The sequence below is a fragment of the Megascapheus bottae genome, chromosome 5 (assembly GCF_031878675.1).
Source record: "Megascapheus bottae isolate mThoBot1 chromosome 5, mThoBot2.hap1, whole genome shotgun sequence".
Lineage (NCBI taxonomy): Eukaryota > Metazoa > Chordata > Mammalia > Rodentia > Geomyidae > Megascapheus > Megascapheus bottae.
In genome coordinates, this window is record NC_143513.1 from 11,291,526 (window position 1) to 11,411,512 (window position 119,987).

Sequence of the window (119,987 nt, forward strand, 5' to 3'; positions counted from 1 at the left end):
TGCCCTCCCTGGAATCAGGCACTACAATCTGCCTGCCTGGAATCTCCAGCCCACCCTAAAGCGACATATTAAGCGCCGTGAGGAAATTCTGGGGGTGCAGGAGGCAGCCTGGACCTCTGCCTACATGGTCCAAAGCTACTTGCCCCTTTAAGACCCTCCCCTACCAGCCAGGCCTCAGTTCTTGGGACCAGAGGGGCATCAGGACATGCACATGTCTGTCCTCACATGCAGTGGTCAGGGCGGCAAGCAAGGTTGTGGAGAGCCCTCACTCTGGGAACCCTCAGTCTTGGGAACAATTCAAACCAGTGACCTGAGGGCAGGCTAAGAGAGATGAAGATGGTTTTAGGTTTTTCCCCTCAAAGGCAATGGAGTTTCCTGGCAGTGGGGAGATAGACAAAAGACAGAAGAGAAAGGGAGAGGGAGGCATAGGTAGAGGGAACAGGAGATACAGACAGATAGGGACAAGGTGGAAGGAATAGAAACCGAGGAAGACTAGAATTAAGAGAAAGAAGGGCTGTGACAGACTATAGAACAGAGGGAAAGGGGACAACAGAAGAAGAAGGAGGAGGAGGAGGAGGAGGAGGAGGAGGAGGAGGAGGAGGAAGAGAGAGGGAGAGGGAGTCAGAACCAGGCTCTGATGGCTTATACCAATAATTCTACCTACTCAAGGGGCTGAGATCTAAGGACCACAGTTTTAAGCTAGCTTGGGCAGAAAAAAAAAATCGCTGCGACTCTTATCTCCAATTAATCAACAAAACAAAACAGCTGGAGGTATGGTACAAGTGGTACTATACCAGCCTTGAGCAGAAAATCCAAGCAAGACCCCAAAGTCAAGCCCCAGGACTAGACAAAAAAAGGGGGTGGGGAGCCAGCAGAAGGAGGCACACAGCATTCCTCAGCCCTCCTTAGTCCAGCCTGGGAACCCTAACCCTGAGGCCCAGTGGCAACCAACCAAGCAAATCTGGACCTTAGGAGCTCACTTGTCTGCTGTGGGAGAGGCAGGGGGAGGGGCCCCTGTGCCCATTGGGAGGGACTCAGGGCCATCAGAGCCCCTCTGCTCCTTCTCCTGCCTGCCTACCACATTCCTTACCAGAATGGTTGGTCCCACCATTATAAGAAGGAAACTGAAGCTTAGTGAGGTATGAGGTCTGTGTTGTCAGGCATGGGGCAGAATGAACATGTGTTGTGTACCACTGTTCAGGGTCTCCTTAGAGAATGACCATGGCCATCACTGGTTACCTTCTGCCTGAGTGCTGTCCCTGACACTCAGATGAGATGCTAGGGACCAGCATGGTGTTTGTATGGTGGCTAGCTGGTAACTGGCTAGTTGGTAAGTGGCTGGCTGGCAGCAGGGCTCACCATGCGCCCTTGAGTGCCAGGAAGGCCCGAAGGAAAAAGCTTCAAGACAGGATGTCAGAGGCTAAAAGATACAGGGTCATCTACTCAGACAGCCTGGGCAGCTGGATGTAACCCTCTAAGAGGCTGGCTCCCGGGCCTCATCCTCCACTCTGGCCAGCCCTGGCTCTCCATTTCATGCTCTCTTGGTCCTAGACCAGGGCCCTGGTAACAGTGGAGCCTCCAAGGGAAACTCTCTGGTCATTTTCAAGGGCCTCTGACCAGAACTCCCCAAAAGGGGCACTTCTCTTGCCCAGAGGTTTCCAGATCCACTCTGCTCCCTCTTCAAGCAGACTCCTGCAGCAGGGTTGTGGCCCTCCTAGTCCTGGCCTGATTGTAATAGAGCCGTTTCCCTTCTGAAGTATTTCCTTCACACAATACCTGCCAAGTAAAGACACCATCCTCTGTCTCCCTTGAGCTCCCTGGTCCCTGGCAGGACCCATAGTTTTCTCTGAACTTCTCTGCCTGATACAGGACTAAGATCTGATGCCAACAGGGACCCAGGCAAGAGGACTTGCTGGCTCTGCCTCAGAGGCCAGGATGGTCAAGAAAGACCAGAGTCAGGAGTACGAGCCTGCTCTAGCCTGTGTGACACTGTTCACAGGCAGGGGTCCTGCACATGTTTGCGAGTCCCTGGGGCCAGGTGCCACCTTAGCACAGATGGCATGCATCTGTGGTGAAACAGCCATGGACTGTGCCATAGCACCCTCATAAGTATACCCAGCCATGTGAGGCCATGGCAATAGGGGAAGAGAGAGGATTAGGGAGAGGGAGAGGGAGAGAGGAGAGAGTGCCCAGTAATCACCTTGCACCAGGGCAGAGCAGGCAGTGGAGGTAACACGTTAGGCAAAACAGGATGTTTTGATGTCACCCACCAATGTCCCCACCAGTCTCAGGACCCACAGGGCAGAACTGTGTCCTCACCCTCCCCAGGGCTTCTGCCCTCCTGCCAGCACAATAGTTCTATCTCTGTGGGTAAGGCATCACCAGCACCAGGAGGCACCCTCAGAACACAGGCATGGTCAGAACTACTAAGGGGACCTCAGTCTCTTCCACTCTCTTTAGGATGCCAAGGGACCCCTGAGAAGTCAGTTTACCATTTAGATAGGAAAGGAGGAAACTCTGGACTTAGGGAGCCCCAGACCTTCCACCTCCTCTCTTGTCAGTTACAGTCCAGGCCAGGCAGAGAAGGCAAGAAGAAAAGACAGCGCCTCGCTAAGGTTCACCAAACCCTGGAAGGCAGCATAGCACTGAGGGTGGAGCTCGTGGGACTGGGTGCAGCCAGCTCAGGTTGTGAGCAGGGGGTTCTCCTGTCTGCTCTTCCCATGTGTCCCCTCGCCATCACAGGCTCCCATAGTCTTGACCCTCAGTTCCTGCCAGGATAAACAAGATAGGCTCTCTGTCTTCAGATCTGAGCCCCAGGCAGGCTGGCGTCTACGCAGACCCTGCTGGCAACAGTGGTCTCATCTGGGTAATAACTTTTCCAGATGTGCCCGGCAGAGCTGCTGTTCCCAGAACAGTCAGGGCTGGCCTCCATGGGACCCAGAGAGAGAACACTGATCTCTGGCCTGAGGAGCAGAGGAGGCTGGGAAAAGCCTCAGACACTGCCCTAGTAGGGAGCTTGAAGACAAGACCCCTGGTTAGACTTTTTGTCACAGCCTTGATTCTGTAAGTGCAAGACTGAGGGCTGAGGGGAACCCTCCTTGGGCCCACAGGCTGGTTGGAGAGCACAGAGCCTTTGTTCTCTGTGGGATCTGAGGGAAGAAGGACTTGAATACAACTGGCATGAGTGAGGTTAGCTCACTGACAGTGTAGAGGCATTTTCCTGAGTCAGAACAGAGTTGTAAGAGATGTGAGAAGATGGGTCACAGTTCCTGAAGGGCCCAGACAGATTGTGTTCAGAACCAGGAAAACACACACACACACACACACACACACACACACACACACACACACACACACACACAGAAAATCCACCCACTTATCAGGTCACCCAACCCTGCCTGCAAACCTCCCAGAGGGCTAACAGCCCTCCTCACCCTTCATCCCCAACTACCTGCCCTGGCTCTAGCTACCCTGATGGACCCATTCCCTAAGGAGCCGTGGACACAGCATGGGTATAGCACCATCCTCTTGTGAGACCGGACAGCCTCTCCAAGCCTGGAACTGAAAAGGAGTCTCTGAGTTTGTCTCCTCAGCTGTTCCCAGCTCATTTTCCCCTGCTCCCAGCTCATCCCCCACACCCCCCATTCCCAGCTCATCTCCCCCTGCTCCCAAGCTCCTGGCCTCACACTGGGGATGGGCTTCTGTGCCTCAGCTCACTGTGCCTGGAGCAAGAGCTTGCCATCCTCCTTGCCTCTAGCCTGATTCTCTACTGCCTCAGCCAGCACCCCAGAATCCCGAGGCCAGGCTCTCAGCCCTCTTGAGCTGTCCCAGGTTTTCCTATGGGGTAAGGTTAGCCTTGACTCTGCCCATGGCACCTCCAGGGGGATTGACTCAGGGCTGGGCCTGGTCTGTGACCAAGAGCCATCTGGCCCTGGTTCTTCTGTACCCAAGAAACACCCAGCGCCCACCTCTGCGAACCTGGGAGTGCCTCCCCGTCCACAGATAGTGCCTGGAATCAGGAGTCACACGATCCCTTTTAAATCAAAAACGGATTTAGCAGGGCCCCGGTGACTCACCAGAGATGGAACAATTTCATAATTTTCTAGGCTATGGCCTTCCATTCCCATCTCCCCACCTGCCCCTGCCCCACCTGCTATCTTCCCTGAGCAGGCGTATTGTCCCCTTGGCACAAAGGACCATGTTATACCTATCCCCACAAAGTGGGGCTTTCTATTCTGATGTTTACCAGGAACTCTTATAGTAGCCCCATAGGTGATAAGCTAGAGACAGGACAGGAAACTTCAATATGATGTCTACACGGGGCCCATGTACCACATCCAGAGACAAAGACCAAGGTTGAGAGCCAGGCTAAGCCCCAATGAGGGCGCTTAAGGAAATGGGGCTGCTCTGCCTCCACCCCACCCCGTCTTTAGCAAGGACTGAAGTCACATTTTCCCCAGCCCTGCCCTGTGAGGGGGAGTCCCCGCTGGCCTGGAAGGCACCCTACCTCCCCCCACAGAAAACGCTGCTGGTGGCATTTATACCCAGCAGACCAACCACACCCTTGGCAAGGCCAGGCCAGGGCAGGGCTCTGCTGAGAGCAGCTCTGGAAGGAATCTCCTTGTGTGGAAGTGGCTTGGAACACTTCCTCTCTGCGTTCCTCCTCTGCCCTGGGCCTGGCCCAGCCGCAGCCTCCCTTCACTCTCTGTCCTGTTCTCTTTCAGATTCATCAATCTTTGCCTTGTTACACCACAAAGTAGCAAGCTGGAGAGAAAGGGGCCAGATGGACTTGACTCTGATGACTTCCGTTTGTTTGTGGAGAAACAAGATCAGATAGCGGAGTCACGGAGCCCCAGGGGCTTGAGCAGAAGGCAGAGCCAGGTCTAGAACCAGGGCTTCTGCTGCCTGGCTTGGGTCTGCTAGCCACCCTCAGCCTCCTACCCCTGCTCTGCATGACTAGAGATTGCCTCCTCCTCACCTCCAAGCAAGGACTCAGAAAAGCACCCTTTCTGGCTGGGGACTATTAGGATCCTCAGAAAGTCTACCTTCTCCCTACGGCCCCAGGACCCCACATGCCTGTCTTTGAACAGAGCCTGCTACTTCCTGCTGTCCCAACAAGGGCCCTTCAGGTGCTCAAAGAAGGTAGGGACCCCAGCCTCGGACAATCTCCCCCTTTCCTACTGTGACTCTTACCTGGATGCCCCAGGCCCTTCTGTCTGGTAGGGTTTCAGGTTGCAGCCTCTTATAGTATCTAGATGCTCTGTCACTTCCCGCTCTCTCTTCCTCTGCTCTGCCTCCTTCTGTGATGCACACAGCAGCTGGATATTTCTCCTGGGGCTCTGGAAGGCCACTACAGCTAGCCAGCAGCTCCCTAGGGCCAGAGACTCTGTTGTTCTTTGGCTTTTCAGATGTGCAGGCCCAGTAGGCTCCAGCGAATGGAGAGACACCCTGTTGCAAGAGCCTCATGCCCATTCATCCCTGCCCCCAGGTTGACACTACACAGTGGGCACCACAGCCTGGGGGCCCTCAACACCCCCTGCACTGCTGTACCTACAGCTGCTCTTGCACCTCACCAGAGTTAATTTATCTTCAGGCCAAGGCTGTCATAAGTCTCGTTCATAGTATCTCCATGAGGAAGAGCCCATGGAATCCAAAGGCCCTGAGGCCCACAAAAGGGCCAAGCAGCCCTGACTGGCATCACTGCCAAGTTCCAGGCATGCCCTGAGCATTCTGGAGAACTACCTGCTCTGGATGGGCTCTGTGGACCTCACTCATCTCCTATGGAGCAATTGTCCTTCAGGACAGATGGGGCCTCCTGGCTCCACACCCAAGTCACCACACTGGCTCTTGATGTCCCTTCCTCCTCCCCACTCCGTATGACTACACACATGTGCACACATGACATGTGTCCACACACATGGACACCTGTGAATATAAATGCTGTGTGTTCATGTATAGCATGTAACACATGTGAAATGACCATGTGTGCCTTCCTACCCTTCATGTATCCCTACCTTCCAGCAGAGCAGCAACTAGCCATATGCATGCACACATGCACACACATGACATGCAGCAACATGTTCACCGACCCTGCCACCTCAGAAGCCCTTTGCTGTGCACACGGTGCCTCGGCTACCTGAAGCCCTGATCCCTAGACTTCCGCTTATTGCCCTCACCACCTAGGCAACTCATTATCCAGGGTCTCCCTCCCCTTGCCTCTGCTATGGGCTGACCTGAAATGTGAGCTGAAGAGCAGGGCCAAGAAGGGATCATCACTAGTCATGGCTGGGCCTCATTGCTTTGTGGGACTCTAGATGCTCCATGCGTGCTAGTCTCTCTTTCTCTCCAGACATCCCTACCCCAAAGCCTGGGTAATGCCAGTACTGGGCTCAACCCAGCTCTCTCTGCTTACAGCCCTCTAGCTCTGCTCAGCTTCCGGAAAGCATGAGAAAGATATTCAAGCTAAGTGGAACCAGCAGTTTGCCTGCCCAGCAAGCCATTGTGGGAGGGGGTGCTGGGCCCCCCCAGAGCAGACACCACACAGGGCCATTTCTTCTTTCATAGAGCGGTGGGCAGTACTGGTGGGGGGTGCATGCTGGCGGGAGGGTGTAGAATGAGCAGGGCTCCCAGTCCCGTGTACTGAGGCCTCTCCCTCCATGTCTGCCCGAGGATCCTATTGGTGTGAAACCAACATTCCTGCGGCCCACAGGGGCCAATAAGATTAACACCCAGGCATATTACTGTCTTGCCTAATGAGAAAATGATGACATGGACCCCCACTATGGCCCTGGGTCTGGCTGCAAGCACACACTCATCCCTCTTTGTGACATTACCCTCCAGCTGGGCCTGTAAGTCCTGGGAAGTCACCTTGAGAGGCCTGCCACTGGGGCCCTCCTGTCACCTGTGTTCGGTGCCTCTGAACCCCTAGGATCTTAGAACATAAGGCCATAGGGCCTCTAGGTGGATAAAACCCCACTGTACCAAGGTAAACTGAGGCCACCAGCAGAAGTGGCTTTCTAATGCTGTACACAGTGAACCAGTATCCCTACCCTCCAGCAGAGCAGCAACTAGCCAGGCACTCATCTTACTAGGGTATAGGAAGGGCCATCCGCCCTCAGTGCCCAGAGCTGGAAAGGGTAAGCTGCATGTCCTCAGTACCCATGGCCAGAGCCCTGTGAGTGATTAGACTCAGAGCCAGTCAGGAGAGAAAGGCCTGCTACCCAGCATCACTTTCCACCCCTCACTACAAGTCTGAGGACAGCTTCTGAAGGTGCCCCATACTCACCATTAGCTGCACTTACAGAGAGTGGCCGAGTATGGAGCCTGATACCCTCAGAGAGCTGACGTGCCAGAGGACAGGGTTTAGGGGCTCTGGTTAGAGCCAGAGCTGGTTTTGAGAGGCCCGGGCAGGGTGCTGGAGACCTCAGTCAGGGCAAGGGAGAAGAGGGAGGGACAACAGAGAGGAGAAAGGAGAGAGAAGGGATGAGGAAGAGGGGAGAGGAAAGATGTCCTAGACTCTAAGGAATGTGAACCACCAGTGGGCTTGTTGAAATACAGTTCTGATTCATCAGGTCTAGGTAGGATCTAAGAGTCCACAATACCAAGTGTGGTCCCAGAAACACACTTCGAGCAGTAAGGGACCAAATTGTCAGGAAAAGTCCTAAATCTTAGTTGAGTGAAAATGAAATAAAAGGGAACTGCTCAGCGTCCAGAAAGAGATTGTCACCAAACGTTAGTCACCAACTGAGTTTCCTGAAAGCCATGGCGAGAATGGAAAGAACTGTTTACTAACTAGGGCTCCAAGACAGGAGATGGACAGGAAGTCTTTCCCTGATTGTGGGTAGTCGCTCTTTCAGCGCAGAAAAGCCATCCATGCTTAGCAAAACGGCAATGCTTTCTAGAGAAAGGCCTTGCGCCAGGTACCTCACTAGAGCAGATGGATGAGTTCTTGATCAGATGGCACAGAGCCCTGGTGCCCAGCCTGAGCTTCCATACAAACAAGACTATGTTGCACTATGCCCCATCTCTGGTACCCACTGGCTCAGGCGCAAAGGCCACTGGAAAGAAGCTGTTCCTGTGATGTTCTGCCACACAGACATTTACAGAAGGGCAGCTGGGACCCAGGCCTCTGCAGCGGAAGAGCCCCACCTCTTCCTGGTAACTAGAAAAGTCTTCCTGGAGGAGGGGATACAGTCAGAAGATCTGTTTATGTGAAGGAAGGGAGGTGGTTTGGGAAGAGAAAGGTCCAAGCAGATAGGGGGTGCAGGTGGGCTCTGAGCCTGCAGAGCCCCTCATCCAGGGCTAGTCTGGCACACAGTGGGAATAGGGGGAGTTGTTGGCAGGCCAGCCCCCTACCTCATGTTCCTCCAGGATGTCCCTGTGTGACCCTGACTTCTCTTCATGGCTGTTGGCTCTCTGTCCCCCTCCTTGGATATGGAGATGTAGAGGCCTGGGTGTGCAGAGGAAGACACTAGGCTCTGCCCTCAAGGAGCCCCTTCCTACCAGGACAGTGTAATTGGGAGCTGGAGGCCAAAGAGGGCTCTGGGCAGTTGGGCCTCTGGTAACTGGACACAGCCAGGCAGGTTGAAGAGGCAAAAACTTGAGGAAGTCATTGCCCTCCATAAACTGGAATGTTCTAAAGAGGAGCCAGCCTAAGCACCACAAGGTGTCAAAGTGAGCACAAGTGGACCTTACAGGCCTCAGTTTTCAGCCTTCTCAAAGTACACACCCTTCTTGCTCCAGTTTCCCCTCTAATGAGGAGCGGGGCACAGCCCTGATGGTTTTCCAGAAAAGGAAATGGAAAACCATTATACAAATAAACCCAAGATGTGCCTGCTACGGCCAGGAAGAAGGGAAAAGCACTGGGTATTTCTGCCAAGGAAGTGGGGTTTGCAGGGGGTGATGGTCAGGTCGGCTGCCTGCCTGGGACAACGGGCTTCCTTCTGGGCTGCCTGGCTTCTGACCTAGGGCTCTCTCTGCTCTGCGTACTCTCAGGGAGAGGACTGAATTGAAGGAAAGGTTGGGCTCCCACACAAGTCTGTGGGAATAGAATCAGGATACTCCAAGATCTTCCAGAGTCCCCAGGTCTCGGGAAATGAGGGGAGCCAGGAGAGGAAGGCTGCTGACCACCTTCCCCTGTTCTGTCATCCCTGGGTTGGGGCTTCCAGAACCCAAGCAGGTCCTCTGGGAGGTGGGGGTCAGAAGGAAGGCCTGGCCATCAGCCACCTGTTCGCCTTGGTCTTGACAAGTACTTGGATTGAGACTCCTTTCTTCTCTGTCACCAAGAGGACTGAAGTGCCAGGTCTGTTAGAGGCAGGTGGTAGTTGCCACTTACTACTGGTTAGTCTGTCTCCAGAGCTGTCAGTTTGCAAAGTCCAATCACCTTGCCTTATTACTTCATTGCAAAACAGGGACCAAGGCCTCACATGGGCCTGGGCCTCACACCTGCCCTCAGGTAAAATGGGGGAACCAAAGCACAGCATGGGGGATGGGCCCCAGGTATGTGGTGTCATAGCTGCTGACTTATGGTTGGAGAAACTGAGACACAAGTGTTATTTTGTGGTTTTATTTTGTAACTTAATATGACACACCATAGAGGACAGGATTTGAGGTCATCCTGCTGTCCCCAGTACAAGGATCTCCCATCCCAGAGTAACCATAGTAGGCAAATAGATGCACAGGTCCAGATGGGCCAGGCCAGAAAAGGAATGCTACAGACTTGAGCCTGAGGCCAGAAGCTTGCTCTCTTCCACCTGTTAAGAGATTCCTGGTCCTCAGGAGGTGAGTTCTTCCTGTACACACCCCACCCCAAAGAGGCTGATGTAGGCAGTTGGGCCTCTGGTAACTGGACAGGTGCTCCTGAGAGCCAGGAGGGGACACACTGCCCTGCAGGAAAAGGCCCTGAGAATACAGGAGGGGACACAGTACCCCACAGGAAGAGGCCTTGCTCATGGGACTGGGAGCCCTCTGCTAGCCTGGCTGTCTTCCATAGTACACTTGGGTGGCTGGACCCAGTGGAGCCAGGCAGTCCAATGCAGCTGCCCAAGGTCACACAGCTGGGAGAACAATGGGCAGTGGGTCCAGCCACAGCTGGAACAAAGACCTGGAACTTCCTCACACTGAGGCCCCTTCTTCATAATTTGCCTTCATTGGGAGGCAGGCATGTTCTGCAGGCTGCTCTGCAGAGCTGCAGCTGCCAGAGGACCTGGATGAGGTTTAGCCCTGCCTGCCTACAAGCGGAGGCAGCAGAGGGGACTGGAGTAAAAGGCCTGCCTGCACCCCTTGCTCCTGGACCAGATCTCCCAATGACAGCCATCTTCTGCTTGTTCAGAATTGGCATCTTCCCTGGGATACCCCCCCCCCCAATCTGTATTGTCACACCAGGTTTGGAATGCAGCCCTGCTCTAAAGCCCTCCCACACACACTCACAGGAGGAAGCCAACTGCCTAGTATTCAAGGCCCAGCAGGACATAGTCCCTCCCAGCACCCCCAGATACTCCTGCCCCCTCCTGGAGTCTTATTCCCCTCCTCTACCTTGAACCTCAGTCATGCAGGGGCTCCTCTTCTGAGTTCTGTGCCTAGATGGAACCCAACCCCAAAGCTGGTGCAAGTGTCCTCAGACAAGGTTCCCACACTCCACGGTGGCCATTTACACAATCATCCCTAATGTAATTATTAATAGCACTCCAGGTTCTGTCCAGAGCCAGGCCAGGAAGGGGCAGGGCTCAGGATAATGCTGGCAGCACGTGTCTCAAGTGGCGGGGAGCAAACAGGCCACAGCCATGAGGAGATGGCTGCATCAAGCAAGCTATGGGGAGGTGGCTAGACTCTGTGCTTATCATGGAGGACTCTGAGACTCCTAGAGGAGGAACTTGGCCAAGTCTCACAGACGTCAAAAGGCTCTAAACCAGAAAACACCAGATAAACACCCGGGATCACCCTTATCAAGTGCCACAGGAAAGGGGCCAGGTTTAATCTCAGAACCACACCCAGAACCAACGGTTTAGGCACCTCAGACAACTTCTCCCGCCTAGCACTCAGTGACCCAGGCTGTCAGCTGGAGGCAGGGCAGCAGTGGGTACAGGGTGGGGCTCCCTCTGCACTTCATGGGAGTGTTGGGCTGGGACAGGTGTTGAGAGAAGGAAGAGGGAGGGAGGGGATTCAGCCTTGGGCTTAGGGAGGAAGCCATGAAGAGGTGTATAAGTGCATGTGTGTGGGTAACATGCCTGCTGGGTAACACCAGAGACCAATCGCTGAGTTCTAGTGGATAGTCCAAGGGACTTAAAGGCTTTCCAAAGAAATGTCCATTCTGTGGGAAAAGTAGACTTGACACATGTCAAGCACAGAAGGCAGGGACCACATGCCTCAAAGCCACTGCTGTGATTTAGGCTGGGCTATGGAGGCAAGGATGAGGCAGGCTGGGTTCACCCCAGCAGATCTTTTCAACCCAGCCCAGGAAAGAAATGTGCCAAGAGGCCTCTAAAGTAAGGCTTCCTGCTTAGGCCTCGGCTTCCCCATCTGTAGACTTAGAAAAAGTCTTGGATGGCTTGGCTGTAAGAGCAAGTCGCAGGAGGTACATTTGTGGGAAGGTAGACAGGAATGTCCAGGGAAGGCCACCTGCAGGCTCCTGTCACCACAGAACTCGCATCACCTGGGGCTGTTGATTCCCCTGTGCCTCCAGAGCAGCAAGGTGTCCTGATTCCCATGACCCTTAGGAGAGGGAGCTGTCCCGCTTCTCTTGTGCCTCTCAGAGGAGGGAGGTATTCCAATTCCTGTGCTCCTCAGAGCTCTGGAAATACACATCCCCACCCTGCATGAAGGCCATGGTTGGGCTCTGCCCCACTATCAGCAGCCAGCCCACCACATCCTGGCTTTTGTATTACACAATCTCCACTATCACAAATGCCTGGCATTTTTGCCCTGTAATTTCACCTTCCACAGGCCTAAGGGGATGGGGCATGATTAGGGAGAAGTGGAGTAGTGCTAGAGTGCAATGCTGGCAGAAATGTTGCAGCCTTGCTCACCTCCTGCAACTTTGGGGATCCCCTAAGGGCTGGTAGCCATGCAAGGATCACCCACAGGCATATGAAAAAGTTATCAGACACCTTTCCCTGTACCCCCTCCTCACACAACCCTACACTGCTGTCCCGGGAATATACACAGCCCTTCAACCCACTCCCTACCTCTGCCCTGCACAGCCCTCCCCTGTAGGATAGGTCTGAGCCCCTGGGAAAGCTTCTGCTCGTCACCATCTAGATCCTCACTTGCTCTCTCACCTCCAGCTCTCTGCCTCCCAATCCACCTCTGCTCTCTACCTCCCCTCTCCAGACACACAGGATAAGAAAGACCCAACTGTCAGGCCTGCCCTACCCACACAGGATGGACAGGCCTGACTGTCAGATCGGAATGCTATTACCTCTTTCTGCACTTTTCCTTCATGGGTTTACCAAGTAGCTTCTACTCCCATTGGAAGTGCTGAAAGCAAACACTGCTTGCGCCACATGTTGCATGTCTCACGATGTATTAGCTCATTTCACACCCATTACACCTTCTGGGATTCAATCTTACAGAGGAGCCACTAAGGCCCAGAGCTCCAGTCACGTGCTGACAGCCACTTGGACTAGGCAGCAAGGCACCAGGCTGACTTCGACCATTTGACTCAAGGCAGCATCCTTGACTGCCTGCCTCAGTGACTCTTCCACACCTCCCCAGGAATTTGTGGAAATCACTAGCCTGGGGCCAGAGCTTTTTCAGCAAGAGCTCTGATTTGGAGAAAATGCAAAAATCTGGTTTAGTGACCTAGGGCAGCACCCAAGGCTCTGATGCCTGAAGCCCTTGGGCAGGGCTGACATGTGGGGCTCATGTTCAGATCTAAGGCCTGCCATGCTGAGTAGTGAAGCCAGGGCCCATAGCAGTTAGAGCAGTCGGAGCCTAGGAGATATTGCAGTTCAGGTCTTTCACTCTAGGCTCTTACGGAACTCTATACTTTTGCCTTTGTGCTTGTTAGACATCACCTTCTAGAGCAAGCCTGAGGATGGCTTTTTTCCAGTCCAGCCAAAGGGCCCCCAGCTGAGAGGCTAAGTGATTTTCATTGAAAGACACTTTTCCTCCTTAGGTAGATAAACAAGGGCTCCGCAGGTCAGCTGACTTCCTTGCCCAGCTCTGTCCCCAGTGCCTGTCTCTGGCCAAGGAAAACAAACCCATAAACATTGCAGGGGATATAGGAAGCAGTTCTGCAGGAATCTTGCGGTGAGTGGCCACTGCAGTTTATATAATCAACTCCACCAGGCCTTGGACACAGTGTAGAGCAGTCCTTGTCCCCATTTCCCTTGGGCCTTGCTGGTACCTTCTGGCTTCTCCACAGACATGCTCCATCTACAAGGCATATAAGGCATGCTCTGTAGGTGATATCACTGAATGCCAGCTAGACTCCTCCACACCTGCACCTCAGAGGGACACGAAGCCAACTAGATTCCCTCCACACCATACTGTATAGGGACTTAGCCCTAGCAGGACTTATGTCCTAAGCCCCAGGAGGGCACTCAAGAGGCTTGAGGCCCAGATGCAGTTGTGCCCCACCTGGGCCTCTGCCTCTAACATCAGCACAAACACCTCCCTCTGCACAGTCCTAGGTCATAGCCCAGGTACTCACTGGTCACAGACAGGGTCAGGCAAGGGTGGCACTGCCGTTGCCTGTTATGGACTTTGCTATTACCTGCTCTGGCATTGGCAGTACTCACTCTAGACTTCACCATTAACCTGCTCTTAGCTCCTCACATGGGCATGCACGCCATCCTCCTCTGGCTTCCGGTTTTGGCACAACTCATGCCTTACCCTTCCTTTTTACCAAAGTTTCTACTAGTATCTCTACTAGAATTTCTTTGTGAAACCCATAGCACACAAACAGTGCTTAAGCATGATTTGAACATCCTGCTTCCCCTCACTGCCATGTGCGAGCTCAGAGCCTTTGCCCATCCACACTTCAGTTCATTTTCCTGTCCCTCCACTTGTCCCCAACCCACTTCCTGTCCAAGAAGCCCCCTCTCTGCTGGCACCCACTTGGCCAGGTCCCTCATCCAACCAGGCCTCTGGGGATCCAACTCTCCCTATGAGCTGCTTCCAGTCCCTGTAACATTATGTCTTAGATCAGTGCTGGCTACATGGGAGGCAGCCATTGCAGTCTTGGCCCTGTGCTTCCACCACCTCCTACCTGCCTAGACCTTGCCAAGGGTGGAAAAAGGAGTCCTCAGCAGATTTGACTCTTGTTTTATAGAATATGTGGCCATCCATATCTAAGCCTTCAAAGGACAACCTGGCCAGGGCAAGGAGGAGTGCAGATGAAGATGCCAGTCCTGGAGGCCTCCTCCTGTCTTTGGCAGTGGCTGCTCAGCAGAAGGGAACCTCCATGGTGCGCTGGGCCCCCAGGCCTGGGAAGGCCCTTTAAAGAGAGGGTAGGGGGACCCTGGACACATCCGTGGAAATGCTGGCCTCAGGGCTGATGGCTTTCAAAGACTTGTCTGAGGCTTGAGGTGTAAGGGTTGTTGGTGATGAACAATGCAGCTGTAGAACTGAGGTGCATCCAAGAGTCACAGGATGGGGTCTGAGCCATTCCAGTTCACAGAAGCCCCCTTCCACCTGAGGGCGGGGGAAGAGGAAGAGTTAAGAGTTACAGGGGCCTGGAGGGACCCTTACTTACCAGAAGGTTCTATGCCAAGGCCTGTCGTGCTCCTCTGCACTCACAGCCACTCTAAATATCTTATGACACGCAAACACATCAGGCCCCGAGAAGCAACGGAGAAGATAGATGGATGGTGGTTTTTTCATCTGCACCTCAGGCAACTTTGTGCTGCACTCTGGGCTCTACTGACAGAGTGTCCTTCAGACCTATGGACCAACTGCATCCCAGAGGTGCCTCCTGAGGGTTCTTGTGAGACACCTGGGCAGACTAGGTAAGAAGACATCCTGAGGTCTTCACAGTGCAGGAGAAGCCCAGAATGATGGGGAGAGAGGCAGGAGAGGCTGAGAGCAGGTAGGTCCTGTAAGGATTCTGGGCTTTCCTCTCAGGCTGCCAGCAGCCAGTCAGGGGCTGTGTGTACCATACAGAATTTGCTTTCTGATGCCTTAGGAGGCACTGGGTAGAATTAAATAGCAGTTCAAGATGAGCTATGATAGAATTCAGTTCTAATATAAAAATTATTGTAGGTAACCTAATATTTGACTTACTTTCTATTTATCTTTGGCAGTTCTAAAGTTTTAAACACAAGGCTTAGGGCTTGCTAGATAGATGCTCAACTACTTGAGCCATACCTCCAACCCTTTATTCCACTTAGAGAGAGCTTTCTCTTGGTTCCAGTCAGTAAGTACAAAGCTGGGAAGGTACCGTGGAGTCGTTTGTAACAACAGTTGAAAACTTAAGCAACTCACCAATCAAAAGGGCTGAGACACAACAGATGTTGCTCTGAATGTCTGAGTCAATTACAAGATGAATAAGAGTTCTGCATATGCAACCAATAAAAATTAGGAATGTCAGAAGGAGGAAAGGGATGTGATAGAAAGGCAGCCTCACTCCTGTCACCAGCCCAGGATCATCATCATCCTGCCTGACTCAGGAGGCGACTGTCAGAGTGCATGCTGTCAATGGGGCATTCTTGGCATCTGGAACTTGTCCAGTACACTACAGGATGCTCAGGACTTTTTCCCTGCTGTGACAACTAAGGATGTCCTATGACTGCCAAATAATCTGGCAGGTATGTGACCTCCCTACTGCCAAATAACCCAGCAAGTACATGCCCCCCCTACTACCAAATTAATCCAGCAGGTACACATGACACTCCCCTCCTCCCTCACCCTGTTAGACACTAGCATGGAGCAAAATGCTCAAAATGCATTCCATCATGGAAAGGCCATACCATGGTTGCACACAGGGCCTTTCCCTGCCCAGGGAGGTTATCAAAATGGACAGTGGTTCCCTGCCTCCACAGACTCAGAACACCAACGAGTCTAGCACAGTTCATGAAGTGCAAGATCTAAGATACAGCATGGAAGCTCGGAGAAGGAGGACCTGGTAGGGAGGCACTCACGGCCTCTTCTTGCACACTTTGAATTTCCAGACGGAAAGGCACATGTAAGGCTTGTCCCTATATTCCTGACACCTGGAATCCAGGAGGTTCTCCAACCTTCCATTTGCCCACTCTCAAATACCCACTGAAGTGACCTCTGGCTGATAAGACTACCTGGGACCCTCATCACCCAGACCAGAGATTCCACAGCAGAAGAATGCTCTTCCCTAGCCCATCAGGGAAACCTGGCTCTCCTTGCCTTTGACACAGTGATCACAGAGCAGAGCCTTACCTAGGTGCTGCCAGCTGATTCTCCACTCCCCACAGCTCAGGGAAGAGGTCATGATAGGTGGGGACACTGAGGTCAGGAGAGACCCCATAAGGGACAGGCAGGTGTGTATGGGAAGAAGTATATCAAAAGAGCATGCATGGTGTAGCCAGTGAGACAGTGGACGTCCCAAATGGCTCCCTCCATGGGCGAGGGCACTGTGAGAACAGAGCCCAGGCTAGGGCTGGGTGAGCACTGTGATGCAGAGCCCAGTCAAGGCGTTTAACAGGAAGGAGGAGGAAATGGTGCTTTGCCCCAGGCCCTTGAAGGCACTGATCCAGCTGGAATTACATTTTCAATCTCTCAGATGAGAGATTGAACAGCAACCTCTGGGCCCTAGCCTCAGGCCTGGTCATGAGTTCTTTCCTCTTCTCTCTGGACTGGTGACAGCTACTTCATTTTCTCTCACTACAGTGAGTCTGGAAGCATGCAGAGCTCATGTGAGCCTTGTTTGGAAATTACGCTAACAGTTTTTGCTGATATGGTTGAAAACAGCAGGGGAGGAACGTGGTGTAGGCCCCATTCTCCTGATGAGGGTGAGTGGCAGGGGAGGAGTGGAGTGCAGACTCTGCTCTCCTGACACGGGGGTGGGGAGGTGGGGAGGGTAGATAGCAGAGGAAGAACAGGGCACAAATCTCACTTTCCTGAACCAGCACAGAAAACTGTATGGGGCTGTGTCACAGTGGACAGCAGTGACAGTGGGGACACTGGTTCCAATTAGGGTTGTCTTGTCAGAGGCAAAATCCAAGGTAGGCTTGTGCAATGTCTCCATAGCAACAAAGCCAGATGGCAGAAAATCACACTGCCCTCTCAGTGACCTCCAGGATGACCCATGAGGACCTAAGCTGCTCGTAACTGGGGTGTGGATGGGCACATTTGGACCTCACTTCTGGAGTCCCTGTCTCCTTATCTGTGAAAGGCAGGGCCAGATTGGTATGGATCCACACGGATTTCAGGATGGCAGGGGTGTGGTTTGCCCACTGCCAGCTTCCTGGAGCATGGACCTGAGTGTGAGGGTGGGAGGTACATCCTCTCTGAAGTGGCACAGGGTTCATTCTGAACTAGACTCCCTCTCAGCTGAGAGCTCTGAGAGCAAGAACTAATTCCTGGGTCCCACACCATGTGAAGGGTCAGGAGCAGTTCCAGTGAGTCCTCACCATGACCTCGAGGCCACTTTCCCAAGTCTCTCCTTTGAGCCATTTTAGAGTCTGGGATGAAAGCAAAGCACACAGCCTTTGTAATCCTACCCTTGGAACGGGGTTCTGGGGCCTGGCCTGCTGTTTCCCATTACGATGGTATGTTATCTGATGGGTCAGTACCCAATGATTCTGTCCTCATTCAGCTGCGCAGCATCTCTGAGTATGGTGATGCAAAGTTGCATAGCATTAGGAGCAGTGGAGCATGACAGGGACATACAAAAGGCAGAAGAAAACTAGCACTGAAAACAAGGCCCCTGGTCTGGTATCCTTGATCCTGAGGCTGTACAAGCAGAGTTACTCTCCCCCTGGGGAGCACTGTGAAGAATAGGCTGGGTGAGACCTTATCCTAGCCCAGGTAGTAAGCAGAGGTGAGGGACTCTGCCCCAGGCCCTGGGCTTTCTCTCTGACGTAAGCAACCTCTAGCTCTCCTGAGTGCCTCAAAGCTGCTGCGAAGGTACCCAGGTACCCTTTCCAAGTTAGGTCTGAGTTCCGCTCAGATGCCCATTCTCAGATGCCATTTCTGAGTTAGGCTTGAGCTCTGCGCCATGCCACTGCTAAGGAGGGCTCCCTTGTGACCAACCAGTACCCTGAGTCATTCTTCAACAATTGCCAATTAGGGATGAGCCCAGGAAGTCCAGTGTGGGCCACTCACCTCTGTCATTTACCTACCCAGAAAGAGTAAGAGACTGGGGGTCTGCCCCGTGGGAGGGCGCACAAATAGAGTGAGATGGAGGCTCTAGTTAGGGTCTAGGAGTCCAGAAGTAGCAAAGAATGTACCAAGCCCTTCCCTGGCAGGACTGATGTTCTGTGGCCCATTGCACTGGCTCATACAAGGTGCCAAGGTCAGCACCACCTCATTTCCCCTAAGTGGTGGCCCTTCATTCATCACCCAGAATGAGTGGACTACTGTACATCGAAGGACAGGAACCTGCCTGTGCCCTCAAACCTCAGCATATTGCCAGTAGGAATGCTGCATCCACTGGATCCCAGCACACAGCCAGCAAGAATGCCACTCGATCCCAGCACACAGCCAGCAAGAATGCTATGTCTGCCCAGTCCTATGTCACTGGCAGAAATGCTGCATGTGCCTGGCCCTGGACTTTCCTTTTCCCCTTCCAGCTGTTTCCATGGTCACACGGTGTCCCCACTCTTCCTTGGCCCCACCCAAGGACTTTGGGTAGGCAATGACCCTGGATGCTGGGTAAGCCACCTGGATCTCAGTCAACCAGAAGCCCAGAAACTGTGGGGGCACAGGCCATGAAGTGCACAAGTGGCTAAGATGATAATGACGAGAGTAGTGTTAAGAGAGGTAAGATTCAGCACCTTCTCAAGAACCATGCAGTGCTGCTATCACCCCACTTCGCAGACGACTGAGTAGGTGGCAAGGTAACACCAACAGCAGGCAGCAGAACAAGGCTGAGATCCAGGCACCCTGCTCCAGACTCCTAACTTTTACTGCTCCCTGCAGGATTCCTCCTCCAGGTACTACCTGACCACACATGGAGACCTCCCTGTCATGCCCCAGCCAGTGGCAACCCAGCCTTCCAGAGCATGGCTCTAGGCCTGGAGCCTATCCAGAACTCAGGGAAGTGAGCCCACTTCCCCAGGTGTGTGATGCTCCCTCCAGCCTGGCATCCCCTAACTCCCAACTACTGAGCCTCCTCCAAGTCTAGGGTGGCAGGAACAGGAAGCTTCTACTACAAGCAGTCACCTCCCACCATGCCCTAGCTGCCCAGCCCACCCTACCTTCCAGTCCTGTTCCAGTCTACAGACTCCCCCAAGTCCCAGCAAGTCATAGCTGCCCCATGAGGCCTAACAGAGCTCTGTGCAATTGGAGTGCTCCCACGGGGAGGCCCAGCAGCCACCCAGCTATGCAGTTATGCTTAGAAGCAGCAGGGCTGCAATAATGAGGAATCTACTATGCACAGGCTCTAACCGCAGGACTCTTACCAGAACACCTCTGGATCAGGACCACCCCCCAAAAGCACACACCCCCTCTGAGGGCACAGTAGGAGAACCTGAGAGAGAGACAGGCCTGACTCACTTAGTTCTGATACAGAGCTCCAGGGGAGGGATGAGGTCTTTGTGGCTGTCCTCAGGGGTGGCCCGAGTGGTATCTGGGGAGGAAGAGAGGCACATGCATCATCCTAGGATTCCACACCCACTGGGGGTCCTGGCTTGATCTTTCTAGTATCTGTGCCTGCACGTCCATCTTGAACAGAACCGCTTCGTTCCTGGCCATAGATCTGCATCTGCATGACTCACCAGCTTCCATCATCCTGTCCCTGGACAACTCGCCTCCAGCTTCTACCACCTTGTGCCCTAATCCAGGCATCACTATGTCCTTTCCAAACTATCTGATCCATCACTCCTCTAACTCCATTCTCTTCCTGAAATACAGGAAGACTTTACCACTCTTCTGCCTTAAAATCCTCCATGGCTCATGACCGCCCGAAGAATAAACCCAAACCTCTCAGTACGTAATTCAGAGTGCTTCGCACGTGGTTCTGACGTCATCTTCCTTCCTTAACGCCATCATGTGCTCAAGGCCTTCCTCACAGCCCCACAGACACCTACTCTGTGCACCACACTACTCTTTTGACACCTGGAGTGTGGAGGCCTTCTGTGAGGTATCTTCTGCTCAGGATATCTTACCTACAGTTAGTCGAATCTGCTCCTGCTGGTTGGCAAGGCCATCATAATAGTACAGGTCAAAAAGCCGCTCAGCCCTCCAGTCAGACAGGAGATCTAACTGCAGGCTGAAAAGGACACTGAAGTGGCTTTCGCTGCACACCACCCAGATGGGGAACCTTGGGGTTTTCAGGAAGCAGCCAACCTGGAAGAAGGAGAGTTCGGATGAGTCAAGCTGCCCAGGGGCAAGGGCTGAGGTGTCTACTATCTAACCTAACAGCAAGATCTGACCTCCAAGGCTGTGTGGTACTTCTAGTACATAGGCCCACTTTCCAGCACTGGCCTGCCCTGTCGCAGTGGCTCAGAGCCTTCCTTGCGCAGAATTGAACCCAAGCATTGCCAGCCTAGGGCTCCTGGGGGGTGGCAACCTGCACCCTGTAGTTCCTGAACTGTTTCTCACTCCAGCCCTACTCATGACCCTCTTCTGAATGGGGGCCCAAGCCTCTTAACCTGCTCTTGCCCAGCTCATCAGGCCGTGGGATGTCTACCTCTTAAGCTATCTTCCCCTTGGGGAGTTACATCTCCTGTCACCCAGACTAAGTAGAATCACTTTCTCTTTCCTGCATTCAAGGGCTCATCACTCAGCAACTGCTCCTCAAGCCCACACTAAAGCTCCACCAAGGTAGAGCTGGCAAATTAAGGTTGTGGGGAATTAAGTGGAGTAGGAACTAGAACCATGTCTTTAGGATAAGAGGAGGGGGGTTCGTGGAGCTGTCAAGAAAGCCCTGGGTGAGCAGTCCATGGTGATACAGGAAGAACTGGCTGAGAAACTGAGAGCACATAGGCCCTTCTCAGTTAAGAGTGCACAGGAGAGGTTAGGCAGTGCCAGGGAAAAAGCAGGATTTCCTCCTGATGAGGAGTCTGCAACCAGGGAGGCTCAGGCAGGAGGAGATTAGTAGAAAACAGATGTCCAGGGGCTCAGGCAGGAGGTTAGGGGAGGACCCTCAGGTGTATGTCAGCAGAGGACTCAGCACAAAGCCATTATCTGCCTGCAAAGGGAAAGGTCTGGCCTTGGGCCCTTGAATGTCCTGGCTACCAGCAGGCTCTTTCCCTGTTCCCTGAGAGTCCCTGGGGCCAGTGCCTTCTCCTGGCTGGGGGCCTGGTTATTTGGCCTACGTGCATTAGGCCAGGCAGGGGCTGGCCTAATCCCCACCAGCCTCAGGGAGATGTTTGCATTCTCAGGTATTTACAGCCACCACCTGTGGATTAAGGAAAGAATGGGAATTATTTTTGCAGTGGGGAAAAGGGCATACTCCTCCAGGCCACTCACAGGAGTGATGGGGGGACTGAGCTGAAGTAGTCAGAGGGGCTATGCTCAGACTTGCCTGTGGCAGGGGTTTCCCAGAGGGTAAGAAAACAATATTGACCATGTGCTCTCTGCTGTCCTACTGTGCTTGTGCCCCTTCCACCTGCTGCAGAGCCTCCAGCCCAGCCCTGTGCAACACACAAGTGTAACTACAGGGCTGGCTCCTGTAGGGCTTTAGCTGACTGGAAGACATGCCGGACATGCCAACGCTCCAATGCCAATGTGGCTTCCAGTCCATACTCAAAGGGACTTTTCTGGAGGAGCACCACCTGCCACAGGAGCCTGCAGGAAAAGCCACTCATGAGCAGCCTGAGATGGCCCACTCCGGGCTGGTGCCAGTGCCACAGGGAGCCTGCAGAAGGAGCCACTGTCACAACCAGCCTAAGGTGCCCACACCAGCCTGGTGCCTATACCCAGCAGCCCAAGTATCCGATGGAGGCATACAGGGTACCTGCTACATACAAATAACAAAGATGGCCCCTGCCCTGGCCAGGTCTGTCCTTCTACAAAGCAGCTCAGATCTGGGGCAGTTCTAGGATGCAAGGAGCAAAGTGGAAGGCAGGTGGGGTTGTACACAGCCAGGCTGGTCTAGAACTTCCTGTTTCCCCTTGAGCACACACTGAGTGTGGATCATCTGAGACATTCATCTGCAGCCTTAGTAGCCTTCTATCCCACATCCTCAGAGGGTCCAGAACTCCATCTACCAACAAGCGGCGGCAGTGAGAGCTGACAGGCAGTGGCAGGAGGCAGACTGAGCCTCCATGGCAAGATGAGGCTGCAGCAGGTCCTTCCCTGGTGAGTGGCCTGTAAAGCCAGGGAGTTAATCCTCTGGTGCCTGTGAGCAAAACACTGCAGGTCTGAATTTCAAATCCTTTTACTCCAACTGATTTCACACTGGTTGCCCTCTACTAAGCAAAGAAAAGCAGTTCATTATTTGACCAACGCCCTGGATACAGGAATGACGAGCCTGGGGAATCCACAAGCCCTACCCATAGAATTTTGGGTTAAAGATTTCAGAGCCACCCAGGATCTTACACTCTTGGCACCTGGCTCTCCTCAGCCATGTAGCCACAGTCCTAGGTTCCTCCTGACACTATCACCAGAACCCAGAAGACACCAGTCTCCTTGAATTCCAAGTCTTTGGAACTCTACACTGAGAGTAGTGCCATTCAGACTAGACCGCAGGTGGTCTGTTCACAGGGGACTGCATGCACAGCCATAGCATCACACAGGAAGGCCCCTCCAGCCCTGAAGAGCCATTCACCAAGCACTCTTGGGGGTCCTCAATTGGGGTGGGGATCTCTGTGCCCTGACTATGGAAACATGATGAAAGACGGAAAGAAGGCCTCTTCCAGGCCTCTATGAGACCCAGCAGTGATAGCCATCCCCAGAACAATGTTTCTTATAGAAGCTTCCACGGTACAAGGCTCCATGAAGACCCATACTAGCTGGGCCAGGATCCATGTACTCCAGCCAGCCCACCTCAGCCCTGCTATGCTCCCTAAATACATGATCATCTATGTTTGGGCAGCTTTACCTGAAGTCCCAGCCTTTCTTGAGACCCTGGCTGCAGTAACCTAAGAGGCAAGGCACCACAACCCAGTCAATGGATCAAGTGAGGTTCTGTGGGCTCAACTACGTAAGTATTCAGTGCCTCAGAATGGAAAAGGTCTTTGTATGTGTTAAGACGAGGTCATCCGGCAGGAGGCCGCATCCTTAATCCAAAGGTGGTTCTTGCAAGAAAAGGAGACACATAGTGAGGGTTCAGCCATGTGACAGAGGAGATGGGGGCTGGGAATGTAAACATCTATAAGCTAAGAAACATCAAGCATGCTGAGAAATAGCACCAACAGGTTCTCCTTGTTGGCTTCTAAGGAGGCAAGGCACTGCTAGTACTTGAACTCAGACTTTTGGTATTCAGAATTATGACACAGTATGCCTCTGTAAGTTCTCATTCTACAGTTCTGTTCAAGCTACCCTAAGAAACTAATCAAGGCCTAAGATGACGAGGTCCTCTGCCTAGGCTAGATCTTGGTCCCTAATACCCTCTCCTCCACTCACATACTCAAACCAGACAGCGTTCTCTGACCCTGGTCACATTGAGCTCCATTACCCCAAAACCTTCTCTGACCAGCCTTCACAGGAGGGAGTATCAGTTCGCTTTGGGTCTGATTAGGTGTCTGTCTACCACCACACTTCCTCTGCCCCTCTGTATTCAGGCTGGACCTGTACTCTGGCTGGCTCTGGAACTGGAGTCCAGATTCCTGCCCTGTGTCTCCCCATCTCATGGGCCCTGGGAGCTAGGCTCCTGAGGTTTGGGAGAGGGTGAGTAGATAGGTACCTGGCACACGTTGTAGTGCTCAAAGAGAGACAAGAAGCCAACGTCACTCCGTGCTGCAATGCCACGGAGCAGTGTGATGCGACCGTCCCCCGAGTCCAGCTCCACCACATCGTTGAAAACATTGGACACAGCCCTCCCCGTCAGGAGCAGATTGACAAGTTCCTGTTGATAGGGGAAAGGGAAGCCGAGTCAAGTCCCTGGAACAGCTGGGGAGGGGAGACATTGGCAACAGGGAAAAAGGGTGGAGAAGGAAAGAGACAGAAATCAGAGGCAGTGGGGACTAAACTTTCCACAGGCCCTGAGGGGAAAGCTGCCAGCTTCTCATCAAAGCAACTCCAAGCACTCAGTCATTATTCCACACGTATCCAGAGAGGATCAACTCTAGGCCCTATTCTGGGGGGTGAAGGAGCTTGTATAACTTCAAGGTGGGATACAGGCTAGAGGTCCGATTTGTGCTATGTGGTCTGTGCCCAATGCACGACATGATAAGCCTATAAAATTGTGTACACCAAGGGCACCAGGGCTCAGACAGCCAAGGCCATGTGTCCGAGTGAGAGTTACTTTGTGGAGGAATGACGTCTGTGTTGTACAGGAGGGAATTCTTAAAATATACTTTTAGATTTTTTAATAACTTTAGACTCAATGTTATAAAAATAGTTCAGAATTCCTATGTACCCTTCACCTACCCCACAAGGGTAACACCCTAACAGCCGGAAGCCCCTACCCCCCAGCACCAAGGGCTGCATTCCACGCCATACTAGGGCCTCACCTCAACAGCAGGGCATTGTGGAAGAGGCAGAGCAGAGGAAGACAGAAAGGGAGGACAGAAGATTGGGTATTAAGGCATTCCATAGCCCTGTGGCCCATGCCACACACAGATAAGACAACAATCATGAACCCTGCACTGGGAGCTAGCACCCTGCATAGCCTGCATTGTCCATACCGGGTGGACCATTAAGGCTGCAAGGGCCCTGCTGCTCCTGTGATGGTCTTGGAGGAACAGAGTCTGGCCTCTTTATGAATGCCACAGTTGAACCTCCACTCCATCTTCTAGCCAGGACCACTGTACCCCTGTCTCTGGAAGGACTCAGGCTGGCAGCTCCCTCTGTGATGCCTGCCCAGCAGAACTGGAACCACTGGTGAGGTGCAGACAGAGGTTTTCCTGGCCATCAGGAAGAGCCACAGCTGCCCTCACACAGCCCACACCCTCCAGGGCAAAGTTCGTGGAATGTTTTCCTTGAAATTGTGAAAACAACATCCGGGGTTAATAAATCCCTGTTAACAGCAGCACCCCTGCCCCAGAGACAGTAAAAGAGGCCTCTGCTGATGGCTGTAGAAGGGCCCCCCATTGGGGTAGACATTGAGGTGCCCCATTGTGTCCTCCTAAAGGAAACCAGAGAAAAAGTTGGAGGAAATATCTGCTCTGAGATACTGCACCTTGGGGACAGTGTGCTCAGCGGGAAGTCTTCATCTGGTTTGCAACAGGAAATGGGCCCTGCTCCTCCATGGGGATGTGTTCAGAACCCGCCTCCCAGTAGCAAGCCTTCTGGAAGAAGGTGACATGGGAGGAATGGACAGTAATGTTAACTACTGTAGTTTATACATGAGAAGGGGCACTATGCACATCCTGCCACCTATAGGTACAAAAACCATATATGGCAAAGCGTAGCTGGTACTTAGCACTTTGCTAGTCAATGTGTGTCCCTGGGCCAATGGCAGCACCCTCCTTAGGAGTCTTTTAGATGCCTCGATTTGAGACTGCTCTTAAATGCATCCATTAAGAATCTGTATGCAATCTGGTGAATATAATGTAACCCTTCTACTAATTACAATAAAAAAATGTATGAAAAAAAAAAAGAATCTGTATGCAGCCTTGCTCCAGTTCAAATGTCCCATCTACAAAAGAGGAATGTGAAGCCCAAGGTGAAGTGCCACAAGAACAGGGCTAACCCTGCCCCTCAGTGGACGTCCCTCCACCCTGGGAGGCCTCCACTGTCTACCACACAAAGGAGAACTCAGAGCAGCCCTCCTCTCTACCCCACAAAGGGGGGCTCCAGGCAGTCCTACCCTCTATCCCACAAGTGGGTTCCAGTAGGGAACCTAGGGCAGCACAGCTCTCTATTTCACAATGGGGGCTTGAGCAGCCCTGCTTTCCACCCCATAAATGGAGGCCTGTGGAGGAGCTGGAACCCTGAGTGTGAGCTAGATGCCTTGCGCCATCAGAAGAACAGATACTATGAGGACCTTCTCCAAGAAAGGTGGGTAGTAGCCAGCTTCACCTTGCTATGATGTCCTGCTCATCTCTGCAGGGGACCCCCGTCGATTTCCAAAGCTAGGCACAGGTGAGTTCTCAACAAGGCAAAAGAATGACTTTGGGAGCCGCTTGTACACCCAGTGCCAGCTGTTTCTGTGGCCTACATTACACTCTAGAGGCCTTAGTGAACAGAGGAAGGTGTCGATGGAACCCAGCTGGGATTTTGTTTCTGAGATTGATGCTCACTAAAATCATGAACAGGTTCCTTTCCTGGCATCATCTGAGTGACACGTAGAAAGATGGCAGACACTCTATACTCGGAGAGATGCTGCCTCTAGCAAGGCCTCATCAGGCCCCATTTGTAAAGACTCAGAGGGTGGTGGTAAAGACTGTCCTGGGTGAATGTAAGGATCTAGGCTCCTGTACCCTGCAGCTGGGGCCTACATGGTGCAGCATAGGGCCTGCATTCTGCTGCTTCTGCATCCCCTGTGCTCCAAGCACATTGGTCTCCAAGTATACTACAAGTACTCCAAATACACTACAAGTACTCCAGAAAAGAAAAGGCTAAACTGAGCTCTCTTATTCAGTCTCTAGAGCAGTGAAGCCCAGCAGAGGTGGGCATGTGCAGGCAATCAGGAGGAGCAAGCAGAGATGGGAAGAAAGGATAGGGAGAGAAAGGGGAAGAACCATCCACCTTCCCTTCGCAAGTCCCATATGCAGGCCCCCTGACCTGTGTGCAGTAACCATGTGCTCCAATCAAGTGGCTAGTGGGGACATCGAAGTCTTGACGGACACTAAAAAACATAAGAAGGAATGGTTTTAGCAATCTTTCAGACCAACACCACTTAGAAAAGCTTCTTTGAGTGATCCGGCACTCCTCCCAGGCTCCAGGCTGAGGATTCCACATTTGGTGGGAACATAAGCCATCTGTGTTCTAGGCAAAAGAACAGGCCTGCTCTACCAAAATCTATCTTCCCTGGACAAAAGCCTTCATTCTGACCACCCCAGCTGCTGGATCACCAGAGGATGGGAAGCTAAGCAAGACATAGCAGAGGATCTCAGGAGGGGATCCCTACATCCTGAATTCACATCCTAACTACTACTACTCCTTCCTCCCTCTTCTGGACTCAGTCTGCTAGCCAACGAAAGGGGAGGAATAGACATAGTGACATAGGAGAAATGAATACCACAATGACATGCCACACAGTGACATGGGAAGAATGGATACCAGTGACAGGGGAGGAATGAAGACAGTGACATGGGAGGAACAAACAGTAATGCTGCTATTGTAGTTTATACATTATCTAAATGGTTTCCCAGGATTCATGCATAAAATTTAATCCTTATGGTGAGGGAGCAATTGGACAGGGTTTAGAGGAGTGACACTGAAGAAATGGCCAAGATTAGGTAAGGGTGTCAGGGTGGAGTCCCATCATTAAATCCTAGTAGCATAATGAAAGAGAAAGGGAGGGGTGGAAGGGAAGCATAGTGGGAGAAGGAAGGTGGGGGGAACACACACTCCTGTACAATGCCCTGTGGCCATCAGAACCCTGCCAGGAAGAAAGCCCTCACCAGGTTTGGCCCTTGACCTTGGACCTTCAGAACCAAAATAAACCTCTTTTCATTAAAGCTTACCTACTCCATGGGGTGGTATTACTGGTAACAGAAAACAGACTCACATACCTTCCCTGAGGTCTAGAGCAACAGTTGCTGCATCCATGGCATGGCTTTTTTAAAATTACAATGTATAGAGGGGTTACAGTTATATTCGCCAGATAGTAGGTGCATTACTTCTCACTCACTGCTACCCCTTCTCATGTTTTTGTCTCCATCTCCTTCCCCCCACCCCTCCCAATCATCTTGTTTTTCCCTTTCCCTTTCCTGTTTCAAATAAACAAATAAACGTATACACAATATAGGGTATGGCTTTTGCCCAATACCAACGGGTATCATTCCCTCAGGTCCTGAGAGAAAGCCAGGCTCAGTGAAGGGGCTCATTTGCTAAGGGGCCTCAGTTCCCAGGTGAATGATACTAGTTCCGTGTCTGCCCCAACTGAGACTCATCCTTGGAATGAGTCTTCAAGTGGCACAAGGTGAAATGCCCCTTTTCTGGAGGCTCATAGCTCAAAGAAAAAGGTTTTAGGGCTGAGTGGCACAGGGGACTAATTGGCAGGCCCATGTCATCTAGGAGAGCTAGGCATGAGAAGAGCAAGAAGCCCTTCCTGGGTCTCAAAACCTTGTGCTGGCTCTCCCCCTGCTTAGAAGTCTACCACTGGGATGCAGCTCCCCTTAGCTGAGCTCCCTTCACGCTGACCACCACAGTTGGCTAGCCAGCAGACAGTGAGGAGCTGCAGGCTATGGCCAGTGGAGTGGCAACCTCCAGATTTCCAATCCACCAGGAACTATGACCTGGACTTTACAGATGCAACAGTAGATCTTGCACTGGGATGGGTGAGGCCAGGGAGCCTGGTTTCCAGGCCTGGCTGGAGCAGGGCCACATACATACATCATGGACACTGGGGCAAGGTTCACCTCCTATATCCATAGCCTACTGGGCAATGACCAGGCCAGAGGTTACAAGGGTTCAGCAGTAGTTTACGATCCTTTTGGTGGATGATAAAGGAAGCTAGTCCCAATTAGTGCTTTAAATCTAAGGTCCACTGTAGGGTCACAGACCTAAAACACACATCCTGACCTGTATTCTTCCCAGGCAGCTTTAGAAACATGAGCTCTGTAATGCATGGAGGGAAAATGCTTTCTTGTGGTTTTGATAGACAAGGCCAAATGGGGAATGTTTAGTAGCCCATCATGAGATGGGCTACAGTACCATCCCAGCCTGCCGAGAACCACAGAGGCTTGGGTCCTCTGGCAGGCGCTGTAGGGCTGGGCCACCAGAGACAGCCCTGGTGGGCCTGGGAGGGAGCCAGCGGAGGTGACTCATGGCTGAGCGCAGTGCTCGACTGGCGCTAGCTGAGGCAGAAGAATTGATGGAAACGTTCTCCGGGGCATATACAAGCATCTTCTGATGAGAAGAAAATAACCTCAAAGGAGCCCTAGGGGGACCGATAAGCATCGCTGGCCAAGAGCCATCTGAAGCTTTCAGAAGCCATCCGATCTTCACGAGTTCACAGCCTCGTGTTCGCCCAGTGGGCCCGGGAGCCTGCGTCAGCTGGGAGCAGAGGGACAGGCAGAAAGGACAATGGGGGGAAATGGTAATTGCATACTTAGGTGCAAACACGATGGGAAATTCTAAAGTGTGCTTGGATCTTAAAAAGAAGGAACATCTGTATTTCACATCAAGGCAATTGGGAGACGCCAAGGAGCGGCATATAACTTAAGAGATTTACAACTTTGGCAAATCAAGATGCCCAGACCTCCCTAGGGAGCTCTTGAGGGACTGAGTGCAAGGAGTCCTTCGGCAGAGCAGCACAGCCTCTACTCTGCCTCACCATTAGTCGGCCCTCAGCTCCAGACCAAGTCCAGGCTGCTATGCAGTTGCTGTGTGGTCTCTATTCCACAATAAAAGGGTCTTAGGATGAGAGGTACACCAGGCTGAAGCATGCCCTCCCCAAATTCACATATAGAAGTCTTAACACTCGGGGCTTCACAATGTCCTTTAACAGGGTATTTGAATGAAAGTGAGGGTGGGCCCTAATCCAGTCTGGCTGGTGTAATATTTTGACTCACTAGAATAGGGGAGGGTGAGCAAAGGAAGACAACATGAGACTCTCTAGACAGTGTCGTCCAATGCAGGCCCAAGACAGACAGAGAACCTGGAAGGAGCCAACCTTGCCAGCACTTGGATCTTGGACTTCTAGCCTCTAGAGCTGTGAAAAGGCTCTGTGTACCAATATTGTAGGCTAAATCCTCTTTTAGAAGAAAGCTCAGGGGCAGAGCTTCCATTATGCAGACAGTGGTGACTTTGCCCATCTTTCCCTGCCCCTGTAGCCCTTCAGGGAACCCCTGGGCTCCAGATATATAACTTCCTGAGAACAGAGGCTGAGGCCACAGGGGGCTCCTGAGCTAGAAGTCCCTGTGTCTCTCTTGGCCTGAGTCTTCATTTACAAAATGAGAGGTTGAAGGAGAGGAAACTGAGGGGCCCTCCTGAGATAGGAACGAGACTGCTTGGCAAACTCTGATCTTTAAAACATCAAGCCTCACATAGGCAAGAGAGCCCAAGAGGACCCAATCAGCCACCTCATGCACTGACCACAGGGACGCCAGCTCTGCCTGTGTCCAGTCTAAGCTTGCATCTGACCCATGCCCTCTATTCTAATGTACCCCTATAACAGGTGGGCACTGATGATTGTTTGGGACACTCAATGGTGGACAGGGAAGCTGTGATACAGCTGAGAACCTGGGCTCTTAAGTCAGGGAGTGCTAAGCTCAAACCCAAGTTCTGTCACTTATGGACTGCTCCACTGACAAAATGGATACATCGGTGCCCCCATCTATTATAGGTAACTGTGAGAACAGAGTGGGACAAACTATACAAAGTGTCTAGCATTCAGTGAATGTCATTTCCTTTTACCAATGATAACAATAATAAAAACAAGAAAATAAGGATGGAGAGGCCACAATTCCTGCAATTTCAACCACTTCTGTCACAGCAAAAGCTTGGGATAAATCATGACCTCCATGATTTAAGAAATGGAGATGTGAGTTCCTGAAAAGGACTTGGGCAGAGTGGGTACTAAAGGAAGGCTGGGAGGGAGGTACACCCTGCCACTTGTGCTGTGACCTGATGTGGGCAGCCACAGGGACGAGACCCTGCTGTATACTGCAGTGTTCCCTGTCTCCAGGCAGGAGAAAGAGGGCAGGCAGGGAGCCAGAGATGCAGAGGGAGCTTGTCAGGGTGGAGAAGAGGGAACTAGCTTCAAAGCCAGGCTACCTCCCACCTATACCTTCATCCCTGACCAGACTCCAGGTGGCTAAGCACTAAGCCCTGTAGTAGTCTGCTCCATGTTGTTCTTGTCCAAACCCTTCTGCCCTTCCCTCAAGGCCCTGCTAAACATCCCCTCTTCCACGAAGGTACCCCCTCCTCCCCTGAAGGTTTGCACCAATCCATCCTCATGCACCTGTCTCCACCCTCCAGACAGCAGACTTTCAGAAATAGATGTCACATCTGTCTGGTTCTGGTGGTGCCAGACCCAAGCTCTAGACTCTACAAGTACAGAGCAAATATCCCTACACACATTATTAAGGATAGTAGGAGTGAAAAAATCCTGCAGAGTAACTTCAGAAGCTGGATCCCAGAAGGCATGAAGAGGCAGAGGGAAGCAGTCCACTTATACCTGAGGCTAGTCTAGCATGGAACCTTCCAGAAGAGTAAGTACTTCCCTTCTCCCCAGGCCTGTCCTCTTCGTGGACAGTACAGAGTCCTCAGGTAAGTGAGTAGTGATGTACATGCAAGGGGTTCAAGGGTACACATCTGTATGTATATACATATGCCTCTGTGTCTGCCTATGTGCCCATTTCTGTAAGTTATGTACATGTGTGCCTGTATGCCCACATCTGTGCATACATATGTGCACATATGTGTCTGCCTATGTGCCCACATTGGTATGTATATACACATATGCCTTTATGGGTCTGCCTGTATGCTCACATCTATATGTGTATATGTATGCCTTTGTCTGTGTACCCACATCTGCATGGGTATATGTGTACCTCTGTGTCTGCCTGTGTGTCCATACCTATGTGCATGTGTGCCTCTGTTTCTGCCTGTGTGTCCATGTGTATACACGTGTGCCTCTGTGTTTACCTGTGTGTCTATGTCCATGGGTATATATGTGCCTTGTCTGCCTGTGTGCTCATGCCTGTATATACATGTGTATACATGTGTGGCTGTGTTCTCATATCTCTATGTGTACATATATGTGCCTGTATGTCCACATCTGTATATGTGCATGTATCTTGACTGTGTCTCTGTATCGTCTGTATCTATATGTGTGTACATGTGTGTTGGCAGAACTAAGACCCCAAGTTCATTAGCAGAAGCTGTGCAGGTCTATCTGCCTTCTGCATACCAACTGCCCACAGGTGCCAAAGCCTGAGAAGGAACTGGCCACTATCCAGCCTAGTTGTATAGAATGGGGAGGACGGAAGCTGAGGCCTGGCCAGAGACCATAATTTCCCTCCATGAGGCTGGAGGCCCCTACCAGCCCTCCATGCAGGGACTAATAAGCCAAGCCTGGAGAAGGCCTACAAAGGCCCACGCCAAGAACAAACCATATCCTAGTCCTGCCATGATGAAACACGATCACACAGCCTTTAGATAAGGTCAGGGTCAGCAAGTGGTAGGCAGGCACGCCGACACAGGAGCAGAGCATGTGGTCCCCTCCTGCCTGCAACAGAGGCCCAGGAGAACAGTACTGGCCACAGAAGAAGCAAGCATCTCCTCTAACAAGCTTCCCTGCCTACATACCTCAGAGTCATGCAAGATGTCCTCCTCTGAATCCAGCTGAGAGCTGCTTCTAAGCCCTCCCTGTCAGACCCTCAAGGTCAGATCAGGGGCCAGGAGTTTAGCCTAGTGGCAGAGTGCTTGCCTAGCACCACAAACATAGAAAAAAGCTGGCAGTGGTGCTGTGGCTCTAGTGGTAGAGCACTAGCCTTGAGAAAGCCCAAGGAGAGTGCTCAGGCCCTGAATTCAAGGCCCAGGACTAGTGAAAAAAAAAAAAAAAAGGTCAGATCACTCTCCCAGGCCTTCTGGCCCTTGGGTTCACCTCTGCTTGGAGCAGGACCATCATCAATGCTTCTCCTTGCAATACTGTCCACTTGTCTCTATGTCCCTGGTAACAGAGTGCCACTTGTCTCTATGTCCCTGGTAACAGAGTGCCAAGGTAACAAGAGCAATGGACTGCTCCCGTACAGCATGCTGCATGGAGCTCAACTCCTGATAACCTACAGGGACTGCCCAGGTGGGACCCAGCCAGCACCCCTCCCTGATGACCAAGCCCCTGGTACTCACGTACTTACCTTCTCAGACACTGATCCTTGGCATCAGTTGGAGCTTGCCATGGCTAACACATAGCGAGAACCCCTTTCCTATTCCTTAGGGTCGGGTCTCTTAATCACCCCTTGGTGCTCAGCCTCCACTGCCCATCCCCTACACATTTAGCAGCCCCAAGTGTGAGTGCTCAAGTCCCATGCAAACTCTGCGAGGGAGGCAAGGAGGTGACCTGGCAGGTGTGTACAACAACGTGTCGGCCCCACAGACACTAAGCTCACTATGTGATGGGCACCGGCCTGACTGGAGCAGCAGGGAAAACCCAGCCCCAGTGTCCCCACCCCACCCCACAGAGGATGGAGAGATACTCACAGCTTCGGGGACCTGGACAGGATGGCAGACAGGGTGAGCAAGATGCAGCCATACGGGCCTGCTTCAAACTGTGGGAGAGAGAGGATAAGGACACAGGCACACTTCTCCACCTGGCCCCTCGCAGTTACACCAGCCATAAAGCTGCTCCAGGCCTATGACTTCCAGCCTAACCCTGCTGGTGGTATGGACAGACAAGTCATGTGGATCTCGTCAGCCAGCCCCTCTAAAAGTCAGTGATAGCCCAGCCTCTATAAATGACCGTGCTTACCCCATGCTCAATGGGGACAGGGCACGAGTGACACACAGCCAACCATAAAGGCCACCCATGACCTCGAGACCCTGAAGCCCAGAAGAATAATGAAGGGCTCCATTAGGGGGCAAGAGTCTTGTGGCCACAGCCACATTCACTCCCCCAAGCCTGGGGTAAGCACTGTTCACTACCCTCTTGTAAGTTAGACACTGAGGCCCAGAGACAAGGTGACCTGTCTGAGGTTACTGCACAGGAGGCTGGGGCCACCCCAATGCCAGCTCCTCGTGTGGCATGGCATTGTTCTCAGAGCAGCAGGGAGAGAGGCAGAGAGGGGAGGGAGGTAAGCCATCAGAATGTGGCTTTGGGGATAAACTTTTATGCTTTTAAAACATCCAAGTTTTGATATTTTGCTCATCATTGATTTTTGTTTTGTTTTGTTTGTGTTTGTGGGGTTTTGTGTATATGTGTGCCAAGGCCTGAGTGCTATCCCTGAGGTTTGTTTTGGGGTTTTTGCTGAGTTTGCTTGAGGCTAGTACTCTACCACTTGAGCTGCAGTTACAATTCTGGCTTTTTTTTTTTTTTTTTTTTTTTTTTGGCTGATTACTTGGAGATAAAAGAGTCTTTCCTGTCAGGCTGGCTTTAACCTTTAATTCTCAGATCTCTGGCTCCTGAGAAGCTCAGATTATAGGCAGAGGAAGAAGGGAGGGAGGGAGGGTGATTCAGGCATGGCCCAATCCTGTCATTAGTACGATACTAGCCCTGCATTACCCAACTGTTCAGCAAGTCCAGAAGTCACAATCACATATGACAAACGATATTCCCTGGAAAGTCACTTCTTGTCACCTCTTACAATACCTGTCCTATAGCTGTATGTCAGTATGAAATATATTTAAAATACTGAAGTAGGGAAAAGGTCCTTTTCTCTTACAACAGTCAATCAAAATTATACAGATTATCATATTTCCATTTTTGCATTAGCTGCCAGGTAACTCAGAACCAAATATTTTATTCCAGTTTGGCAATTGTTGTAGCTCAAGCTTTTGACAAATTATCTTTCTTGAAATATAATCACTATTTCATCCAGTAATATGAGTCAGTTAATCAGTCATAAAATAACAAGACCTACCGAGTGAAAAATTCAATGCCAAGAAGATCTTCCCTAAGACTCTGGCTATGTAACAGCCAGACCCGAGGGTGGCAATGACACAGTAGGCCGAGGAGCCTGTATAAGTAGGGGCTGTGGGGCTGGTACTGTCACCCCAGTCCTTGGACCATCCCAATGGGAGTCAGCACTCTGGCCTGTCTGGCCTCCTTCCCACCAGAACACAACTGACTGGTACCAGTATTTCATCTTGCTTCTAAAAACATCTATTAATACTATCTCATCAAAATCAAGCTGCCAAGATGTGGGAGGCCACAGGGTAACAGGCTGGCTTAAGAGGCAAACCTGGCAAAAGGCGGAGCCAGAAACCACGGCTGGGGTCAGAACAATTTCTGGTGCCACTTGGAAAGAAGGGGCCTTTCTCTGTACACAGCACTATGGCCCTAGAGAGGCCTGGGCCCACTGTGGGGCTCCAATGGGAGGCAAGGTGGAGCACCCAAACTACCCTGTGGGGTCATCAGACATCTCTCTGGGGGTGGATGGTAATGAAATGCAAGCAAGGAGCCTATTTGTTTTGGGCAGAGACAGGCCTGGCAAGGGGAGTCCCTCCTAGGCCAACCCATAAAAATGGACTTGGTGAGCCCAGTGCTGAGACAGCTCAGCTGTGTCCAGCAAAAACATAAACTAAGCTGCAGGGAGCATGGCTATCCAGAGGGACGAGGGCCAGGGACTAGCTGGCCCAGTGCACCAAAGGCCTGGCCAGGGAGAAGCGTGCCCGGTGCAGCAGCCTCATGAAGGAGAGGCCTGCCTCTAGCACCTAACCTCTTAACTCCTTTCTGGGCCAGATACACAGGTAAAACCCTACCTGGAGGCCTGTGCTAAGGACTGGCAGTGACCAGTCTACAGAGCCAGGGCCTGCTTACTGAGTACTCATCCAGGGTCCCTTCTATCACATTAAGCTCATCTGTCACTTCTCTTCTGGCTGGATGGCTCCATGCACATCCCACCCTCCATCGAGGCTACTCAAATGCTGAGTGGTCAGGCTGGGGACAGTCCTGGGGATGCTGACACAGCCTTGTAACACTGGTTTAACAGGTTCCCAGCACCTCTGAGAGCTGTGATCACCTGCAGCATTTAGGTTCTTATGGGAGGTCTTGGCAGTAGGGTCAAATGACTTCATGTAGACCCCATATCTGGATCCCTGCTGCAAGGGAAGCCCTCTTCCTGCTAAGGAAATCTGGTGCTAGCAGACCAGCTATATTCCAAGCTGGGCCCAGACCTCTGAGGTGCTGAAGAGAGCCATCAGCAAAGTCTCCCAGCTCAGTCAGGTGTCCCTGTTGTCTCTCGCTCTCCCTCTCTCTCCTTTCCTCCCCCCCCCTCCCTCCCTCTCTCTCTCTCTCTCTCTCTCTCTCTCTCTCTCTCTCTCACACACACACACACACACACACACACACACACACACACACACACACACACACACACACACAGATCAGATCTCACAGCCAGAGAACTGAGTGGAGGCAGAAGGAGGCTGGAGATGGTCTACATAGTAGATATCAGGACTATGAGGCTTGTAGTTGGGGGGTCTTAGAAATCGGAATCTCCTGTCCATGGACTGCAGTCAAGGGTCTTGGAGATCAGGGTCTCCTGTCCCTGGACTGTAGTTAGGAGTATCTAAAACCAGGCAGAGGTCATTGTCCCTGTTCCTGGACTACAGTCAGGGATGTCAGAGGTCAGGGTCTCCTGTCCCTAGACTGTAGTTGGCCATTTCTGAGGTCACAATCTTCTGTCCCTGAACTGTAGTCAAGGGTATCTGAGGGGTATATGAGGGTCTCTAGTCCCTGATTATAACTTGGGGTCTCAGAGGTCAGGATCTTTTTCCCTAGACTATAGTTGGGGTTCTCAGAGGTCAGGGTCTCCTTTCCCTGGACAAAAGTCAGAGGTATCTGAGATTAGGTCTTCTGTCCCTGGACTGTAGTTGGGAGTCTCTTGTCCCTAGAATTTAGTTGAGGGGTCTCAGAGATCAGGGTCTCCTGTCATGGATTGTAGTCAGGGTATCTGAGATCAAGGTCTACTGTCCCTGGACTACAGTTAGGGGTCTTGGAGGTTGGGATTTCATTTTCCTGGACTGTAATTGGGGTGGTCTTGGAGAATGGAGTCTTCTGGCCTTGGCCTGTTCGCTCTCCACAGTGACTTGTTTTCACATATCTACAACCAGCCCTGGGACTGGGACCATCATAGCATCAACAGATGTGGACAGTAACAAGGACACTACACTAATGAGGTGCTCTGGCCCTTGGATGCTATCCCATAGCAGGCCCAGCTGTTACCACCCATGTCTGACAGATGAGGAGACTGAGGTACAGAGGGGCTCAGGATGCTACCCGAGGGTGTAGAGTTAGTCAGTGGTATAACCTGGATACAATACAGGACAACAGGCTCCACAGAAGATTCTACCCTGAGCTCATCTAGTGCCGGTATCTCAGCCAGTGGTGGCTATGTGTACTCCTTGGGTAAACTGAGCTCCTACAGGGTCCCTGCTTGGGCCAGCCTGCCTTCCCCAGGACACGGCAAGCTGTTGTGCCACACAGGATCCCATAGACAACCACGTGTCCTCTACCCTACCCAGGAACTTCTTTACCTGATATGGAGTTGAACCTGTTCTCAGACAGACAAGAAGCCCTGTGGCCTTGTCTTATGCTCTTTCCCTTCCCAGGCCCTGTTCTCTTCCTAGGTCTTGCTTCCTTCCCAAGTCTGACTCCCTTCCCAGGCCTCACTCCCCTTCTCAGGCCCTGTTCCCTTTCTAGGCAGGCTCTCATAGCCTCTACTTGGGGCTGCTCCTGGCAAGCCTGCTGCACAGGCTAGGTGCTGTAAACCTGTCCACATTTCTCTAGCCAACACAGCACCACTGTTTTTGGCCCAAGCATCAGGGCCCAGCCTGGTCCTAGAAGATCAGGTCACAAGTTCCTCTTCCACAAGGGAGTCAGAGGCTTAAGGACATCATGAAAATACAGTTGCTCATACCTGCTGAACGCTGTGTTGAAGAAAAGTCACCAGATCTTCATAGCAGGTCAAACTATAGAGCATAAGCTGAAAAAAGACACACAGGATAAACTGTTAGCCTTATCCAGAGTCCATCCCCAAGTCCCAGACTTAAAAATACAAAGCTCTCAAGTACTGTCACTGGGAAGACTGGCTTCCTATAGAGCTGGTACCACCACACCTAAGCAGCTGTGGCTCCAGGCCAGTTAGCCCCAAGCTGCCCTGACTTCCCCTCAAGTCCCAGGACTCCCACATCTTGAGACTAGGACCCAATGACCTTCCTGAGAAGGGGAAACAGAGCTAAAAGAGCCTGGGCTGGTCCTGAATCCAAGAGAAGCAGCAGTTGTAGGCCTCCCCGTGGCCGCCTCTAGCATGTCAGGTAAAGAAAATATCCACCAGAGTAAAGCCCTGCATGAGTGCCCACGGTTACCTATGTCCCAGTGAGGTCAAATGAAACCAACTAGTTGAAGTAAAAATTCTCAGTGAAGAAGTGCCAAGTTTTAAGATTTATTCACTGAGCTGATATTTACAAAACAGAAAGGTGAGCTTGTTCTCGCCTCACCTTGCTCCAACTTGGATCTAGCCTTGTGGCTGGAGCGCCTCACTCCCTGCCCTTCCCCACTGCTAACTTCATTCCTTCCCAGAGCCATCCACTCCACCATCCTAAAAGAACCCAAAAGAAGAGGGCAAGAAAGCCAGACCCAACCAATGTACTATGTGCAGGTGCAGGATGAGAGAGGTGCACCCAGGGGGCCACTGAGGCCATGGGGACACAGCTGGAATCTGTCCTCACAGCCACCACCCCTGTCCATCCCAATCCCTCATAGGTGTGTGAGCCTGGGCTGCACTGTATGGAGGCATCCCAGCCTCTGCTAGACAGGAAAGAAGACATTCCCCACACAAAGCCAAGGTTGAGAGATAATTTCCAGAAAGTCATACTGTTTCTAAGACTCCATCTGCTTTGTATTTCCCCATTGGACTGAACTGCTGTGCTCCTGAAGTCCTAAAAAGGAAAAGAAGGTATGTAAGTCGTGGTTAAGAGGGACACAGGCCTCCCACCTACAAGGCTCCCACCTGACAGGCCTCCAGCCTGGGAAGCCACTGTGACTGTGTCTGGCTGTGTCATTATGCAAGGACAAATGAGAAGGTGTCTCCTATGGACAGAACTGGCCAGACTTCTCCTTTTCCCTGCTTTGAACTCACCCAATAGCCTGGCCCAGAGACATTACCAGCTGGAAAAGAAAAAAAAATGAGTGGAAAAAGAGACAGAGCGTGAGCTTGAAGTAACAAGCCCACGCCTGACAGGAAAAAGTCTGCCTGGCACCCACGACAGGAATACAAGGGCGGTGGCGGCTGGCCCACTGCTGCCCCTGGGCAGGAAATTCTGCCCTGGCCTCTCTGATGCCTCTCCACTGGGACTGTCAAGCAACCACACTGAGTAACCAGCCCCATGCAGCACCAACTCAGCACAGGATTCCAGTACAAGCCACTATGCCAGCAGCAGCTGTGAGGCCAGGGATCTGTAAACTTCCCTTCTCTGTGCTTCTGTTTCTTAATCTCCACAAGGGGAGAGTGATATCACATCCCTCCTAAAGGTCAAGGTTCACAAGCTACCTGGGCCTGAGTACCAGAGACAGATGAACAGTAACAATAGGAATGACTATGCAGACAGGAGCCATGCAGTAACAACTGGGCAACTGTGTAGACAGGTCATAGCAACAACAGGAAAGACTGTGCAGACAGGTAGTAGGAACAACAGGAGAGAGGGACTGTGCAAACAAGTAAGCAGTTACAATAGGAGTGACTATGCAAACAGGTAGTAACAATAGAAGACTGTGAAGACAGGTAGCAGTAACAAGAAAGATTGTAGCAGTGACAGTGATAACGTACTGTCCTAGGAACTCCATATTTATTATTTATCATCTATCTATACTGATAAATATCTCAAACTAATAACATTATACATATTATATATCATTTACTTATACTGATTTACTTAGTTCTCATAATTACCCCAATAATATATTCATGTCTATCATTCCCTTCTAACAAGTAAACAGATGAGGCACACAGGTAGGTCATGGCAAAGTGCCCAAGGTTACAGAGTCAGTCAACAACAGCTCTGTGAGTCTGCCTCTGGGAGTCCCTTCTCTTAAGTGCTATGCTACATTCCCTAACCAAGTACCTGTTCTATGGATCCCAAGACACCTCCTATATGAAAACTTAGCTTCCCAGCTGGGACACAGTGATTATGTACTCTGAGGCCAGGCTGAAGGACAGAGAACTCATTCCTGTGGACTGCAGAGGGCAGGACAGGGTCAGGACAAGATCAGGGTCAGAGAGTCCAGGCCTGGGCTCCACATCTGACTCTTCCTCCAAGAAACAGGGGGCTCCAGGGTATCCCTCACCAGGGAATGGGAATGGTAGTACACACAGGGCCAGGTTTAGGGACTGTTTTGCAGGGCCTCAGGATTGGGGACATACACAGGGCAACCACTGTGGGGGTCACTGGCTTCCTCAGAGAGGAGCCCTGGGGGCTCCCCCAGCCCTTTACTCAAGGCAGAATGCTTGAATCCTCCCACTGAAGCTGGGGTATCCACACAGCTGTACCAGAACAGGCTGGGCAGCCCTTGAATCCACTCACAATGTGACCACGGCTCGCTGGTGGCCCCCAGCCCGCCACAGGATGTCTGCGATGGCCAGGGCAAGGCAGCGTGTCCTCTGGGCATCTGAAGGCTGTAGCAACCTGAAGAGAATTTTAAAAATGTGCTGTTCTCCTGGGAAAGAGCCCAGCCATGCAGCCCTGTGCTTCTAAGGGCTCCCCTCTCTCCTGATTCACAGAAGTCACTTGTAGCACAGGGGATCCAAGAGGAGCATGGCCTGGTGATGAAGACCCTCTGCAGACCTAGGCCAAGAAACAGACTTCAGAAGGACTGGGGTTAAAGAGACTGAAGGAGATGAAGGCTCAGAAAACAGCCCACTGGAATCAAGGGGCCTCAGTGGTTGGCAAGGCCAAAAGTATGATCAGAAAGGGCCGTGTGCTGACAGAGACCAGGAGAGACACTAGGCTTGCTATGGAGCAGCTGCCACCTCAGGCAGATGTGAAGTTCTTCCCTGTCCCAGCTTTGGCTATCCCCAGACACCGTGGCCCTAGAGACAAACAACAAGAGATAAGGCCATGGTGCCAAGTCTGACAGACCAGATTCTTAGACAAGAGGTTGGGATGAGGGGAGGACACCCCTCACAGGTAAGAAATTTGGAGAATGAGGCTATGGGATAGCTAGCCTCTGACTCACTAAGCTTGAGACCCTCAGATTCCCGGGAAAGGAGGGGTGAAATGGCAGGAGAGGGGTGGAGGGTGGACAGATTTCCCAGAGAAGGTAAGGAGGATCAGGGAATCCATAGGCCTCTGGGATGGTAGGGAGAAAGGGTCAGAAAAGACCAATAAAGAGCAATGGGCACAGCCCAGGAAAGAGGTTCAGGTAGGATGGACAGACAGTAACATCAAAGGGACCGAACCTCATGCAATAAAAAATGTGACAAAGAGGTTCCTGGTGTGTGGAGAATGAGGGAGAAAGAGCAACAGCCAAATACAGCCATTTCTTTCCATTTGGTATCTCCAGGCTCTTGGAGCTGAGCTTCATGCCTTGTCCTGGGCTCTAAAGTTCCTATAGAAGCCACTTCAATGGATGGCTTCCTAACCAGAAAAGGGCCTAGTGGGAACCCCACTGAGCAGCACATGCAAACAGACAATTCCCAGTTCTCAGCAACCAATATGCCTGAGCTTCACACTAAGGTACAGATGGCAGAGAATACCAAGATTTGTCTCTCAGCCCTGGGGCAGAGGAAAACCAAGAGACCAGGATAAAGCTACCATGTTAGGCAAAAACTGCCCAGTGCCAGGATGCAGGGCCAGGGACCTGCGACCTGGATGTCGTGAGCCTTCACTTTAAAATGAGGGTGACAGCAAACAGCAGCCCCTCATTCTTCCTATGCAAAAACTGCCCTGACATGCCATAGCTCATAACACTGGCACCTTACACAGATAGTATCTGCCAGGGGCCTGGTGCTTATGCTTGGCCCAGACATGACAATGTTCATAGCACGGGCACCTTATCATGAGTAGCACCTGCCAGGGGCTTAGTGCTTGTTCCCAATATTATTGTCTATGACAACCTCAGCTCCACCCTTCCCCACATGAGGGCTGAGCCACAGAGCCGGGGGTTGCTACTAGCCCTGTAGCTGCAGTGAGCCCAGCAGGGACAAAATCCAAAAGCTAACATTTGGGAGAATAACCCAGCAGCAAGCACCCATCACACAGGGACATAACCCAGCAGCAAGCATTCATTACACCGGAATATAACCCAGCAGTCAATACTCAGTACCAGGAACACAACCTAGCAGCAGGTACTCAGCACAGGAATATAACTCAGCATCAGCACTCAGCACATGGGAACATAACCTTGTAGCAGACAGTACCAGAAACATAGCCCAGCAGCAGCAGGTACTCAGTGCCCAGGAACAAAACCAAGCATCATGCAGTGTGTAGAAACATGTCCCAGCAGCCAGTACTCACCACACTCAGCATTCGGGGGAACAGTACAGCAGTAAGTTCTCAGTGTGCAGAGAGACAGCCTAACAATAAGCATTCTACACACAGGAACATAACCAAGCAGCAAACACTCAGGGCATAGGAAGGCAGCATACATTCAGTGCATAGGAATACAATGCAGCCACCATCTACTGCTGTTCTAGCCTTAGGAAACCCATGGTGCTCCTTGCAGGAAATGGTGACCTCAGCATCACCAAACAAGAGAGCCCAAGTTGTCAGAGCACTGGTCCAGATCACCACTACCTAAAAAAATAACACTGACAAAATACTGTTCTGGGTTTCAGGAGAGGCCGCACCAAGGACAAGCCTGAACAGCAGAGCTTGTTAGACAGAGAAGAGAGGCCTGAACCTTTATCTCTGGATTTAGGACCCGAAGCATGGACTCTGTTGCCTGCATCACTCTGGTGCCATTCCCTACTCTCCTTCGAGGGATGTTGCATCCTGTTGATTGCACATCCTGAGGCTCATACTCATCTTCCTGAGTCTGGTCCTCATCTCCAGGGCACTGGCTCACCATGTGGGTTCAGGACAGGTTGCCTCCCACCACATAGCACATCCAGTGTCCCAGGATCTTGATTTTGTTTCATGCTATGCTGAGGATCAAACCCAAGGCCTGTATACACTAGATATAGGTCTAGGCACTTGGTTTTGAGAGCCAATGTCCCTTTGACCTTGGACTTGCCTTGCTCGCACCATGCAAATACAAGCAAGACATCTTGCTCCTGGTGCAAGCCATTTTCAACTCTACAGACTCTGTCTATGATCCTCTAAACCTACTACGTCTACACAGTCAATCCCTATTCTGTCTACCTGTTTAGTACCTTCTCCAAACTTCCCTGCTGCCCTCCGGCCTTCTCCATCTGAGACATGGCATTTTAAGACATGGTTTTCCAGACAACACAGTGGGAATGGGAAAGTGCAGAATCTAGGCAGTCAAGAGCCCTAGAATTAACTCCTCGTTCACAGGCGTTCACAGTTCCAGCTCCTACCTGGCCTTCATTCCCTTGACAAAGTTTACCCTCAAACTCTAGTGTTTAGCCTGCTTGGAGTTGTTCAGCTGAATGTATGTGCCCAAGTGCTAGTCTTGCAGGGACAACACAGGAAGGAGTCACTTATGTCTGCCTGTATCACCTGGACTCGATCTTTACTCAGAGGCAACCTTCATGCAATCTCAGCAATGCAGACACATGACTACCATACTCCCACTGGGAATCTGGCAGCTGGCCAGGCTCTTTCACCAGAAGTGTCTTCAAGAGTCCAGTTCCTCTCAGAAGTGCAGGGTGAAGGCATTTGTCTAGAGAGTTGGATGGGGAAATTATTCATCCTATACTTGCCCAAATATTTAAAAACAGAGATATTTCTACCCCAAGAGCCTCAACACTGCCTGGCATCAACTTGGACATGCCCAAGAGTCTATAAAAGTTCTGTGAAAGCTTGTAGATATGAAGAGGCTATGATCCTCTCCATTCTGTTTGCTTGCTGACCAGATGGAGTCACTGGAAGGAGGAGCAGGAAGATGGGGCCTGGGGCTTTGTGGCCTGGGGCTTCATGGCCTGGGCTCTAAGCCTTGTTTGACCCCAAAATCCAGAGGGATGGAGGCTAAGTGCCCCTACTCCTCATGGTCTTGATCTCCAGCATTTTAGAAGGGAGGTGGGCTCTGAGGGTGGCACCTCTGAATCTCCAATTCACATTGGCTCTTCAAGCACCCTCCCACCTTGGCCTAGGCTCTCTTGGGAGTGAGTCAAATGTCTCTAGCTCTAGTGGAAAAACACCAGTCCTGCTGCCTGATTTTGTGTAGCAGGCTGAGTGGCCTGATGGGCTGAGATTTAATGAGGCCAGTCACTAAGAAAAAACACCAACACTGCCAAATAGTATTTATTTCTGCATAGTTTCCCCCAAGGGTGCCATCCCCCTCCACAATCCTCTCACAACCATACCCCTCACCAATCTGCAGAACCAAGCAGGAGACAAAGGACAGGGCTCCAGAGCTCACCAGTCTCAGGTGCATACCATTTGTACCTTCTCTGTCTGGCAGAGCATCCTGATATTTCCAGAAACAATAAAGAGGCCTGCCTGCCTACCCTCCTTTCTCTAAAGCTGGACTATTTCTGATATGCTGGAATTTTAGTCAAAAGGGAAGATAAAGCCTCAAGATAGCCTGGCATACACGGCCTGGGCAGGAACACCGTGACCCATCAACCACTGTAAAATAAAGGTAGTAACTGTGGTCAATGGAAACTGACACTGAGGTCTGTGCCTACTGGCCCAGTATCAGCAAATGACATCACTCAACAAAGTGAGAGGCTTAGTATCTGTGCTTCACAAACAGAGCCTAGAAGAAGTCCACAATCAGCTGTTCCAAACTCAGCTCTCAGCCCTCCTGCCTACTCTGGCCCCCACTGCTGGCTCCCATATGCTGTGCCATGAGAGTACCACCCACCAATCTCAGCTCTACCATGGTTCTGGTCTAACTCTGAACTAGCACCTCTCCATCTCTGAGCCTCAGCTTCACCCTCTATCCCACAGCAGATGAGTTCAATGGTCCTGCTCACTGGCACAAGCCTTTGCTTTTTAGGGGCACTGTACCCTCTTCCTAGATACAATATTATCCTCTCAGGCCCTTGCTGTGTGGTTGAACATCATGTGAGAGGCCTTGGGACAGCAAGGGTGTGAAGTAGGAGGGCTAGAGCAGCACTCAGAGCACAAGGCCCCCAGTGGAGGGAAGACCATCTCCACATCTGTTGTCCATCCAAGCCCTGTCCCCCATTCTTGTGTCTGTCCAGGCCTCAGAAGAGCACTTGATCCAATAAAGCCAGGCAATGGCCCACCAAGCCAGTTCCTTCCTACCATACAACCAACCCAACCATACACCACATCACACACACACACACACACACACACACACACACACACACTCCATAACCACACAACACAAATATAACCCACCTCCAACCCTATATGCAATTCCCACAATACAACTACATCCTCTACATATACTTCCCCCATACAACACAACTCCACACAATTCCACACAATATATCCTAATACAACAAAACCCCATACACAACAAAATTCGTTCCATATACATCAACCTCCACAATACAACTCCACACACTACTCCTTTACGTAACACAATCTCTTCATAAAACACAACTTCTTTACACTCCCTCCACACAATCCAACATACATATAATACATACATGTAATACAACTCATAAAGACAACATAACACACCCTCATACAACACAACCCCAATAGAGCATTCCCTACATGCAATAACTCAAACATGGCACAACCCACTTACTATGCAACCCCATAAAACAATTCCCCACAACACAAAAAAATCCTCACAACTCAATATCCACATAGCCCCCACACAAAACAATCTCTACACAACAAAACTTTTATAAAATCACCCCACACAGAAAAGAAAGTGGGGGGGGAATGGTAATGGGTACCAAGACATGTGAAAAGATAACAATGTATGTGAATTAATGCACCTTCTATCTGGCAAATATCATGTAACCCTTTTATTAATTACAATAAAAAAAAGAAAAAATCACCCCACCCCACACAATAATTCACACATGCAACTGACCCCCACACAATACAATCCCCACATACAGTAACCTCCACAGTAAAAAAAATCCCACAAACAATAAAATCCCAAGATACAACTCTCACATATCATATAACCCAGCAATATTCTATCATCTTCACTTACTGGCCATGGCCAGCTCTTCTGGGGTCCTGCTAATGCTTTTCCTTGGCCTGGGTGATGGTTTATTAGTGATTTTTTCAGCTAAAAAAAGTACAAGTGCCAGATTTGTGTAGGTCTGAAGACAATATGAGCCAGGCTATCACTGAGCCCTTGAGCAACAAGGCAAGCAGGCTGCTCTCTTGGGAGGCCCCACCAGTGTCCCTAACCCCTTTTGTCTTGGTACCAACTATAATGTGCAGATAAGTGTTTCTATAGTCCCTAAACCTCACTGAGTGCCCCTGGGGAGGAAAGAATGGCCTGAGTTCCCCCACAATCCTGTGCCCGTGCAGAGGAGTTCCAGGAATGTAGGCTGAATGCATGTGAATACGCACAGGTACCCAGATGCAAACACTTACGAAGTATGAGATGGAAAATACATGGTTTCAGGAGGAAGCTATGTGTTATTGGACCAGCTGGAATGTATGGTTCTCACTGCTAGCAGAGGAGAGATAACAGGAAGACAGGAGGCTCTGGAGATTGTCAGAGAGCAACAGGTAGACATGGGTGTGGAAGGGACAGTCAGCCTGGTGCTTTCTGAAGCAGCAGCAGAGGCTTCCATGGTGGTGGTGTGCAGAAACTGTGTTCAAGCTGGAGCAGCACTTACTAGCTCTCCTAGCCCCAGACACACACCTGCCTCATCTTCCATCTAACAGGCCTGCACCATGACCCTTTCCTTTTTTGACCTCAGGAGACAGGAAGTAAAAGGAATGTATACACTTCCTTGCTTGTTTGTTCTGGACACTCTGGACAACCCTTGGAAAGGAAGACTTACCGAGGACGAGTGGCTCCACTCTCTCCTTCAAACAGGAGTTTTTGTAGCACACAGCTTTGGACAGCAGCCAGCACCCCACAGGGGCCACCCTACAGAGGACAACACATGTCACCAGGAATGCACACAGTCTGCTTCACCTCCAGGCCCAGAATACAGGACTGAGCTTCACTGCTCTTCTCCCTTGCCCAAAAGGTTCTCTGTGGACCATGGGACTCTGTCCCACACTAACCCTGAACCCTAAAGAGGTATCAAGGTCAGTTTGCAATTCTTTGTGGAAGCAGAGTGAAGCCGGAGGTATCAAGTTTCCCATCACCCGAGGGAAATATTTCAGAGTATACAGCCTAAGGGTGGTAATTATCTGACTCTGAAAGCCTCCTCCTCTAGAAAGAGCTCTCCCACTCTCTTATAGCTTCTGATAATGTGTGTACAGGCATGGGGATTTTTCTGGAGCTAGAGAATGCCTTCCCTCTTGATCTGGCCCAGCTTGTGGGCCACATCAGGACTCTACCAGATGCTTGTGTCCCCTCCTACCCAGTAACAGGAAGGAGGACTAAAGGGTTCCTCTCTGTAGGTCTCATGGGACTTAGCACAGGGCTGGCCCCAGGACCAGGGAAAGCCAGAGGGGCTCAAGAGGTAGTGTACGAGAAGGGGCACTGGACGCCCCAGGGGCAGTGGTTAGTTAGTCACAAGGAGAAGCTACTCTGGGTTCCCCAGGGGGCAGTGGTCAGTGAACAAGGAGTGGCTGCACTGGGTTCCCAGGACAGATTAGCGATCCTCAGCCCACCCTTGGGCCACAAGGCAGAGGAGGCCCGGAGCTTGAGAACTGAATCTGATAGTGTTGCCCTGCTCTGTCAGCTGCCCCTTTATCCACACCTGGCAGGCCTCAAGGCCATCAGTGAGCCTATTTTAAGAAGCAGGAGGCTGCAAACATAGCCACCACCTCCAGCTTCTGCTTTATACCCTCGATACTTCAAACTCTCCTTGCAACCTCTCAACTTCCAAAAGTTGCCCTCACTCACGCCACATTTGACTAGAGCCTGTTCCAGCCACACCAGTGAAATCCCAGGCTATTTACCAGATGCTTCAATGTCACATGGACACTCAAGAGCCACCTTCATCCCATCACCAAGAGCCCACCATCCTGCAGGGGGATTTGAATACACCATCTCCATTCCTCCCTCCCCTCGACACACACATGACAATCCTGATAACACCATCTTCACCCCTTACTCTACATGAAGACCTAATACACCATCTCCACCCCTCACCCCACCATCCACACACGAAGACTCTAATACACCATCTCCACCCCGACCCCACATGAAGAGCCTGAGCAGAATGACAACTCAGAAGACATGGGACAGCCCTAGACAGCTCCATGGATGCTTGATGTGTTTATAACAAAGGAACCTGCCCCAGTGTGATGCACAACAGCCTGGAGCAAGTCCTCCAGAGGCTCCAAGAGACACTTGCCTTGTTCTGCACAATGCCGTATTTTAGTGAGGCAGTGTCATTAAAGGAAAAACTTTGAAGCTTCCACTCTTCATTGAAACAGCAAAAAGCAGAGCCAAACAGAAGGGTCTTCACTTCCTGCAGAAAGAAAGAGTCTTACTGTTTTCTCATGGGCACAACCTGCTGGAGTTGTTTTAAGTTCTAACAAGACCATGCCCTTTCTGGCAGGGTATCTTTTCTCTATTTTGCAAGGCCATTCTTTTCATATTTGAGAGCACAGAAATCTGACCTTGAGGGTCTGAAACTCCTGCAGACAAGACCAGCCTGAACTGAGATGGGCCAACATCTTTGAAAGCTCTTAAAAATAATCCTGATGCTTGGGCCATAGGCCAGGCCAATAAATCCAAATTCCTGAGGGCGAGACCTGGGTATCAGAGACCCGGGTTGTTGTTTTTGTATTGTTTTATTCTGTTGTTTTTCTGCAATGCTCCTTAGCACTGCACATGTCAAACTAAGGGCCCTGTACATGCTAGGCAATGGCTCAGTCACTAAGTAGAATTCCTAGCACCACTATCAGTAGTGGTTCACTTTATAGTCAGGCTTAAGAATCAGTACTCTGAGCCAGGCATGGTATCTCACGTCTATAGTCCAGCTACTCAGGAAGCTGAGATCTGAGGATTGCAGTTCAAAGCTTGCCCAGGCACTAAGTCCATGAAACTCTTATCTCCAATTAACCACCAGAAAACTGGAAGTGGCACTGTGGCTCAAAGAGTAGGGTGGTAGCCTTGAGTTGAAGAGCTAAGGGACAACGCCCAGACCCAGAGTTCAAGTCCCATGACTAACCTAAAAAAAAAAAAGACAAGAAAAGAAAACCACCAGTACTCTGGTATGAGATGGCATCCTAACCTCAACCTATTTGTGTAAATAAAATTTTATTAGCATATAACAATGTCCATTTGTTTACATTTTGTTTATGGGTGCTTTTTACATCCCAGCAGAGGTGAATAGTTGCAATAGACACCATAAAGCAAAGTTCAAAGTATGTGTTCTAGCTCTTCACAGAGAAAAATCCCTTCTCCAAAATAACCTATGAGTGACCCATGAACTCAAAATGAACACTCAAAGTGACCCCATGAACCCTGCCTGAACACTACTACTGGGAGAGAGAGTCTCCCACAACAGTGTCTCCTTTCTTCCTAGATTTCTAGGTGATGTTGAGCTGACTGTTCACCGCCCACCCCCCAAAGCCTCATGAATGCCAACCTCCCCATAGGGCCTCAGACCAGCAGGCAGCTCTCCATCAGCACATTCATGGTAGGCTGCATGCCTGGCCCTGGTTATACACAGAAGCTCCAAGTGAGCCTCAGGACCACCAGGTGGACTTGACAGCTTCCACCCTGGACCTGTTTATCTTGAGCCTTTTAAACAGACCAGGCCTACTCTTCTATTTTACACTCGAATAGATTCTTCTCTTTCTTTTCCTTTAATATGAAGAAATGTCTGTAACAGAAGCATCCGTCCCATGTCATTAAAAAGTAGGCTTTCCAGGGGCCGGGAGGTTAGCCTAGTGGTAGAGTGCTTGCCAATCAGGCATGAAAATCTGGGTTCAATTCCTCAGTACCACATACATAGTAGAAAAAAGCCAGAAATGGTGCTGTGGCTCAAATGGCAGAGTTCTAGCCTTGAGAAAGCCCAAGGATAGTGCCCAGGCCCTGAGTTAAAGGCCCAGGACTGGCAAAAAAAAAAAAAAAAAAAGTAGGCTTTCCAGGCCCAGGTGGCTCGTATCTGTAATGCTACTCAGGATGCCAGCCTAAGCAGCAAAGTCTATGACACTCACCTCCAATTAATCACCAAAAATCCAGTAGTGGACATGTGACTCAAGTGGGAGAGTATTAGCCTTAACTAAATGAGCTAAGGATCAATGTCCAGGCCTGAGTTCAAGCCTCAGAATTGGCCAAAAAAGAAAGGTGACTGATGGAACATAGCCAAGCCATCCGTTAGGGCTGTTTCCCTCTTAACATAATCATGCAGGTGTTTGAAATAGATTTCCCAAGAGCTGAGAAACCACATAGATTTAGGTTTTCTTGATGAATTCCATCTCTATCTTCTAGTCACAGGCTGACAGCTCTGGAATTGGCACAGTGTAGACAAGAGCCTAGAAAACTGGCTCTGAATCCTCAGATGCTCTGAGCCCTCTCCTCTCCTATCTTCTGCTCTCCTCTCCATGGTCCTTGCTTTCTCCCACCACTCTTGCTAGTGGTCACTGAGACCTCCAAGAGCCAATCTCCAAAAAGGAGTGCTCTCTACAAAGAGCTACAACCTATGACACCAGATAGGCAGAGCATACAATCCTCACTTTGGGGTCTCTCAAATGTGCGTAAACCTCTGTGGCTTGAAACAGGGAAGCAAATTAGAGGAAGAAGTGGGTGAAAAACAGGAACATTCTAGAAAAATCTTGTCCTTCTTGATGTGTGTCAAGGGAAATGTCTCCAGAGCTTCCATCTCTCCTCCTGGTCCTAGTAGAAAGACTGCTAGAAGACTTCAGGAATGGCACTCCATGTTGAAGGATCTTCCAACCAAGGGAAGAGAGCAATCAGCCTGACACCTGAGTAGCTGCGCCCCCTCACCCTGCCCCTGTCTCCCACATCCCACTGGTATCCCAGGACCCTCTGCTATGGAATCTTTCATGAATGAGAACCTGGTCCCTGTGTCCTATGGCCATGGCCCATCCAGAAAGCCACAGGAACAAACGGGTGTGAGTGAAAAAAATGCCAATCTTCCTATCATTCCCTTGCTGTGGTGAGCGGAAGCTAGTCTGGAAGCCCAGAGCAGAGCAGACCAGGCCTCAGTGATAACTATCTCACTCCTACTGCTGGCTGGCAGTGCCAATTAGAGCTATGCTGAGGTAGCTCTGCAATATCTGGGTAAGCGGGGGGAACAGCCTCCTCAGTTCACCCCTATCCCATGGAGGGAAAGGGAGAAGCTAGAACACAAATGGTTTCCTGACCCTCAGTTCAGGATTTTTTTTCTAAATCACACCCAGATTTCAATTTCAACCATGACTAAGAGATTACAATGAGAAAGACTGGACCAAAATATCACAGTGACCTCATCCACATTGGAATGTATTTGATGCATCATTTTCCTTATACTTCTGAGCTGTACCTACCTTTGCCAATGTAAGGTCAATTGGCTCTGATGCTATTCGCAATCTTAGCAATGATGGGCCAGGGGACAGAATGACTTCTTCCCTCACCAATTCATCCTCTATGTCCTCTGAAAAACAAGAACAAGATGATTATTGGATGACTTGCAGAGAATAGACCAGGAAAGTTATTAACACAATAGACACCAAGAAGTTGGGAAAAGTTTGGGTGAGAGGCAGGTACTTCCATATTACCCTAGACCCCACTCTGCAGCAGCCAAGGCTCTAACAGAGGGAAGAAATTTGCAGGTCAAAAGGAACCCTGCTCCCTAACAGACCCTCATTCATGGTGCCTCAGGAATGTTCATGGCTGGTCCTCTAGAAAATGTCACATGTGGAGTGAATCACACCCCCTTGTAAGCCATGAAGCATTTCTTCACAGAAGGTGGACAGACAAAATACACAAGTCTGTCACCCTGACAGCAGGCTCATTTTTCTTTTATTTTTTTAGGTTTCAGACTGGGACTAGAACTCAGTACCTGTCAATTTCAATACCTGTCAATTTCACTTACTGGCTAATCTTCTACCAAGTGAACCACATTTCCAACCCCCAAGTCTCGTTTCTTAGTACTGTGACTGATATTTACTGATGCTTTGGATTTTGTCACCAACCTCCACAGCAACATAATTACCCTCACACCATCTGTAGCTGAGGACAAGTGAAGTAACTGTCAGGGTGAAGGAGAGGTGACACAGTCACGATACAACCCAGGGCTGACTGCAAGTCACCCAGCCACTCTGCCCACCTCCAGCTAGAAAGAATGCAAGACCATAGACTGGATGGGTCCTCTTGCAGTCCTATAGAGTCCTCTGAAACAACACCTTCAACTTTTCAACTGGCCCAGATCCCTGCTTACCCTTCTACCTTCTGCCACTGAATCTCCCAAAGCACACGGGTAAAGAACTGGGCGGAAAACAACATCCTCCCATTGTGCTAATAAAGCCAACAGCAGCAGATCCCAGAACCAGAGCATGGCAAAGGGGTGGAGCCAACACCCCCAGAACACAGCTTATATCTTACTCTACTACTTCCCTTTCTCTCTGGGGGAGTCAGCCTCAGCATAAGGCAAATTCCTAAGGCCCAGTTCACTGAATGAGGAGCAGATTCTGCCTTTGGGCTGTTTTTAAAAAAAAGAGGGGGTGTTGAGAAAGTCTGGACTATAAATAAGAAGTTGAACTTAAATGAGAGCATTTCTTAAACATGTCAAAAAATACTGCTCTGTGACCATGGCTTTACCAAAAAAACAAAAACAAAAACAAAACCTGAAATAGTAGTTTAGATGTCCACCTAGTGACATGAATGGATTTTGAAAACATGGCACAGGCAGAAAGAACAGGATATCATTTGAGGTATTTTAATAAAATACTGAGTAAAAATGCATGTGCATTAAACAATACTACACTCTGTGTAGGAACACACACACACACAGATATAGCTCTTAGATGAGAGCTGGAGGAAGCTAAAGAAAAAAGAAAATGAAGACGGCTGATAAGTAGGTTTGCAAAGGTCCATACTGAGAGTTTTGGCAGGGAAGAAAAGAATATATCTAAGGCCCCCAGATAATGGGGCAAAACTCCCTGAGCTCCCTGAGTGATGCCAGCAGACCTGAGGAACAACTTATGCTGCTTGGGTCAGACTATCTCAGAAGCATAGGAGAGACAGTGTTTCAGTCTATTTGAGTCCTCGGCTTATTCCACTGTTGTCAGGCTAAGCAGGGTCTGTGACTTGCTCTGTTCAGCCCATGAAGTAAGTCAGGGAGGGAGACTGAAGTCTGTGACACACAGACATGAGGGGCTCCATGAAGCAAGCAGCCAAGGGAGGATGATTTCTGCAAGGAGGACCTGGCTATATGCAAGGAGCTAGTTCTAGACCAAAGAACAGGTCTTGGGTCCAGATGTGGTGAGGCTGGCATGCCAAGGAAAAACACATTGCTCCAGAATAATGTTAGCCAAGCAGACAAAACTGTCTACAATGCCAGTGGTTCAGAATGCTATTTTTAAGGTCCTCACATGAATGTCTGGTTGGAAAGAGGCAAGGAATTTGTGTCACACAGAGAATTTTATGTAGCCTTTGGAGGAAAAAATTGCAGTGATTGCACTTCACTTCAAGTGTGGTCAGAGAAAGCAAGAAATGATATTGTGTCACCTAAGTTTGTATCTTATTTCTGAGCTGCCATTGTGTCTCTCCCCACAGACTTCTCTTTTTTCTCTCCCGTTGACTGCTACAGTGAGTGGGTCCCAAAGTCTCTTATCCTCCATCTCCCTATCCTTTCATAAAACATTAGCTGTGCTAGCGGAAAGGGGTCTGCTTTCTTCCAGAAAATGTGCACATGCACTTCAAATAGCTGGCTTCTGAGAATCACTAAAAGCCTTCCTTCCAAGAGAAGCGCTCCTGTTCTGAAGGCCAGGAACTGCTTTGCTTCATGTCCAAACGCAAGCACCTTTCATTGGCACTTTCCATTTTCATTGGAAAATCTTCAAGCGCAGTGCCTCCCAGAAGATCTTGGATGCCAGGGCTTCCTGGCTCCATCCTTCACTCGGTATAGCCATGTACAGAAACCTACCCTTCCTGGGGAAGGCTGATAGCCCCCACCGTCATTCCTGGGGATTTGGACTGAGGCTCTTAGGCCTCTGAAGTTAGTTGAGCATTATAAATAAGTCTTGCCTCCCTGTGCAGGGCTGCTGGCTTTCATACCGATCAAAGCAGCCCAGATCATCTCATTCACAGAAGCTACATGCTCACTTGAGGGGACCACACTTTCTTCTTGCTACTTGAAAGGAATGCTTAAGGCAGGAAGAAAGGATGAGAATGCTCCTTCATGCTGGGAAGGTCCAACAGGTGGTGGCTGGCTTCTAGAGGAACAAATGCTCAGAGCCCTCAAGTCTCCCCTCATACACTCACACATCTAGCCTTTGGCCACAACCCTTGGTCCACTCTTGGTTCTGACTTTTTTGTTTCTCCAGAAACAGAGAACTATATGGAGAAAAACTGCTCCAAAACCAGAGCAGAAAAGCAAGTTCTATGCCTTGTTCCAAGAGAGCACTTACAAAATGGCTTTCAGGGTAAATTCACCTGCACATTTCACTGTTTATTTTGTTGTTGTTGTTTTGTGGGTCATGGGGCTTGAACTCAGCCTGGACACAGTCCCTGAGCTCTTCAGCTCAAGGCTACCACCCTACTCTTGAGCCAAGCCCCACTTCCCGTTTTCTGGAGGTTAACTGGAAATAAAAGTCTCAGGTCCTTTTGTGCCCGGGCTGGCTTTGAACCTTGATCCTCAGATCTCAGCCTCCTGAGTAGCTAGGATTACAGGGGTGAGCCACAGCACCCAGCTTTACTGTGTACCTTATACTTCAACCAGACACTCTTTAAAGGACAGGACTCCCCAAGCACAGCTATGCTAATACTGTGGTCTACAACTGTCTCTGTAAACCTTCATTGGCTCTAAATGGCCCTAAGAGCAACTCCAAATGGAGAAAGGACTGCCAGGGAGGAGACCAGAAATTATCAATCCTTCTCCAAGGATCTGTCCAAGACAGCAAGGCAGGCTTAGAGAAGACATCAATAGGACAGGGGCCTGCCCCTGATTTCTGAGGTCAGATGGAAGAAAAGCATCCTTCCCAGCCAAGAAGGAACCCTGCCACTCCCCAAGAGCTCACACCTACCAAGCTGAAGTGCACCCAGTTCATCATCCATCTTGCCAGACACCAATCGATCATTCCTGGAAAATAAAATAAAATGTCAGTGTACCAGGGGAGAATGGCAGAGAAACCTGAATAGCCTAGGAGGGTGAGGGGAGCTGAGAGAGGGTCAGGAGTTGAGTTCTTCCCAGTGCCAGTCTTGCCATAGTGTGTAACTCAGCAGCTCACCCCTCTCAGCCACAGGCTCCTCTACATGGGTGACACCAAACAGCCTTGGAAGTGTCTGCTGGGGCTCTATTCTCACATATATACATGCTAATTGAGAACAGAAGACCTTGGGGTTTACACTTTTTAAGCACCAAATGTCAACACATTTCATTGATGCCTATGTCTTAGAGAGATAATCCTCAGAATCATTACACAGAACACTTCCATCTCATTTCTATGAGTTCTCTATTTCTCTGAGCTTCTTGTGAAGTCACCAGTGGCCATTTATAAATAGAGATTTCTAAACTATAACATGTTTAAGGAAACCTGGCCTATAACTTTTTGTTACATAAGAAACAGTTTCTGTGATTCTGATTTGTAAATGAAGGTGCATACATGCAGAGTGTCTTGCACTTGTGTGGAAGCTCCCCTTAGTTTGCCTCCAGCATGAATCAATCCAAACTAAAGGAAAATCATTTTTTAAATGAATGTATTCAATGGGAGGAGGTGGGGGGAGAGAAATGGGGACAAAAACCAAAAGAAGGGGTATCAATGTGTGAGAAATAATGCACCTACTACCTGGGAATGTAACTGTAAGCCTTCTATACATTACCCCAACAATAAAAACTTAAAAATAAATAAAAAACAGATCAAATTTTTTAAAAAAGAATACATTCAAAGTAACAACATTATATCACTCTCTAAACACCCATTTACTATGTTCAAAATGACAGCTCTTTTGAAGGTGGCATTGAAATATATTTTCCTCCAACATCCTTGCGGGATGAAATATGACTGAAGTAACAATCGTAGTCTTGCAGGGCGCACCCTACTGAGCTGGCTTCCTCTTGAGGATGTGTGATAGCCGTGAATGGAAGATCATGGAGGACGTGCAGTACTCAACCAAGAGTGCACACAGATTCGGACTCTACAAAACAATACTCCCTCCCCCTCCATCCCCTCCTATCCCTCTACCTCCTCGTTCTCCTTCTCCTTTTCGTCTTCCTTTTCCTTCTCTTCTTCACCCTCCTCTTCCTCCTCCTCCAACACAGTGCTCCTTATCATCCAACCCCTTCCTAGGCCTGCTCCTCCTTTTCCTACTCATCTTCTCCCTCCTCAGGCTGCTAACCTCCATTCAAAGCCCAAATCCCTAGTCTGATATCACTAGGATCCTGTGGGTGTTTGTGGGGGGAGCAGGGTACAGGGATGCACTAGAAAGTAGGCTAAGATACACAGGGAAAAGTAGGGAAGGGTCATCACTCTAAAAACCCAACACACTAGGAGGAAGAACTGAGCTGCACTTTCACAGTAGCCTCATTGTGCCAGGATTTTCCCAGCCCACCCGCTCCATAGCACAGCTGAGGACCTCCCTCTGTCTCTGTCACTGTCCTATGTTAGGCTCCTTCCCACTGCTGTGCCATTTCAGTAGAGGACAGCAGAAGCCAAACATCTCAGGATATCCAAGTCTGCTGGTGTCACAAATGAGCACTTCTTCTCTGCCTCTCTCCTTTCACCTTGAGTGTCTTAATGATGTCCTAAGGATTTCCTGACCTCCAGCATGGTCCCCTGGCCCTCTCCCACCTTCACACATCATTGCTCTGCAAAGCAAGTCTGGCATGACTGTTGCCTGGCTGTAATTTGTTTTGGTCACCATCAACAATACCACATTTATAACAGTAACAAGAACAAATTCCTTCTGGCTTCTTAGACTAACCAGGCATTGTACTAGGTGCCTTGCAAAACTCAAACATCATCTGCTTCTCCAAACAGCCTTCCAAAGCAGTTATTATACCAAGTCAGAGAGGTTTAATAATTTCTCCAGCATTACACAACAACTAAGTGGTAGCACAGGAATGAAACTCAAGCAATGACTCCAAATATAATGGCAATAGCCTTATGGAATGAAATCCAGCCCAGTCGGCTGCCTTGCAGGTTCTCCACAGCTTGGCCCTCACAGCCTCATCTGCTATGAACCCTCACAGTGGACAGGTAGGACTGCATCTTTTCACAGGCTGCTCACTCTACCTGGAACAGTCTAATCCCCCAAAGCCCAACTGAAAACACACCTTCATTCAGGCCTTCATTCATTCCTCCATCACCCAGCAGTGAAGCCCTCTGGCAGGCCCACTTTCCTGCCTGGAAGACCTCCAGATGTGTAAACAGACACATAATGAGGTGTGAACCCAGAGACTTCCTGGAAAACATGGGATAAAGACCAGTCCCTGAAGTGTCACTAGCTTCCAAGGCAGGCAAATGGCCTCAGGTATGGTGAGGGGGGGATGGTGCCTGCAGTAGGGGAAGAGCAGGACCTCTCCCTGATCACAGGACTTCCCCCCAGAGGGCCAGCCATCAGCTGCAGAAGCAGCTTAGAAACTTGGTGCCTGTTTCCCCTAGATCTCTCACCAAAGGAGACCTCAGTGTGCTCACACATGGAGAATGTGCGATTGTTCCTTTCATGTGCCCCTTTGTGGCCAACGAAATGCAAAGTTTAAAAGGTCAGTTCAAAAGCATGTTCTTGCCTTTGAGTGAAAACTACTATGAACAATGACAGAAAGATAAATCGAGGGCTTCAAAATGCATTCTCAAAGTGCCATTGTGTTGATAACCCAGGGACATGTGACAATGTGCATATCTAATAAATCCAAGGGGGCTGGCGGCAGACACCAGCCTTCCTGCTCTGCCCGAGGCGTCCACCTCATACTCCACTTCCTTTCCTGCCCCACGAAGAGAGGCTAAGGCTGGGCCTTGGGTTCAAGGTACACAAGGCCTGGACTTAAATCAATGCCTGACTAAATCCTGGCTTGGCAGATTCATCAAGAGCCCTGGGTTCTTATTCCTCCTACTCCTCCTGTTTAGCCCTGGGTAAGCCACTTGTCTTCTGGAAGCAGCAGTTCTTTCACCCACGCCAGGCCAGGTGCAAAGCCCTAAAGGAGTGATGTGTTCCAGGAATGATCATAAGGAAGGTACATACTGCTCTTGCAATAAATGACCCTGAGTAGTCATTCACTAACCCTTAACACAACACACAGGAGCCAACAGCTCCATCCTCTATCTGCACTGGACACTGGCTAGATTATTTATGGGTTCCAGAGGAAAGGTGTCCTGTGAAAATGAAGGTAGTGACCAACCATCATCCTTGATGAAATACCAGATGCTGGCATCAATGGAGCTTAGCCTGACCATCAATCATACAGCCTACAAATCTAGAATATCAGAAATTAACAAACAGCATACCTAACAGAAGTAAAGTGTTTTAAGTCCTATTGAATGTATGCTTAAAGTAACAAGCTCTTAAACACAGGAGGAAGTGACTGATATACCCTGAGTCAAAGCTAGCAGACACAGAAAATAAGACACTCAAGAACTTGAGATAACAGAGCAACAATCTAAGACATACTGTAAATTGAAGCAATCAGGTTAATGTTTTTAAAGGCATGCAAATTATAAGAAAAGAAACAACTATGAGAGAGCAACAGCAGCTTTGAAGAGTAAATTCAGTAACTACAGTAATTAAATGTGCACACATCACATGGTGACAGATGATAAGACAACCTACTGGAAGGGGTCCACAAGTCTGCTCCTAATGGAGAAAGTGGGGAGGGAGGATGTGAAAAGGCAAGAGGGAGAGAAAGAATAGGAAAATGTTTCCCTATAGAACACAGCCAACTAATTAATGCTTAAGAAAAATGACATTAAAAATCACCACTTAATACTATTGTAATCATTTATATAGGACAAGATCATCAATGGAATGCTAATACCACTGAATTAAAGAATTTAGGAACAGGACATTCACATGGTTCAAAATTACAGATTATTAATTAATTACAAAAGGGAAACTTATCTTTACAGTAATGGAGTAACACAAATCATCTTCACAGAATGATTCACTTTAGCATTACCAAAAATAAAACAAACTGACATCACAGGTTCCTGGTGGGATATAATGGGAAGTGTATACATTACACATTGCCTTTGTCAAATAAAACAAACCTACAAATTTAGAATATGGGCATTTATAGAAGACAACAAGCCTACATTCCCCTTCTCCCTTCCCCCCCCCATCTCTCTTTTTTTGCTTGCCAGTCCTGGGCTTGAACTCAGGCCCTGAACACTGTCCTTGGGCTTTCTCAAGGCCAGTGCTCTACTACTTGAGCTTCAGCAATACTTCTGGCTTTTTCTATGTACCAAGGAATCGAATCCAGGGCTTCGTGTGTTCTAGGCAAGCACTCTACCACTAGGCCAAACTCCCAGCCCCCAAGCCTACATTTTTTTTTTTTTTTTTTTTTTTTTTTTTGGCCAGTCCTGGGCTTAGCTGAGAGCCTGAGCACTGTCCTTGGATTTTCTCAAGGCTAGAGCTCTACCACTTAAGCCAGCTTTTTTTTTTTCTGTATGTGATACTAAGGAATCAAACCCAGATCTTCATTCATGCTAGGCAAACACTCTCTGACTAGGCCAAACTCCCAGCCCCTTCCCAAGCCTACAATCTTACAGAACTTGAAAACTAAAAATTTGAGACCAGAGAGCCATATCAATCAATAAAGTGAGTAAACTCGGAATGCACCTCGAGTTGAAAAAGTAAAGCTTCAAAGATCATTTGGGAGACATCTAAGACAAATTTTCTCAGGGCTCCATATTACATGATGTAAGTATGCAATGTGCAATTTCTCGTGTGTGATAATGGCACTGTGGCTATGTGGTAGAATGTGCATGTCCTTATGAGATATAAGCTGAAGTATTACGAATGAAATGCCAGGAAACTGAGTTACTCAGTTTCATGCAAATCCGTGTATATATAAACACACAGTATATATTATAGAGGAGGAAAGGTGAAAGCAAAAAACTAATATGACTAAATATTAAGCCGCTGCTGGATTTAGGTGAAAGGTACGTAAGTGTTTATTACACAATTCTTTCAACTTTTCTATAGATTTCAACTTTTTTCAAGTTAAGAAAAGACTTTTGGTAAGCTTAAATTCTGGACTGTACACAATGAAGAGATAATTGACAAGAACATTGCCTGTCAATTCAATCAAAATAAAGAAAAATATTGAAAGAGTAAATAAGAAATGCAGAAAAATGTTTAAGTCCAATGTACATTTATAGAAGGAAAATGGGATGTGGGAAAGGAAAACACTGAAAAGATCATTGCTAAGAACTTTCCAGATACCAGTTCTCACAGATATACCAAGCCTCAATGAGACATATAAAACTAAATACAAACTTAAACAAGTCACACTAAAACTACAAGATACAAGAGAGAATTTGAAGTAGTGACTTCTCAAAGGGAAGGCCATAAGAAAGGGTCAATGTCTATGTGCATCTGATCATACAATATAATATTTATTGAAATGAACTCTAGGAAATGAAAACAAGATGTTTTCTTTTTTGCTGTTTTTGCTTTTTTTCCCTTTTTATTTGGTATGTTCATTATTTGTCTTGGGGAATATAATGGGAAACAGAAATGGAGGGACAAAGGGTAAACAAATGCAGCAATGATATAATGAAAATGACAACTGGTAGATGAGATGGAAGGGAAAAATGGGGAGAGAGTGAGGGAAGGAGTGACACTGTCCAAAAAGAAATGTACTCATTACCTGACTTATGTAACTATAATCCCTCTGGACATCACCTTTATAATAACAATTTTTTTAAGTAAGGTGGTTCAACAATAAAACAACATCTTCAGAGTGATGAGAAATGCATCTGACAAGGTGGACAGCTTGAGCTTAAAAAAATCACTGAGGTTAAAGACAAAGGAAAGACATATATACTGGAGAAAAGAATAAAATTTACTCTCAAAGAGCTTCACTGAGTAATCTTCTAAAGAGCTTATCAGCTTGAGTCAGAAGGTAGGAGAAATAGAGGAAGAGTAAATAGAAAAGATAGAGCAATGGTGAGAAAAGAAGTCTAAAAACATTTAAATTAAAGTGACAAATAGCAATTAATCTACTAACTACAGAATAATGAAACAAAAAAATTCAACAAGAAAATTTAACCACTTGAATCTCTATGCACCTAAGAGCAACCTCTAAATACAAGGCCAAGCCTTCCAAATTAAAAAAAAAAAAAAAAAAAGAAGCTGCTCAATTCATAGCATGATACTTTAGTATACCTTTCTCAGAAAATAATAAGATGAAGCAAAAAAATTATGAAAAAGGAATGTAAAATACTTGAACATCAAAATAACATGCTACCATTAAGTCACATACATTCTTGACAAGTATACAAGGCATATGATCACAATCATATCACAAAAACATTCTAAGCTGTTATATATTTTAAGGAAATTGTAAAAGCATTAGTAACGAGAGAGCTCCTCCACAATCTCCCAACAATGAATCTATATATTAATAAGTTCTCTATATTAATAAGACATGGTAGTACAAACCTTGAAATTCTCAGAGGAAGCAGTTAAGTGGCAAATGCAGGAAAACATAGAACATAAATTACCTACCTTGTGGTAGGCAGAAGAGAGAAGAGTAAAGCTAACTATGCAACTCTTGAGGACATGGAGTGAGAAAAGAGAAGGGGAAAATGATATTAATATAATATAAAAGGACACCAGAGCATACTGCAATGGGAGAAACCAAAAGAAAACAGAGTAGGAAAACAAAATGCAATGTTTTAAAGTTAATAAAATAATAATGGATGCAAAGACTGCTAAACTGCTTCCTTGAAGAAATAAGAGATAAAGAGAATAATTATTATTAAGAGTGAAAGGGAAAGCTAAAACTAAGCATTTTAAATAGAAAACCTTTAAGAAGAAGAAAAAAGTAGGTATAAAGTTAAACCAACACATTTGAATGTTGACACTCTGACCATTTTCTAGAAAAATCACAAAGATGTCTCAAAAACAAACAGAAGATCTGAAACTATAATTGCTTTTGAAAATCCATTGCCAGATACATAGGCCTTTAGTCCTAGTGACTCAGGAGGCTGAAGGTGGAGAATTACAAGGTCAGGAGTTCAAGATCTGCTTGAGCAAACATAAGGATACTGCATCTCAAAAGAAATAAACATCTACTTTTTAAAGTCATTTATTTAGGATTCATCTCCATTTTCCTCCCCAACATACAAGTACTTTTATTGATATATTCTGCCAAAGAAAAGTCTTTCCAGTTCCCTTTGCAAATATAGTGTCTTCCAACTCTGTCACAAGTCTGGGGTCACCAGAGTGCCACTGAACCTGTGTGCAGGAGAAATGGGATCCAGGTGTCACTGAACATGTGTGCAGGAGAGGCGGGCTCCAGGTGCCACTGAAGATGTGTGCCAGGGAGGTCTGCTCCAGGTCCCACTGAACCTGTGTGAAAGGGAGGTGGACTCCAGGTGACACTGAACCTGTGGTGCAAGGGAGGTGAGCTCCAGGTGCCACTAAGCCTATGTGCAGGGGAGGCAGGCTTTTGGCTGTAAAATGGAGTTGGTAATAAGTCTTCCACTGGAAGATAGCTGTGAGAACTCAGTGAGTTAACACCATATACACTCTGTGAACCATGCCTGGCACACAGCAAGTGTGCCATGTTGGTTGAGATGACAATGAGTTCACATACAAGTACAAGCTTTGACACAAAACCAAACAAGAGCACTAGCCATGACAGTGAAGAAAGTATGACCATATGGCAATGCAAGAATATTTTAACAAGCCAGGCACTGGTGGCTCATACCTATAATCATAGCTACTCGGGAGGCTGAAATCTGAGGATGTTAGTTCAAAGCCAGCCTGGGCAGGAAAGTCCACGAGATGTATCTGCAAAAGCCAGAAGTGGAGCTGTGGCTTTTAGTAAAAAAGTTTTAGGGAAAGCACCCAGGCCCTGTGTTCAAGCCCCATGACTAAAAACAAAAAAAGTATTTTAACAGTGGAAAATCTAATTATGTAAGTCACATAAACAGGGTAGTTTTTTTTTTAATATGAAATAATCTCTAGCCAGGGATCGCAGCTCAAATCCACAGTCCTGGCTACTTGGAACTAGAGATCTGCAGTGTCACAGTTTGAGGCCAGCTGGGACGAAAGTTTTACAAGACTCCAACTGAACCAACAGCAGGATATAATGTACAAACCCTATCATACAAGGTATGCAGGGAAGCACAAATAGGAGATCACAGGCCAGGCTGGCCCAAGCATCAAACAAGACCTTGTATCAAAAATAATAAACACAAAAGAGACTGGCAGACCTATGGTTAATCATCATATTGTTACTGTATTTGACTTTGTTACCTGGTATATTTTGTATATACGTTTGTTATTTTGAAATAGGAAAGGGAAGAGGGAGAAACAAGATGATTGGGAGGGGGTAGAGGGAGGGAAATGAGGACAAAAACATGAGAAGGGGTATCAATGTGTGAGAAGTAATACACCCACTACCTGACAAATGTAACTGTAACCCCTCTATACATTAACCCAACAATAAAAAAGAAAAGAAAAGAAATAACAATACAGAAAATAAAAGAGGCTGGTAGAATGGAATGATAGTGGCTCAGGTGATAGGGTGCCTGCCTATAAACACAAGGCCCTGAGCCAAATTCCAGTATTCTTCAAACCCCCACCCCCCAAAAAGCAAAATAATCTCAACGGATGTAGAATAAATACCTGTCTGGGAGTCGTTGAACATTCCTGTAATACCAGAACTTGGGAGGCATAGGCAGGAAGATAGTTTGAGGTCTGGGTAGGCTCCATCTGAGACTCTTCCTCAATATACTAAAGAAATACATGTTTCTAAAAACAACAACTGAACATGCTGGAGAAAAGATGGCCTTCTCTGACTCCTGAAATCTGCCCAATGTTCTAACACTGATACATTTGAAAGCATGCCTACTAGCACTGTGGCAAAATGAACATGCTAGCTTCTCTAAGACTTACTCCTGAGATACACAAGGAGGAGGAGGGGAGTGTGCAAACCAGGCTTTCCACAGAGGAATGGGTCAGGCAAGCCCTCTATCCTGCATCCTTGTTCTCAGATGGTATGCACAGAAGACTGAATACTGAAGGGCTTGTGAGCCACACACTTGAAAACAAGCTGATACAAAAAAAAAAAAAAGGTTTTTAAAAAAAATCTCAATTCTTCTCCTAGGAACTTTCCCACTTCCCATTTCTCTTTGGCTCCCTCTGGAGCCCCAACCAAGTGCTACCATAGGGAAAGATTAGGTCCAGAGCCCCAGCTGGATGGGCCGCACTGTGAGGTCACCTGGCCTAACCTTTGGGGTCAACTATGGGTTCTGACAGAGGAAAGGCGTACCCCCAAGCCTCCACCACCAAGGGCCAGTTGGACGGATGGGTGGTGTCCAGGCCTGTGAGGGCTTCCTCCACCTCCCTCTGCCACCAGATCAGCAGGCGTTTTTAAAATTAAGTCATAGGGAACATGCAGTCTCAGGAGGGACTGGGTTATCCAGAAGTCATGGAGTGTCCTTACGCTCACAACATATGGTGAACTCAAGGGTCTCTATAAATGCCTGCACTGGCCAGTGTTCCAATGTAGACTTAAGACATATAGAGAGGATACTATGCTCTCCCTCTCTCCCTCCTTTCCTCTTAAGGATGTGGAAAACCTGACTATAATTGCCTGGTCTGATATTTCCTGTAAGAAAGCTCCCTGGTTGAAACACTGTGAAAACAATCTGCCTTAACAATTCAATCCAAATAAATGATCTTCCTGAAACGAGTGAAAAATCCCTAATTGGGAATTGGGTTGCATACCCACATCTTCCTCATCCGGGTCCATGATGACAAAGGTTGGACAAAGATAGGCATCTCCCGGTGAGGACAGATTGGGGGTAGGGGTCCTGATGGCCCTGCATCCTCCTGGAAAAGCTATCGGGCCAGGCTGTTTGGCCGGAGAGAACACATGCTGTACTCAGGCCTCCTGAACCATTGTTCTTCAGAGTGATGACTTCTCAGCTTAACTCTCTTTCCGTATGTGTCCCTCCTGACAGGCTTTGGCACGCACCCTCAACAAGAAGTATGCAGAGCCTAAGCAGGACTCAAAATCAAGTCCAACATTCTCCTTCCTGTATATCTATTCCATGACTCAGGTTGGATTCTGGAACATTCCAGGAACAAAGAAACAAAAATCCTAGTATCCTTCCTTCAAAGAATTTGCAAAACAAAACTGTACTAGAAATGACCTTCTTTCATGTTGTTCTCCCAATTTCTGGTGACTCAAGGCCTCAGCATGTAACTGGTAATTTAGTGGCTATTCCTCTGGAAGCTGAGAGCTCAGAATCCACCAGGGCACAGAGATCCAGTACAAAGGCTGTGAAGCAAATACAAACCTAACCCAGCCTGGCAACCTGAAAACAATGAAGGAGGAGTGAGAACTTCTCCTAAGATCCCCTGGGTGGCAGGCAAAGCCAGTTTCATACATCCCATGCTTAGGACCCAGGATGCATGAGGACAAGATGCTCTTCCTTGGCAGATGGAGAAAATCCTGCAAGATTTTGTCATCATCAGGTCTTTCTGACCTTGTCTGGGGCTGAAGTCTCCTGAATGTGATTAAGATCAGCTTCGTCAGTCGGTTGGTACAGCAGACAGGACTTGCTCCACAGGCAACAAAAAGGGGATGATGCACCAGGATAAAATGCTTTCTTGAGGGAAAATCTCTACAGAATTCATCCCTGAAACATGGTCAACTTCACTGAGCAGCCATTGTTCTGACACACCAAGTATAATAGTTCTAGCCATGAGCTTTCTTCACCATGACCTGGTACTGCATGATTAGCTGTTAAGACTCCACAAAGTATGCCCACTGCAAGGGACTGGATAAGCCCAAGGGGAAGGCTGATGCTGGAGATGTGCTGGGGGTCCTTACTCATGCCCCAGAGGCCCCAGCTCTAAGGAGGGCCAAGCCTTCAGAGCAGCTGCAGGACCATCGATAATCCTTCCAACTGGAACAGGCTGGCCTTCTCCAGAGTGGAGCAAGCACCCTACAAGACAGCTCTAACAGGGCAAGAGTTCTAAGCCTGTCTCCGCATAGCTGGTTGAGGGCTCAGGATAGAAAGGATTCCTCTACAACCTTGATCCTGTCCCAAAAAGTCTAAAATCATCCTCAGAGTTATAAAAGGCAAAGTCTGACAAGCTGCCAGGAAAGCCAGTCTCCAAAGGGGACTGGAAATCTGTGTAGAGATGTTTAGCTGTGAGGAAAAGCCATGATAAGGCACCAGTCCTGCCCTTTACGGTCCTGAGGAGGACCAAATAAACATATCCAGGGAAGTAATGTATGCCAACGAGGTCCCATCAAACATTTAATCCTCTCCACTTCTGTTTGGTTAAACATGCCAAAGAGTAGCAAAAAAACAACTTAGGATAAAGCATTTTCATTCTGAACTCACATAACATTCCCTGCTGTGAGCCTTCATTAAAGAGCCAAAAGCAGAGTTTGAAACAGCACTGTCTCTCAAGGCTGACTCCATTTGGAAAAACAAAGGTAGGTCTGTTTTCCTTTGAGGAAGGCAGGACTTGGGCTTAAATCATACTTGTTCTTGGAGCTCATGATTTCTTCATGCAGTCTTGGACATAAGTGCTACTTTCCCGAGCTAATGCTTCCTCCCTAGGACTCTAGACTCTACAATCCCACAGTTGTGCCCTTGCATCGGTCACTACAAGGAAACACGAAAGTTCCCCTACTTTCCCACATACTTGCAAAGCACATTTTTAAATTTAACTCTCACAGAAGTCCTGCATGGTTAGTGGCACAGTGACATTACACATGAATGCAGTCAACTTCCCACCACACACAGCTCATGAACCCCAGGTCCACAGTGACATGAGGACACTGAGAAAGCCTGATCACCTCACTTTGAAGATCGATCTTTAACTTCAACTTACTGTCTATGGCTGAGATTTCATAAAATTGTTTTAATGTCCTTTCTTTGCTAGAACTATAATAATAACCTGGACAACATCTGTTTTTACCATTTTGTTAATAGGACTTAAGTTTTAGGGGCATCTTCCAAAAGATGCTAGAAATGTATTCCCATGAATTGTAATTCTGGAAATTTTCAAAAATGAGATACTTGTATACTCCTTCTCTTAAAAGACTGCCTATATAAATTTCAGGCCTACATAATCTGAATTGGTCTCTGAAACTGACATAGGTCCTCCAGTTATTTTCCCATTCATTTTCTTCCCTGATGCATAAATCCTCAAAATCCAAGGCCCTCTGCATTAGAAGAATAGCCCTGGTGGATGCAGAGATGCTGGAACTTTCTGCTTGGCCCTTGACAGAAAGGCCAAGCCAAGACAGCTCCTGCTCTTCTTTCCACTCATGCTGTCATCAAGAAAAAAAAAAAGAATCTCTAGGAAATCTGTACCTACTCTCTAAGCACAGAGGACTGGCTGTTCTCTGGACCTTTCTCAGAAGGAGAAATACATTGCTCTAAGCCCAAGTCAGCTTTGCAAACTTGGAGTGCTACACCACTGTGGAATTTCCATGAACAAGCCAGCCCCAACCTGGGACCAGCACGCCCTGGGCTAAAATCAACGGTGTCCCTGAGTCAGCGGGCTGCCTCCTGGGCCTCTCCTGGCAGCTGTTCTCATGTGAAATGGAATGTGAGCGTCCTTGGGCACCAGAAGGAGTCTGCTCCTTCAGAGCTGCAGGCTCCTGCCTGTCAGGAGGTTCCCAGGTAGTAGCTCCTGGGTAGGGAGTCGTGCAGCAGGTGGTGATGCACTGAGAAGCTGGAGAATGGCAAAGAATACAGTCATGGGGTTAGGGAGACTGCTGAAACTTTCCATAAGCTTGACAGCAGGGGAGCACAAAGCCTGTGACAAGAGGTCAGCAAGCAGGGACTTAAAAGTGTTAGCACAGGCAAGTTTCCCTCCCAAATTGTTACCCTCCCAGGTAACAATATTCACATGAGTTTCTAAGTAGGGGAGGAAAAAAAATCTAAGTAACATGATCTATTTTCTCAGCTAACAGCGAAACTAATGTAAAAGCAGAATAAAGTCTTTTTGCAAGGCTCTGGTCCCCCAGATTCCAGAGGATGTGAATATAACACTGTGGTGGGTGGCTGAGCACCCAGATCCTCCATTCCCCAAGTCTAGCTGTACCCTCCTGCCACCACCTCCCTCCACCCAGGTGGGGGCACACAGACAGACAGACCACAGGCCCTTCTGGATCTACTAGGTGGACAAGCAACAACCCCAGCAAGCAGCCAACAGGAAGAGCTGTGACCAAAGGTATCTGGAACGACTTCCAGAACAAACAAACCCATCTGAAACAGTTAGAACCACATCGGGCAGTCCGCTGTTTAAATGTCACAATGAGCCTCATGATGTGGATATAAGCAAAGTATGAGGGTTTGGGGAAATATCTCCCCAGAGGGTAGGGAAAAGTTGCAGTCCTACTAGGATAGAAGGGAGGGGGCTGCCCTCTGGAGTATCACTGAAGCCTCTAGTGCTGCCAGTGCCTAGGAGGCCCAGCACCAGCAGGGCTAGGGCCTCCCCTCAGGTTTCTTGGACCAGCTGGTTTTATGCCATCACTTCACCCAGATGTTGGACTCACTACGACTCTCCTATGCTACTTTTCTGATCTTCACCAAGAGATAGTGGTAGATTGCATTAGCTACCCCTCTCTCCCTGTCTGTCCCATGTTTTCTACTTTCTTTTATTTTGAAACCCATTAGGCCACAAGAAAAACTGAAAGAATAATGCAATGCACACCAGCACACCTTTCACTCAAAAAACAGTGGGCATTGGCCTTATTTTTCCTCTCTCTGCAGACATGCACACTTTTTTTTTTTGCTTAAACATTTGAAAGTAAGTTGCAACATCCTGACATACCACTTCTAAATGCTTCAGTCTGCCTCTCCTACACAAGCTATGTGGGCTTATTTGTATGACAACAAGTTTTTAAATCTAAGACCTTGTGTAAATATACCCATACCCCTGTGTTTCAGCGACACATGCCCTTTTTGTCTTCAAAAGGAATTGGTTCTAATGCCTTAATTAAATATTAAGTGGGCTATATCCTCTTTTGTTTATGATCTGAAATGGATACTTTCAACTTCTCTTTCCTCTAATCTCTCCTGGAAAGTATTGGTTCTTAAGGATCTATATTTAAGTCTAGGTTGCAAAGTAAACTGAGATTTGTTGGGAAACTTGGTGTGTGGTCAGGGCAGGCTCTGAGCTGAGGAGTCTGTGTGGTAAGTGCTTGGCAGCTCCAGGGCTGGCTCCTGGACACCTGTCAAAATCACCTTATATGGAAGCGGACACTCAGTGTCCACTGCTCTTCAGAAGGGGGGTGTAACATAATGAGTATCACAAACAGCCTCAGCTGAAGCAGAGTTTGGGGATTGGCTTCCACTAGTGATGTTTCCAGAGGAAACATCAAAGGAATTTTTATTTACAGGGAAATAAAATGAACAAAATGGGGACCACTGGGAGGCACGTTATCACTCAGAGGAATACAGAAGAATCCCAAAGATTCTTCATCAGCCCAGTCTTTCATTGAAGCTAATGATGCCTCTGCTCAAGGCAGAGCAGAGAAGTAAAATGGAGGACCACAGCTATATGAGCTCCAGAGGCTGCCAGGGTACCAACCCACAAAGCAAACAGGGCCCTGGGAGAACTGTAGGAAAAGAGGGCACATAAAGGGGAGATGACCCTGGAAGGCAAATCCATTCAAGCACAAAGCATTCCAGGAGCTTACTGAGTGCCTGGCCACTAGAAGAAACTTGCTGTGACTCACAGAGATGGGAACTCAGGCTCTCATCTCCCTTGCCCACAGCCTACACTGAGAATCTGAACACTTCCCTCTAGCCAACACAGTCTTTCCAAAACTAATAGCACCCTCCTTATGTCTCATTCCCTCATAAATCCCACCTACTCAGGAACATGTTCATCTCTAAAAAGACTGACCAAATTGGGGAGGGGATAATAAGTCATAAGCCAAACTCCCAGCATGAGCCAAATATTTTATATGTCTTGTTTAATTTGTTCCTCATAATTCTACAAAGGTAAGTTTTATCACCCCATTTTTAGATAAGGAAACAAAACTCCAGGTCACATGGGATTGTATATAGAATAGTATGTGACCGAGCTGGCAGTTCTAAATCCATTTAGTTCTAAATCCAGGCCTTTTCAACTTCATCATGCTAAGAGTTATGTTCAACAGCAAGCTAAATTTCAAAGTCTCAAAATACAGTACAATGCAGTGTTCCCAAACTAGCAGTCTTCCATTACCTGACAAAACTCTGCTTGATTAAGAAATACATTTCTAATAACTCAGAAACTGAAGAACAGAATCAGTTCTTTCACTGGGAACTTGAAAGGCACTGTAGGAGGGGCCAGGAGTTTGGCCTAGTGGTAGGGTGCTTGCATAGCATGCACGAAGACCGGGGTTCGATTCCTCAATACCACATACATAGAAAAGGCCGGAAGCTGTGCTGAGGCTCAAATGGTAGAGCCTCAAGAAAGCCCAAGGAACAGTGGTCATGCCCTGAGTTCAAGCCTAGGACTGGCAAAAGAAAAAAAAAAAGGCACTGTAGGAACTTGTGGGCCTGAAGGGATTATCACTACATCAAGTGTTGATATGGAACGTGGCAGAGTACAAATGGTGTACTGACAGAACCTCTTCCCTACCACACTCATCCTACATAGCATATCCCCTTCACCCCTCTTACGTCCCAAAGCTGCCAATCTCCTGTCTCCTGCAGATGGTCTGCAGCCACACTTCTCACATAGACTCACACCAACTGACCATCCTGTGCCATGGTTTTCCCATCTGTATAGTGGCAGTGATGCTACCACAGTTAAATGAGGTAATACACAAATACCTTACAACAGTGCTCACTCAGTCAAATACTGAGTACTCAATAGTATCTCTAATGCAATTCCGGCTCTCTGACTATCTCCTTTCAGTTTCACAGAACTGAACAAAATTAAATACAGTGCATCTAGACTGAGATCAAAATTTGTTTACTCTATTGGGAAAAGGTTCCACTTCTGAGAGGTCCGTGGCCACAGTCTGGCCAGAATAGGAAATGAAAGAAACCCCATGACTTTAGTAACTTCTTGCGGAATGAGCAGAAAAAACAAAATAGAATTTTCTGGAATGAGGCACACATGGAGAATCTGGCCATACAGAAAACAATCCTGGCAGGTCATATTTGTGATCTGAGAAACTGCCCCAAATGGTTCAACTGATTCAAAGCAGTCTTTTCCACTTTCCCTGAGAGTAAAGCATAGAATTGTTCCCGAGCTAGCATTTAGGAAAACCAGCACTGGAATCAGTGTCCTCTCTACTAAGATGGAATGGGATGGGACAGGCCCCAGCCCCTTAGTCCCAGGAGAAACAGGGGAAGTCAGTCTATCCCTAGTTCTTGGTGCCCTTCCAATCCCTTAGAGGAGCTCAGGACGCAGGCTCTTACTTTTCCCCACAACCCTCCATCCAGAAATGTCTGAACAGGCACACCCAGGGGGGAGGAAGGGCCAAGAAAGAACCAAAGAGCCACTTTGGTCCTTAGGAATGAGACCCAGGGACACCAGCCAGTTCTTCCTCAGAAACATCCTAGGTTTGAAGGAAAGAGAATAAATAAACCTTTTACTCATCCTCAGCTAAGCTAATCAAGTCCCACTCAGCCTTCAAGGCTCTGCTCAGCACTGCCTCACCCAGGCAATTGTCTCCTGTAAGCTTCAAAGGCATTTCTGGCCCAAGGAAGATATTGCCTGTCATTTCTAGGTGGAGGGAAATACTTCACCATTTCATTTCTCACTCAATTCAGCAAAGCCAATAAATAGCTCATCTCCACTGTTATTTACTGGAACAATTTTTTTAATAACACTAGAAGAAGCAGGGCTGGTACCAGCCAAGCAGAAGGAGCAAATCAGCTCACTCAACTTTCTCCAGTGTGGCATGTGCTCTGAGTGGTAATCTAGGAACAAGGAAGAAATGAGAAAGAAGCTATCCTGAGGAAGGCAAGATTTCAGATAGCCTATGCAGGCAAACAGGTGGGAAGGTTTGGCTGGCTGGATAGCCGTAGTGGGGCTAGTTCTGTTGGCTGGGTTGAGTTGGTTGGCTGGCTGGTTGATTTGTTAGTTTGAGCTTATTGGTTGATTAAATGAAAAGGATGGGTTGGCTAGATAGTTGAGTGCTTCATTGGTTAAATGAAATGTATAAACAAAACATGAGTAGGGGCCAGGAATCTGGCCTACTGGTAGAGTGCTTGCCTAACATGCACAAGGACCCAGATTCGATTCCTCATATGTAGAAAAAGCCGGAAGTGATGCTGTGGCTCAAGTGGTAGAGCTCTAGCCTTGAGAAAGCCCAAGGACAGTGCTGAGGTCCTGAGTTTAAGCCCAGTACTGGTAAAAAATAAAATGAATAAATTAATCTCAATAAGAAAACTTAAAAGATGAAATATTCAAACTGCTTCAATTCTACAAAACATCATCCGTTTTAAGTTTTATAATGTTGATCTTATGGAAATCAGCAAAATTGTCCCTTCCATTCTCCTTTCTGAGTCTGTTCTCTTGTTATTGTTCTAGGGATATACAGCTGGGGAAATGGTCTAGTCCTCAAAGTATTTATCTATGCTGTGACCAACCTTAGCCAGTCTATGGCTTGTACTCATGATATAGGTGCCTAAAAGGATCAGAGGCCCAAGAAGATTTGGGATATATTCTCCTTCCCTTGGGCGTATGAACCTTGTTTGGTGAGTGCCGGTGAATGAAATTCAGTGAGGCAAGCAGACCTGAGTGGATGTTATAAAGATGCACAATGATCTACTGCCACCTGTTGTCCATTCTTCTGCAAAACACTTCATGGCAGTGCAATGCCAAAGGAAACCAATCTCTCTGTATCTGACTTCTGTTTTGTACAAAGACTAGGGTGCTGAGGCTTTGGGGCCTTTGTTCTTTCTCTCAAACAGAAGCATCTGTGTCACAAACCAATCTCTATGTCTATATGATATAACCCTATCTCACCACCCCCTGTCTCACCAACTATCATACAAGGTAGACCTATCTTATCACCTATTCTGCCACTGCCTAGACCCAACTACCACTAGCTAATTTCTTCTCAAATACTTCTAATCAGTCCCCTCCTTCCATGCTGGCTTCCTGAGTCCATTCTCAACTTGCCAGCTACAGGAATCTCATCAAAACATGACTAAGGCCACAGCAGATCTCTACCCAGACCCTAGGGGCTTTTCCTGTATCTAGAAGGAAACACCTGAGCTCCAGAGCTCTCCAAGTCCCACCAAGCCAGGGAGTCCTCTCACTGCCTCTTTTCCTTCCCCACCCAGGCCACTCTTAGTAAGCAGAGGCTGATGCAGAGGCCCACTCTCCCTCTGGGTTTGTCTCTGGCCAGTTCTCAAAAGTAACTGGCAGCCCCCCCCCCTTCTCTCTGGCTTTCCTCCCAGGTGTTCTCACTGGGAGGTTTCTCTAACTCCTCCTTTATAACACAGAGCCCTGTACTCAGAGCTTCCTATTACTGCTCCCTGGTTTGGTTTGGAGGGGGCAGGGTGGGGGGGGAATTATCCAAAACTAAGGCAGGGAGTAAGTACATGACCACAGGGACATCACTGGAGGGCTGGCGGCAGCTGCAATGGAGGTGTAATGAGTTCAGAAAGGCCTGTGCAAAGTGGAAACAACTCACAGAAGGACTGTACTCTACATACAGAGTTCCTAACCAAGACCCTCTGCTCTCTGGGATTATTTCCCCTCCACCAAATGAGGCCCTTTCTAGTCTGACAGTCTACCAAGCTGAGAAATGAAATGTGTCATAAAGGAGCACCTATTCCACTCAGCTATTTAAAACACTCCATTTAAAATTCTAACCAGACTTCTGTTCCATTGACTCTTAACTTCCAATTTGAATTCTAAGAATATATCCAATTTCCCCAAGGTGAAATTCCAGTACTCCTGGAATTAATACTCACCCTGAGCTCTCTAGACTCACCATAGCCAACACCCTCTTACTGAGCAGGCCTAAAAATCCCTCTGATCTGTGGCTGTAAATTTTTATGCAACTTTGTCCACACTGGACCCAGATGAAAAGGAACTATGTAGCCAGGTACTGTGGTATGTGCTTGCCATCCCAGCTACATAGGAGGCTGAGGTTCCAGGCCAGCCTACCTAAAGACACCACCTAACAAGAAAGCTACATGTACTGCTGTGCAAAAAGCAAGATCTGATCTCATTTTCAACTAGTGCAAAAAAAAGGGGGGGGGGCTGGAGGCAGGACACAGAGATAAAGTACCCACCTAGCAAACATGAAACACTGTGTCCAAACCCTAGAACCATGAAGAAGGAAGAAGGAAGGAAGAGAAGGGGGGGGGGGAGGAGGAGGAGCAGCAGCAGCAGCAATAGCACCACCACCCCCAGCAAAAATGAAAAATGACATAAACTAACCAATCGTGGTAGGAAGGGAAACTGAGTTAGAAAAAAACTACATTGAGACTGAAAAATAATGTTATTCTAAGGCCAAGAATAGAGTGCTTGCCTAGCATGCATGAAGACCCCAGTTCAATTTCTCGGTACCACTTACATAGAAAAAGCCGGAAATGGTGCCGTGTCTCGAGTGCTAACTTTGAGAAAACCCAGTGACCCAGGGACAGTGCCCAGACCCTGAGTTAAAACCCCAGTACTGGCCAAAAGGAATGTTATTCTTTATACAATAGTTCAAACCCTAGATACATAAGGCCACATAGGATGAGGTCAAATTAATGGACCTCCAGGACATGGAAACAAGAGCTTAATTATAAGTGACTTATTCTTTATGTATTATGTTTTTCTCTCTTCTCTTGTGCTGCCTTTTGGTTCATCTCATATTGTTACAGTATCCCACTTTGTTACCTGGTATATTATGTAGATGTTTACTTGTTTATTTGAAATAGGAGGGAAAAAATGAGGGGAGGAGGTAGGGGGAGGGAAATGGGGAACAAAATTAAGAAGGGATATCTATGTGTGAGAAGTAATGCACCTTCTATCTGGCGAATAAAGTAACTGTAACCTTCTATACATTGAATTTTTTTTTTTTTTTGCCAGTCCTAGGCTTGAGCTCAGGACCTGAGCACTGTCCTTGGACTTTCTCAAGGCTAGATTCTACCACTTGAGCCTCAGCACCACTTCTGGCTTTTTGCTATGTATGTGGGGTACCGAGGAATCGACCCCGGGTCTTCATACATGCTAGGCAAGCACTCTACCATTAGGCCAAACTCCAGGCCCTACATTGAAATTTTTTAAAATTATTTTTAAAAAAACTTCTGTTCTCAATCATAGAAATAAAACGACCCCACCCTAATCCCAACCTCTGAACTGGCTAGTGGCCTGGCAAGGGGGAGTAAGATTGTAGATGAAACCAAAGTGCAAATCATCTGCCCTGGATGAGAGATCAGCCTTGGGAATCCAGAGTCTAATGTCATCCCACAGGTCCTCTCAAGTGGAAGGAGAAGGGAGGTGGAGACTCTGAGATATGGCAGCCTAAGAGCGGTTCAGCCAGTATGGCTGATTTTGAAGACAAAAGGAGCTACCAGCAAAAAATATGGCCAGCCCCTTGAATCTGGAAAAGGCAAGATGATAGATCTTCACCAGCAGCCTCACAGAGAAAGGCAGCCCAACTGACACTGATTTTAACCCAGTGAGAACCACTACACAACACAAATGCTGAGTTTGTGGTCCCCATTGCACAAGTAACAGGAAGCGAATACATTCAGTATCTGCCCACACTCTCCACCATCCAGCCCTTGCTCCAAGCGGACAGTTTCAGCAACCTAGAGAGGCCCATTTCTCCTCTGGGAGAGAGTACCTTTGCTCCCCTCTCTCCTCATGCACTCTACCTTAAGAGAAGTCTTAACTTATCAGATGGGTAACTTTGGTTAAGCAGACATGTAGCCCCTCCCTTTTCCTCAGACATCTGCTTTCTCAGGGGAGCTCTCCATTCCTGGGAGAAACTACTCAGGACTGCACAACACTGGGAAGGCTGTCTACTCGTGAGCCCACTAGCCTTCTTGACTTGCTCTGTCCCCTATATTCACCTTTAATTACCACAAAGATGCTATATCTAGCCACAGTCTGCCTGACACCATTTATTTTGTTAATTTGTTTAAAACTCAATAGTTAGGGAAAAACTGCTATTTAATGGAAACTACTCCCCTAAACAAACAAACAAAAAGCCGGCAATAACTACCTTCATAGATTAAAAAATACAAATAAAAAATATAATACTTTAGTATGGTGCCCAGAAAGTACAGGATAAGTGGTAAGAGAAAGAGGAGTTAGAAGAGGAGTGGAAACAATAATGATGCATATTATTTGACTAACGTAAAAGTTAAACACGGCTGGTTATCCCTCACCCGATCATGGCTGAGGGGGTGGGCTGTGGAAGTATTTCTACCTCCCACTCTTTCAAGGCTCATGCCACCCTAGAGGTTTAATAATGGGTCCAAGGCTACAGTGGCTATAAAGAACAGAGCACATATGCCACGCCAGATTGTCAGGCTCAAAGCCCATGCATCATACAGGTAAGTGCCCTATATACAACAGATACTTACTCAAAATCAGATGATTCAGCAAAGGGCAAGGAAAGATCTCTGGAAGTAATAAATTTAAGCCAACAAGATATGTTGAGATGGGAGAATGCTTGGAGATCATCTGTTCAGTGGTCAGGTTTTACAGTCTGGGACATTGAGGCCCAGAGAGAAAATGATGAACCCAGGGCCAACCAGTGAATGAGGAGGACAGAATGAAGATCAAATGAGTAATGGAGAAGATATGCCTCCTGGCCCTGAGCCATCCCTTTCTATGTATATGGGCCACTCTCCTGTACCCCTGTTTGCAGCAAGAATGTGCTTACCAACACTGGGTTTGCTATTCTTCCCATTCCCAGTACAACCCATTCTGGATGACAAGGAAAGGCTCTCTGAGTCAACTACAGATCAGCAGACCTTAACCAGAATCACACAAAGGTGCTGTAGAAGCAGTGAGCTCCAGCCACAGCAGGCTCAGGCTGATGGTCACTGACCAAGCCTGGAGGGATCTGCACAGACATCATTCATCATGTACCCAGCACATGCTGTTGTGAGGCTTAAACACCTACTCTGACTCCCACCAGATGTATAGTCTAGATAGATGAGGTACTCCCAAGAGATTCTTTATTTGTTAGTTGGGGATTATGACTGTATTTCCCTCATTAAACTTTTATGTAAATTAAAATAATAAATTTGTATAGCTTAAACTGGTGTTTGCAAAACAGGCCAGTGTCCAAAGTTCAGTCACCTTTGGAGTAACCATTGTTGTTAACAGTAGTAGTATTACTACTAACCAAGTATTCACTGGGTGCACTGTATAATAAAAATCTCAGCCGGGCGCAGTGGCTCACACCTATAATCCTAGTTACTCATGAGGCTGAGATCTGAGGATTGAGGCAAAAAGCCAGCCTGGGCATTAAAGACTGTGAGACTCTTATCTCCAATTAACCACCAGAAAACCGGAAATGGCGCTGCCTTGAGCTGAAGAGCTCAGGATCAGCGTCCAGGCCCAGAGTCCAAGCCCCATGACCAACCAAACAAAAACCCTCAGCCTTCATAAAGTTTGTAATCTATTGTAGATATCACAATAGACAAGTAAATGAATGGAAGAATCTTTGAAGATGAAAGGTGCCACAGAAATAATAAAATAGGATGAAAGAGAGAGTATGGTAGTAGAGTCAAAGAAAAGTACTCTTGGATTCTGATAAGGCTGTCACATCATGATCCCGTCACGATGCAGCAGGAGCAGGACATTCACTACAAGGGGTCAGGACATTCTCCAGGAACATGCAGCCATGTTGGATGACAAAACCAGAAAAGCCAGTCGAAAGAAGACGTAAACAACAGCTAAAACAACTAAACAACCTCAAAAGGCAGGAGGAGGAGAACTGGCTACACTAAAGTAACAACTACAAGACTGCAGTAACCAGAAGGAAGGGAGGGAAGAAGAGAGGAAAGAAAAAAGGAAGGAAGGGAGGGAGGGAGGGAGGGAGGGAGGAAGGGAGGGAGGGAGGGAGGGAGGCAGGGAAAAGACCCACAAAAACATTAAAAGCTCAGAGACAAAGCCAGTCTGTAAAAAGTAAAGTGAAAAGTAAAGGTGGCTTCACAAATCAATGGAAAAAGAATAGGCTGCATGGAGAATATAGTGCTAGAAAATTTACCTTACTATAAAGAGAAAAAAATAAAAGTATGTTTTCATCCCAATAAATACAGAAACTGAAATATATAACAGAAAAGCTCAATACTACAATGTGAATAGAAAAAAAATGTAGGAGAAGCTTACTAAAATCTAAAATCAAGAAGGAATTTAATAAAGGAGACTTTAAAGTGTAAATCATGTGCCAAACAAGAATTAAGGATGCCTATTCAACAAAGGACATGATGGATAAAGTTATTAGACAAGTAATTGAATAAGAAGTAATATTTTAAGTCTAAAGGTAATAAGAGATTAATATCTACTGAAAAGAAATTAAATCCTCTTTAAGGGAGCTAACATTAACCAAAGCCAGTATAATAATTTATATGTAATGTCTGAGGTTTAATTAAAATCCAGAAATGCAAAAATGATCAAAACTCAAAAGAAAAATAGATACTAATAAAGCATAGTGGCTCATATCTATCTGTATTCTCACCTTCTTGGGAGGCAAAGGTCAGGATAAGCACAGTTTGAGGCCAGTCCAGGCAAAAAGTTAATGAGACCCCATCTCAACAAACAAGCTAGACTAAGTACAGTGGCTCAAGTCTGTAATCCTACCTACTTAGGAGGCAGAGTTCAGGGCGTAAAAGACCAGCTTGGGCAAAAAGTTTGGAAATGTATCTTAACCAATGGCTGTTATGGTGGTACACGCCTCTTATCCTAAGTACCAGGGAAGTAGAACAACTAGGTATACTGGCATGTATTTGTCATCCTAGCAATGTGAGGCAGCACAAATAAGAGTATCAAAGTCCAGGCTGGCCTGGCCTAGGCATAAAGAAAAGCTACCCTGTATTACTAAACAACCAACATAAGCCAGATACCAGTGGCTCACATTTACAATTCTAGTGACTCAAGAAGATGAGATGTGAGGATCAAAGTTCAAAGCCAGTCAGAGCAGAAAAGTCCACATGACTATTATCTCCAACTAACCAGCAAAAAGCTGGAAGTGGAGGTGTTGCACCAGTGGTAGAGCATCAGCCTTGGACACATAAGCTCAGGGACAGTGCCCAGGACCTAAGTTCAAGCGCAACAGTCCAGAAGAAAGGAAATAGGAGGGGAAAGGAGGGGAGATGAAAGGAGGGGAGAGAAGGGGAGTACAACGATCTTACACTAACTCTTCAAGAGAATGAAAACAAAAAGGCCACTCCCCTTATCTTTAGGAGGTTTCAAGAGGGGAAAATCTCTCAGACAGTACGTTCTTTCATGAACGTACTCATCAAATCCTACATAATCAACATGTAAAAAGATACCTTAGTCAACTGTCGTTATTCCAGGCATGCACAATTAATAGAACAATATCAAAATCAATCCATGCAGGAATTATACAGTCCTACTGTGAGAGAATAAAGGTGGAAACAGGGCAAAAAAAAATAGAATAATGCCATCAAGGAGGCTGGTGTGAATCAATTCCTCACTGTACCTAGAAACAAGGAAATATCTCCTATGTAGAGTGGCTGAGTGGCTCCAGCCTGGCTGATTGCAGCAACTCCTCTGGGGCTGGCTGTCTATCAAAGCCTTCACCTAGAGGAAGTGGAAGAGCCTTGCAGCCCCTGGAGGTATCCTCTGACTCCACTCTGCTCTAGCTGATCACCATCACCCACCCTGCCCACTTTACAGGCTTCCAATGAGAGAGCAGCATGAGCTCTCGGGGAAAGCTACCAACTTTGTTCAGCAATCTCACCTGAGAGGAGGGGCCTGGCTGTCCTGCTGCCTGCATGTTCTTTCCAGTAGTTCCTGGGTGGTCCTAGAATTCCCATCAGGTAGGTGCAACTTCCAGGGTGCCTCTACAGGACCATCTTCTGCTGAGCCGTCCTCTGAAGGACCCCTTGGCCTAGATCTGTCCTGTAGGGGCTGCCCTTGTCTGCTGGGGGTGGTTTCCAGCTTCTCCATGATAGGTTTGCTCTGTTGGCCTTGAGGGCTCCTGGAGACAGAAGTGCTGCTGGAAGCCAAGACCCCCTGAGGGCCTTCAGAGGTGGGGGCAAAGGCAGAAAGCTTGGGTACCAACAGCCTTTCCTCCTCTGCGGGCTGGGTCTTGCTTCCTGAAGTTGGAAACCGCCTCAGAGAGCGTTTGCGGAAAGAGTCCTGAGGGGCAACCACAGAGACAGTGAGGAATAAACACATCCATTTCCCCTATCTCCCTTCCCCAGGGGGGCCTTTTTCCTCTCTAAGTCCTTCTTCGACATCCTGCCAGTCCATGGAGAACATAGACTCCAGAGCCTATAGCCTTCCTTATACCATTACTACAAAGCACTTCAGAGGCCAGCTGGAGGTGGACAGGGTGGCAGTCATCACCTCCTATGGGTCAGAGGTAGATGGGCTGTCAGTAGTCACCTCCTGTGGGTTAGAGGTAGATGGGGTGGCAGTCGTCACCTCCCAAAGGTTGGAGGTGGGTTGAAGATGGATGAGGTGGCAGCCATCACCTCCCAAAGGTTGGAGGTAGGTGGAATGCAGGTCTCTGTTGGAACAGGCATCACAGCAGCTGTCAGTCACACTCAGTCTCAGGCCCTCTAGGTGGTGGACCAGCAAAGGAAAACACCACCCAGGGGTCACTATACCTCCTAAGCACTCAAGATTTCATTAATTTTTGAAATAAAGGACTCAAAGGAAGTCTCCTTCCTCCTGTCTGGGACTAACTGAATGAATCAGGATCCTCTTCCTATTATCTAGGGATGAGGCAGTAATGGGAATAAAAGGACAAAAATAAATCTTCTGGGCTTTTTCTTGGTTTAGGTTTTTTCAAGACCTCTCAGCATTTCCAGAAATCAGAAATAACTCAGGGCCAAATGACCAGTTGGATGGGAATGAAGTGAGCTAATTATGTAGGATCTGGTGTAACGGAATCTACTAGACACTGTAAACTGCTCCTGAAGCTGCCAGGGCATTTCTGCAGAGTGAGGAAGGCATTAGTCACCATCCCCAAGGAGCCCTGACTCCTCCGCCTCAAGCCCAGAGCTGGCCTAGTAGTGGAAATGATGACATGCCTAGCCAGCCTTGCCTCTTTTCTCCTGAGCAACCAACAATTGTGGTCAAAGCACAAAAGAGCTTCCAGAAAAATCTAGGGAAAATCCAGCCACCCATCTTTCAATCTCCTTCATAGAATTCAGATTTCCTGGTAAACTTTCCCTCCCAAAACAGTTACAAAAGCAGAAGTTAGCAACCACACTCTCAGCAGTATAATGGGTCCAGGTCACTCATACCAACACAGGAACTCATCTATACATACTGAAGAATTAAATGTCACAACAGACAAGACCTGGTTTTCACGGGCCCACTAGTTCTCAAGGTGTGGCTCACTCACCCCTGAGGTTCACCACACCATTTGAGGCAATTCAAAACTATTTTTGTAGTCACTGCTATTTTTGTGGATATGATTCTAATGCATTCCCTAGAGCTTGGTTCCCAGTATACAGGTGCTGAGGCAAAGAAAGCCCAGAGCAAGGAGGACCAGTCCACAGGCAGCATCTAGATTTGTTCTTGCAAGAAAGAATTTTTCTGTAAGGAAACTTGAATTCCTGACCACATACATGCCCTCCTCACATGGTGTTGCCATCTCCATCCAGCAGGCAAAAAGGCAAGCCAGAAGCCCCCCTCAGAGGCCAAGCAGATAAGGCCACTGAAACTTGGCCTCTCAACCTTTCAAATGTGAATGAACAAATGAATGAATGAACAAAAGAAAGAAGGAAAAGAGGGAGGTAGGGAGGGAGAACTGAAGGAAAGGGGAAGAAGGGAAGAAGGGAGGAAGGGAGGGAAGGAAGGAGGGAAGGAAGCAAGGAAGCAAACAAGGAAAAAAGAGGGGAGAGGGAAGGAGAGAGGAAGGAGGGAAGGAGGGAGGGAGGGAGGGAGGGAAGGAAGCAAGGAAAAGAGAGGGGAGAGGGGGAAGTGGGGCTGTGGCTCAAGGGTAGAGCTCAGGGACAGCACCCAGGATCAAGAGTTCAAACCCCATGACTGACCAAAAAAAAATAAAAATTAAAAAAAAGAGGGGAGTGGGAGGGAAGGAAGGAAGGAAGGAGGCAGGCAGGCAGACAGAGAGGCCCCTTTCCTTTACATGTTATCCAGAATCAGGTATTTGGTTATGGCAACAGAAAACTGACTGAGACAGTAATAACAGGACTTCTTTGTCTCCATGGTGTTGTCTACACACACACACACCAGTGGGAACATGTTGGCCTACATAACAAATCAGGGTAGCACCACCAAACGTCATATGGATTTGAGGTAATCATCACCTCCATGCACTGGCAATGAAAGGGAATAAACAAAATGCTCATTTCACTTGAGAAAGTCCATGCTTAAGCATGAATGCTATGGATCTCATTCAGTCAGAGCTCTAACCACCTCTTCTCTAGTCATCTAATTAGTATAAATGACTATAGTCAAGAGCTTCTGCAACTGTCGGCACAATAAGTGAAACTGCCATCATACTCATTGAACTACTCAGAAACAAACCACCAAGATTGACACGGGTATGGAACAAGCATTTCATGAAAATACATTGTGCTTGTCACACCAAGAGAAACACATGGTGTCTTGTCAGTGATGAAACACAAGCTGCTGGGTAAAAATCAGAATCCTGGAAAAACCTATCTGCCAATGTTGGTTTTCAATACTTAAAAACTTTTCTGAGATACTGAGTGGTGACACTAATAACGATAAAAATATGTGTCCATATCTGGAAGATCCACACAACTCAGTAACCAACATCATCCAAATAACTAAGACAACAAATTAGGAAATCATGCCAGAATAAAGACTTCAAAAGGCTTAAGTCAAAATCATAGCACACACTTTACTGACAAGATGGGTAAACTAAGGGCAGGTCTGCCCAAGGACCTGTAAGTCACTGCTGGCAGGTTCAGAGAAATAGAAGCAAGAGTTCTCCCCACCTCCATCCAGATTGCCCAACCAGGGGCTATGAGGTCCCTACAAATGCAGGTGGTTCCCCAAGCCCAGTCTAAGGACAACAGAAGCAGCATCTCACCTGTGGGGAGCTGGCCATGGGCCCAGCCATCATGCCTCGGACTATTAGGCCAGCCTTGGGCCTGGTCTTCTCCCCTGGCCTCTTCCCATCCATGGCAGGCTCTGGTGAAGGAAGATGGTCCATCTTCTCCCACATAGAAGTCAAGGAGGGGCTTCCACCTGAGCCCGTGGACATGTGATTACCTCTGTGTATGGGCCTTTTGGGTGATACAGGTTTACCAAGCACATCCCCATCAAGATTGTCATGTCTGCAAAGGAATATTTCCATTAGAGAATATCAGTCCACTGACTCAGTCAGTAGCAGTGAAAGTAAACTCTACATTTAACTGTCATTCACAACAGGCCCATTTATAACTAAACAATGGTTCCTAATTAGTTAGTGCTATACAAAAGTTAAAAATAGAAAATACTTTGGTTTCAAAGTAAATCCAGCCTATGAAATAAGACCAGCAAATAAGATAAGACAAAGGTCATCTTTCATTGCCTTGGGATATAAAAGCATCCTTGGTCTCCCAGAACTGTGTGACCATGGAAAACACATGACTAAGAACAGTGGAAAGAACTTAATGGCAAGCTTGTTATTCCCCAGCTTTTCATGTCAGAGAAAGAGAGGAGAGAAGAAAGGGGTGGGGGAAGAAAGAGAGAGCGAGAGAGAAAAAGAGAGTGAGAGAACATGAGAAAGGGAAAGAGAACATGTGAGAAAGAACATTAAAGATAGACAGGTTAAAAAAAAAAAAAAAGCCTAGAAGACAAAGCAAGAGAACTTCATAGAAAAGAACCTCACTGGAGATGGCTCAGAAGTCAGCTGTGTTCTACCCCTGGTCTCTAGCATACCTGAATACTGACACCTCTAGGCCACAATGCCCAAGCCCCAAGGGACACAGGAGAGCAGTGGACTCACTTACTATGATTAGGGCACACTGTATAAAGAAACTGCTCAGGCCAGCCTAGCAACATCCTGAACGATCTCTAGCTTCCTTGAATCAAGAAACTAAGTCGGCACAGTACTCTAAATGTGCTGAAGTACAAAATGGGAGCTTGTAATGGACAGGATTTTGCAATTTATTCTCAGGAATTCATGTTTTCTCCTAAAAGCAGCAGGGACTGTCTGCTATCCTTTCAGCAAGGGCCAGCCTAACCTGATTTGTGTTGAACCAAGCTCATACTCTAAGATCAAGTCAACTAGAGACCACGCCAGCACCCACAGAAGTGACACAGAGGGGACAATGGGGTAAATCAAGGCCCTTGTCATCAAGGCAGGATTGGGAAGAGGTGAGAGAAGTTGTATAGTGCCTTTAGGGAAAAATAGCTGATGGGTTTGTTAAGATGTCACCCAAGTCAGGAAACCTCTGTAGGGGCTGCTCGTTGTACTTCTCTTGAGCATGCTTCCTGACAGGTCCACAAGGCATACAGTGCTTTGCCATAGCAGCAACCAGAAGCTGACCCCAGGGTAAATGGAGAGAGCTGACACCTGGCTTTGCTTGCTTCTGACAGTGATGTTCTCCATCCTGTGTCTTCATCATCCAGGTCATATATGTTTACAAGTGTGCTCTCTGAGCATCTCTGTGGCAATCTGTGGTTCTTCTTTGGAACTTGAAGTGCCGGAATTAGAGTTTCTTGAGTTGAATTGCTATCTGAGCGATCCAGAAAGTATCTGGTTATGAGTTCAAGGCTTGTTTTTAGAGGATTTTCCCTTGCCTAAGGAAAAAGGAAAAAAAATCATTAATTGTTTGAGTCAAGTGGAGAGTGAAGTTTTTTGACATAAACGGCCCAACTTCTCACTCATGTTTTCATGTTTCTATGTTTTCAGCAAACACATAGTGTTTTGTGTATATGCCAGGCATTGTGTGAGGTAGAGATAAAAACAAAATCCCTACCCCTAGACAATCTACCACCCAATGTACTGTCATACAACTCAAACAATTACAATAAACTATGAGAAGAACAGAGGAATGTCCAAGCAAATCTCATCTCCCTTTTCCCCCTTAAGAATAACTTTATAAGCTAGGAACTGGTGATTGTGCCTATAATCCTAGCTACTCAGGAGGCTAAGATCTGAAGATCAGGATTTGAGGCCAGGCCAGGCAGGAAAGTCTGTGATACTCTTATCTCCAATTAAACACCCCAAAAATGGAAGTGAAACTATGGCTCAAAGTAGTACAGGGCTAGCCTTGAGCAAAAGAGCTCAGGGACAGCACCTAAGTCCTGGGTTCAAGCCCCATGATTGACAAAAAAAAAGAATAACTTTATAAAATATATAATACCCTTGGGGGCCGGGAGTTTGGCCTAGTGGTTAAAGTGCTTGCCTAGCATGCATGAAGACCTGGGTTCGATTCCTCTGTACCACATACATTGAAAAAAGCTGGAAGTGGTGCTGAGGCTCAAGTGGTAGAGCTCTAGCCTTGAGAAAGTCCAAGGACAGTGCTCAGGCCCTGAGCTCAAACCCAGGACTGGCAAAAAATAAAATAAAATAAAAATAAAATAAAATATATACCCTTTCATTTAAAAAATGTATGTAGAGAACCATTAACTATAGATTCATAATCTTTTGGGACTTGCATATTTTCTTAAGACAGTGAGCTCTACATTTAACTTTAGCTTTAAACACTAGTGATTAGAAACAACTGGATCAGGAGCTGGGAGTTTGGCTTAGTGGTAGAGTGCTTGCTTAGCATGCAAGAAGACCCAGGTTCAATTCCTCGGTATATAGAAAGAAAAAAAAAAAAGCCGGAAGTGGCTCAAGTACTAGAGCTCTAGAAAATCCAAGGACAGTGCTCAGGCCCTGAGCTCAAGCCCAGGACTGGCCAAAAAAGAAAAAAAAAGAAACAACCTGATCAGGTTAATTTGAAAAGCATGGACAGGTGGTTACGCCTACCTCAATTTACATTCCCATGCTAATTGTTCAGTAGCAGGACTAAATGTTACCCACATTCTCTAACTTTTCCTGTGCTATTCTTCTCAGAAGTTTTTAAAACTCCCAATGGACATGGACTCAGCCGGAATCAAGCCTAGATTTCTCCTAAAATCCCAAACAATTTTAACAGACACAGCTGTGCAAGTGACGATCTACAGGCTGGCTTTAGTCTCCTGACCACATGTCAATTCTCATCCCACTTGCTTGGAAACACTGAGGCCCTGATGAACTGCAGCCAGACATGTGCCATGTGGTGATGCTGCAAGAAGAACCACAGTGTCTGACAAGAATTTAGTGCAGACCTGGCCTTTGCCACACCTGCTCTTGTTATTCCTCAACTCTGGGCTGCAGAACTCTGACCAAGACCCAAAAGGTAATGGAGGAGAACCAAATTCAACAACTGGGTCAGACTGTTAAAATCAGGAGGTGTTTACTTATTTATTCTTCATTATTGTTGTTTAGTATAAGACCAAGAAAAATTTTTGTCTAAGTCTAAACAAAGCTTAGTTAAGGGAAGAGAGTTAAGAGAAAGATATCATTTCTTTCTTCCTTCTTAATTTTTCTCCCAATAAGACAGAATTGGGATTGTCAGGATTATAACTTAGGATTTCATGTCATTTAACATAAAGAAATGCATAGCTTTCAAAGGAATCTAGACAGCACTTTCCAAAACCTCAATTTTTTGGGGGTTGGGGGAGAGACAGTCCTAGGGTTTGAATTCAGGTCCTAAGCAATGTCCTTGGGCTTTCTCAAGGCTAGAGCTCTACCACTTGAGCCACAATACCACTTCTGGCTTCTTCTATCTATGTGGTACTGAGGAATCAAACCCAGGTCTTCAGGCATGCTAGGCAAGCACTCTACCACTAGACCAAACTCCCAAACTAAAAACCTCAATTTTTAGTTAGACATTTTAACCTATTGTATACCTATAAGGAAAGTATCTAGGTATTTTAATCTACTATATACCTATAAGGAAAAACAAGTTACTAGAAACATTAACATTAAATTACAAGATTTTCCTAAAATCATAATAGCTTTGGGCTAAATCGATATCAAAATTATCATGCAATAGATAAGACTAATAACCACATTTTTCTGTAAAATATAGGCCCCAATTCGTTATATCTGAGCTAATTACTGCAAGTTCCATCAAGTAATCAGAGCATTTTTCAGAGCATTATTCAATCTAATGGAAGTATCTTGTGTTTCTCAAGAGAATGGCTACTAAGGGAAACCACAATAGGGGAGGGAATAAAAATAACATAAATGGCAGAGAAATGTCTGAAAATTAGGCAGAGGTATATTGCACATAAAATTCTAATGTACCCAAATAGTCTCATTCCCTACATTCCTAAAATGAGCAGTTCTCCCCTCTCCTGCCTCAGAACTGAGCCCTAGAGGAGTCAGAATATCCGCTGCTAAATCTGCAGTCTTCTTCCACAAGTACAGCATACAATGCATGCATGGGATGAGGAGCTACTATTAGCCCAACATGAGAGGAAGATAGATTCTCCAATGTGATGGCTCCACAAACCCTCTGGCACAACTTACCCTATCACAGCCTTCATCTCTTCAGAGGGAGGAACAAGAACTTCTAAGATGTACACAGCTATTTGAAACCCCACATTATTTACTCATGGTGAAAAACCTGGCCTTAGGTCTGCCCAGTCCCCTGATACACACTTAGTGATTTGCAAGTGACTCTGCATGTGTAAGAGTCTTGGCGCAATGCCTATGCATTTTATCTGATCCAATAAAACAGTATCTACTGAAATGAACTTCAAGAAATGGAAGCAAGAGGTTTTTTCCTCCTTGCTGTTTTTGTTTTCCATTCTTTTTGTCTTATTTGATCATTTGTCTGTCTTTGGGTGGGTAAGAGCATAACAGAAATGATGGGACGAGGGTGAACAAATGCAACAATGATACACTACACGCTGTGCTGAAAATTAACTACACAATTTGTGGGTAGAGATGGGAAAGGAAAACTGAGAGAGAGCAATGGAAGAGATGACATTGTCCAAAAAGAAATGTACTCTTTACCTGACTTATATAACTATAACCCCGCTGTGTATCACCTCTATAATAACCAAAAAAAACCTAAAAACCAGCCCAGACCTCACCCCATACCAATCTAATCTGTCAAGACTTTGTTTGAAAAGATTACAATTTTTAAAAATAACAATAATAAGCCTTACCGTCAGTACAGTGACAGAAGTGGGATCAGAACCCATAGTCTGTACTGGCTGGGAGGGCTGGGAGAGTGAGAAAACTAGGATCAGAACCCCTACTCTGTACTGTGAGGACTTGGACAGTAATAGAACTAGGATCAGAACCTCTCGTCTGTACTGTGAGGGCTATACCAGTGATAGAACTGGGGTCAGAACTCCTGGTCTGTACTGGCTATAAGAGCTAGGATAGCCACTTTTCTCTGTCCTCCCACAGTACAGGTAACCCCATACGGTATATTCAAAGCTGTTCCACCAAGCCTTGAGAGTCCAGCCCAGAAAGCCAACACTTCTAACAGCACAATGTCCTACTTTGCATACTGGATTTCAACTTGGGATAACATTGCAGTTCCTTGCTTGAAACTTACAGTAGATGTAGAACTACATGATCAATTGCCAGTTTCTTCCTGGCTCTGACAATATACACAACCCATGGCAGGCTTTGCTGGAGAACCTATTCTTTAATGAGGATTTTATCTTCCAATTAGAAAGGACAATCAAGTCAGAATTGTAGCTTCATTCATATGCTCATTCACTTGCCAATCATTGATTCTACAAACATTTATTAGCTTCTCATTATATCACCAGTATGTTAAATATGAGAGCACAAGAGTAAACAGAAGAGAATCTCTGGCTTTCTGCTAAGTCTAAGACAGACATGAGCAACCATGCGAATACTCTGACTCTTGGGACAAACAAGAGTGCTACAGGCACTCAAAAGCAGTTACAATGGGGCAGGTCAGGGAGGCTCCCCAGCAGAGGAAGTGCAGCCCGTCTGCTTTCTCACCTTCTACTTCTGCTGAATTATGTCACAGTACCCTTAAGACCAAGGCATCACTCTGACTAAGGAAGGGGATGCAATATTTTTGCTAAAAAATACCCTTACTGTGGGGAGAAGCATAGGGGATAACTGTCAGAGGCTGAGCTCAGCCTCAGGCACAGGCTCAAAGTAAGCACCAACACAGCATACACCACAGTCTGCTTCTTCCCCTGCAGGCAGGGCTGGCCTGTGCCATAGCTGGCAGGGCCCTGAGTGCTTTGGCAGGATCAGATGTGGTGCACATCTTAAAGCACACACCTTATTCTCTCTGTATAGAAATTCCAGATGCAAAACCTTACGGAGGTCCTGTCTGCTGTTTATGCTGAGATCAGAGCGTGGGTGTTCCTGGTCCATGGTCACACATGTCTTCTTTAAGCCCTGCGGGAAGAGATCTGAGTCAGTTTGCCATTTTAAATCAAAACCTTCCACTCTCTGACGCAGTAAAAACCAAAGTCTGCTGGTGTTCATTACAATCGGCTTCTTCTGGCCTTCCTTACAAGGTTATTGCAAGGATCAAACACAGATTTTTTTCATTTTCAAATAACCTTTACACTCAATGTCATTTTTGCAACTATTATTCAGATCTTATAGTGGCCTGGTGAGGTCAGCCAAGGCTGTCATCTCATTTTGGACAAGTAGTAAAGTGCAGGACCCCCATGACAGCCAGGCCTTCGTTCCACACAGCTCCCTTAATCTCCATCTACTCAACCACTGTCCCTGAACCAACTATGTGCCAGCTCTATTGTGTGTGAATGCAGCAGGAATGAGAGCCGGTACTCGTGGGGAAGAGATGGTAAGTCTTAAGTATGGAAACAAAACAGGGAGGACTGGGAGATGAGGGGCACAGGTCTCCCCAGGGAGATGAAGGACATGGATCTCCACAGGGAGATGAAGAGCAGAGGTCTGCACGGGGAGATGACAGGCATGGGTCGCCATAGGCAACTATCATGGAACAACATTCTGTTGTCAATTTTGTCTTCTAGTTTCTGACTTTGAATCTTAGGGAACTAACAGCAAGGAACAGGTTGAAATCAACCTTCATACAGCATACATTATAGAGGGAAAGGCAGCAGTCTAATATGCTATGAAAACATCTGCAAATGTTAGGATGAAGAGAGATTAGAGGGCAGGAGAGGGTATAGGGAAGGGTTTCTATTTTACAGAAGGTATAGTGATAATGAAGGAAAAATATGGAGAGAAAAGGAGCAGCCATACAGGTAATCTAGAAGAACAGTGTTCCATCCAAGGAACAACTGCAAAAAACCTAGGGAGGGGTGGGAGTGTGGCCTAGTGGTAGAGTGTTTGCCTAGCGTACATGAAACCCTGGATTTGATTCCTCAATGTGGGGCACGTCACATCAGGAAAATGGGCTCATTTCCTGGTCTTGAGATCCAACCTGCCTGTCACCTGGTTGGGAGGCTTGGCTGTGGTTTGTGATGTAAAGTAAGGCTACCTCTAACTCTGGGATTGGCCCCGCCGCCCTCTCGGACAGCACCTACCTCCCCCTACCATGCCCACCTCTATGCTAATAGGCTTCTGCATCCTATACCTACCCATTGTATTTTCCCAATAAACGAGTTTCTGCCATGACGGATCTCCCTGGTGTGTCCTGAGTGTCTTCCCTCCGGTGAGGGAGGGCTGGATGTGGGCCACCAGTCGGCCCTAACCTTTCTCAGTCTCACCTTAGTCAGGGAGTGTTCTCCTTGTCCCTCTTGAGGGTCAGAAGGCAAGGACTAAAAACCCCGACACTCAATACCACATACACAGAAAGAGCTGGAAGTGGTTCTGTGGCTCAAGCAGTAGAATGATAACCTTGAGAAATCTCAAGAGAAGAAGAGGGAAACAGGCTGGGCCTTTGAGCCCTGCCACATGCACCAGTTAGGGAATGCAGAGGCAACAAGGAGGGACTCTGAGAAGGGACCACCTGAGAGGAGGAAAGAAAGCTCTGAGGAGACAAGAGAAATTAACTGTGACAAATGCAACTGTTACATCAGAAGAACCAAGAGTAAAAATGAGAGGTCAGTGATGGCCTTGACAAAAGCAGTTTCTGTGGGCAAAGGGAAAATGTTTGATTGAAACAAGTCTGAGAGAATGGGAACTGCATTAGAATGACAGTACACACAGCTAGTCCATGAAGTTTCTTACAAAAGGGAAAAGACTAGTGGTTGTTAGGGTCTGGGATAATGTTAGCACATGTTCTAACTGTAGGAATGTGATATATGCTGATTAGAATACCAGACAAGAAAGATAAATGTGTCCAGCTGCCTTGAGGATGGCAGTGGGTCATGCCTCTGGACCTGTACCATGGGGAAGGCACCCACAGGGGACTTTTGGTGCCCAAGGCTCCATCCCCAGGAGCATGAGAGACAATGCTGCTTGTTTTCTCCATGAAATTAGAAGAAGCGTGAGCTCTGGGGTTTGAGAGAAAAGGTTCGGAATATTAATCCAGCACCGGAGAGGTGTAACCAGGTCGATGGCTTTTCTGGTACACTACAGGAGGAGTGGCCACGGATGTAAAGCTATGCATCGACATGGATCTCATTCAACTGAGCAGGTACAGGTAGATCAGAGGACTAGGCTGGACAGAGGGCAGGACAATGGAGCTCCTATAGCGTACACATTCTAATAATGGATAAGATGTAGGAGGAGGGCAAGGGGAGGATGGCTACATAAAGTTGGCTGCAACACAGAACTTAAGAAGTTGAAGAAAAGTTTGTTTGGGGGCAAAGAGGGGAATGAGCTAGAAATAAGGACCATGGGGTAACTGGAACTGGTCTGATGGAAAGACAGTACTGGTGACAAGTCCAAGGTATGACTACAAGAAAGGCAGACATCAAATAGAGGACAAGTTAGTGACAGTGAAACCACATACACCAGGAAACTGAGGCCCCAGACAAGTTACTTCCACAGATCCTCATCACCAGAAGGCCATCATGGATGTCCTCCTGAGTTCAAGGAGCTATAGTAATCAGAGAGTGGAGGCAATGGGAACCAATGGGAAGATGAGTTCCAACAGACAGGTGGCTCACAAAGAGCCCTATGCATAGTCTAATAATGGTGAAAGGAAAAGAGAGCTATGTTGTTTGTATGTTTGTAACCAGATCTATGTAGCCCAGGCTCATGATCCTCCAGCCTTAGCCGCCAGAGTACTGAGATTTCAGGCAGACACCACTACAACCAGCCATTGGAGGGTTTTGTACAAAAGGGATGGCATGGGCTGGCCAAATTTCTTAGCCTGCTAGTCTCATAACAGGGAGAGGTGTACTATAGCTCTTTCAGGACTGTTAGAAAGAATTGGAGAAGTGAACAGGGACCTACAGTGGGAATTCTTGTGGCTGTGACTGTGCAATCATGTGCAAAGCCTAATGAGAATAGCAGTCACAGCTCTTGCTTGTGACTTTGAGTGGGGGACAAGCAAGCCTTCAGGGCTTTGATGTGTAAAAAAAAAAAAAAAAATCAAAAAAAAAAAAAAAAAAACACAGAGGCACAGGAGGTAAGATGGCTACACAACCTCCTCCAAGGACAGATGACCTCTAATTCAGAGGTCAGTTCTTAAGTCCTGAAACAGGTTCATCTGCTATCAACAACCTAAGTACCAATCAGCAAGATGACTGGTAGACAGACTACTGAAATCATCTGCAAAGAAGTCTGGAAAAACTTTGACCAACCAGGGTGGAACAGGGCAAAACATAGGAAAGAGGCCAGAATGAGAGTGGGAAGCAGCAGGGCACCAGTGGATGTCAGTGGTCTCTGAATTTCATCTGTGCTCCAGAAAAGCAGAAGGAAGCCCTCAGTGGAAGTTTTCTTGGTATCCAAACTTAAAATGAAATAACTTGTGAAAAGCACACAAAACTTCCAAAACAGGCTTCTGATGATGAAGCAGATATAAAACTAAATAGCATACCTATGTGCACGTCACGTCTGTATCAGAATCTTGAGTGATGTGTGCAAGCTCACTGAAAACTAGCCCTCACCATATAGCTTCAAAGCCCTTCCTCTTTGTTCCATTCAAAGCGGTTGCGTGTGTGCGCAGTATGCGTGCACATGTGCGTGTTTGTGCCCGTGTGAGTGTTGATCAACGTGCCCTGGCCTGGCTGAATGGGCGTATCACATGGAAACCCGGAGCAGGCCAAAATCCATAGCTCCTGGTCAGTTGGTGCAAAGCCCCAAACTCCATGCTGGTGACCCCAGTGTCCGCTCCCCTCTCAGAGGTGAGGGATCGGGTCCTCCATTTGCAAACACTTCCAAAAGTCCCTAGGACAAAACAGCAGAACGTGCAAAATTCTCCATCAAGGATCCGTACGTTGGCGAGAATCCCCTGAGCCGACTATGCCGGAACGCTTTGTCGGTGGAGAACTTCTGGGCACCCAGTGAGCTCTCCGGTGACTCGGCCAGGGATGACCGGCTGGCAGCCTGCGGCGCGCGGAGCTGGGCCAGCTGCGGATCTCGCCGGCTTGCGCGGCCCCTCGCCCCACAGAGTGCGCCCGGAGCCCCCGGCCCTGCCCCTCGCCCGCGGAGCACGCGCGGATCCCGCGGAGACCACCCGGGGCCGCCAGTGCTGACTCGCCCCTTGGGGTCCCAGCCCGCCGACACCGCCCCTCGCCTGGAGCAAAGACCCGAGAGGTTGAACCCGACAGGCTGTCGGGAGTGCCGGCGTGGCGGAAGTGAATCCGGGAAATGAGTTCCATCGGAAACATGGCCCCCGGAAGATGCAGTTCCCCCCGGGACCGGGCGCTGCGGCCTCAGATGGCGGCAAGGACTGCTCCTCCACAGAGTCCCAGACCGGTCCAGGCGGCCCTTACCTTCCTGCTAAGGAACTCCCTCACCAGCGAGGCGGCCACCTCCTCCACGAAGAGGCCGTCCATGCCGCACTGCCGGACTGAGAGCCACTCTGGATGCGGACCCCGGCCTCTGAGTCGGTTGCGCCCAAAATGGCCGCGTTGCCGTGGCGACGATGGCAGCGGCGCCCGAGCTAGCCCCGCCCATATCCCGGGCTTAGGCGGGGCTGGAGGGAGGGGCCTTCCACCTGAGGGCGCGCTGACTCCGCCCCTTTCCCAGGCCAGGGCAGGGTCTATTGCAGGTAGGTGCACTGGCTCCGCCCTCTTCCATAGCCTAAGCGGAGCTGGAGGGAGAGGCCTCCCGCAGGCAGGCAGGCTGGTCCCTCCTCTTTCCAGGGATGGGAAGGGAAGGGACCTCCGATAAGGGGAGCAGGCTGGCTTTGCCCCTTTCCAGGGACGGGGCTAGAGGGAGGGGCCTCCCGCTAGTACAGAACGGAAGGGGCCGCTCGCTGGAGAGCTGGCTGGCACCGCCCCTTTCCAGGAAGGGAGGGGCCTCTGCATGGGCTCTGGCTCCGCCCCCAAAGGGGCGGGGCAATGAGGGAAGGCGCCACCCGTCAGCCCGTTCTGGATCTGAGCGCCTGAAGCGCCACACAGGCCGTCCATGCAGCACACTCAGCAGCACAGCAGCCTTCGGACGCCTTGACCCCCTTGTCCCGGGTGCGCGCATCCCTTTTCTCAAGAGCTGAAGACAAAAGGCCAAGATCCTCCGCTCCTTGGCGCCTTGAGCTCCAAGAGCTGTACACATCGCCTCAACTTATCCTTGCCACTCCTGGCAGGTTCTGCAGCAAGCAAGGTGCTGCAGTGAGGAGGCCGATTCTGCAGCAGACAGCTAGGAGCGGGAGAAGACCACTCCCATCCAGCAGTGTCTTCCCCACACTTGCCCATCTGCCATCCCTGCACTCCACCACCTGCCAACCAACCAAGTTATTGTCTCTCAGACCTAGAGCCTAAAAATCCAAGAGTAAAGTGTCTGAGGAATTATTTCTTGGACCCTTGACTGTAGCTCAGTCTCTTCTTCTTTTTTCTTTCTTTTTTTTTTTTTTTTGTCAGTTGTGGGTCTTGAACTCGGGCAGAGCCTGGATGCCGTTTCTGAGTGTTTTTGCTCAAAGGTAGCACTCTACCATTTGAGCCACAGCTCCACTTCCAGTTTTCTGGTGGTTAGTTGGAGATAAGAGTCTCACAGACTTAAAGGCGTGAGTCACCAGCTCCCAGTTGTCAAACTTCTTTTTTTTTTAATGTATTCTTTCTGCCAGTCAGAACAAGAATGTCCCTGAGTCTCTTATCTTCAATTAACCACCAGAAAGCCAAAAGTGGGGCTGTGGCTTAAGTGATAGAATACCAGTCTTGAGCAAAAGGACCTAAAGAACAGTGCCCAAGGACCTGAGTTCAAGCCCCAGTATGAGCAGACACACACACATCATAGATTCTTGCCCTAGTTACTTCAACAAAAATGACCACTGTCTTCAAGTATAGTCAGAATCTGACATATGAGAGACAGGCTTGAACATGTGTATCTGAAGGCCCCAAATCAGCCCAGATAACCCAAACTGTTACTTGTATATTGTTTTCTTCAAAGTGATATGCACATTAGTAAATAACTTTTCAAAGAAAAGAATTCCCAAGCAGTGATACCCACAAGAAATCAAAGATTTACTGAATGTTTACTAAAATCTCTAATGCTCAGAGAGGTGGATATGAAGGGGAGGCACTGATCAAGAAGGCTTGTACTCATAAACTGACAGATGGAACTGAAACACCATTGTATAACTACTTAAAGATAATAAAAAGTCTTTTTTTGCCAGTCCTGGCTTGAACTCAGGGCCTGAGCACTGTCCTTGAGCTTTCTCAAGGCTAGAGCTCTACCACTTGAGTCACAGAACTACTTCCAGCTTTTTTTTCCCTGTGTATGTGGTACTGAGGAATTCAACCCAGATCTTCGTGCATGCTAAGCAAGCACTCTACCACTAGGCCAAACTCCTGGCCCCATTAATTTCAGAAGAATTCCATACGGTATGTTTCACAATGTCTACAAGATACAACTTGGTGGCACACAATAACCCCAAACCAGATTTAGCCAATCCCACTGGCCACCATCTCAGAAATTCAGGGGAACTTCCTTATGCTGAATCTTAGCAAGAGGTCTATATGAAAATATAGAGTGTTTTGTCTTTGTGCAAAGTTAAAAGGAACTTAAAGCAAGAAACTAAAAATTGTAAGAAAGTATGTAGAACTTTAGTAAAACAAATAATAAAAAGTTTAAAAAATAAAGCAAGGAAAGGAAGCTGGCCAGATTCGGGAGAACAGGTGGCAAGAGGATAGCTATAGGTAATTACTAGTTCTGGATTAGGACATTTCTTTCAGAAGCCTTATTACAATTGTGTAGATCCAGTGTGGTTCCTCTGGACAGCTCTAGAGCGGACTGACCACCCCCCAGGCTCCTCGAGGCCCAGATAAGAGACATTGGTGGCTGCACAGCAGAAGGTGTACACTGCAGAATTCCCTCTGCTGGTGAAGCTCTGTCCTCTGTTCTCTTCAGGCTTTCCAGTGATTGGATTTGTGCTAACTAGATTCCAGCATCCATTTGTCTTTATCAAACTCAGTAGCTGCTTCATCTTATGGTCTGTTACTGAATGAGCTTTTATGCAGCACCATTTAGCACAGAACTGGCCCTTTTCTCACTGAACAGGAAATACCCCAGAATCCAGGCTCTAAGAAATCCGGAAAAGAGGGAAATTGATATTTAATAAAATAAAAGGATAAGAATGATGATGAAAGACATATGAAAGTTTATATCCTGTAGAGTCATTTTCCCAGAAACTAAACCTATGAGTAAACTCTGGGTGTCTTTGTCTCTGAGGGAGGACTCTTCCCTCCCCGTGTGACACCAGGGCCTGTGCACTGTGGAAACATGGAGAGGCCAATGCATCAGCTTTGGTTCTAAGTCCTTGAATATGAACTTGCTCCCATGGATGCTGCCCATGCCACCATGGGCAAGGCCTGAATGTGCCCAGCACTCCTAAGCACATAAGCACCCATGCTGAGAACATGGTCAAACCACAGGAGACCCTGTCTCACACTGGGCATACAGTGAGTGTGGGAACCCTGTCTATGCTGTGAGGTGAGTATGAGGACACATTTTTTTTTGTTCTACTTGAACTCAGGGCCTAGGCACTGTTCCTTTTCTTCTTTTGCCCAAGGTTACCACCCTACCACTTGAGCCACTTTGGGCTTGGTTTTGTTGGTTTGTTTTGTGTGTGTATGTGGGGGCGGGTGGCTAATTAGAGATAAAAGTCTCATGAACTTTCCTACCCTGCATGGCTTACAACCTCGCATCTCATCCTCCTGAATAGCTAGGATTACAGTTGTGAGCCACCAGTGCCCAGCTTATGACACTTTTCAAATATAAAACCTCACTTGACATCATAGTAGATTTAGCTGTAGGAATGACCTTCACCCAGAGTGCTCAGTGGCAACATCTCTCAGAGCAGTGGTGCAGATCAGGAGGTAGGCAGCCCAATGGCTGAAAATTATGGCCTGATATGAATAAAGATCATCCTGCACTGAAGACATTAATGAGACTGTCATGTTCACTTACCCACGGCTCTCCCAATCTGTGAAAATGGCAGGCTATCCAAGGCCAAGAACTCCCCACATGGCACATGTGGGGGTAGATGACACATTAACCCCATTTTCCAAAAGTAACCACCCCTATGTATGCAGACCCTAATAAAACCTGAGGTCTTGGGCCCCCTGCATGGTTTTCTTCTTGAACTTGTCTGCTCTCCTGTGTGGTGAGCGCCCTTTCAATTGGTCTTCGCTTTGCTCGTGCATTAATAACTTGTCTCTGCTAACGTGTCCTCTGTCTATCCTGGAATTCTTTCTCCAACAAGACAAGAAGTTTCTGGCCCCAGATTCAATCACCCAAATCCAGTGAAAATACCAGATCATACTCAGGACCCTGGGGTATCTATGCAATCTGGTTTTTCCGGTTGTGTGTGTGTGTGTGTGTGTGTGTGTGTGTGTGTGTGTGTGTGTGTGTGTGTGTGGTTTGAGGTGTTATGGTACATGTGTGCCATGATTTCCAGAGGCTCTGCCTAAGTTCACTCCTATACAAAAAGGGAAGACTGAACAAGAGAACTAATAAACAGGACTATGGCAGAGCAAGCTGAACCCAGCTAAGGACAACTATTTCCAAGGGCAAGCTTGCTGACCCTAGTCATGAAATCTTACCATCTCCTGGTCTAGTTTCCTCCCCTAGGGGCTTCCGTTCCTGTTTCTAGCCAACAACAAGAGTGAGGCAGTCCTTGGTCTCTGCTCTCGCTTTGTTTCTCCATGCATCTCTGTCCCTCTGTAATTCTCTCCCTTCCCGGTGCCAGCAGCATCTACACCATAAATGTTACCTTCCAGGAACCCACAGGCCAGCCTGCACAGGGGACTTTGCTGCATCCCTATGTTCATGACAGTTTGCCAAGAAAAACTGCTCCAGCCAGAAATCCAACACCAAGTAGGGCTCTGGCTTTGGCTGTAGAGACCTGAACCCAGCTAAGATTAACAAGAGGCTAGAGGGAAAGGGGTAGATGTGGCCCTAGAAGGATGTGTAGCAGGCATGGTAGGGCCTAGATAAGATGCAGGGCAGAATGAAGAGGATTAGAAGGAGCCCCAACCCCAAAGACTCTACCTGCCCACCTACTGTGCCTGCTGCTCAGGCACCATGACTGAAAGCAAAACATTAAAGTTAAACCTGGAAGACGTCCTCTGGACCATCTGACTGAGAGGCTATAGTCCATCTGAGAAGGGGACAAGTCTGCAGCCAACAGGAAGAGCCAAATACAGGGGATGCCTCAGATGTACCCGAAGGGAGACTGAGATTCAACAAGGAGGGAGGGAGAAGGTTAGCATCCAAGGTCAGACATCCAGCAGTAGCAACACCAAGATGAATTGAAACAAGGCCTCCGTGCAGTTGGGCAGAGTGTGATTGCATGGCCCTGGGGTTATTTGTTCACTCAAAAGCCTAGTTGAAGCACCCAGGGCCAGGAAAGGATTATCAAGGACCCCTTCAAGCATAAGCTTCCTGAAAAATCTGAGGCTTTCTGGCTTTGGATTTGTCACTACTGGTTATTAAGGGAGAATGGAAAGAGGATACAGGGTTTAAGGATGGGTATCCGGAGTGACTTTTGTGTTCTCTTGTATGGACACACCCCTGCCTACCTGTCCAGCCCAACTTGAAGCCAAATGAGATTCTCCTGAGGCTCTGTCTCTATGACACTTTCCCTATCATTTAACTTTAGAGTCATGACTCTTGGAAATAAACCAGCTCCAACTGGAAAATCAATCCAAGCCATGCTGGAAGGAGAGGCTCACTCTGCAGCTCCTCTCATCATCCTAAGGGCTGCCAGATCTGGTGGACACCCCCCCCTTAACTGCCCAATGTCACTCCCTAAGCCACATATAGGTTTGGGTCCCCCAAAGGCTGATTCCACTCCCTCACCACCGTCCTACTGGTGGGTCCTGGGATTTGACTTCTATTACATCCTTGTTTCAGAGAAAGAGCAGCTCTCAATTGTCACCCTGGCAGTCCACCAGTGTTTTCCAACCTGGTTTCCTTATATTCCTGGGGGCTCTGGGCCTTGCACTGAGGACTATAATAAGCGAATTCTCCTTCCACTGCCAGCAAAAGACTGAGTTTCAGCCCCGGGTTGGCCTTAGGTGCTGTAGAGGCACTGCAAGGCAGCAGAGGGCAGTGCTGGTCATTGAGTAGCAGTGGCTCTCTATGGCCACTAGAGGGCAGTACCAGGCAAGGAGCAGAAGCTCAAAGACTACTGTCTACAAGGCCCCTCCTCAAGGGGCTCCAGGATCCACATAGCCAGCTTCAGACTTCTGAGGTCTTCCAGCCTGCAGAAAACTCACCAACTCAGGAGCCCCCACAGGGCAGCTGTCCATCCACAAGTTTAATGTCCAAACTAGAGGTGGCAAGGAGAGGTGACATTTGAAGAAGAGGAGGCAAAGGGCCTGGATCGAATCTGGAGCCAAAACTTAGTGCAGGGTCAGCAGTCAGAAAAAAGGTCTCAAGGCTGGAAAGGGGCTGGCAGGTTCAGGAATGGCATGAAGGCAGGGCTGGAGCAGAGGGAAGGTGAGTGGAGTGGAGGAGGTCAGGGAGGAATGTGAGAGTCACAGTAGAGGAGGTGAGGGAGGAATGTGAGGGTCCAGGATGGTAACGAGCCCTGGGGGGTCACTGTTTGCAGTGACTAAAGGTTTCTTTCTATTTCCTGGTGGTAAACTGAGGCATCAAGCGATAAAGGGTTGACCTGAGGCCACTAAAGAACCAGAAAGTCATTGCATGGTCCCTGGAGACAGCTCCCCAGCCAAACAGCCATTTAGTGATGGATGGAGCCACCTTTCCGTACTTCCTTAGTCTGGTCTGCAGGGCAGGGCTCAGGTCAGTGCTCAAGGTCAGTGCTCAGGGATAGTGCTCAGGGTCAGTCCTCAGGGACAATGCTCAGGGTCAGTGCTTCAGGACAATATTCCAGGACAGTGCTCAGAGCCAGTGCTGAAGGACAGTGCTCCGGGCACAGTGTAAACATTGCACAGAATCCATGTCCAGAGGTGCCGCGCAGAATACATGAGTCGAGTGAAGGAGCATTAATCATGCCACCTCCCCTTCCAGATTCTGGAAGCTTCCACAGCCCTGCACCGGCAAAGCAAGTCATGCAAATTGCTAGATTTGGTTTTAATTTATTTGCAGATGAGTGTCCCTCCCCAGAGGCAGGAGGAGGGGGGCCGTGATTCTTTTTAATTATTAGAGGCCTTATTTCCAAAGCCTTCTGAGCTGAGGCTAGAACTAAGGTGGGTTCTGACTCTCTACTGCTCTTCCAGAGCCCAGGCCCAGCCCAGCCAACAAAGCATGAACATCCCTGCAGAAGTCAGGTGCCCGAGGCTCATGCTTGTAGTCCTAGCTACCTGGGTGGCTGAGGATAAGAGTTTGTGATTTGAGGCCAGTCAGGGCAGGAAAATTCGAAAGACCTGTTGTCAAACTACTGCTGAAGGGGATGTGATGTGTGTCTTTCTTCCAAAGTATACACGAATCCGAAGTTAGGAGGATGACAATTCTAAGCTAGCCTAAGCAGATAAATCTACAAGACACTGTCCCCATGGAGGGGAGCCTGATGTGGTGATATATGCCGGTAATTCCAATGTAAGGACCCACATAGCCAGAGGACCCCCATTTTTAGTAACTAACCCAGTCCATAAAGAGGCTACCACAGAAAGCCATAAAGTCTGGAATGCAATTCCCTGATAACAGAGCTCAGATTACAGGGGCAGCCAGAGCAGGAAGAGACATCCAATCAGTAAAAAGCACCCAAGAATGACAGCTCCTCCCTTCTCCCTTTGTCTGCCAGAGTAGAGAGAGCTCCTTGCCCCTTCCTTTGTCAGGGCAGCGGTGATGCTAAAATCAACCAAGATGACAGGTCAGTTCAAACAGCAACCATGAAATAACTAAGGCATCAGTGGTCACACATGTATGTTGAGATGCTATTGGCCACCTGTGTGTGGCCAAGCCCAACCACCTGTGTGTGGTGATCTATAAAAGTAGCCTTTGAGATTAGGCAAGACCACTCTCACACATCTTAGAGACGGCCCTGATTGGTCAGTGTGATTCTCTATGCGAGGCCAGGAATAAAGCTTTGTTTAACTTCCGCTTTTGTGTCAGACTCCTTCCTTTGATCACGGCCCCTTACATTACCAGTGACAGAAAGCCTAGCTAAAATAGCTGGAGAGCATGCAGGGGTCGACATAGGCCCAAAGTCCAAACCACCAAAATCAAGCTAATTTCGCACTATGCCAAGGTGGAGCAGGAGGGTGAAGGCTGGCATGTGGAGACAGGGGCATGGAGGCAGAAGCTGCAGCCAGATGCCCTTCAAGGAGCAGGGTTCCTAGGGAAGCTGCTTGTCACTCAACCCTGTCAGTGGGCCTTGATGAGGGACAGTGTCCCGTCACTCCTGCCCTCCGTGCCCTCCAGGCCCCTACCCCACTCAGTGGGTGCATTGGGTGGTGGTGCTCTGTGCTGTGCTTACACTGTGTCTGGAGCACTGTTCCTGAGCACTGTCTCTGCAGACAAGACAAAGGAAGTGCAGGAAGAACGAGGCTCCACCCATCACTAAATGGTAGTTTCCCTTTCAAGTTCTTAGGTCAAGGACACTCCCCAAGGGGGCTTCCTGCTCAAATCACCCACCCTGCTTCCTTTCACCCATAGCACCTCTGCCTGCATGACTCATGAGCATCTGACTCAATCATCTCGTTTACTACCTGCCTCCCTGCCAGCCCTGAGGCTGCCAGGACAGTGATCCCATCTTTCCTGTTCCCGACTAGAGGGCTCAGCGCAGGGCAGGTCCTGGCACAGGGCAAGTCCCAGCAGCAGGTGTGGATGAGTTAGTGATGCTTTCTGCATTCTAGCCTGGCCTTCTGGCCCATGTTCCACAACCCAGGGATGGAAGTCAGAAGATAGAGTCCAGACGGAGCAAATGGAGACAGTTCTCATGGAAGCCTAAGGTGTCAGGGAAGGGAGGAGTGTGGGTCCCTTAGGTTCTCCCTTCTGGAGAAGAGCTGGGGGTGGGGGGGGTCTGTTCCTCTGTAACAGGACACCTTCACTTCATGGGAAAGGCTGGCAAAGTCTGCAAGAGACCCTGGAGCCACAGCTGGGGTCTGCCTAGACTCCAAGAGAAGGGATAGAAGCCAGGCAGCTTACCTCAGAGCAGGGCCCAGCTTCCCCTCAGACTATGGCAGAATAGGGGGTACAGGGCCAAAGAGGATGGATGCCCACTCTTCTCCGTCCCCTACGGGGCAGTCAATAGGCAAGGCAGGGAAGGCTGGGGAAGGGTGTTCTTCCGGCCCTTGCATGCCTGGTTGGAAGGCTAAGGATTGCTTCTGACTCTACATCTAACTCTATTCAGTGAAGAGCTGACTATTTCCCTCCCTGGGAACCCTCAGAAAGGCTCTTTCAATCCTGCAATGTCTCTGAGGTTCTGATGATCTGGAATTGTGCCTGCCTGTGGGCTCAGATATCCATCTTCAGAACAGAAAACACTGCAAGAATTTTAATTCTCTGGAATTAGTATGGCTAATCATACACAGCTTACGTTTTTTGTGTGTGTATGTGTATGTATGTGTGTACATGTGTGTATGTGTGTGGTGTGTGGTGTTTATGTGTAGGGGTGGGTGTGTATGATATCAAGGGTTGAATTCAGAGAGCCTCCTGCCCAGAGGGATAGCCCAGCTCTAAAAGGCACTCTTTCTGAGTAAGCCCTTCCCTTCTCCATACCTCAGTTTTCGTTCGTAAAATGAAGGAAACTGAACTCTCTATAGTCCTTTTCAAAGTTCCCTCTTGTGTATTAGTTTGCCAACTATTGCTAGATTTTTATAAACATCTGTAAAAGCCAGTATCACTTCTGGGCCAAGCCCTTGGGGCTGGGGACAGGCCTGGGGCTGGAGGTCAGGAAGACCTCCCATCTGAGCCTCTTCCATCCACTTGGTTACAGCAGCTTCCAGGTTTGGTGGGCATGCACTGGCCAGGCTCTGATTCAACTGCTGGGTTTAGATTAACACATGAACTCCTCAAAGTCAGCCAGCAAGTGAGGTACTCATGGCTCCCAATTTAAGATGCCTCAGCCTGGAACATTACGAGTCTACAATGGTGAGGAAGTAGCGAGAATTCAATGGAAGCCATCCATCAGATCTGAGTTTGGCTCTTGTCCCAGACTAGCCATTTACAAGATTTTTGAGTTCCCTTGCAATGCTGGGTAGCTATCCAAGCCCAGTCCTGGTGGGCGCGTGGTCAGAAGAGAAGAAAACAGAAGCTGTGACAATGCACTGCGTTGCTAAGCTGTGATGTGTTCCTGCCTTTGTATTTTGGCAGCACTGGAGATTAAACTCGTGTGCTTCAGGCTTGCAAGCAGCTACCACTCCAGCCATGCTGACAGCTCCTTTTTGCACAGGCTAGGTCTTGCTTTATGCTCAGTCTGGCTGACCAGTGATTATCTCATTTGTGCTTCCCTGAGTGCCTGGGGATGACAGCCACAGCCACAGTGTCCAGCCTTTGTGCTTCCCCTATAGCTGGGGTAGCAGTCATACATCAAGGTGTCCAGCTGTTGTTTGAGATGGAGTCTCAAAAGCTTCTTTTGGCCTCTTTTTACCTCTTATCTTACCTAATCTCTGCCTCCCAAGTAGCTGGGATCACAGACTGGAGCCTCTGTGCCTCGCTATGCACGGGTTTTTTTACTTAGGATATTTTCTCTTGCCATGGACTTCTCAGGCCATAACACCACTGTAAATGAAGAAGCATCTGACAGTGGCAGGTCCTATTTACTGGCTACACAGGTGGCTGCCCCCCACCCCCCACTCCTGAGAACTGTGGTCACTCAGTCAAGGTCACACACATAGACACTGCAGAGTCTGTACGTGGAGATGTGTGTGGTGATATTTATGCTATATTCAAAAGTCAATTTTCCCTTCTTCCTAAGGAGCTGGGGAATGCAGGGTAATTTGACTCTCCTTTGTCAATAGTCTTTATACCTGGGAAGAAAGCATTAGCCGATTGTACAGGAGCTGCAATTCCACAAGCAAATCCCTCCTATTATGGCTCCATTAATGGCTGTAACGCTGACATTCTTTTTTTGTCTTTTCTTTTTTTGGTACTGGGAATTGAACCCATGTTGTTGCACTTCCTAGGTCAAGTGCTTTGTCACTGAGCTACAGCTGAGCCTTGCACTGACATTCTTAAGGGAAGAAAAAGTCTAGAACTCCCTGTAATTTCTGAGCTTCCTGTAGTTCCTGGCATGGTGGAGGCCTTTCACACCATTGTGAGATCTGCAGTCCAAGCCTCACTGCATCATGGCTGTCAACCCCTCACCTGAATTTAGACAGAAAAGACAGGAAAGGCTTTGGGGTGAAATCCTAATTCTCCCTTCACAAACAAGGATAGGGTAAGAGCAGCCTGAGGGCAATAGGTTGGTGCCTTAGTGAGCTCCGGAATCCAGTGAGAACTGGAGGCCTGGAAGGGCCACAGACCTGCAAATGCAGGCAGCCAGTCCCACAGATGAGCACCATGGCAGGGTACCAGAGAGCACAGACTTGGTCCAGATCTTCTTTTGCTGAAGGCTGACTGTCTACCGCTTGAGCAACAGCTCTACTTCTGGCTTGGTTTGGTGGTTCACTGGAGACAAGAATCTTACAGACTTTCCTTCTCAGGTTAGCTTTAAACTGCAGTCCTCAGATCTTAGCCTCCTGAGTAGCTAGGAGTACACGTGTGAGCCACCAGTGCCCGGCCTCATTTATACTTTTTAGGGCCTTCTCATGTTCTAGAGTGCCAAGATCCAGGCTTAAGAGTAGACTCCAGTGAAAGGAAAGAAGTTCTACCTCTTGTCACAGGCAGGGTCAAGGGGACAAAGCAGGTTGGACCATGGATGACCAGAGCATATCCCTGAGAGACATCAGCCTTTGACTAGAACAAGGCTAAGCAGGAACCAGGAAAGGAAAACTCTGGAAACTCAGCTTCTTAGCCCCATCCATGGCAGCAACACTTAGCCCATTTGACAGATGAGAAGTTTGAGGCTGAGGCTAAAACCCAGTTTTCCAGAGGTTCCTGGCTGATAAGTCATGCAGCAAGGGTGGAGTCCTCCCTTCCCTGTACAGGCCTAGGCCAAGGGAATCAGGCAGAAGACAAACCTCCCAGGCTTTCAGCCTCACTCCTCATTTTCTGATGGTCTTGTTGGTCACCAGGAGAGCCACTAAAAGTATAGGATGTCTCATCATAGTGTGTCATGGTGATGACAATGATTATGATGATGATGATGATGATGATAATGATGATGATGATGATGATGATGCAAGGGGAAATGTATAAAAGGGTTCATCCTGAAAATGCATCCTGAACCTGGTGCCAGAGGCCTGTAATCCTAGCTATTCCAGAGGTTGAAATCTGAGGACCACAGTTCAAAGCCAGTCCGTGCAGGATGATGTTTCAGTTGACAACAAGTGACTGAAGGCTGAATCACCCATCAACGCCACAGCTCTGAGAAGGTCCACGGAGGATGAAGTCATCTAGCAATGGGCCCCATGACTCACATGATAAAATAACAATGTCCCTCTGGGTTGTCACACGGGCACTACCTCGATCCTCACTCCACAGAAATTGTTCTCCCTATATTTGCAGGGAGGAAGAAAAGGGGAAGTGCAGGGAGCACTGGAGCAGGGCAGGGGTGGGCCCACAGCAGGAGCCTCACAAGGGTCCCCAGAGGAGTACCAGAGGCTCAGTACAGGCCATGCCTCCAGAGCCTAGCAGCAGTCTGTCCTGCTTTACCCTAGGAATCCACTCCAGGCTTCAGCAGGGGTGGGGGTGGGGAGGCTTAGGGCGACAGGGGCAGGGCTGGGATAGCTGGGAAGCCACAGCTGAAGCCAGGCCCAGTGCCACTCAGCACCAGAACCTGAACCCAGCCAAGCGGCACATGAGCCTTAACCACGCTGGAAACACAAGCCCCGCAGCTGTTCTTGGCATAAAGTTCAAGGCTTCTTTGTGAGTAGGTACAGCTCTGCCAGAACTGACTCAGCCTCTGTTATCTGGGAAATGACTTGTTTTTCTGCAGAGATGAATGCCAACAGAATCCCATAGAACTCATGCCTGGCTCTGCCTTCCCTGAACCAGGTTTTCAGAGGGAAGGAGGGAGGGAAGGAGGGAAACCAGGAGAAGAAATCAACAGGAAGCAAGGTCAATTCCTATCCTTTCCACAAAACTACAGAATCATGTTCCAAAATTTCTCAACAAAAGCAGACTACAGATGGGCAGAAGTGGCTCTTACCTAAAATCCTAGCTACTTAGGGGCTGAGTTCTGAGAACTAAGGTTCAAAGTCAGCCCAGGCAGAAAAGTCTAAGGAATTCTTACCTCTGATTAACCATCATAAAGCTGGAAGTGTGTGTAGCTCAAGTGGTAGAACACCAGCCTTGAGCAAAAAAGCCAAGTGAGACCATGACACACTGAGGTCAAGCCCCGATACCAGAAAAGAAAATGAAATAAAGCAGACAGCAGTTAGCAGTCAGCTAGCTTGGTGAGGCCTCAGCTAAGACCATAGCATCGCACACCTGTGAACACATGGCCATAGGTAAGGCAGGGTAAGGGTGCTGTCTCTCCTTGACTCTGGACCTCACCTGATGCAGCACAGGAGAGCAGATGTCAGTGCAGCAGCCATGTAGGGCAGGCTTGAGCCAGGGCTGGCCAAGCTGGGGCAGGGCTGGGGTTCCAATTCTTGTTGACCCTCCCCTGGACCGTCTCTGCTCAAGGACATGATACATAAAATAGCCCAAGTTAACGTACAGAAGTCTGGACTCTCCCCAGCACTGTAGCTTCCTAGATATAGGGATGGATTATCTAACCATTCCCTGCACAACTTCTACTCTGAGTTCTGCACCTGCTCACTTCTTGATCCTTTAGGTAACAAGTGTCAGAAATGTACCCTGAACTAACCTGGGGGAGAGGGGAGCATGCTGGAAACCCACCCTGGAGGGAAAGCAGGGCTAGCTTTCAAGCTGATGAAAGCCCACCCAGACCACTGTCCCTGGTTCCTACTTCCTGGGCCTCTCTTCTCTGCCCCCTTGTGTGAAGGCTCACTGCTCACCCTGTGCAGCTCACACACAGCTTCCATCTCTAGATCTCTGTGAGAGAAGAACAACAGCATTCAGTGGTACATGGTCTGGACCCTCATTCATTCATCTGCACTGGGCCAGTGTATACTTTGCCAGTAATTCTCATAGCTGCAGGAAAGCATGTGGGATGGCATCTCAGGAGGTGGAACCATCTTAGCTATTACATTGGCTCTGGCACACAAAGAATCAAGTATTCAACAGACAGTTGCTACAGTGTCTGTGTAGCAAAACATGATGAGGAAGGAGGCAACTTCAGAACAAAGAGGAGGAGTCTACCTGACCCTTTTCATGGACAGGACCCCTGACCCCTCTTCATGGACATGACCCTTCCCTTATCTACTTGGACCACTGGGTGATGGGAGGCAGACACATCACACAAGACATGATTAGAGAACATTGAGAGATGAGGTGTGGGATGGCCTGTGAGATTTTAGGAAAGAAGGAAGGAGAGCAGTTCAGTGGATCAGAGGCCTCCTGGAGGAAGGGGGTACAGGAGAGACCCTGAAGGACAAGAAAATATTCTGTTTGAGCTGGGAGTTTGGCCTGGTGGCAGAGTGCTTGCCTAGCATGCACAAAGATCCAGGTTCAATTCCTTGGTACCACATGCATAGAAAAAGCCGGAAATGGTGCTGTGGCTCACACAGTAGAGCTCAAGCCTTGAGAAAGCCCAGTGATAGCACTCAAGTCCTGAGTTCAAGACCTGGTTACTGTCCTGAGTAACCAGCAGGGAGAGTATCCAGCCTAAAAGCTCCAGAGCACTGACCCTCACCCCCACACACTGCCTTCTCCTCCCTTCCCCCAGGACAGAGCCCAGGCTATTTAACCACATTCCCTGAATACTTTCCCCAGATACAGGACCAAGGGAGGCCACTAAGCATTTAACCCCAGCCTGGCTCTGGGTCAGGAGCAGCTCAGAGTCTGCTCCATGGCTCAGGGAAGGAGCATGCACTTCCCTCCCCCACAGGAGGACAGGGAAGGGGGACACCCACCCCATCACACAGGAGAGCAGTGCATAGGCAGGGCATCACACTGAGACTCCCCAGGCAGCCTCTATTTCCTCCTGAGAATCTGCATGATCCCCACATGGCTGCATTTGCTGTTACTGCTTTTGGGTTTGGTTTTATTTGCTTGTTGTTTTTTATTTCTTCTTAGCATTTTATTTTTAGATAATTTCAAGTGTAGAGAAAAGGTAAGAAACGATCCAAGTCCTAGCTATAGACTTTATCCAGATTCATCAATGATGTATTTCTACATCATGCTGCATCATGCTACAGCACACTGCATCACATACCATATCACATGACATCAACCAGTTTACCAAAGCACAGGATATCACACCACATCACACGACACACATTACATAGTATCACTTCTATGCACAATCTTCCATCGTCCCCTGCCTGGCGTGGCCTGGGCCTATGTGATCTTCCGGGAGGTGCTGGGGGACGGGGAGGGGCAGATTCACTCTGCTTTTGGCCAGGACCACAGCCAAAGACCCCTCCTTTTCTCTGCCTCACTCTGAGGGTCAGAAACCCCCCAATAGGCATTGTTGGTAGGAGGAGGAAGGTTCAAACCCCTGTTTTGTGGGTAGAGGGGAATTGTCCCTTGGCTGAGCAGCTACTGCCCTGCACCAGTTATAAATAGCCCAGAGGGCGGACAGAGGGCGTGTCTCTGTTGGCTAAGGAAGGCAGAGAATGTCCCTCATCCCGGGGCACCCAGGGCTTCACCTCAGCTCTGAGCCGGTGAGGCTGGGCAGGCTCGGCTTTGCTGGGCAGCAGTTCTGGTCCCCGGCCCCTAGCCACAGCTTGATGTGTCCATGGGGCTTCCGGGCTTGCACCATGTCCCTCAGCTCCTCCTCTGTTTGCTCTCTCTGCTCCAAGTAAGTGTGGGAAGGGAGTTGAGGGGTGGGGGCAGCAGAGCCTGGAACTCTCCTGACACAGGGTCAGTAACCAGGTGCATCCTATGTCCAGATGGGGGTCACTTGCCTGGGTGAGGAGTAGTGGACAGCAAGGACAGGACAGGGGAAAAATGGAGACTAGCAGAGAGGTGCAGGTAACACTTTAGTTCTGCAAAGCTAAAAATTCTCCCACAATATCTATTCTCTTTCCCCTCCCCCATGGCCCCCTGCACCTCCCCAGCAGACCACCAGAGCGCTTTTTTCACCTACTGCCACTCGCTACTGTGCCAGGAAGACCCCAGTGCTAGAGGAGCCATAACACAGAGATTCTGGGTAGATAAGTTGTATTCATGAACCGGTTTGTTAAGTGGCAACTCCTTCGCACAAATACTTAATGACAATAAAGCAAAAAAGATTCTGAGTTTCCTCCCTAGAATCAGAATCTGCTATAGAGTTGAGGTAAAAGCAAAGGAAAAAGTAAAAGAAATTGCTAAAGAAATGTACGTGAGGTCAGGAGTAGCCCCAGAAACAAGTGTGGGAAGATTCTATCTCTAAGGGAAACTGAGGCTCAAAGTGCAGGGAGCTGCTCTATCTTAAGACATCTTTTCCATAAAGAACTGTGCCAGGAAGACAGTCCCAAGGACCAAGTGGAGCTGGGAGGTTCCATCATGCCAGCCAGAGCCAGGATGGATGTCAGGAAGCCTGCTCTGTGCTGATGTCACAGGCAAGCCCCGGGGACAGTCCTATGCCTCAGTGTTCTCCCTGTGGAAAGGACTATTCTCAGCATTTGTCCCACAGACACACAGGGAACACCCACCTGTGAGCAAAGTGGCCTTGCCACCTCATGTGTGACAAGCTCAGGCAACACAGTCTCAGTTTCCACACTGTAAATGGAGGCTGAGATGATGCTTCCTGGAGAGGTGGTCACGAGGAGTAGTGGAAGCAAAAATGGGGAAAGCCCTTGGCACTATGCTCATATGATGTCAGTCCTGGGGGAAACATCAACCACAGTGCATCAGCCATGAAAACAGGCCTCTACCCTGTACTCGGGCCAAGGCCTGGAGGTGGGCACTGTCCCAGGTGGTGAGGGCCCCGGTGGGAAGTGGGCCTTGGGCTGCCAGGTCCTCCCAGTGTCCCTGAGGACCCTAATGTGAAGGGGGCCCCAGATGCCAGGTCCTTTGTGCCCCTGAGAACAGAATCTAGGGTGGGTGGAGGGGGTGGTGGGTTCACTGCCCACCTCCAGACAGGTGCGCTTGGAGCTCATTTTCAGGACTGGTTCCTTTCACAAGGTTCTGGGGTTGAGGTAAGGAGTCCCCTCAGGCCATCCCCCTGGGGGCCATGCTGCCAGCCTTTCGAGGTGCTTTGAGCACACTACTGCTCTAGGGCTCAGCCAGGCAGAGGCACAGAAGAGATGAGCTGGGTTCTGAGACCTAGTGACCTCATCAGTGACTCTGGCTCTCAGCTCTTTTGAGGGACAATGGAAGCTCTGCCCTCATTTTCCTGAGACAGAAAAGCTAAATCCTCGTCCAGACCAGCTGGGAGCAAACACACCCTGGTCTTTCTGACCTTGCCCTCCCTCGGCCTTCAAGGTAATAGGATTTATTCCTGGGTCCTTGGCCAACTATTCTAAGATTTCTGCACCCTGGGAAAGGAGAACCAGAGAGTTGAGCCATGGAGTGGGGGAGGGGCAGTAAGCCAGGAGGACCTGGCTCTATCTCTTCTCCAATCCACGCCATGCAGGGTGGGCAGAACACAGTGCCTTCTGCCCTCCTGCAGTTCTGGTTCAAACAGACCCTTGGCAGGAAGAATGGCAAGGAGTTATGTGTATTTATAGACTGTAAATTGAACCTAAGAAGAAGAGTGCAAAGGTGTGATATGGCCTGACAGGAGTTGAGTGGGACCTGGCAGACAAGTCTGCAGGGTAGAGATTGGAACTGAGGGGGACTAGCAGGGGCGGGGTGGGGGGGCAGCCTGAGGCCCCAACTGCAAACAGCAGGGCTGAAGCTAGATGAGATCTGAAATGCCTTCCAAAGGTGAGGGACACCTAAGGCCTAGTCTGACCTGCAGGGGAAGGGAGGGAGCCTGGGATCAGACACACTACATAAGCCAGGAGGAAAGCCTGGAACCTGGGCCTGGTACTAATCATCTGGCTCACCTCTGGAAAGAAAGGGTAGAAGGTGATCATGGAGGGAGAAATGTTCAAAATTCAAAACTTTCCAGCAAAACTTGTTTGGTTTAATCCACCTTTTAGATAGAGATGTTCATCCAGGAAAGTCTAGGCAAATATCCCAAGTCAGGAAGATTCAGGAAAGTTTTGCTCCCAAGCATTTCAGAGAAAGGCTACTCAGCCAGTCCACAACCAGCCTTTTCATGCCATTTGTCTGCCCCTACCCTATCCTCAGCTCAGACAGACAGCTCAAAATCCTGACTTCTGATGGGGTCATCTGTTCAAGACAGGCTCCACAAAGAGGATGCACAGGCCTCAGGATTGTGAGTTCTCCCCAGCCAGCCTGGCTCTCCCCTGAAGACCTCACCCCCACATAAAAAGGCCCACTCCTTCCCCAACACACTCAGGCAGACACAGGGCCCTCCAGCACATTTGTCAGAAGCTAATTCATCTAATGACTTTTCCCAATTCAGCTCTTTCCTGAGTGTTTTCTAACCTAATCAGCTAATTTGGTCTGGTTTTGCCATTTTGTCAGTGTGTAAGGTTTTGTTTTGTTTTGTTTGTAGCATTTGTCTGAGGGTATAGCCTGCCTCATTCTGTCTTCCTTGCAAGGCTTGGGTTTGCAGAGCTTTACAAAGGGCAAATGAATCTGTATCCTCTCTGCTATCATTTTTCTACTGTATCTAATTGTAAACATTTTAAGGACTCTTCAGCCAATTTGTCTAAAATCACTTTGCTGAAAATTCTAACTTTTTTATTAACATTGATTTTTACATCATATTTCAAATGTCATGTTTAACAAACAAGTATTCAAGAAGGAATCTCTATATACAATCACTGACACATAGATTTTAGAACATAATTAAAATTAAGCTGAGGGTTTGATGTCATAGATACATATTAATCTATGTAATAAAACATCATGTCTGTGGAGTATATAGCCCATCATAGATGTTTATGTCTATCTAGTTATGTTTACATCTCCAATACCATGTCCATAACCTTGGGTACCCAAATATTGAGCCATCGCTCTTGTACTATTTGGATCTAATAGCCACATATTAAGGATATCGTGCACCTTTTGTTCCTTTGTCTTGACTTATCTCACTCAACATTATTCACTCTAGTTTCGTCCACTTCCCAACAAATGCCATTACTTTATTTTGTCTAGAATTCCATTGTATATATGTAACCACAATTTTTGTATCCATTCATTTTTTTTTTGCCAGTCCTGGGCTTGAGCTCAAGGCCTGAGCACTGTCCTTGGACTTTCTCAAGGCTAGAGCTCTACCACTTGAGCCTCAGCACCACTTCCAGCTTTTTTTTAGCTTTTTTTTTTTCTATGTATGTGGTACCGAGGAATTGAACCTGGGTCTTCTTGCATGCTAAGCAAGCACTCTACTACTAGGCCAAACTCCTGGCCCCTATTTTCGGTTCTTTAAGAAACCTCCAAACTGCCTTCCAGAGTGGCTGAGCTAGCTTACATTCCCGCCAGCAGTGCAGTAGGGTTCCTTTTCTTCCACAACCCCACCAGCATCTGTCATTGTCTGAGTTCAAAATCTTGGCCATTCTTGTTGGGGTAAGGTGGTATCTTAGGGATGTTTTTATTTGCATTTCCTTTATGACCATGGATGATGAGCATTTTCTCATAGGCTTTTCTGCCATTTTTACCTCTTCTTTTGTTAAGTCTCTCTTTAGTTCTCTTGCCCATTCAGTGATTGGTTTGTTGGGTTTGGGGGGGGATTAGTTTTTTTAGTTCCCTGTAAATACTGGATTATAAGCATTTGTCTGACATATAATTGGTAAATATCTTTTTCCAGTTGGTTGGCTGTCTTTCTACTTTGTAGCTATGTCTTTGTCTGTGCAGAAACTTTTTATTTTTAGGTGTCCCATTTGTTGAGTCTCTCTCCAATCTGTTGTAACCCTGGGACTCTGTTCAGGAAGTTTTTGCCTATGCCTATGACTTTCAGTGTCTCTCCAACTCTATCGTGTAACAGTTTCAAGGTTTCAGGTCTGATATTGAGATCTTTGATCCATGAGAATTCTAACTTTTTTAAGATGTCGTTTTATTTTTACCAAGGTAAGGGAGGAAAGATTATTCTGCCAGTGGCCTGAAAGGCCTGGCACTACTCACCATGCTTCTCTGGTTTAGAACTTCTCAACAACTCTAGATGACGCCATTCTTCCCATTGTGGGCCAGGGAGAAGCTGGGGTGAAGTCCTGGGCCACTGTGAGGATCCAGGAGTCCAACCAGGCTCTCAGGTCTCTTTCTTAAACAAAATCCTTGATTATAACATCAGGCTATTTTTAGGATAGCCAAACAATTACCAGAACAAATCAGAAAGGTGGCTGTTAGGCAAAAAAGACGGTTAATGAGTAGATAATTAAGATATTTTAGAACAAATGACCTGTTCTAGGTCTGGTCAGCTCTCCCCTCAGTTCTGGGCCCAAGAACTCCCTCCCTCTGTCCTCTTCTCCTTCCTGCTGCTCCGTGGACTTCTGTGTGCCAGGCCATGTGAGGGGTAGGCAGTGGATAGTAAGTGAGGGGTTTTCAGAGAGAAGAACAGGCCCTGGTGGTCCTGGGTGAGAGAGGAGTTCCTAGGATTGGAGGAAGGGGGCCTCGTAGAAGAGGCCCCTGCTGGACAAAGGCACTGGGCAGAAAGACCACAGGAGGCAGCCCAAGCCTTGGATTCTCACTCAAGGTCCCTAACCTATAAGTGAGAACTGTCCCTGTGCAAGAAGCTGACCCAGTGCCTAGATTCAAGTAACTGCACTCTTTCTTCCCTTGGCACCTATCCGTACCTTCTTTGCAGCGAGGTTCAGCCCCTGATTGTTCTGTGTGGGGAACCAGACAACGTTCCCCCTCCTTCGTCCTCCCTCTACTTCCTCCTCCCTGCCCTCTCCTCCTCTTCCCCTTCCACCTTCCTCCCCTCCTCCCTCTTCCCTTCCTTCTTCTGAATCCCCTTCCTCTTTCCTCCCTTCCTGTCCTTCCTCCTCCCATCCACTCCTCCCCCTCCTCTCTCTTCTCTTCCTTCTTCCCCATTCTCTCCTCCCCTCTTCCCTCCCCCTCCCTCCTCTCTTCTCCTTCTTTTCCCTCTCCCTATCCCCTCCTCTCTCTTCTCCCCCTCCTCCTTCCTCTAATCCCCCTCCTCCCTCTTTCCTTTCCTCTTCTACTTCCTGTCCCTCTCTTTCTTCTCCCTGTCTTCTGTCCTCCCTTTGTTTTCTATCCAGCTCTCTCTTCTCCTCTTCTCACTAACCCTCTCCCCTGTCCCTCTCCTCTGCCTTAGCATCTTCCCCTTCTCCTCACCTTCATACTTTTCCTTCCCACTCCTCTTCCTCTCCTCTATCCTCCTTTCACTCCTTCATTCATAGTCCCCTTTTCACTCTGCTCTTGGATGATTGAAAACAGCCTTTCCCTGACCTTGGGTGGTAGAGGAAGGAGCCAGAGAGATTTGTCCTCAGTCCAGGCTGGGCCAGGACCTCAGCTCCCATAAATCTCCACACCTAGATCAGGGACTAAATATAGGTTGACGCTTGTTTGCTAGGCCCAGGAGGGACACTAGTCTGGCCAGACCCCCTGGCTCCTGTGAGCTGGCACCTGTGGGCCTCCCTGGCCTCTTGGGCACAGGCACTATCTGGACAAGGGCCCACATGGAAGAACAGCTGGAATGGCGACTCTACCCTGCTGCCTCCTCTCCAGCCATGGCCTCCTTCCCAGCACATACAACCAGGAGCAGAACCTGGGCCTTCACAGCAAACCCAACTCAAAGAAAAATTCAGAGGGAAGTAAAATCTTGTCAGCAAGAAGAGCCCAGGGCTGATAGCCCAGCACTGGGACTGAAGAATGTCTGCCTGGCTGAGGGCTGTGAGCTCATGCACTCTGCCAATCACCCAGCAAACACACGTGCTGTGTGCCAGGTCATAGACTGGGAATGTGGACACACATGTGCCTCCTGAGGCAAGGTGGGGATGAGGAACAGCTCCCAGCTAATCTGTACAGAACTTTAGAAACTCTTGGGATGAAGGGAAGGCTGGCCAATGGAAAGTACTGTTATGAATACATTGCATGGTCTCTAGTTCCCTGCGTGTACCACAAGCCCTACAACTCAGTCCCTCTGTCCATGCAGAGGCATCCCAATACTGCCTGGCACTGAATTTAGATCCAGTGGACTCCCACCTAGGCGCCAATTTCAGGTCCAATGGGCTCCCTCATTTCTGACTGGACAGCTAGATATCAGAGGTTGCCAGACCTGTCATTCAATCATTACTGGGCTAGATCAGCTCTCAAAAAAGAGCACTAAGGGGCCGGGAGTTTGGTCTAGTGGTAGAGTGCTTGTCTAGTGTGCACAAAGACCCCAGTTCAATTTCTCTGTAACATATCCATAGAAAAAGCCAGAAGTGGTGCTGTGGCTCAAGTGGTAAGAGCTCTAGCCTCAAGGCCCAAGAATAGTGCTCAGGCTCTGAGTTCAAGCTCCAGGACTGGCAAAAAAAAAAGTGCAGGAATGGGGGGAAAACAAGATGAGGGGAGGGGATGGAGGGAGGGATATGGGACAAAAAACATGAGAAGTAATGCACCTTCTATCTGACAAATATAGTGTAACCCTCCTATTAATTATAATAAAAATATATTAAAGAAAAAAAACTTTTTAAAAAAAGTGCACTGAGGGGCCTGGAGTTTGGCCTAGTGGTAAGAGTGCTTATCTAGCATGTTCGAAGATCCGGGTTCCGTTTCTCAGTACTACATACATAGAAAAAAGCTAGAAGTGATGCTGTGACTCAAGTGGTAGAGCTCTAACCTTGAGAAAGCCCAAGGACACTGCCCAGGACCTGAGCTGAAGTCCCAGGACTGGCAAAAAAAAAAAAAAGAATATTAAGAAAGAAAGAAAGAAGAAAAGATCCACTGATGTGTGCCCATGTTTTGTTTTGTTTTTTTGCCAGTCCTGGGCCTTAAACTCAGCTCCTGAGCACTGTCCTTGGGCTTTCTCAAGGCTAGAACTCTACCACTTGAGCCACAGCGCCATTTCTGGCTTTTTTTCTATGTATGTGGTACCAAGGAATCAAATCCAGGCCTTTGTGCAAGCTAGGCAAGCACTCTACCAATAGGCTAAACTCCCAGCCTGTGCTGGTGTTTTTATGCGGAGGAAAAAGTATTCTGCTGAAGGGATGCCTAGGCCAGGGAGGAGACAAGTGTGTCTAGGTCTCCTCTGACTGCCCACCCCTGCTCAACTCTCAGTCCAGTCCTACTAACACAGACCCTGGACCTCTTCCTTCCCCAGGTGAGGCAGAATGTTCCAGGCTTCTACCTTCTATCAAGAAGCCCAGTCCTGGGGCCAGGAGTTTGGCCTAGTGGTTAAAGTGCTTGCCTAGCATGCACGAAGGCCCGGGTTCGATTCCTCGGTACCACATACATAGAAAAAAGCCGGAAGTGGTGCTGAGGTTCAAGTGGTAGAGCTCTAACCCTGAGAAAGTCCAAGGACAGTGCTCAGGCCCTGAGCTCAAGCCCAGGACTGGCAAAAAAAAAAAAAAAAGAGAAGTCCGGTCCTCGTTTCCTTTGTGCAGAATCTGCATGCAGGTGTTGCTCCCCCTGCTCACCCCCCCACCAGGGGGCTGCCCTCAGGGGGGCTGCCCACAGGACCCCACCCTGCCCCATCCCTTAGCTGCAGTGTGGCCTTAGGAAGGAGCCTGTGACTAGGAGTCAATGAGCTGTTTTATGTAAAGCATTTAGTGCATGCAAAATGCTGAATCCACACAAAAGCATCCCTTTTCTACCCACTCCCCTCCCTCTAACAGCACCCCAAACCAGGTACCACTATCCCCAAAAATCTCTACTCTTTGGGCTCCTTCTGCTCTCTCCCGTCCTGAGCCCTCCCTGTTAGGAAACTGAGTTATAAGGATATTAGAATAAGGAAAGAGAAGAAAGTGAACTCAACAGACCAGATCGATTTTAATGGGAAGTTGGAGGATGCCATGGTAACCTGAGGAAAGTTGGGGCCCATAGAGGTGCAATAGGGGCAGGAATAGAGGGGCTTGAGTAGAACCCAGGGAGGGGGGTCAGAATGCAAGGTAGCTGGAGAATTAATTGCAAGGACTTTGGAGTCTTGCCTTGAGAGTTTGTGGTGATGGCCACAAAGTGAAGTGAAGGAGCTCAGGTGCCTGAAACCTGTGGGATGCAGATGGGGCATGGGCTTTCACATTTGGATTAAGATTCTAGGCTGGAGAATGTCAGGAAGGTCCCCTGGTGGGAGAGGGTAGTCAGTGGACCAAGCCTTGGGAGCAACATTGAGTTATGAGGCCAAAGCAGATTCCCATCACACCTAACCTGCCAATGCCCCCAGCCTTGTATGGAACCCTCTGTGTCCTCACCACACACTGCCCAGGGCTAAGCTCAAGAGGGAGGTGAAGGTAATTATCATTTTGAGGGTCCAGTGTCCAGAAGAGTATGCTTAAAGAGGAGGTGACTAAGGCCCAGAGTAGTTAAATAGTTTGCCAAGGCCACACTGTTAAGAAGCCACATCCAGGTCCCTGAACACAGGGAAGTCTTCTCTGGCCCCCTCTGGGAGCTCAGCTCACAGGCCTGGCAGTGGGACAGCCTGTGCCGTGCCCTGTCCGCCTTGGCCCACCAGACTGGATCTGTAGCCCATCCTTCCTCCTCCTCTTCCTGCCACTTACCTCCACTACCCACAAACAGACATCTGCACCATGGGCTGTGGGTTTCACTGAGTCCAATCTGCCCATCAGGCCTCCTTAGAGGAGGATCTCTGGCTGAGCCTGCCTTTGGATGCGTAGAGGAGGAGTTAAAGGAAATGGAGCCAAGGTCTGGGAGCTCCAGACCCCATTTGTCTACTGCCCTGTTCCTGAGGCCTGACCAGCATTGCCTTCAGCACATTGCCCCGTGCCTACATCTACAGCGTGCTGTGCTAAGCAAGATGTCCTGCACCACCTGAGGCCACTGTGTTTGAGGCCAGGATATGCTTGGAGCCTTGGCACAGGCATCAGGCCGCCCACAAAGAAGCCAGAGACCACATGGATGGTAGAGTCACAGTATTGCCACTAGGGGCTTTTAGAGAGGATGCTGGCATCCAGGTACCAGGTCTGTGCCACCCAAGGGACTACTGTTTATAGGGCCAGCCTTGGGGCTGGTGAGGACAGGACTCCATGTCTGATCTGCTCTGGGGCTTGCTCCCAGGAGCAAGCAGGGCAGCACCTCCTTCTGATCAGGTCATCAATCAGATGCTTCAGGTTGGCCAGGTGAGGCCTGTAGCCCACATGCAGCTAATGGACTGAGCCTGATGTGGGGAACGTGATGTTGGTGGGCTCCCGCCTATGGGGACAAACATGAATCCAGCTGCCAGGGAGAGCTTGCTGGTGAAACAGTGCCTCCAGAATGGTCAGGGCTGTCTGGCACACACATATAAGTGTGTGCATGCATGGCCCACTGACTGTTGCAGGCACCATGGTATTAAGAGTGGGGGACAGGGGGGAGGGAAATGGGTACTAAGACATGTGAAAGGGTATCAATGTATGTGAATTAATGCACCTTCTATCTGGCAAATATCATGTAACCCTTTTACTAATTACAATAAAAAAATGAGAAAAAAAAAGAGTGGGGGACAGCCAGGTGCAGTGGCTCATGCCTGTAATCTTAGCTATTCAAGAGGCTGAGATCTGAGGATTGAGGTTCAAAGCCAGCCTGGGCACAAAAGTCCATGAGACTCATCTCCAATTAATCCCCAGAAAACTGGAAATGGTGCTGTGGCTCAAGGAG

The 119,987-nt window shown here is 48.3% G+C and overlaps 1 protein-coding gene across 2 annotated transcripts; it reads right to left on the reverse strand.

Annotated features, from left to right (window-relative positions):
- Positions 1-14,253: 14,253 nt before the first annotated feature.
- Mindy4 (MINDY lysine 48 deubiquitinase 4) lies at positions 14,254-94,889 on the reverse strand. Of its 2 annotated transcripts, XM_090332690.1 has the most exons (18): positions 94,433-94,888; positions 89,889-90,008; positions 85,143-85,369; positions 83,673-83,919; positions 80,376-80,776; positions 55,357-55,412; positions 51,658-51,764; positions 48,510-48,626; positions 47,037-47,125; positions 40,537-40,638; positions 38,832-38,895; positions 37,875-37,940; positions 33,499-33,566; positions 26,908-26,971; positions 23,924-24,085; positions 20,241-20,421; positions 19,630-19,702; positions 14,254-14,634 (listed from the first exon to the last, which is right to left on the reverse strand). In XM_090332690.1, exons 1-18 carry the CDS (start codon positions 94,493-94,495, stop codon positions 14,586-14,588), a joined length of 2,256 nt encoding a protein of 751 aa, XP_090188816.1. In that variant the 5' UTR covers positions 94,496-94,888; the 3' UTR covers positions 14,254-14,585. The 2 variants fall into 2 exon arrangements, 1 of the variants encoding a protein (XP_090188816.1); XR_016535496.1 differs by lacking the exons at positions 14,254-14,634; positions 19,630-19,702 and adding an exon at positions 23,120-23,315 and having other exon boundaries at positions 20,336-20,421; positions 94,433-94,889.
- Positions 94,890-119,987: the final 25,098 nt, after the last annotated feature.

Coding starts and splice junctions, on each gene's coding strand:
- Mindy4 (XM_090332690.1), bottom strand. CDS start 94,495: ATGGACGGCCTCTTCGTGGAGGAGGTGGCCGCCTCGCTGGTGAGGGAG. Junction 80,777..83,672: donor CCATGGCCAGCTCCCCACAG/GTGAGATGCTGC, acceptor GTTGCCCCTCAG/GACTCTTTCCGCAAACGCTC. Junction 20,422..23,923: donor AGCACTACAACGTGTGCCAG/GTACCTATCTAC, acceptor TCCTTCTTCCAG/GTTGGCTGCTTCCTGAAAAC.